At 51.7% G+C, this 135,727-nt stretch overlaps 3 protein-coding genes across 11 annotated transcripts; 1 reads left to right on the top strand and 2 right to left on the bottom strand.

The window, feature by feature from the left end:
- The first annotated feature begins 27,743 nt into the window (after positions 1 to 27,743).
- CCDC190 (coiled-coil domain containing 190) lies at positions 27,744 to 35,614 on the top strand. The gene is made up of 4 exons (XM_081027039.1): positions 27,744 to 27,803; positions 28,496 to 28,830; positions 31,024 to 31,147; positions 31,392 to 35,614. Exons 2-4 carry the CDS (start codon positions 28,644 to 28,646, stop codon positions 32,014 to 32,016), a joined length of 936 nt encoding a protein of 311 aa, XP_080883165.1. The 5' UTR covers positions 27,744 to 27,803; positions 28,496 to 28,643; the 3' UTR covers positions 32,017 to 35,614.
- HSD17B7 (hydroxysteroid 17-beta dehydrogenase 7) lies at positions 33,067 to 42,706 on the bottom strand. Of its 4 annotated transcripts, XR_013991820.1 has the most exons (10): positions 42,579 to 42,700; positions 42,217 to 42,420; positions 40,167 to 40,259; positions 39,911 to 40,025; positions 38,368 to 38,562; positions 37,109 to 37,213; positions 36,413 to 36,469; positions 36,215 to 36,313; positions 33,901 to 34,060; positions 33,067 to 33,604 (listed from the first exon to the last, which is right to left on the bottom strand). XR_013991820.1 is itself a non-coding variant. In XM_081027036.1 (9 exons), exons 1-9 carry the CDS (start codon positions 42,611 to 42,613, stop codon positions 33,959 to 33,961), a joined length of 1,005 nt encoding a protein of 334 aa, XP_080883162.1. In that variant the 5' UTR covers positions 42,614 to 42,706; the 3' UTR covers positions 33,067 to 33,958. The 4 variants fall into 4 exon arrangements, 3 of the variants coding, with proteins under 3 accessions (XP_080883162.1, XP_080883163.1, XP_080883164.1); XM_081027036.1 differs by having other exon boundaries at positions 33,067 to 34,060; positions 42,579 to 42,706; XM_081027037.1 differs by lacking the exons at positions 33,067 to 33,604; positions 33,901 to 34,060; positions 36,215 to 36,313; positions 36,413 to 36,469; positions 37,109 to 37,213 and adding an exon at positions 38,812 to 38,862 and having other exon boundaries at positions 38,427 to 38,562; positions 42,579 to 42,687.
- Positions 42,707 to 48,029: 5,323 nt separating this feature from the next.
- DDR2 (discoidin domain receptor tyrosine kinase 2) lies at positions 48,030 to 120,503 on the bottom strand. Of its 6 annotated transcripts, none has more exons than XM_081027030.1 (18): positions 120,262 to 120,503; positions 112,734 to 112,860; positions 87,977 to 88,084; positions 73,850 to 73,952; positions 72,288 to 72,519; positions 71,883 to 72,030; positions 71,489 to 71,594; positions 68,018 to 68,201; positions 66,690 to 66,933; positions 63,842 to 63,904; positions 62,995 to 63,125; positions 59,917 to 60,127; positions 58,508 to 58,731; positions 57,416 to 57,543; positions 55,436 to 55,627; positions 55,095 to 55,329; positions 52,779 to 52,928; positions 48,030 to 48,875 (listed from the first exon to the last, which is right to left on the bottom strand). In XM_081027030.1, exons 3-18 carry the CDS (start codon positions 88,056 to 88,058, stop codon positions 48,741 to 48,743), a joined length of 2,568 nt encoding a protein of 855 aa, XP_080883156.1. In that variant the 5' UTR covers positions 88,059 to 88,084; positions 112,734 to 112,860; positions 120,262 to 120,503; the 3' UTR covers positions 48,030 to 48,740. The 6 variants fall into 6 exon arrangements, with proteins under 6 accessions (XP_080883156.1, XP_080883158.1, XP_080883157.1 ...); XM_081027032.1 differs by having other exon boundaries at positions 120,251 to 120,414; XM_081027031.1 differs by lacking the exon at positions 120,262 to 120,503 and adding an exon at positions 119,868 to 120,168.
- Positions 120,504 to 135,727: the final 15,224 nt, after the last annotated feature.

The following is a 135,727-nucleotide window of genomic DNA, read 5'->3' on the forward strand; positions in this document are numbered from 1 at the left end:
GAGCAGAACTAAATGAAATAGAGAACAAAAAGACAATAGAAAAAATTAATGTGACAAACAGTTGGTTCTTTGAAAAGATTAACAAAATCGACAAACCCTTAGCTAGGCTACTAAGATAAGAAGAGAGAAGACACTAATTAACAAAATCAGAAATGAAAAAGGGGAAGTTATCACGGACACCACAGAAATACAAAGGATCATCCAAGAATACTATGAAGAAATATATGCCACCAAATTCAATAATGTAGAAGAAATGGACAAGTTCTTAGAAACACATAGCCTTCCAAGGCTGAACCATGAAGAACTGGAAAATCTAAACAGACTGATCACCAGTAACAAAATTGAATCAATCATCCAAAACCTTCCCAAAAGCAAAAGTCCGGGACCAGATTGCTTCTCTAGTGAATTCTACCAAACCTTCAAAGAGGATCTACCAATCCTGCTCAAACTCTTCCAAAAAATTGAAGAAGAGACAGTACTCCCTAACTCATTTTATGAGGCCAGCATTACCCTGATACCAAAACCTGGTAAGGACAACACAAAAAAAGAAACTACAGACCAATATCTCTGATGAATACAGATGCTAAAATCCTAAACAAAATTCTAGCAAATCGAATACAACAATGCATTAAAAAGATTATTCATCATGACCAAGTAGGGTTCACCCCTGGGGCACAAGGATGGTTCACCATCCGCAAATCCATCAATGTGATACATCACATAAACAAAATAAAGGACAAAAATCACGTGATTACATCAATTGATGCAGAAAAAGCATTTGACAAGATACAACATTCATTTATGATTAAAACACTTAATAAAATAGGTATAGAAGGAAAATACCTTAACATAATAAAGGCCATAGATGACAAACCCTCAGCTAATCTCATAATTAATGGTGAAAAACTGAAGCCCTTTGCTCTACGTTCAGGAACATGACAGGGTGTATTGATAAGTAGTATCGATTACTGTGCACAGACTTATTTTCAAGGCTCGATACGCAAGACACACCACCACAAGCCGGGATGAAGGGGTTAAAGAGTTTTATTACAAGTGAAAGTAAGACAAGACAGAGATGAGGGGGATATATCATCATACCACTAAGAAGCAAGGAGGCAATTCATCATACCACCAGGGCCCAGTCAATTAGTCGCAGAAACAGCAACGGCCCTTCATCAGCACAGGCGAAATCCCAGTCAAGTAAAGCCATCAGCACGGGTGAAATACCTTGCAGCAGCCAAGGCAGCCCACGGAACACAACTGAGCCTGCCTCGGCTTTCTGGGGCTTTGAGGACTTCACTAACAACAGCGGCAAGGAGCCAATAAGCATATGTGTTAACAACACGAGGAACTGGTCTCGGATCTGACTAGGAGCCGGGGCCAGTCCTTGGTACGAGATTAGGTGTATCGGAGCTCGGCCCACCTGCACCAGGGCGAAGGCCAGGCTCCACATCCTGTAAATATTTTCTTGGTCCTTGGGAGGGTAGCCAGTCCTTCCAAGGCCAAGCACGTATCCCAGCCACCGTGAGAGTTTACATTCCCAAATGTTCCCAGGCAGACCTTCATATATTCTATTCCTTACAATTCGGCCCTCGGGCTGCATGGGGACATAAGCATAGCTCACACAGTGGTTTTGAAACATGAATGCAGTGTGTACTTTTTGTACGGGATAGTATATCCAACAGTTGCATATACATAATAACAGTAAAATGCCGGCAATGACTAATAGGGGAGTAAATATTGCATTAAAATACTTATGCGCGGTTGTGCTGGTGAACAGAAAATCATACCAATGATGATTGGAGTCTTGGGTTATAATATGTGAGAGGCCCTTCAATTTATTACTGACAATGGTAGTCATAATCCGATGTTCAGCGAGGGACTGGGCATTATGATCTAGGTGGGTTTGTAAGAGTTGAGAGTTCTGTAATATTTGAGCCAAGGACAAGTGTATATAGGTAGCAGGAGGCTGTAGCCGCCGAGGGATCCAAGTAAGGGATACATCAGCCTCTAGATCGGGGGTTAAGTAGAATACATCACCATTCCAGTGGAGCAACTCGAGATGCTGCAGGCATCCTGAGAAAGGGGAGGGTAATTCCATGGCGGCTAGTTTGGCAGCATTAGAGCTAGAGAGGCATACATGCTGTGGTTCTATTTCACATAGGACAGACATTGGCTATGGGAAAAATCGTTAGAGTACATAGATTAACAGAGTGAGAAAGTAAACAGGGTTCCATCATTCAAAATAAACCATTGCATGCAAAGCCTTTATCTGTAGATATACAATCTGTAAGCTTGTAAGTACTATTATTCTTATTATTATCTATATGGGTGCCTTCAATGTGTGGCTTGTTAATGGGTAGAACATGGAAAGAGCATAGCAGGTTAGTTATTATGGGTATATAACAAGTTACGGTGCCGACACACCATCTAGAGGTGCACGTAACATTGGGCTTGACATTTGTTACCCAAGCATAGTTTGGGATGGGGAACATAGATCTCCACGTGGAGGAGTCTCCTGTGTTAGCATGCACTGTGCTTCTTCTTTTTGGATTAAGGTATATAACATTTGTAAGGAGCATCTCGTCCAATCAAACAACTTGCTAATGTTAAGTTCCACCATGTAGGTATCTATATTAGTAGTACTGAAAATTTGTAACATTTATTGTTGATATTTTAAGGTATTAGAATGGGGTGTAATAGTAGTGGGTAACCATTGTGTATTCAGGGTGACTGCCTCAGCTGTATCTGAGCCAGTCTGCCGAAGACGGCTAGCCAAGGCTTCTAGGTCAATTGAATTGGCAATACCAAATCCAGAACCGAGGCCACCCAGAAGGGTATCATACCAGGCTCGGCGGCGCCGGTTACAATCAGGTAACTCAGAAAATAAAATGTTGAAATGGATTAGGTGTTTTCTAGCACAGAAACATTACTACAAGTACGGGGTACATGTACAAGTTGGGGAGTGTTATTTTGAGGCCGAGCAACAGAACGCCAGAGAAAATCATCTCCCCATATGGTTCGATTTTCAATTGGGGTCGCATTACTACAAAGGATAGATTGAGAAGTCTGTATAGAAAAAGTATGGTTGTAGGCAGCCAGGTGGCCTGTTGTCATATTAACACATCAGAGGGGCTGTTTCTAATTTAATCCCGGTTTCTTGTAAAAATCAGTGGAATTTTGTTGCCAGCATGATATATTAACATGTGTAGTAATAGTTACATTAATGGGTGGGGGTCCAGAGGACACAAAACGATATGGGTTGTGGTCTCCTATCCATCCGGTGAGGTTTGTGGCTCTTACAGTTCCATTAGCTATAACACATTGTTGGTTTTCTTTGCAGGTGTAGTTATCTTGTGTGTGCGGGATAGTTTTATTCTGCCATCTCCAATAGAATGTGATTGGGCTTGTATGACTGAGGAGCTGCACAGGTATGCCAGGCGTCCAAGCTTCAACCAGGAAACAGGTCCAGACCAGGCCGCCATAAATCAGGAGCTAATTTCGTAAAAACAGCTGGTTAGTAGGATACATTCCAGGTTGATCTTGCCCAGGGAACATGACAACTACTACATTGTCTCCTTGGACTATGACTCTCCGGCCCTTGGAGGGTCAGTGGTGTGTTTTCTGGCCCAAACTTTGGTACCAGCCACATAATCTGCTGAGTCAAAGCCTCTATATCGTGTGGTGGCATTAGGAGGAGTATCTAACTTCTCCCAAAAGTTAGTGGAGGCACATGGAATGATTAATATTTGAGCGATCCTGGTCCCTGGGAGAAAGGTTTCTTTTGAGACATTATGCAGTAAAATCCTTATTTCTCCCACATAGCCTGCATCAATGACTCCAGCCATGATTTGGACTCCCTTCTGTGCCAGGCTGGACGTGGCAGCTATCTGACCATAGTAACCCTTAGGAATTTGAATTCCAATTCCGGTGGGGACTGTTTGGCTAGTATTGGGATCTAGCCAGATTTCTTCACCATTATGTAAATCATGCCCTGCAGATGCAGTAGTGTCCATATATGGGGCTTGGGCATTGGGGTGGACTGCCCACCAGTGCAGTGTGGGGAAAGTATGGATCTTTCGTATTTGTAAATTGGGAGTCATCATTCTAGATAAGGGAGTACCTCCTGTACTGAGAGCGCGATTATTGAGTTGTTGCAGGGCTGTAAAAAGATGATCTTTCCACTTGTAATACGAATGAAGCCCAGCAATGGAGCCCATTTTGCGTAATTTTTCTTTTAACAACCCATTCATGCGCTCTATTAAGCCAGCTGCTTGTGGATAATAGGGAATATGATAGATCCACTCAATATTGTTTTTCTCACCATAGTTAGTAATTTCTTTACCTTTAAAGTGGGACCCATTATCACTTTGAATTTGTAAAGGTGTTCCATAATATAGGGTAAGAATATCAAGAGTCTTAATTGTATTAAGCTGCATGGCACGCTTGTATGCACAGGCGATCAGAACTCCCGAATAAGTGTCTACACAGGTACAAATATAACGACACCCTTTAGAGGGGGGTACAGGCCCAATATAATCAATTTGCCAGATTTGAGCCGGAGCCTGCCCCCGCAATAATTCTCCAGTGACTATTTTTGGCAAGGGGCGTTTTTCATCCAATTGGCAAGTGGTGCATTGTTCCTTAGTGCTCTTTAAGTCAGACATAGGAACACTTATCCCTCTGTCCTGTGCCCACCTGTGCATAGCAGCAGAACCAGCGTGTCCTGTCTTTTGGTGGATCCATCGTGCAAGTGCCAGAGTTTCTTCACTTATAGGGTGGAACACTCTACTTCAGCAATTGCTGTGAGGCGATCTACATTAGCGTTATACTCACGTTCCACCGAGGTTTGCTTAGCATGTGCATCTACATGAAATACGGAGAGGTCAGTGGTTTTTGCAGTCTCCCAAATTTCTTTCCGTATATCAGCACCCCATAAATCCTTGTCATAGATTTTCCAACAGTCCTTTTCCCATCTAGGCATCCAGGTGCCCAGGCCTTTGGCCACAGCCCAAGAGTCAGTGAAAATGTGGCACTGCCCATCCTTTTCAAAGTTCATAGCTTGATAAGCAGCTTGCAGCTCAGCAAATTGACTACTTTTCCCCTCTCCACTAGTCTCTAACACCATTTTGGTGACAGGGTTATAGGCTACAGCCTTCCAGTACTGAGTATTGCCAATATATTTGGCAGAGCCAGCAGTAAACCAAGCATGTCTCTTTTGTTCAGCAGAAAGGGAATTATACCCATGGTTATATACTACAGGAGATTCAGTTCTTTCAGTGGCTATTGGTTGGAAATCATCATTGGTAATCGGGACTTCAATAACTAACTCATGTAGGGATACTATTCCAGCTGGGCCTGTTTTGGCTCTATTTTGTATATACCATTTCCATTTAATAATACTGGCCTCTTGGGCATGTCCAATCTTATGGGACACTGGGTCACTCCTATTATCACTGCATAATAGGAATTTGGGGCCGTAAGGCCACCTCATGTCCCACTGTTAACTGTTCAGTTTCAGTTAGTGCCCAGTAAGCCGCGAGTAACTGTTGTTCAAAGGGAGTATAACTCTGTCCAGCCTCTGGTAATTTTCATGCCCAAAACCCGAGAGGGACCCATTTGGCATCCTGCTTTTGCCATAAGCTCCAGTTAGCATACCCGGCTAGTTACCAGTTACTGGTTGGTTCGCTTTACTTTAGGCTTGTACAACTGCCACATATCTTTAGTAGGAATGCCATCTAATTTGTCCGGGCTCATCCTGGCCTTTAATAAGGCTTGAAACATTTCTTTTCGGGGGACCCGATTGCCGTTATTGGGTCCACCAAAATTATTGGACTTTCCCCTATTGTCAATAGCATTTGGCTTTTCATTATTCCATTCTCCCATATCTCCTACTTCTGACATCTTTTCTAAGATTTGCTCGACTGGTTGCCCAGTCTCTGCTAACAGCAGTCATCATTATGTGCTTATAAGCAGGAGGGGCAGTCCGTACAATTAGATTGCGATGGTAGGCAGTCATGGGGCCTCTCAGACAATGAAGCATTATTGCGGTTTTCATTGCCTCCCGTTCAGACAGTGCATGCCATCCCTTATGGTGTACTAAGGCCGTGTTTCAACTGGCCAGGAAGTCTCAGTAACATATTGGGCTGTACATCCGCGGGCCGCTAGCGCTAATAAAGTAGTCATCGCACCTCCCGCGTGTTGATGATCACGGACGGCTGTCTGAACAAAGGGGTTGGTAGAAATAGTAATAAAGCGGGGGGCATCCACACTATCTATACTAATACCGCCTGCCCCAGTATCAGCAATTTTTTTTTTGAGGTTCAATAGTTTAATTTCTATTTCTTCATCTCTTAAAGGAACATACAAATTAGCATCAGAAATTCTAATCATCCAGTCAAGCAATGTCTCTCCCAATTTTTGGGAAAATTTGGATAAAATATCATTAATTTCTTGTTGGGGGAAGTCTTCATTAATTACTAAAAAGTCCCTTTGTCCGTTGGAAATCCGCTCCTGTCTATGCTGCAGAGGCTTAGCCTGCAAAGCCGGGGGATGTTTTTCCTCATCGTATTTCCTGGTTTTCTCCTCCAAGTCTCCCCAATCTACATCATCCTCAGTATCATCCCAAATATCTCCGTCCCGTTCATCAGGGTCCCAGTCGGTCTTGGCTGGGGCCATCACTGCATGCACTTTACGGGGATTCACTCTACCTCTCTTTTCTTATATTTGTATTGAGCACAGCACACAGCAGCTTTCTCACCTACCGTTTGATAGCCACGGGCCTGGTCACCTAGAATACAGTTTTGACATTGTGGCATGCCTTGTAAATCAGTAGTCTCTTTTTCCAGACTACATTTTTCTTTAATTAAGGTATTAACACATTGACACATGCAGCGATAAGCAGTAAGCAGAATCCACCCTTGCCTTGCCACGGCAACCGATTCCCCTGTTTTTCTACAGCAACAGTTCTCAACAATTGGAGAAACTTAGGGGGGTCGGTAGTCTGTAATTTGCCGTCCCAGTTTTCACTTAAACCATCCCTATTGCCCATTCCCTAGCCAGCAAAGCAAACTGAGGATCTTCCCATCCGGGAACATCACAAGGTACACAAGAGACCTCACTTTTCTTTTTAAACAGGGGCATTGTTTCGGTGGTCGTGCGTATCCTGTTCGTGACGCCAATGTGTATCGATAAGTATTATCGATTGCTGTGCACAGACTTATTTTCAAGGCCCGATACGCAAGATACACCACCACAAGCCGGGATGAAGGGGTTAAAGAGTTTTATTACAAGTGAAAGTAAGTAAGAAAAGACAGAGATGAGGGGAATATATCATCATACCACTAACAAGTAAGGAGGCAATTCATCATACCACCAGGGCCCAGTCAGTTAGAGTCGCAGAAACAGCACCAGCCTTTCATCAGCACAGGCGAAACATCATGTGCAGAAACAGCACCACCCTTCAGCAGCGTGGGCAAAATCCCGGTCAAGTAAAGTCATCAGCACGGGCGAAACACCTTGCAGCAGCCCACGGAACACAACTGAGCCCGCCTCGGCTTTCCGGGGTTTTGAGGACTTCACTAACAACAGCGGCAAGGAGCCAATAAGCATACATGTTAACAACACAAGGAACTGGTCTCGGATCTGGCTAGAAGCCGGGGCCAGTCCTTGGTATGAGATTAGAGGTATCAGAACTCGGCCCACCTGCACCAAGGCGAAGGCCAGGCTCCACATCCTGTAAATATTTTCCTGGTCCTTGGGAGGGTAGCCAATCCTTCCAAGGCCACGTATCCCAGCCACTGTGAGAGTTTACATCCCCAAATGTCCCCAGGCAGACCTTCATATATTCTATTCCTTACACAGAGCTGTCCCCTATCACCTCTGCTTTTCAACATAGTGTTGGAAGTCATCGCCAGAGCAATCAGGCAAGAGAAAGAAATAAAAGGCATCCAAATTGGGAATGAAGAAGTTAAATTGTCACCCTTTATAGACAACAAGATGCCATATATAGAAAACCCTAAAGACTCCAACAAAAAGCTGGTAGAAACAATCAGTGAATACAATAAAGCTGCTGGCTACAAAATCAACGTACAAAAGTCCATTGCATTCCTATATACTAACAATGAAATCTCAGAAAAAGAAATAAAAAAAAATTCCTTTTGCAATTGCCGCAAAAAGAATAAAATACCTAGGAATAAACTTAACCAAGGACGTGAATGACCTATATGCTGAAAACCATAAGACATTTTTGAAAGAAATTAAAGAAGACACAAAGAATGGAAAGACATTCCGTGCTCATGAATTGGAAGAATCAACATAGTTAAAATGGTCATATTACCCAAAGCAATATACAGATTTAATGCAATCCCCATCAAAATCCCAATGGCATTTTTTAAAGAAATAGAACAAAAAATGATCAGATTTGTTTGGAACCACAAAAGACCCCGAATAGCCAAAGCAATCTTAAGAAAAAAGAACAATGCTAGAGGTATCACACTGCCTGACTTTAGCTTGTACTACAGGGCTACAATAATCAAAACAGCTTGGTATTGGCAGAAAAACAGACACAGACCAATGGAATAGAATTGAGAACCCAGAAATAAAACCACATAAATATGGACAGACAATTTTTGACAAAGAAGCTAAACACATACAATGGAGGAAAGACAGCCTCTTCAATAAATGGTGCTGGGAGAATTGGATAGCCACGTGCAAGAGAAGGAAACTGGACTGTTATCTGTCACCATGTACCAAAATTAATTCAAAATGGATCAAAGACTTAAGCACAAGACCTGACACAATAAACTGCATACAAGAAAACATAGGTACTAATCTTATGGACCTTGGGTTCAAAGAGCATTTTATGAATTTGACTCCAAAGGCAATGGAAGTAAAAGCTAAAATAAACGAATGGGACTATATGAAACTTAAAAGCTTCTGCACAGCAAAAGAAACGATCGACAAACTAAAGAGGCAACCAACTGAATGGGAGAAGATTTTTGCAAACAATGTCTCCGATAAGGGGCTAATATTCAAAACATTCAAGGAACTCATGCAACTCAACAACAAAAAAAACAAACAACCCAATTGAAAAATGGACAGAGGACCTGAAGAGACATTTCTCCAAAGAGGATATACAAATGGCAAATAGACATATGAAAAATGCTCAACATCACTCATCATCAGAGAAATGCAAATGAAAACCACAATGAGATATCACCTCACCCCAGTCAGAATGGCTTTCATCAACAAGACAAATAGCAACAAGTGTTGGAGAGGCTGTGGAGAAAAAGGAACCCTCATACACTATTGGTGGGAATGCAGACTGGTGCAGCCGCTATGGAAGGCAGTGTGGAGGTTCCTCAAGAAATTACGAATAGAATTACCATGTGACCCAGCAATCCCTCTCCTGGGTATCTACCCAAAAAATCTGAAAACATTTATACATAAAGACACATGTGCTCTAATGTTCATTGCAGCTTTGTTTACGGTGGCCAAGACATGGAAACAACCAAAATGTCCTTCGATAGATGAATGGATAAAGAAGTTGTGGTATATACACAATGGAATACTATTCGGCGTTAAGGAAAGATGATATAGGAGCATTTGTGACAACATGGATGGATCTTTAGAGTATAATGCTAAGTGAAATAAGTCAGACAGAAAAAGCAGAGAACCCTATGATTTCACTGATATGTGGTATATAAACCAAAAACAACGAAAGAACAAGACAAACAAATGAGAAACAAAAACTCATAGACACAAAGTAGTTCAGTGGTTACCAGAGGGTAAGAGAGGTGGGTGGTGGGTGATGAGGGTAAGGGGGATCAAATATATGGTGATGGAAGGAGAACTGACTCTGGGTGGTGAACACACAATGGGATTGATAGATGATGTAATACAGAATTGTGCACCTGACATTTATGTAATTTCACTAACAATTGTCACCCCAATAAACTTTAATTAAAAAATAACTGCTGCTATAAAGAGCTGATGGGCGGCCAGGTAAGACCACGGAGGTGAAATGAATGCCCAGCCCGGTAGCCTTTGTCCAGCCTCCTGCAAGTTGGAACAGAGTTTCCCAAGTGAGGGGCTCGACCCGGAAAAGCCTCAACGCGGGTATTTATCGGCCTCCAACGCGTCCTGTCCAGTCCAGAGGACGCGAGTAAAGTCTGCACAGCCTGGTGGGAAACCGCGGTCGGAAACAATGGCTTCCCCCCAGCTTCTCCGAGACCCCAACCACAGTGTTCACAGATGTTCTGCAACATGCCGTCCCCTGTCCCCAAGTCCTCTACTGCATATCCACGGGCAAGTATTTGGGTGACATTTTACAACAAATTTGACTTGGAATTTTCATAGGACTGTCACATTGATTCCTGATTGTCTTTCTTTCTGCTGACCTGACATTTCATTTGTACGTCTCCCAGGCATCCACAGGCAGAAGGAGGCCCAAACAAGTGCCACCTTTCTTCCTTGGCCCCTCCCTGCCCTGGCCAAAACTCTTTTCCCGCCCCCCCCCCGCCATTTTCCCTTTTTCACAAAATGATGCACAATCCACTTTGGCTGCTCAAGCCCAACATCTCGAATTCAGAAGTAATTAAGTTTTCTCCTCATCGTCCCTTCTGATACACATGCCACGATCTGACCTGCTATGCCGTGAAGACCTTCACTGTCACCAACGGGTGCCCTTAGCTCTCAGGCAGGCCATTCCCGGCCCCCTCCCGCCCTGCAGTCGACCTCCTCAGGGAGGGGCCTCTGACTGGGCCTCCCTTGTCATTCCCCGTACATACGGCCTTGGCCAAGCCCCCGGACTCTGCCTGTTGTTTCTGTGCAGCCCAGAGAGACACTCACCGGACGCTCCTCTTCCTGAGAGCAGACGGGTGCGGCCCTAACCCTCACGGGAGTGCCCAGCCTTCAGACCCTCGGCCGCTCAGTGCCAGCCGTCGGCCAACAGTTTCCACACTCATGGCAGGCCCATCCTCACGTCTTCTCAACTCAAACTGCTCCATCAGGAGAGTGGTGTACGTCTGCTTTTCAGGAACCTGACCAACCAAACACGATCACGAAGGGGCTTTGGCTGGAAGGTCAATCTGTCGTGGCGACCCCTCCTCCAGGGAGCTTTCTGGGCCCTCGTCACTCTGCATAGCGACCACTTCCGAGAGGAGGTTCACACACGGCCCCAAACCCCCAGCCCCATTTCCGCTTGACCCCCCAGCCCCACGTGCCAGCCCAGGATGAGCAGTAAGAGCAAACCGCCTGATTCCATTATTTCCACATGAAATTTTCTCTAAATTTGATTTAATATGTGCTGACGGCCCTTTAGCTCTTCCAGATATGGTCACATTTTCTAAGATGATGGTCTTTCCAATTGGTGGGGCCTTAGAAAGTATAACAACTTTTCCGCCAAAGTATAGAAAGGTATTGGGGGGAAGGGGACCCTCACCCAGGCCGCTGAGCTCTATGTGTAAGTCTGATACTGGAGGTGGCTCTGCTAACTTATTTTCTGCGTCATCTCTTGAACCACGATGTCTGCAGTCTACTGCATATCAGTGTAGGTATGGGTTCGTTTCAGCCGTAACAGGGAGTCAGTTTAACAACTTCAAGCGGTTAGCTCTTCACACAACAGCAGTCAACTAATGTTTAACTGAAAAGGCCAAACTTCATAGGAAACTACTCCCAAAAGTCTAGTTCACATGATTGCCAACCAGCATCAGAGGCTTTGCTAACTGGTGTAACGAACGCTAAAAACAGGTTTTAATGGGTGAAAATGCTGGTGTTTTAGTCAGCCCTTTAGACGCATGAGTTTTACTAGAAATGTGACTGTACAGTATGGATGATACCTGGAGAATACTGCTTACCATCACTGCATTCAGACACAAATATTTGGTATCAAATAGACAAAGTTTTAAAATGCAAAAGTAAACTGCATGTTTTATAATTATCAGACCAGCCTTAATAGCAAACACATCTAAAACTTGCACTGCTGGTGACACGGAGGGTTTTGATGCAGGGGCCGAGAGAGGAGCTTCGAGGCTGCCCATGTGCTGTTGGTCAGTGCACGCTCAGGCTTTCACAGGTTACAAGGGAGCATGTGAGACGGTCCTGATAACCGCAGGTGCTTGGGGGTTAGAGACGGCCTGTGGGGCTCGGACCGGTCGCTAGTGCAGGCGGAAAGTGAAATGTATCCGGGGCCGCAGTTTGAGTGGGGCCATGAGGGCATCTCAGGGGCAGAGGTGGGTCGGCAGAGGGCGCCATCCAAAGGTCGCAATGTGGGGGTCGGCTACCCTCAGATCATTAGAAAAACATTTGGGTCATGAGGATATTGTAGTCTGTTTACTGTTTAGTGGACTGTGTGTGTGTGTGTCTACATGTGTGTGTGCACGTAGTTTATTGTGTCCCCCAGCACTGCCATTTACCAGCCTCCACTACCACGGAGTCTGGGACACAAGCAGGCAGTATTATCTCCTCTTAGCAGGTGAGAACACTAAGCCTTGAGAGATTAGCAACTGCCCACTATCCAGAGCACAAACAACGACGGCCGAAGTCAGGCCGGCAACCAGATCACATCACTCCTGGTCTCGCATTTTCCTCTGACTCTATATTTTCAGTAGTGCAGTCTTCTAGCACATTCCACTGAATCCTTCAAAGTTTACAGGATCAAGGGGTGGCAGTCACTCTGTTTGAGCACAGGAAATACGGATGGAAACACATTGAGTTTCTCTGGCTCCCCAGGCGGGAGGAGCAGGGCCTCTGCTCCTGCACGTCTCTGCCTGTGTCGGGAACACCTTCCTTCTCCACGTCGTACAGTCATCACCACCTCCAGGAAGACTTCCCAGATCTGCAGTGCGAGGCGCGTGGTCTCCCTCTGCACTGTGACACTACGTCGTGTTGTCAGAGCACTTGCACTGTAATTATTGTAATTACGGTTCTGCCTCTGCCTTCCCCACAGACGGGAAATGCACCTCTGTCACTCCCGTATCCCCAACCCCCAGCACCAGGCCTCAAGCATTGTAAGTAGTCAAACATGGTTTAGTGGTTTGAATGTGTTGGATTACATTTGCTGAAGGAGCTGCATGCAACCTGCCCAGGTCAGAAATGAAACTTGTTCCCCATAAAAAAAAAAAACAAAAAATGAAAAAACAACAAAAAAACCCCACTGCACTTTGCACCAAACTCCCTCTCCTAAGCTCTAATCTCCTGTACGATCGTCACCAGAGCAACCTTCTGAAAGCCGCTCCTTATCTCAGAGCCCGAATAAAAGCCCACGGACTCCAAGCAAATGGCAGTGTTTTTTTTCTCCTTCTAGTTTTTTCTCTTGCTATTTTCCCCCCTGTTTACTTATCTACCAGCCGCCAGGAAAGAAAAACGACTCTGATCTCCATTTAGATGTTTGCTATCTGGCATGTTTGGAGAGGCGAGGCTATAAATTGCTGACGAGGCACAGCTGGAATATCTAGAGCTTGTCTGGCCTGTTCTGGATTCCATTATGGCAGAGAAAAGAAGAAGGGAACGAACACACACCACATGTGGGGGACCCAGGGGTTCACATCTCTACAGATCAGTCACTGAAAGAAAGGCGTCGGACACCAGCAAAGCTGGAAATGAGAATTCAGAATGCAACGCAAGGTGCCGTGGCTGAGTCCCCACATGTGGCCTGTCTCTGCACCTCCGTTTTGTCACCTGTAAAAGGAGGGTTGGGCTGGAGGAGGCTGAACGGTCCACGTTCTCTGACTTCTGCCCGGACGCATGTCCACCCCAGGCCAGTTTGCTGTCCCACTGAGCTGTTCGGTGCTTGGGGGATGAGTGACCAGGCTCTCGTCCCACCTCCACTCAGTAACCGTCCAGTCACGTCAGCAGGCGCCACTTGCTGGCAGGACGCTGGCCGGTCCCCTCAAGGAGCCACATGCCGGCTCGGCTTCATCCTGACTTTGTCTGAACTCGCTACCCTGACTGTGAGGCACAGGGCCTCATTCTCGGCTCTTTCTGTGACAAAGAAGACCCTCCGCCCTTCATAACTTACTCTGTGTGTGACCAGTTCCCCTCGGCCTTTCATTCTGTGTGTCCAAGGCATTAAAGACACTGAAGGTCACCTGTTCCACAGTCTTTAAAACTCATTTCCCCCAACCCTGTCTGGACCAGCCCTTCCCAGACATTCCCCGTCAAGTACCCTGCTTGGACCCTCAGCCTCTCCACTGCCGTCCCCAGACAGCCCGTCGCCCCTGGGGACATGGGCTCGGCCTCTACAGCTCTGTGTCCTCCCCGATCTCACCCTTAGTTACTCGGTGCTTTGAAAGCTTTCCTACCGCCTTCAGACAGATTTTCGCAATAAAGCAATAAAGCAACGTACTAGGTCTGAAGTACCGAGTCCGCCATTACTGAAGCAGAAATCCCGTTTTCTAATGCATAAGTTATCTCTTCTTAATGATTTAGATGGTCTCTTTGTAAATTAAGAATATTGGTTGCCGTCACGTGTGCTACAAAAATATTTTCTTCTCTGTGGTTTGACTTTTAACATTATTTGAGGCATATCTTTTTGCCAAAGTTTTTAAAAGTTCAAACATTTTCCATGTAACTTTTGGCTTTTCTCTCGTTTTATGTCTTTGCTTATTCTAAGACCTTCAGTATATCAACCAGTTCTCTTTTGGGAATCTTAAGAGCTAGTTTTATGCTTACATCATTAAACCATCTGTAATGCCAATTTTATTTTCCACAGGAAGAAAAGGGTGATTTTTGAAAAGATTCCCCAAATCTCTTGCATTTCATTAAATCAGAAAGTACCAGATGTCCTTCTACTTCCTTTTTTTACATACCGCTTCTAGTTAAACAAAAATACAACTTCAATGGCGGAAACCTTAGAAAGTACAGGAGAGGTATAAAGAAGGAAAAAAGTCAGTAGTAAGCCCATCAGTCAGAGACAATCCCCGCTAATATTTTGTTTATTTTAGGCACCACTATAATTTTATAGAATTGGGATGATACATCATAATAGATTTGACTCCTGATTTTTTAAATTTAATATCAACTATTGGATTTTGGCTCTATATCATTATAGATATATAGTCTTCAGAAACATACTCTTAAAGGGCTATATATATTATTATGTTACCTGGATACAGTATGCTGAGAACTACTGCAACAAGTTGGAAATGGGTCAATAAAGACGAAATTAATGAATCAAAGATTTGCACGTTACCAGTATTTTCAAGTGACCCTTCTGATAAGTAAAACCAATTTCTACTTCCGCCACCAGGTGACACATAATTAACTGGTAGAGACTGTTACACCCCGTGACTGCCTTAAAGTGCTGTGTGAACAGAAGGAACGTCCCGGGACTAATTAAAAAAGAAGCCCTGATGACCTCATGTCCCCAGCTGCTCCAACCCTGAGAAAACGAAGACTTTCACCCCAGATTCCCACGGACGCCTGCAGACCCAGACTCCAAAGCCGGAAGTGACTGCCTTCCCTTCCCAAAGGGCTCGCACTCAGGCGGGACAAAGGCCCATCGTTTGGGGGTTCTCGTGCCACAGAGACGTTGGGTGGTCCCCGCTTCTGTCTCCTGTGTGGGAAGCCTAAGTTCAGATGGAGACAAACGTGAGACCTGCAGGGCCAGTCCGGAGGAGAGGAGCAGAGGAGCGGAAGAAAAAGAGAAGAAATGTTTGTGGCTTCACTGCCGGCTATCATTTGTCCTAGTGCATTTGGGGAAAGCCGGTGGCCCACACTTCGGTCTGGCTCCTAGTGACAGCCTAAGATTGGCGTCTCATTCAGGGAGCGGCTGTTCGTCCAGAGGTTTGTCCCTCTGTTCTTAAGATCAGCGAGAGACCAGCAGGAAGGGGTGGGTGAGGCCTGGGCCCTGAGCCTACGGGTCCTCCTGGGAGCAGCTCCCGCTGTGAGAGGCCAGTCAGCACCGCCAGCTCACGGGAAAACAGGGAAAAGGAGGAAGGCGGTGATGAGACCCGTCCTCAGAGGCCGTCCACACGCCTCTCACTGGACGGGCACAGCAGCCCCAGAAGGGGCTGTAGTCTCTGTACAGATGGAAAGCTGGGCTCACAGGTGGGAAAAACAGCCCGGGTTACACAGAGAGGAAGGAGGCGGCACAGCCAGGGCTCGGAGGCAGGTGACTGGTCCCCATGCTCACACCCAGCCCTGGACACCGATTCTGTCACGGGCCAGCATCTCACGTCTCAAGACCCAGCTGCCCGCTGTGACCGTGGGAGAGGGAAGCCTAATATGCAGGCTTGTTAGAGGCAGAGACGCCCTCCGCCCGCCTGCCTGAAAACACACACAGCTGTTTAAACTTTGATCACAGCAGCGCTTAGTGTTGGCCGTCACAACATGGGAGTTGATGACTCGGTACCGAATTTATTCCCATGATAACCTATTCCCAGCACAGACCACCAGCACGGTGGGTACATAGAGGACAGTGAGATATTGTTTTAAAAATTCAAACACTTAAGTATAACTAAGCACCTAAACAAGCTCACACCTCCATCAACAATCAACTATTCAGATAAGAACAAGGCAAATCTGGTCCAACCACCAGAGTGGGACCTACCGCTGCCCTGCTGCCCTGGGCGGGCGCCTGGGGTCGCCGTCCGCCTCTCTGCTCTCCGGCCCTTTTCCCCTCGCGCCGCCCGCTGCACTGCTCTTTCCCTCCGCCCATCAACACGCCATCTTAAGAGGCCTAGCATCAGGTGTTTGCAATTTAGGGTGAGTGTCCCACAGGGTACTCCTGGAAGTTTAAATTAGCTACAGGTGGTACCAGAACACGGAGAGGAAGTGAGGCTTAATTCTTTATGCGGATAGTGACATTATTGTTAAATAAATCCCCAATCCCCAAGAAAGAGACAAGGGAGAAAAGTGAGATTTCTTTCCTCTCCATAGGAAGACGGCAGACATGGTTCAGGAATGTGACATGGGAGGATAGGGGCCGTGGGTCCTCAGGCCTCTTCCTCTGTCACGTGCTACCTTCACAGTCCAGGCCAGTCACTGTTCCTCTCCGGGCCTCGGTTTCTTCAGCTGCAAATTTAAAAGGTTAAAGTACAACTTCTAGGAACGTTAGACTTTGATTGTCCATGATTCTAACACGTGAGGGTCCTTGAAATGGCAGCATGTGGATTGGTGACTGTTTTGCTTATAATGTATAAATAAGCAGGTTTACACGACAAGGAGAATATTTCGACCCCAAGCTCCAAAAACATCCTTCCCCTTTCTGGTACATGGAATAAGTCCTGGCATGCTCACCTCAGACTACATTGACTTTTTCACCCAAGCTTCTACCTCTGAGCACATGCCATTTCCTCCATAACCTGGGCACCTCCTTTTGCCCACACACCCCCCTTGCACCCTCATCTCACAAGCACCCTCCTCCCTTCATGGGCAGTAAAATGAGACAGAATTCCGCCTCTTGCCAGTTGCTACGAAGTAAAGACTGGGACCAGGGGCTGACGGGGTCCTTCATCTCCCAGGACCTCCCAGGACAGCAGGGGACAGAACGGGAGGGAGCGTGGGTGCGAAAGCAGGGGCAGAGGGCAGCGCCTGCACGGAGGTGATGGTGGCGACTGAATGAGGGATCCCCACGGCGCTCTGAAGTCCCCTCTTCAATAACGACCCCACTGCGACTTAACGGTGACATACACTTTTGTAATCTTTCTTCCATCCCAGAGATTCAGGCAAGCCTGTGTCCTGGTCCCTTTGTGTCCCTTTGTCCCCTTTGCTCTGCCACTTGACAGTATTTATTACCTTTGTGTCGACATTTGGTGGTGCCCATGTGACTTTACTGCTTGAAACCCACAGCACATTGGCCTTCGGGGTTCTACCAGGAGGTACAGACACCTGCCACTGTAGGTGAAAAGACCTAGTTATTCTTTGAATCGGCCAGGTACTGCATTGGGGCGAGCTGTGAGCTCGCCAGGCCACGGGGGGCAGGTGGGAGACGGTGGCACAGGGGCCCACCCTCGTCTGCTCGCCCGAGGAGCGCTTGCCCTCTGTGCCGTGGTGTCTTCTTCTGTAAAATGGAACTACTGTGTCCCAGTCTGTAACACTGACAATGGAACGGTTCAAGTAGCATGTCTGTCCCACGTAAGGACACGCTAGTCACGGACAACCCAGTTCTCTTCCTCCAGTTACAGCGATTTGAGACTAAAACAGCAGTGGGGCCCCGGGCCTCTGGGCTGCCCCCCAGCTATGCTAACAAAGCACCTTCCAGGGTCTGCCTGAGAACAGCCCTCAAGCCACAGCCCCCTGCGTCTGCCAAGGGCGTCCCTCCGCCCGGCCCTCCTCCCTGCCCTGCCTGGGTTACTGACGGCAGGCTGCGGAGGGCAGGGGCGCTTGGCTCCTCTCCCACAGCAAACAATTAGGGACGCATTACGGTCCCTTAATGGGCAAAGTGACACGAAGCAGATGGAAGCCCAGACCCGTCACTGGGCAGAGCACAGCTGCTGGTGCTCGCATGTGACCTCGAAATTGAAACTTAAGTGGCCATTAATGGAATTCATCTCATTAAAAACACTTGTAATTAAGCATGAAGCAGGAAGAACTGCCTGAATTTGGGACTTGGATAAAGCAGCTAAATTTGCTGTGGTCAGTCAACCCAGAATGGCGAGGACACACAGTGGCTTCTTGACCGGCCACAGCGTCCCCCACTCCCTGGCTGCAGAACAGTGACCGTGGGGGCAGTGGGAGCGCTGGGGTGGCCGTCAGCTAGGACAGGAACCGTAAGGAAAACCTTTGGAAGTAGGACAGGACTGCCGCTGCACTCGACACACAGCACCGTCCCCTCTGGAGCCCCACGGCTTATGGGGTCCCCAAGAGAAGAACGCAGGCTCAAAAACTTACTTTTTCTGCTCTTCAAAAACAAAAATAAAAATAACATTTCAACCTGCAAGGAGGAGAATTGAGGAAACGGGTTCTCAGGTGAAGTGGCTCGCGCAGTGTCGCAGACGTCATGCTGACCCTGCCTTTCCTCTCACGGATAATGTGTAAACGGGTGAAATGAGGTCAGAGGCAAACAGCGGAGCCAATGTTACGTCCTTGGAGTGAGACGATGGCGTCCCAAGTCCACACCTCACGTCACGGCCCTAGTGTGCGCATAAAGCACCCAGCTCGTGCCGTGTGACGTCAGAGACCGCCGCTCGCCGTCCCCCCACCTACACAGAGCCCACCCAGTAATGGCAGGTGGCTGAGCCCAGCTGGGAGGCCCTCCCTCTGTGTGTGGGAGCGAAGCGTGTGGGAAATGCTCCCCATTCATCTCTCAGCCCCCAGGACACGTCAGGGGTGGGGCAGCTGGTGGAAGGACAGAGTGGCCACACCGGCCAGCACAGCCTGGTGAAAAATGGAGTTTTTCTTCCAAATGGAGACGTCCTGCTCCAGTTGGAAAGAATTCTCCTGACATTAGTGTGAGCACAGAGGAGAATAGGTGACAGCTCGGAGCTCAGGCAGCACGTCTGTGACGTCACTGCTGAGCGTGGTGCCAGGCACGGGGCAGTTGGTGGTCAGCAGTTATTTGTGAAATGAAAATGTATCGCTTCCTGGGACAGTGTGGGGTCAGGTCCGGCCACCAGCCCCTTCTTAGCACCAGTGGACCTCACCGTCTGTCCGTGGTTCGGGTACAGGATTAGGACCCATCGCGGAGCCTTCACATGTCCTTACGGAGTGAAAGCTGGACAGGGCGCCCTGGCCTGCTGTGTCGGGGCCCCACGTGTCCCTGAGGGGCCGGGCCTAAGGATCTGCCTCCTTCCCAGCTGCATGGGAACGAGGACGGAGCACCGGGCAGGCTGCTCCCGCGTGGGGGAGTCCCGAGGTCTCAGCAAGGTGGCAGGTCAGAGGAGCTTCACAATGGGACAACGTGCCACGTGGGCCGAGGGCCCGGCAGCCCCTCCTCTCTGCAGACCTCTGACCAGTGCACACTGCTGAGCAAACGGCTGACGAGGCCACGCCGCGGTGGGGTCTTGCGCGCTCTCTGGGTTTGCGGCCCCGAAGGGCAGGCGCCCTGTTGAGAGAAAACACAGGCTGCCCATCCAGTTTCGGGTTATTCCATCAGCACAGACCGTGGTCAGAGGACGAGTGCCACCCACCCGATCTAGTCTGTGTACAAGAAGAACCAGAGGGAAGTGACGGGAGCGAGGCCCAGCTCAGGGGACCCTTCCCCCCGCTCCCAGCCCTGGGACAGGGGTGCACAAACTTCCGTGGGGCGATGATGGACGCCTCCCCTCCCCATGGTCACTGAGAGGACAGTCCCCCCTTCCCCCCAGACAACCTGCCACAAGCCTCCAAAACGAGAGCTCTATCAAGATTCCTGGAAGCACAGATGACATTTCGTTTTAGAAACACAAGGCTTTCCCTCAGCCCAGGGGCATCATGTTACCTGAGGGACAACAAACCGGGTGTGACACACACGTCTGGGCACCACCGTTTGGCTATCTCGCCTCTGGGGGGAAATGACCGCCAGGCGGGAAAGCCCGATTCCAGTTTTTAATGTAATGTTTCCCCTTTAAGGGGCCGCTGCGTCTGCCACTGACTCACGGACAGAAGACAGAGGGCAGGTCGGGGGCGCGGCCAAGCTTTTTCTTGCCAAAGATTCAGCACAGAAAGGTTATAACGACAGACTTCAGTTCAAGGCAGGGCTCATTCATCAACTTCTGACAACAACAACGTTATGAAGAATAAGGATGTTGCCTCTGACGTGTAGAGATGCCCCGAGGTCCTCAGATGCAGCCCCCAGACCAGCGTCACCACCAGACTGGACCGCGTCCGACGAGCAGACCGCTGGCCCACACTGCCCCCCTGCTGACTCGGAACGGGGCACCGGCCGCGGGTGCTGTACAAGCCCCCGCCTGGCTAGGGAGCTGCAGGATCAAAATAACAGCCGGATGCCTGACCCGCCCGGGGACTTTCTGATTTAATTGCTCTGGGGTGCCGGCAGGATTGTTTAAGCCCCCGGGCGATTTTAGTGCTCGGCCACCCTTGGGGACCACGGCACTGAGTCAGGAGCTGACCCCCACACGGGTCCCCGATGGCTCCCTGTGCCACTGCCGTTTTAAACAGCAAATTTTCAAGGAGTTACTTGCGTTTTAAACATGGACACAAGTTGGGTTTCCAGGCCGCCCCTGGGTAGGGGGCGAGGGGCTGCGCTGTGCTCTGGCCACGCAGCGAAAGACACGTCCTCACTTACTGAGTCCCTGGGCTCAGACACAGCCAGCGTCTGACCATGAAGTTGCTAATCCTTTTTTAAAAATAAAAATACTTATCGAACCACATAAACATCAACAAATACTAAGCAACCGTTAGTTTTAAAAAGTGATACTTTGTCGCAATGCATGATGCCGTAACTTTCTCACTAATGTTTAACTCTCCCTCCATCCACTCACCCTACACCATCATTTTAGGGTCAGAAACGTTCTCAGGAATTCCGCACGGACTTGCAGGTGGCGGGGCCGGAGAGCACACCTCTGCCCTGCGTCAGGTGTTCTCTGGCCAAGAAACATTCCTCAGGAAAGGGACTCAGCGTTTCGCCTGGGTGGCAGCAAGATGGAAAGTCCTGAGACACGGGGCCACCCCGGGGGAGGACAGAGGGGTGCGCGTTCATGCAGCAAAGGGCCGTGGACCCGTGAGCAGGCCGAGGCCTGGTCTGGAAATGAGGCAGGAAGGAACCATGGCAGGTGGACCGGCTCCAAGACTGTGGGGACAACCCCACAGCAGCAGCAGGGTCACCAATAGAGAGGCAGAGACCAGGGGCAGACCTGGAGTCCCAACTTCGGTCTTTGTGCCCTGGGGTCAGAGCAGGGGGGTCAGAGCTGGGGGGTCAGAGCTGGGGGGGCAGAGCTGGGCGGGCAGAGCTGGGGGGGCAGAGAAGTGTCCCAGACTCAGGACAGCAGCATGAACCTCCCGTAAAGCCCCCCCCACCACTCCGCCTCCCGGAGGGCCAGGCCCGCTCAGGCAGCTACGTGCTTTGCTGAGCTCCCCTGCAGACGCCAGCTGACCGGGCAGCCCTCTGGATGCTGGACGCCCCTCAGAGGCCAACAAGCACCAGATCTGCTTGTGACCGACAGCCTCACCAGCTGCCCGTCTCAGGCTTAAAATCACTCACTTAGGGAGCATCTGCTTGGGACTAGAGACACCCCTCCCTTGGGGACGTGGACACAGGCACAGGCGGCTGGCAGCACGCAGGCTCTGGGCCAGGAGCAGAGCCACCTGCCCCCCATGTCCTCCTGGCAGGCGCACGTCCACACACGCCATCTGCCAGGGACAGAAACGGGGTTACAGCAGGGACGCCAGCACGTCCAGGACACTGAGCAGAAAGCCACCTGCAGTCACATGTACGGACAGCCAGGCCTGAGATGAGAGGAGGCTGCTCTGGGGCCACTGTGGTCCTCAGGTGGGGACATGGGGAGACACTGTGGTCACCTCCACAGCCCTTTGTTCACGAGCCTGTAGCAGCCATATGTGCCGGCAAAAGGGCTGATGGCAGGTGGTGGGGGGGCTCGGGGAAAACGCTGCCCCTGTGCTCTGATGGCACGGTGCCTCCCTCCCCAGGGATGGGTCCGGGCCCCCCCATCTGAAGTCAGCCTGATGTGTAAACCAGGATTAGGACAACCGACGTCCTGAGACGTCCTGCGGGTCCCTGGTCCCTCACGTGCCGGCTCTGTCCCCCACACCTAACTGGGCCTCCGTGAAGACCCATGTGCTCTTGCTTCCACGACTAGCACCGCTTGTCCCCTTTCCTGGGAAGCCCTCCTGCTCTTCCCACCGCAGACCCTGCAGGCGGCCGGGACAGCACGTCTGAGAGCCGGGGCTCCGGGCTGGGCCTGCCTCTGCCTCCCTCGCTCACACACTTGCCCCCAGTTCTCCAGCCCTGTGCTCGGCTCCCAGGCCCCAGAGCCGAGTCCGTGGTTTAGGAGCGCCCCCGTGCGTCAGGCTCAGACACTGCAGTTCTCACAAGGCCCGGACCCAAGGCCGGGGATCAGTAAGAGGAGGTTACCCTGGGTCAGCGCGAGCTGAGGCAGAACTGCGGCGTTCAGAGGGCTCCGTAATGGGGAAGCAGGTCCGAAAACGAGGAATCAGCGGCGGTGACGAGTCCCAGGAGCTGGAAAAATCAGAGCATTGGCAACAGAAACAAGCAAATCAAATGGCAAACACGGCACGTTTTGGGGGTTGGACTCCTCCTTCCTGGGGTTGGACCATAGGTTAGCAGGTGGGTTTTGCGTTAAACAGTCGCTCCCAGGACTGCATACAGTTGACATTATGATAACAGCAATTTTTCATTAAAAAGTACACAAATCATCTACTTGTACAAAATGGAGATAAACCTTGGGCAGGCAGCACTGACCCAAAAGGAAGGGCTCCAAGGTCTTCACAAGCCTTGTCATGGGGGAGGCCTGACCCCTGGCAGCCACGAATGTGACCTCGTCTAGCAGCAAGGTCTTTGCAGATGGGATCGGCTTCAGATGAGGTTAGACTCACTCAGACTGGGCCCTGAGCCGCACAATGCTGTCCTTGTGAGACGGGAGGGACACAGAAACAGCCGCAGAGGCCCGAGTGACACTGCCACAAGCCAAGGAGTGTGGGGGACGCCACAAGGTCCCCGCACAGCCCCGGCCTCTGACGTCTGCATCCCGACCTCTGAGCAAATGCGCCGAGGTGTTTAAAGCACCGGCCTGTGGTCTGGGTCATGCCGCCCGGCACATTGACGCAGCTCCCAGGGCAGGGGACAGGCGGGCGTCCAGTTTCACAGGTGGGCGGACGGAGGACAGGGTCCCTCTGGAGGCCACATCCTGTGCCACAGCGCAGTAGCCCCCTGGGAGGTCAGGAGCGTGTGGGCTCGGTGGCTGAGCGCACCTTTCCGGAGTCACTGATCGCTGTGCCCTGAAGGCTGAGCTGCCTTCCCATCCATCCGTCTCCTGGAGAAGCTCGTCCTGGGCACCTCAGCTGGTTTCCAGAGACCTGACAGCTCACTAAATGTTTATTCCCACATAAAACAGGAAGACAAAGGACAAGGAACTGATCTCAGAATCAGGAATGGGCCGGCTGGGAGCAGAGGGCACTGAGTCACCCACGGCACACAAGCCCAACTGCAGGCCATGGGCCCACCCACGACAGGCGCAGAGCATTGGCACCGAGTTAAAAACACTCGCACGCTCTCGGTCTGATCAGAGAAGCACTAAGTGCTGTTGGTTACTCATTTAACAGGAAAATTGGAAGTTTGAGTTGCTGTGTTCTCTGGAGCGAATGTTGAACTTGCTTTTTTCCAACCAGTGCTTCATTCAGCAAACATTTATTAGGCAGTTACCATGAGCAGGTGAGGTGACATGCTGAAGGTATCAGGATGAATTCAGACCTCCCTTCCCCGAGCAGTTTGCACGTGACTGGCAGAAGCAGTCGAACAGCTGAAGAGTAAGTACCAAGGCTCCTGAAAGCCGCCTGTGATGACGGCTGCTGCTGGAAGAAATGGTAACAAGGATGTGCGCCGTGAAATGCTGTGTGTCACACGTACTAAGGCAGCAGAGGAAACGCCTGCCTCTGTCCCTCTGGGGAAGCTGCCTGCCCCGCCCTCGGCTCAGACCTCGTTCTCCAGGCAACGGGCCCTGGAGAGCAGAGCGCCAGTCCGTGCCTGGAGGGCCCAGGCTGTCTCCGGAGCCACCCAGGAGGCACAGGGGACAGGAGCACTGCGTACCCTCCAAGACGACGCATGGCCCGATGTTGACATCTGTGTGAGCTGCACTCTGGGCGGTGCTCACACTGGTCCGACACAGAGCGGCACTGCGACTCTCCGAGCGTGTGCCCGCGTGGCTGGTGCCTCCTCATGGCCAGAACCTGAGAACATTCCTGCTAGCAGATCCCGACCGGCCCCATGAGCCCCCTCTGTGGGCACGGCCACATGGTGAGACTGCGCTCCCGCCAATGTCCCCACCCTGTCTCTGTGCCGCGGCGTCTTGGGCACAGCCTGCCATGTCTCCCCTACTAGGCCTTGTCCTTCTCCCAAAGTAATGGAGCCCCCGCGGCCGACGGGCACACAGCCCCCAGCTGTCCCATGGGGCTGACTGTGGGCCCTGGATAAGTCCAAGTCAGTGCATTGTCAGCAGAAGCACCTTGCCGCAGCTTCCGGAACCTTCCTTCCAAGCAAGGTGACTGTCTACTTGCCATCGAGTTGTCCAAATATCCCATGTCCTGACTGGTTCTTCGGGGAATCTCTTAATCGCTGATCCTCGTGAAGGATCCTGTGATTGTGGGTGTCAGTTGTTTGTTATAGTTATTTTAATCTTCTCCTTGTTTATTTCAAGTCCGTGTTTTGGGGGCAATATCAAAATGTGTGGATCATCTCCAAAGATTTAACCATCATTTAACTGAGCAATGTCCCCGATTTCATCGTTTCCATTTGCATTTATGCTGATCATCATTTTGGTGTTGGGTAGCATTCCTTTGTTTAATGTCCATCCTGACAATTCTTGACACTTAGTAAGTCCATTCAGTCGTTTATAACACATACCGTGTTTCCCGAAAAATAAGCTAACCGGAAAATAAGCCCAAACATGATTTTTCCAGGATGACATCCCCTGAACATAAGCCCTACCTGATGCGTCTTTTGGAGCAAAAATTAATATAAGACCCGGTCTTAATTGCAGAGAAACACGGTAATTACAGATGTAATTGGGCTTAGATTTTCATTCCATTCTGCACTTTCCGTTTTCCCCATCCTTCTCTCTGCCTTTTCAGATTCATTGCTTTTTTATTTCAATTCTTACCCTCTGTTCCTTCTTGCATCTCACTTCTATGTCTGGGAACATTTCTTTCTGCCCTAAGTACATCCTGCAGAACAAACTCTATTTTCTGATTATTTGTCTGACGGTGTCCTCATTTCACCACGTGTCAAATTTTAGGTTGACACCTATTTTCTTTCAGGATATTGGAGAAGATAATCCACTGTTCTCTGGTTTCCATTATTTCTGTCTAAAAGTCGGCTGGAAGTGTAATTTTCACTCCTGTGAATATAATAAGTTCCCCCTCATTCTGGCTGCCTCAGAAAAAAAAAGTCTAACTACTTATTATGGAAAATGTATCTAATAACCCCTTCTGTGCCCACATGCCAGCTTCAATAATTAACATTCCGTGCCACCTGTCCTCACATACGCAGACGGGTGTGCACGGCAGTATTCATCTTATCTCTGCTGGAGCATTTTGTAGCTGATACATCTTTCTGACACATTTCTGGCCACTCTGGTTATAAGACAGTCCCCTCCTTCGACGTCCTGAGCTCGTGTACATTTACACACTTCCTCACTGGAGTCCAAGGGACGCAGAGGGGACGGCGGTGCTCGGCCCTTGGGGCGTCCTCCCCTCCCTCGTCTTCTCAGCACTCAGCCCCTCTGAGCTTGGGGACAAGGGACGGGTAGAGGCTGGTCCTTCCTGGTGACGGCTGCACTGCTGGCACTGAGGCCGTCCTGGTGTTGCCCTGCGCTGCCCCACGTGGCTGCTGTCCTCTGCTCGGACGCCTGTCATTCCCATGAGGAAGCTCTCGTCCCATCAGATGCCCTGCGGCCCTGTCCGTGGTTCAGGCCGCCTGGGTGAGTAGGACCCTCCGTGACTAGACTGCTCCAAGGGCAATGGCATGCTTGCTGGTTCCCCGTGAGACCCGTGCCCCTTCACAGGAGCCGGGAAACCCCCCTCAGACTCTCAGGGGCCCAGGGGAGACGGATGGGTGTGGCCCCTTCCCGCCCAGGCCCACCCTTCACACTGGGGTCATTTCTGCAAACGCCCCCTCACCCCTTTCAGCTCGCTCTCAAGAGGACGTGAGACAAACAAGCTCTTCTGAGAACCCCCTCACTGTCACCAGCTCTGGTAGCAACAGAGGGTGGCAGTGGGGGCTGCTGTGTGGTCCTGTCATCCCATGTCCCCCACTAGGGACGAGGTGCCCCGTTGTCTCAGACGTTCCTGGAAGTGGACCCCACCCCACTCCTTAAGTTCTGGAGGAGAGAGAATTACCTTGTGGAAGGGAGGGAAAGGAGTCACCTCCCAGGGAGAGAATGGCGCCCCCCTGCCCTTTTATAACGCTTGTTTATGGTGCTAGGGGACGGCTGAGGTAACTGTGAGTTCTGCAGGTCGTAAACCCCAGGGGGACACAGTGCCTCTTGTTTTCAGAGGAAGCCCAAGGCGACAGGAAAACCCCCACTTAATCCTTGTTCTGTAACCAGTACCTGACTGGCCGCCTGCGACAGCTGTCCCAGATACGATCACAAAAGCTGATTACACTTCACTTTGCCTCATTCTGTGGCTACAACCTGACAAATCTTAATAGGCACCGAAGCACACGAACCACGTGCAAGCCTGGGAGAGGCCGGACGGCGTGCAGCAACGCAAAATACACCGATTATACACCGATTAACTCCTCTGCTGCACAACGTGTGCAGGGCCGAGAACAAAACAGGGGGCTTGCTTTTGGGGCCTGACCTGGTTTCCAAGAAGCACAGACAAGGGAGGGAAAATGGCAAAGGTGGGGGCACAAAGCACAGGCGTCCCCTCTGTGCTTAGCTCCCAAGGACACAGCCCAGGAGGGGGGTCTCTGGGGAAGTGGGACGCGGGCTGGAGGGGACGCCCTCACTGGGACCAGTGCCCGGGGAGCCAGCATTCCAGACCAGGGAGGTGTCGGACAACAAGAGGCTTTCAAGTGCACTCTGTTCTCTACGGCCCCTCCCCTCCCACAGCCCCAGCCCCACACTCAAAGTTTACTGAACAGAAACAAGCTCGTTAGTGCAGGCTCAGACAGACACGCAGGAAAGCAGCAGCACTGTCGCGGTGAGAAGCTGGACGTGTAGGTAAGAGCCACCTCCGGCCCTCACACAAGCTTCGCCTCCAGCCCCGACTCCAAACGAGCTGTGACCGCGTCTGTTCTGTGTCCTGGCCGGAGCCTCCCTCCCAACACCAGGCCTGTGCCTCATTCTGTCACCCAAGTCCTTTCGTGCTCCTCGCTGAGTGTGGCGAGGGCCGAGGGGGGCCGCTGGCATGGGCGTGGTCCTCAGGGCGGGGGGCCAGTCCAGCTCCGGGTTCAGGGCTGCCCAGCTGGGCTGCCTGTGCTATTTTGTGACCAGTAGGTCCCACTGCGCACTGCTCAGATTTGGCTCCAGAGTCACAAACCTGAAAGCAGGAGCCGTGACCGGCCGCCGTCAGCAGAGGGCTGGCACCTGCCCGGGTGATAAGCCACACGGACCCGCAAGTCACAGCTGAACTGAGGGGCCCGGGGTCCTCAAACCCTCTCCAGACCTCCGAGCAGCTTTCAGGGGGACCAGACGGGACTTCTCTGATGAGGTGGAAATGCCTCATATGTGTAAAGGCTTCCCGTTTTCTTCTCTCAGAGCTCTTGGTATACTTTTCACTTGAACGTTACACCTCTGGGGTGGGGGGCCATCCAGGGAGCCTGTCACCTGTCACTATTTCACGGCAAACAGCCTGCGGCTCAGGGACCAGCTTCACCCCCAATCCTGTGTCACTCAGGGCCCGTTTTCTTTAGGGCAAACTTCCCATCGTGTGAGTCAGGTGCCAGGCAGCCATGGATTCAACACACACACGATTCAACACTGACGTCAGACCAACACAGGGCTCAGGCCCCGGCCGTCGGGGTGCCTGGGAGAAGCCTGTGTGACTCTCGGGCCACGAGGATGGGCAGCCGCAGCGTCAGGGCCCAGCTGTACAAGCGCTGGGACGCGGAGCAGAAGGCGGCCAAGCAGGCTGAGGCCAGGCTCAGCCAGTGTCTGCAGAGGCTGGAGGAGACCCGCCTGCGCCACCTGGCGCTGCTGGCCCGTGAGCAGAGGCGGCTCCAGACACAGCTGCAGCGGCTGCGGGAAGGTGAGCCCAGGGCAGAGCAGGGACCCTCCACACTCCCCCCGGGGCCAAGGCAGCGCCTGCTCCCACCCTGGTCCCCTGTCCCGTCACACGGCTCCCGCAGCGACCATGCCCGGACACTCGTGAGAGAACTCTTCTCAGTCTCTTCAGTCTTTCCATCAGCTTCTCTCGCCTGAACCCTCCGCTCTCTACCTTCTTACTTTTTCATCCTGTTTTCCTTTCGCTGCATCTGGGTTCATTTGGTTTCACCTTTTGTCTGGTCATCCAGCATTCCGACTTCCGGGGGTTGTGCCAAGGTGGGGCCCACGGTGGTGCCCTCGCTGCACGGACCTGACCTCCGCAGCAGGTGGTATGCAACAGGCAGAAAACATTTGTGTGGGGGGGAAAGTCAGTCCCTCTGGGAGCCTTGACGCTTTGACAGTAAATTTAGGGGGAAAGGAAGAAAACCGTATGTGTGGAGTCTCAGTGCTTTGCAGGTTTCTTGTCCCAAAGGCCTCGGGTCAGACCACCAAGGGAGGCGAGGCGGGTATTAGCACATCGGCGGACGTGGTGTGGGCAGGGACGAGTGGGCAGTCACAAGCACAAGGCATGAGGCCACCTGGCAGCAGGGGCAGCCCAGACGCAGCCCAGCCTGACGTGGCCACACAGAGCTCGTCCTGCAGGGTCTACAGGCCGGAGGGGCGAGTAGCGTCAGTCAGCAGGGTGGCCGTGTCCCCAAGTGCCAGTAGCTCGTAGTTTTTGCAAGAGCTTAGATTCCGCTCTCCAGGGTTTGGGGGGTGTGGGGGAAGAGTTCACATGCTCTTTGATCGAAGGGTCACTGGCTGCCATGGTTAAGGCAGGCCCGAGGGGAGACCCCAGCGCTCTGGCCAGACTTCCGGCCGGGGTTTGAAGGCCTAAGGCAGTGCGCTGGCCAGCTGAAGTGAACATCCTGAGATATGCAGAAAATGTCCCGGCACAAAGTGGACGTGGAAACATGTTAAATCGGGTAACTGGATACAGGCAGGTGCCATGCCTTCCCTGACGGGCCACTGGAGAAAGGTCAAGTGTCAGACACAAGCCATATCCCTTTCTGAGCCTGCTGGAACCGCAGATCTAAATGCTGGGTCCTGACCTGGCTGGGAGGTGACATTCCAAGTCTCAGTGTGCAGGGGACAGGTATAGGTCTCCCACAGGGAAGAGAGAGACACACACACACACACACACACACGACCCTCTCCTCTTGCCTACCTACCAAAGACGCAATCAGATGGAAGGGTTTTAGGAGTCTGAGTGAATTCTGGGCCGGTCCAGTCATGTCACCCACCGGTGCCTATGAGCGGCCATGGCCGTAGGGAACTCAGTGCCTTAGAGCAGCTCTCATGCCAGAAGGTTGCCCCGAGTGACCACCTGGTGGCCTGGGAACCAGTGGGTCCTGTGCAGCAGCCACAACAAGCTGCAGAGTGGAGGACACTGGACGACGGCCAGTGCTCGGGTCTCGGGTGGGCCGAGGCCCCACGACTGAGGTGAATGCAATGGCAGCGTCTCTGGGTACCGTGCACACCAGACATTTATCTTGTTTTGAAAACACTGTGTTTGCCAGATAAACACTCGCACGGCCTCCCGGGCCGGCCAGCTCAAACGTCGGTCTGGGTGTGTCTTCTAGTCCTTGCCAGCATGTTCTGGAAAACCCCTGGGGACCTGCCGCAGTGTTTCTGTCTGCTTCCATCACGCCAGGGCAGCCCACAGGGCAGTGTCATCAGGAGGAGTCCCACCCTGCTTCTCCGCCCATTTCCTTCTTCTCTCACAGTAGGAGACTTTCAGGGCGGCCATAACAAAGTGCCACAAAGTGGGGCTTAAGCGACAGGACTTTCGGTCAGTCTGGAGGACAGGAGTCCAAGACCAAGGTGTTGGCAGGGCTGGCCCTGGGGCTGAGGGAGGATGTGTCCCAGCCTCTGTCCTCGGCTGCAGAAGCCGTCTTCTCCTGTGCTCTCTCATCGTCTTCCCTGTGAGTGTGTGTCCTCATTTCCCTTTGTCACAGGACACCAGTCATGCTGGATGAGTGCCCACCTAATGGCCCATCTGGACATGATTCCGTCTGTAAACGCTCTCTCTCCAAACAAGGGTCACATGCTGAGGTCCTGGGGTTCAGACTTCCACATGCGACATTTCAGGGAGACGCAATTCAACCCATAACACTTTTTAATTAACTCAAAGCAGAAATCGTCAGGAAAAAGCGCTCCTCTTATTTCGGGAATGGAATTCAGAAGAGACCAGAAGGCATCCCTGTGTCCCCACCACGGGGACAGTGGACGCACGGAGCTCGGCGGGCTGGTCCAGTCAGGTAAGACTCGGGGCCTAACTCAGGCCTCTTCCCAGGTCTCTGCACCCGGCCCCTCCCTGAGCAAACACGGCCCCTCCTTAAGCTCAGACGCTTCCCACATCGGTCTCACCCTTCACCCCCGTCAACCATCGTCACCCCAGCCGATACCACAGGAAGGGGCCGTGCTCTAACAACTTGAAAATTCAAAATATAAGCTTCTTCATGGGTTTTCAGAGATCTTTCTTCTCATTACCTCCTTTCCTAGAGCACCAGCCACCAATATGGTCCAAGAAACACACAAAACCAAGTCCCAGAGGCCTTCCTGTCACACTGGCCCCAGGGACCCCACAATAAGCAAAGAACAGTCGCCATCTCAAAATCACAGAACTTCCCGTTTCAGAGAAGACAAGCTACCAGCCCGAGAGAAAGAGTCTACAAGGCCAGCGAAAGGGGTCACGCCAGCGAAGGGGGTCACGCCAGCGGGGGCAGCTCTGCTCTGCCAGGGTCAACACACCCCAGCTGGCACCACAGACCCAGGCCCTGGGGCCAGCCGAGCGGGTGACAGTGGAGTGGCACACAGTGACGAGGTCAGACCAGGAGATGCCAGCCTGCAGCCAGACCACAGCGCAGGGGAACAAATGTCCCCAAGTCCCCCGGGACGAGCAGGAACCCTCAAGGGTGCATCCTCAGCGGCCACCTACCTGGAGCTGTTTGCAAAGGCCAGGCACGCCCACTACCTGCGGCACAGGGTGCCCCCCAAGTCTGAGAGGCTGCTCAGCATTGGGGAGATATTCGGGCACAGGGGGTCTGTGCCCCAGAGCAGGGAGGGAGGGGAGCAGGGCGGCCGCCCAAGCCACCTCCTGTCTCCGCACCTGGTATGGCCTCAGTGACATTCACTGCTCAGGTGGCTGCCGTGAGCAGTCGGCCACACACACGTACATTTCCTTTTAAACCATTTTTCCTTTTGACAGACCGTTACCCTTCGCTGAATGAGCAATGAGCAATGCTGCCCATGGCAGTGATGCCCTCGTGTTGCTAATGTCATCAGGATGTGAGCCGACACTGACAGCTGACTTTTCCCGGAAGGAGAAACCTCACGTTCCTGCTCCCCGTTTCCACGGTGAGTCACCTGCTGGCCACACGCACAGCTCCCATTTCAGTTCACATCCGGTGGTCACAGCAGGCACTCGGGGAAAACGCGCTGCAGGAATGAACCCACCGTCCTGCCATGGCCTGGGCTGCCGTCGCCACTTCCAGGCCGCTGCACTTCCGTCTTCTCATTCCCGCGTCCAGCCTGCTCACATCAAACCTTTTGCACCCTAACAACAAACACTTCCAAGAACTGCTCTCTAAGCTCTCCTTCCAAGGACCACAGCCACGGCGGGGCAGGCCCGGGCGACAAAGGGGACTCAGAGCCACTGAGTTTGACACCGGTGAGGCCCAGCCCGCCCTCCTGCTCTGCCAGCTCCCATCTGACGCAGTGAGTTGTGAAGACCAAGCGGGTCTTGCTCTGGGAGCCCCAGGGCCATCACCGTGGCCGCAGCCCAGGCCTGTCCCACTGGATTAACCTGCTCCACGTACACCTTAGTCTGTGACCTTGAGAAATAAACGCCCCGCACATCCCTGCTTGCATCTGCTCGGCTCCACGCATCTGGCAGCCCCCGAGCTGCAGCATTTCACACTCTGTTCCCGGTGACATTCGTGCATTGCCAGAGCCATGCAGTCACTCCCTGCATCACACTGTGGCTTCGAGCAGTGACATTCCGACCCCCGGGTGTCTTACAGAACTCTGCCTTCCTTCTCAACAACACGCGTCATTCCTTGGCGTGTGTTCCTGCATTCAACATCCACGCCACGGCCACGGACGGAGGGAGCGGGCAGACAGGTGGCCACGTCACACGCGAGGGACTGGTCAGTCACAAGCTGCTGGACAGCGACCTCGGGTTCTGGGCACAACGTGTAACTTTATTACAAACGCCGTTAGCAACACAATGAGAGACACTGTAACCAAAGTTCACACTTCGAAGTGTATGGAAATCACATTTATATACTTTTCACTTTCACTAACTCATTTGAAATGTCCCTCCCATCACTGCATTCCTGTTGCTTACTTAGCGTAAAACCATCCTGCATTTTAGTGATTTGTCTACACACATCGGAACCAGGCCCGGCCAATCCCACCCCCGGGAAGCCAGCAGCTGCCCCAGCAACGGTGCAGCTGGAGGATTTTACCGGGACACTGTGAACAGATCACTGTTTGGTGGCAAGTTCACATCCATTCAAACATGATCACAAAGATGTCAGTAAAGCACAGAGTTGTCCCGGTGAGAGAAACCAGGCCCGACACGAACGCAGCTCCGTGGTTTGGCTTAAAGACGCTCTTAGGTGACAAGCAGCTGAAGCAGCACACACACCTCACGTCCTGTGACTGGCCACACGGCGTCTGTATTCAGACGGTCGGAACCGAGAACCGCGGGACTGTTAGAAGCAGCACGTGGGGAAGAAATAAGGTCAGAAGCGGAAAGGGCGACGGCTGAGCCTGCACCCAAGTGGGCACAGCCCATGAGGTGCGTGCTTGTCCCATGGGTGTGGCTCGGGCTCCCGGGGGCAGGACGTGGTGAGCAGGTGCTGTCGGGGGGTTCAGGCGCTTAGGACTCGGGCTGTGACCCCGTTCTGGAGGCTCTAACGGATGTTTTACTCTATGAACCTCTCTCACGAGCACACGGAGTCCCAGAGGTGACGCTAAAGGCAGGCGAGGGCCTGTCACAGCTCACCACACACAGATGACAGCACCCCACACTCCAGGACACACAGGGGCGCGCCATGTCCCCGTCAGCTCTGCGTGTCTGTGTCCTGAATCGTGCCTTTAACGTGCTTCTCCAGTTCCAGCAACTTTTGGTAAAATTTTTCAGCAGTGTCTCCATCTATGTCCATCTGGAAAAGAATCAAAGATCAGGATGACGGGAAGAAAAACTGCCATGAACACCATTTGTGTAACAGGAAGGCCTCCAACGTTCGTAAGAGAACTGGGAAGGACAAGGGGCCGCGGCATCTGAACCCCGAGATCCCGAGGGCACCAACTCTCCATCCAGTCCCGACAAGCAGCAAACCACTGACTCTCTCTAAACAGCAGGACTGGAGGGTCCAGCCCACTGTCCCCGGACTCCTGTGTCCCAGTCACAGACCACAGCAACGAACGTGGGCCAAAGGCCCAATGAAACAATCAAGACGTTTGCTTTTTAACTCCAACCACCTCCTACCATCCACCTTCTTCAGTCAAAGAGCCCTGGTGCTGGCAGCTCTCTGCCCCCAAGGACGACACTCCAGCCCCTGCCCAGCCAGTGGGCAGCGTGTGCCCGAGCTCTGGCCAATGATATGAGAGTGGACGGCTGTGCGGTGCCCCCAGGCGTCCTCGGCACCTGCCGTCTGGGGAGCGGTCATGCCAGCTCAAGGCCATCTTCCCCACGTGCTCGTCCACACGCAAAAATCTCAGCTTCCATCCTGCTTAACCACTGGTGTTTTACCTTCTTCTGTTTCATGAAGAAAAATCTGATTCCTACCGACACCCACGGTGTAAAAGCAATCTTTCAGCCAGTGTAAAATAAAGCAGCAACTGATCCGAGTCAATACAGAGCCTGAACCTCAGAAACTAAGCCTTTCTTCACAGCGCCTGCAATTTTAAAAAACAACATTTGTAACATTCTGGAAATAGCGTTTTCATCCATTCATTCAACCACGTTAGCTTCTCCACACTGGAAGGGGTTTAGGGATCTCTCCAGCTCAACCCCACCTTCCAACAGAGAAGGCAACCTCCCCGCGCTAATTGAGGTTAAATGTTCTTCTAGGCCTTTCCAGAGGCTGACAGAAGCACCGTGTTCTCCCCTCGTGAACTGCCTGCCCTGTGGGTTAACAAGAAGGCGGCTCAAACCAGCTCTGAGGGCCTCCAACTTATCCCTTTGCAACCGAGCTCCCAAGGAGCACTCTGGGGGTGTCAGTAAGTGTCGTGTAACATCTGAGAAAGGAAAGTCACACGTCAATGACATTTGGAAAACCCTGTTTTAAACATGTCACACACCCGCGTCACCTCTCACAGCCGTCACTGGGCGAGCAGGTCCCTGCAAGGAAACGACAGGAAGCATTTCTCAGGCTTACTCGCCCAATGCGTGTTTTTTCACAACTCTTGTCCAGGAGCCAGGGCCCCCCAGAGCTGATTTTGGGAAAGGCTGGGGCTTCACAGGTTCCTTTTCAGAGACGGGATGGCTCCCGGAGCTCAGACTACTCACATCAGACATGGACACCGCCAACCCTGTGACTGAGCTCACGACGGACTTGCCTCCTTCTAGTTTTCTTAATGCCAATGCCCCCCACGCCCCATAAGCGGGGCAGTGAAAAATGGGGGGGAGGGAGGAAAAAACCTCACTCATGACAAAAACACAACAAAAACAGTTTTTGTAGGTTCAAAATATACTTTCTCATTTCCTAATAGGTAACTCTGTGTGTGATTTTTTTTTTTAGAAGATGAGACAGGGTCCAAAACACAGCACTGATTCCCTCCATCCTCCATCTGTTGCCTCTTCCTAGCATCAATGTGCGAAAGCTAATAATCGTCAAAAGCAGAACTGAACACCTGAGGGGAAGTCAACGCCATGCCGACAGACATTTTCTATTCCGTGCAACTCGCGGTGTGCTCACTGAGTGCCTGCCAGCTGTTAGGACGGGGGCTCAGCCTCGTCGCAGGGCGTACATGCACACAGGGGAGCCCGTGCTGGAGGCGCGCTGCACAGCGCAGGAAGGGGCTGTCGGGACAGCCTGTGCTGGAGGCACCGGACCCGTGTGACGGTCCCGGGGGCTGGGGCACAAGCTGAGATTTTAAGGATAAATAGCAGAAACCAATCAGTGGAAAGAAGGAGGGTGAAAGCAGTTTGGGTGGAGACAAGACATGCAAAGGCCCAGAGGCAAGAGAGAGCAGAGGGAAATGGAAGCAGCCCCGTGTGATGTCAGCGAACAGCGAATCCCAGGGAAGGTTCTCCGGGCGGCCGTCCAGCGGCCTGTGTAAAGCTCTCCATGTAATGCTGCAAACACCTTTACCTTCTGGGTTGTTACATAATTGCTTCCAAAGCCCGTGGTGGCGCTCAGGTACTTGCTCAGAGGGTTCAGAGACTCGGGCTTTTGGTGGAAGAGCCACACCTGGAAAGGAAGGGGGTGTCCATGTGGGTCTCATTCTGCCGGGCAACTCGTGTGCACATCCGCGAAGCGGCCGCAGAAGTGACCCCAACGAGCACGTACCAGCGCTTCGGCCCCATTGTACGGCGTCAAAGTGAAGGCATTTGCGAAAAAGCGGAGCTGAGGAAAAGAAGACAGTGGTCATTTTGGGGAGCTTGGAATAGAGCTACAAAAGCCTCACTCATTCACAAACTTAAAAAGATAACCTGCATTTCTTATTAGTGAACATTTTTTAAGCATCAAAAGCCTGAAGGAGTCTAAACCAGGCACAGCCCTGGATGTCCACCGCTCCCAGCGAAGCCTTTTAACACGAAGGCCTATTCCCGCTCGCCTCCCTCCGATGCCTGCCCTGCGGGGACAGTTTCCTGAGCTCTGCAAGCGAAGGGCGGCTCCTGGGGTGATTTTCTGTGTGTGCTGGAGGACACCGCCCTGCCAGACACTGAAAACACAGAACAGAGAAGCAAACGCGCAGGCCGCGTCCCTGGGAACTTCTAATGCACAGGCCGCACTGAAGCTCAGTCTGGTTAGCACCGCTTAGCACAGGTGTCCCACGTGCAGTCACGGAAATGCCCACATGGGAAGTGGGGCAGCGGCAGCAGGAAGCAGAGGCCACGCTCTAAGTGACTTCAAAACCTCCAGGGGCACGGAACCCGGCCACCCCTGGGCTCAGCTTCTCAGATCGCTTCCCAACCTCAAACACATCTTTTCGGTCCCAGTGGAGCAGTGACGTCAGTGACGTCAGATACGTTCAGCACTTACCAGCCATATGACTGGCATCATCAGGGTCCAGAGAAAGGGCGGCAGAATCCCGTAGGTCAGGTTGGTCAGCATGGTCCCTGGGCACGCCACACTGGAGTACAGGCCCTGGGAGCAGAGGTCAGGGTGTGACTCGGGGCAGTGCTATGGTCACCCTCAGCGACGCGACAAGCAAAACAGCAGACAGGGCAGGACGCGGGGCCACCATGTCAGCCAAGAATCGGGGACTCAGAGCTCACTGTGAGACGCTCGGGATGACACATCCGTGACACGCAGTGTCATGCGAGGAGCTTACAGGACACAGAGGGGCCAGGCTGGGGCCGGAGAAGACACGTGGGCTGCTCCCCTGGGGGTCCACGTCACCGGCCACAGCAAGCACGTACCACAGGGAAACACACTGCAGTCTCGGCCCCCAAGCTTCTGCTCTAGTGGGTGCAGACCGCAAACCTCCTGTGCGTGTGTCCTCACAGGAGCAGAAAACGCACACCCCTGCCCTGACCTCCAGGTGAAGGTGGAGCTCCTGGCGTCACAGAGGACGGAGGGGCTGCATGTGGTCTCCCTAAGACCTTCTCCCACCAAAGGTCTCCAACCAGGGCCTCAGCCTGGGACTCGTCCCTTTACAAAGACCTGTCCTGAAGACAGAGCCCCCACAACAAGAGGAAGGGTCGCTAACAGGTGGAGGAGCCCCAGCAGGGGTCCAGTCACACAAGCTGCAAGGGACGTCATTTGTCCCTCCATCTCGACCCCAAGCCTCGCCCAGGGCCCTAAACATGGGGGCACCTGGGGGCAGGTGGGTTAGTGCAGAAGCCCAGGCTCCAGGGTCACACAGCGCCGGGCGCCACCCTGGGCTCCACCATTTACCAGCCGTGTGGCCTCTGGGGAGACGCCTTGGCCTCTCGTATGAAGGTGGGAACACTCAGCCCTGTGTCACTGTGACACAGGGAAGAGGTTAAATGACACCCACAGGTAAAGAGCACAGCACCTGAGACACTTCACAGCAGCTACTGGTCTGAGACTACAGCTCTGGAAGAGCAGGCCGGGGCATAGAGCCCGTACCTGAGAGGTCAGGGGCCGCCACCTCTGCCCTGAACGCTTCGCAAACACCCACTGTCAATGTCACCGTCTAACCACGTCTTCATGGCCCTGCCCGTGGACAGCAGTGCATCTTCTGAGCCACGATGGTCCCCGGAAAGCCACGTGACAGGGAAATGAGGGGTCAGACGGCGATGCCCCACGTGTCACCTCGCCCTCACGGGCCTCACCCGCTGGCTGAAGTGCTGGTTCAAAGCCACACTCAGAAGGTCAAGGGCATATTTGGAAGAGCTGTAGGGCTCCTGGCCCCTGCTGTGCTGGAAGTCCTCCAGGCTGAAGTTGGACCTCCTCGCATTGCGAGACGACGTCCAGATGAGCCGAGACGGGCTGTCACTGTGAGCAAGCAGAGGTTCCAACTCCTGAATCTGAAGGAGAAACAAAGGAACAAAAGTTGTATCAAAGTCTACAGAGCGGGGAGGAGGGCGCAGGATAACAAGTCTGAAATGACCCTAAATGTGTCTGTCATCGTGAGAGCGGGCGTCACAGACATGCAAGGGGAGGGGCCCAGAAACCCACGTGGTGATGGATTGGGTCCACCTCAAACTATTCTATTCTAAAACAAAAATTTATTAAAGTCAACAGGCTACGCATATTAATAGTAATACATTAATTACCTTTATCATTACCAATTAGCTTAATAATTCGAAACAGGACAAAGAAAGAGGCTAGGATAAAAAGATAAAGGAAAATATCAAATAATATCTATAAAAAGATACAGGAAATATTAGATAATGATCTCTGTAAAGTTATTTTTCAAAAGGCTGGATAAGAATTCAATCCCATCCTGACTTTATATTTTAATTATCTTTTGATGGAACAAGTGATATCATTAAAAAAATAGTCCCGAAGGAGACAGAATGGAATGTGCCTGTACCGTTCATGCCGGCACCCCAGCGCCCGGTCATCAAAGACAGCCAATGTCCCCATTTGTCTGGGACATTATAGACGTGTGTGAATCCGTAAAGATTAAATAAAAACAAAAAACCCCGCACCCTGCCGTTTCTCGTTAAAACACCAGAGGCTGTCCCACACTGGTGCAAAATTTATCTCATTTAATGGTTTCATAATCTCCTAATGTTTGTGGATGTCTTAACTTACAGCAAACATAAGCTAGTCCTCACAAGGACTAATTTTGAGGGAAAACAGTCTCCAGGGGAAGAAGAAATGTGACCGAGAGGACAGAAGTGTCAGAGCCCAGGTCAGGAGCAGTTCCTCCAATGACAGCAGCCGGCTGACCCGACCTGGACATTTATGTCGTCCTAGGAGACGAGACAGACCTGGAGCGGGAACACGGCACAAGCTGCACAAGCCCTACGCCTGCTGCTTCACGTCATGTGCGCACCTGGAATTGTAGCACACAAGGACAGAGGCTCAAGAAATCAGGCATCACGGTAGAGGGTGGGCCAGGAGTTACTGTTACGCCCTCCTCTCGGAGGCCAAGCCCAGCCCAGCGCTGGGCAGGGGCACCTGCCCTCAGCTCCGTGTACCATTTCCAAAGGCACGTGTGTGTCTCGTCACTGTCTCTCAGCTCTCCAGAGTCGTGTCAAATACTCTCCATATGTACACGTATGTCAGCAATGTTTTCAGAGGAGAGAGGGAGCGTCCGATTGAAAGGGCAGCCACACACTAATGCGCGTCCCCGAGCAGCAGGATGGAGGGCCCGCGCAAGTCTCTAGGACCCCAGTGCCAAGTGCTGGCTCGGTGACACTTTACCAGGATAAAGTGGCCAAACACATTGGTCGCAAACACCTCCTGGAGCCCGTCAGCCGTGACCCTGTCCTCCTGAGTCAGCAGCCCCTCAGCTGTGGAGAACATATGAATCACTTTTCTGAAACAGCAGAAGACAATTGCATGACTTGTAAAAGCCTCTTCAACTGAAGATACTGAAGAGACAGACCCAGCTGGGCAAAACTGGGCAGCACAGTAATCACCTTCCTGCCAACCAGATTATCTGGAAAATGGAAATTACCTTGAGAAGATGCCAGAGAAAAGTGCTCTGAGATTTAGGTGTGGGTTAGGCATGATCCCAGCGTTTAGATACACACAGTCTAGCCTCTGAAACCTGCAAGAAAGACACCAAGACACGAGTCATGTCAGTCTGTGAGGATTCGATGTTGATGGTGGCTGCACACAGGACGGAGCTGCACTGGGCTGAAGCCAGGCCTCCTCCTTCCAGCCTCGACCCCCAGCTGGGCCGTGGCAGCCCTCCGTCTATCAGTGCCCCCTTCTTCTGGTCTAAGGACGTTTCTGCATTTCTTTTTGTTTATTTGTCTTTAAGACTCACATCTTCCACAGTTGACAAGTAAAATCTGTATAATACTGATATAAACACTTACCTAATCTGACCCACCCACGCTGGAACCTGAACGCCAAGACACCTACTAACGCAGAGAACCGTGAGGACACCTTTCCTGCCAGGTGCTCCGCAGCCTGAAATGACGAAGGTCCCAGGAATGCCAGAGGACCACAGATGCTGGAAGCGTAATGTGCTGTCAGTAGGCTCCCGCCAGCACACTCGCCGTGCAGGGAACTGTGAAATGCTGACTGAGAAAGCTTGTTCATTATTTAAGCCACATAAGCCTGAATCTCAGTGTATTTCTTTTGAACTAGATTCAAGACAAGTAGAGCCTGAGCGGACATTGTGGCTATTCAGTCTCTCCTGGAATTCTGTGCAGCGCACTGTCCCCTGTCCTCCGTGCAGCCCAGGACAGGACGGGGCCACAGTGAGTAAAGCTGGGACCTTGACCCACAGGAGTTACGATACAGATCACCCACAAACGTTTCTTCATCTTCTAAGTAACGGGGAGCCCGGTGACTCTAATTACTAAACTGACTTGTTAAAATGCTTGAAATAGTGATACCATCAGGTCAAAATGTGGCACCATCTATTGTCAACTGTCCCACAATGTAATTTGCAAATTCCATCTGAGAGTATTAACAAATTTTGCTGGGGATCAAATATATGGTGATGGAAGGAGAACTGACCCTGGGTGGTGACTACACAATGGGATTTATAGATGATGTAATGCAGAATTGTACACCTGAAATCCATGTGACCTCACTAACAACTGTCACCCCAATAAACTTTAATTTAAAAAAAAAATTTTGCTGGGAATGGAGAGGAAACGCTCAGCACAGAGTGGACACTGCACCAGGACAGCAAATGAAGGTGTGGCTTCAGAATGGTGCCCTTACCTGTCGAGGACTAAATGACTGGCGTCACGGCTCTGTCCTGTATGAGCCAGAACCACCATCGTGCTTCTTCGTCGCCATCTGCCCAGAACTCACCGCCCAGAGTACTACACAGGGGAGTCGGGGTGTTGGCACCAGTGCAGCGTCAGCCAAGGGGACCCTGCTCTCTCGCTCTCCTGGGCTCTGACGCACTTGGGGTCTGTCACCCAACATGCCCATGCGGGCCATCACGTGCAGCGCACATTTGACACGAGCAAGAGATGTGCCGGGACACTGTCCCGTACCCTGAATCTGTGAGTGTCACTACAACCATCGTTTCCAGAATCTGGATACCACCACCCATCTGGAAGCGGGCTGCTCGGAGGGTAAAATAAATACCTGCGCGCTGCAGTGACACTGACCGCGGCCGGGACGTCGCGCTGGTTTCCTGGTGCTTCCTTCTACCCCACAGCCTGCTAAGTCACTAAATATTACGAACTACTAGAAACAGATTTGTCATAACTACTCGTGTTCCCTGAAGACACAGCGAGGAGACCTGGGCTCCGGAGGTGATGGCACCCGGCTCAGAGTCGCTCGGTTTTGAATGTCAGCACCCGCCCCACCTACTGCCTGATGCAAAAGGCACTGGGTGCCGGAGGCGTTGCAGGAACGCGCGGCATCGGCCTGCCGCACACCAGGTGGCGCACTCGCGCGTCAGTGTCGCGAAGCCACCCAGGTGACGACAGAGGAAAGAGGCTCCCTGAGCCTGAGCACCTGGCTCCCGGCCTTTCCGCGTCGCTCGGCGGCCGCGGGCGCAGCCGCGGGGAAAGGCCGCGTGGGGGGCCCACCTGCGCCGGAGCTCCCGCGCGGCCCGCAGCACGGAGCGCAGGTCGCCCACGTCCACCTGCACCGCGGTGACCTGGGCGGAGGGGCAGGCGGCCAGCAGCGCGGCGCGGGCGGCCTCCGCTCGGCCCGGGTGCCTGCACGCCAAGCACAGGTGGAGCGCGTCGTCCTCCTGCAGCAGCCGCTGGCACAGCGCTCGGCCGACGCCACTGGCGGAGTGAGACACGGACCTGCGTTACCGGCCGGGCCCACAGGACGTGCTCCCCGGCCCAGAGCCCGGGCGGACACCGGTGCGGGGGCGCCCAGGCACGCTCCCGGCCGGGCCCTCGGGCCCTGACCCGCCGCCGCGACCGCCCGGGGGCCTCACCTGCTCGCCCCGGTGACCAGCACCACCTTCCCCATCGCGGCGCACGGACACTCGGCGGCGAAGGACCCGCGCGGCTCTCCGAGACCAAGACCAGATCACCGCCGGCCCCGCCTCCCCGCTCTGCCATCCAATCAGAGCCGGGGGCTTTCGCACGGCCCCGACACGCACTCCAATCAGGGCCCAGGACTCGGCGCGGCCACGCCCCCTCCCGGCCCTCCAATCGGGGCCCGGAACGCAGCGCTTCCGGGTGGGGTGAGATAGGCCGAGGGGCGGAGCCGCGGGGCCCGAGCCCCGAGCCAATCCCGGCTCCGCCGCCCGCCTCCGCGGCGCAGGTGCCTCGCGGGGACTCCGGCCGCCGAGCGGCGCGAGCTCCCGGCCGCGCTCGGGGCCGGGGTCGTCGGCACGCGCGGGCTCTGTGCTCCGGCCGCTCAGATTGACGGTCGGTCCGCGAAGGCCTCGGGGCGTTTGCAGCACGGGAAAGGTCGGGCCGAGGAGCTGTCGCGTGGGGACGGTCCTCCCGCTAGGGGTCCTCTCTTGACACGAGTGGATCCAGCACCGGGCCGTTCCAGCCCTCTGCTGCTCCCGGACCCCCTTCTCTGCACGGCCACCTTTGGCACCGTGATTGTATGAAGAATGTTCTGCAGAATCCTGCACGGGTTTCCAGCTTCCTCACTGGGACTCTGGGTGGCGTGGAATCAAAGGACCTCGGAACCTCACAGAACCGACTGGGTCCGTGCCCTTCTCTGTCGTGGCCATCGCCGAAAAAATACGTTCCCGTTACTCGGAAAATTAAAATGAAAAGTGTGAACACGGTCTTCAGGGGCCACGTGTGCTTCAGAAGCACGTGTGCTGGGTGGCTCCACCCTCCGGTCTCTCTGGAAGTCTGGGTCTGTTCTGGTCCTTCGCAGCTTTCGTGCCCTCTGTGCACGCGGCAGGCTGGAGAGACCGTGGTTGGACTTAGGAGAGATTTCTGTGTATCAAAGTCAGCTTTGTGACAGCAACCATCAAGGGTCCCCAATTAATTCTGGACCGGAGTCCCCAGAACTGGACTAATGTGACAACTTAAAGGACCAGTCTGGTCTGTTTGGACATGCCGGAGTCCAAACGCATTTCCAGTAAGCAGGCAGCTACCGTGAGAGGCCTGTGTGAACAGCCCTGCTGGACACCCACCCCACCCCCAGCACCCCCAACGGGCGTCCCACACCCTCAGCTCCACCCCATGCTCCCTCACTTCCCCCAAAAGGATGCAGGGTGCAAGGAGTAAGGGTGACAAAGCCCAGAGCTGGTGCATTTGCCCAGAAAGGAGGACCCATCAGTAGCATATTTCTTTAATCGTTGTTATTTACAATTTATCATCTGACAGACTTACAGAGAATAAATAAAGAGAAGAAAATATACAATTGGTATCTCGTTTCTTTTCCTAATACAGAGAAATTTTACGTATTCTATTTTGGAATGACTGATAGTTTTAAGCAGGAATGAAATCAGTTTGCTCTTTACCCCCTGACAAGACACATCCTGGCGGAAGCCTGCAGAGCAGAGCCCAGGAGCCACGCTCCATGTTGTTCACACAAAGTCAGCGGGACAGGAGCGGGTTCCATGCACAGCAGCCAGATTACAAACTCAGTGTGTCTGCAGGAGTCCTCCCCAGGGGCGTTAGTTCCAAGCCTCTTTTTAGAAAAAAGCTTTCACCCAAAGCGGTTACCTTATCCCGCTGTGCTTTCTCTCTGGTCTCTGCAAATCCTCCCTGTAGGCCTGGTGTTAGGGGAAGGCTACCTTCTTGTGAATCTCAAAGTATTTCAAAATAACAAGTTTACAAAAGGATGCCCAACTCAACGATTCCCCGCTATGTGTCTGCCAGGAAGCGCTGTGGCAGAAAACTCAAAATGCCACACATCCAGTCCTCGCTACCCTCCCGGCCTCTTCCCATGTCAGTTCAGCACTCCAAGACATTTACTAAGTGGAAAAGACATTCATCTGTTTCTATAAAATGTTAAGTTTCAATGCAGACGAATTTCCCAGTGCGGACCGGATCCGCAACTTCCAGAAACATCCAGGGCTGCCAGGTGCAGGCCAGAGGTCAGTGGTCCTCCTGAGAAGGCGAGGAAGAGGCCTGTGGATTCAACCTCGGATCAAAGACTTAACAGCCACGTTTTGGGAGGGACCTGAGCCTTAACTGTAATTTTCTTCTTTTTTGTAGAGTTTGGGGCAAGACAGGTGCCATTCTGTTTTAGACAATTTCCTTGGAACTCCTTCCTCAGTCTCCCCTCCCCTTCTCTTTCTCCTTCACTCAGAGCATGTGGCCGAGCCCCACTCCCAGCTTCCTGCGGGAAGCCTGGCCGGTCCCAGCAGGCTCATACCCCTGAGTGGGCATCAGACAAGGTGTGGTCAGTCTGCCCAAGCCCACAGCTTCTCATGCCCTGTGGCCTTCCTGGGCACAGCACTGATTTCATTAACAGAAGCGAGAGAGCGGGACATGCGCTTCGAGAACCACCGTGGGTCCCTGTATCCAGGGCTTCATTTCCAAGCCCAGTGCGGGCAGACTCGATTCCTCCTCAAAGCCCAGTGGTCCAGGACACAGGCGCTCAGACTTCTTCCCTCCCTGTGGGTGCTCGTGCACTTGACATTCACGATGAGCTCCCCCTTTCTGAAACTCTGCAAAGCTCCCCTCTTTCCAACCCCGCCCCAGGCTTCTCATTTGAACAAATACTTTTTAATTTCCATCATCCAGGATTTCTTTTTTCTCCACACAGATTCATCTTTTACCTTCAAGACACTTACTTTTTCCTGCCCTGTCTCAGGTCAGCCTTCAGAATGGACTCTGCACAGCACCCCTTTCTGTCTTGCCTCCCCGACGCCCCGGGCCTTCCCGTGCGCCCCACGGCCATTCCTCACTCATCTGTGACTCCACTCCCATGCAGTGCCGTCACGGCGCCCTCACAAGTGATCTCTCCACAGCACCCAAAGCACCTTCCCTTCGGGCCTCTTTCCACTCAGACCTTCTCTGAGCACACGTCTGGAAGGCACGTCAAGTTTCAGGCCTGGCTCTCAGCACCTTAGCCAGCAGGCATCGGAACTTAAACCTGACTATCCCAAACCACAATCTGAACACGAAGTACTTCACATCCATCATGGAAAGCACAGCTTACCACAAAGGGAAAAAGGCCCCTAGTTTCTCATCCCTTTCCTACCTCCTTTTCTAAATAGTTTCTAGCTTCATTCTTCTCATTTGGATTCGAGCCACTTTAAAGTTCTACACTTTAGGCCATGCCCCCTGCTGGGTCTCGTAGGTTTGTGCCGTAGACGCTGTAAGCATGACCAGGCTGGAGGTCAACCCGCGTGTGTAACACAACGTCTCCGAGCCAGACGATGGAGCCTCCCTCCTCCCAGAAAACAGTAACTGTGCGTGACAGTACATTTTTGCTGGCCACCTGAAACAGATTACCTCTCTGACTCGAGGCCAGGAAACTCCAGAAACACTCAGTTCATGTTAAAGAGGATTATTGTCTGTGGGATCGAGGTGTGCAGTGTACTGAGGCAGAACTGTCAGAAGTGAGAGGAGAGGTGTTAGAGCAATCAAAGCGAAATCAGAGTATTTTCTCCTGCCACATAAGCAGTGATGGCGTGGTCTGGACGTGGCCCTGCCAGAGGCATGTGGATACAGGAGAATTAAAGGCGGGGCCCCTTTAATTCTAGTGAGATGTGATGGTTAACTTCTTGTGTCCACTTGACTGGGACACGTGATGCCCAGATTAAACATCATTCCTGGAGTGTCTGGAGGTGTCTGCAGACGAGATGAGTGTTTGGACTGGTAGGCTGAGGGAGGCAGAGGGGTCTGCGCATTGTGGGTGGGCAGCATCCAGTCCAGATGGAAGGGGGTTCATTCTGTCACACAGGGGCGCCGACATCCCTGCTGACCCCCGGCTCTCACGCCACAGCAGCAGCAGCCCCCCGTGTCTGCTGCTCAGCCGTCACTGATGATGTGCGCCAACTCCTTGTGATAAGCCAGACCTAACGTCTACCTAATTGCTCTGTTCTCTGGAGAGCGCTGACTGACACCTGAAGTTAACACTGACCTTGAAAGCAGAGTGTGGCAGGTCCCAGGTGTAAGAGCTCACGTCTGGCCCTGCACACATCCAATGGGGCGAGGGGTTGGAAGCACTGCACACATGGCTGGTCACCGTCACCGTCGTGGTGACTTCCTGCCAACCTCTTCACCAGCCACAATTCTCAGAGCCGGAGACAAGTCCCTGAGTCCACGTCAGCTGTAGACCCGTTACCCAGCGAGCACAGAACGCACCGGAACTGCAGGAGACTTCCGGGCCATCGACGGCCATGTCCTTCTCACGTTACCGATGAGCACAGCGACGTCCGGAAGGCACGGTGACTTGTCCAAGGGGACACCCTTGACCGGAAGCCGAACTGGGATCAAGGTCCCAAAGCAATGCTGTCCCGACTGCCACCCAGTGATGTCACCAAGGTTAGTCCAGAGTCACAGGACACGATGGGCCGGGCACTCGTCGGGGAGGACGCTGGCCTGAAAAGTGACCTTGGGCTGTGGGGTTTGGGCTCCTGCTGTGGCCTGGAGCACGCTGGAGCTGAACAGGGGAACACACCAGTTCCCGAGAGGCTGTGACGGGCCATGAGGGGTCAAGACTCTTCCTCTGACTTGGGCGCTCACTCCACAATCTTTCCTTGTTTCTCCCCAACGGGAACCAAGGGCTCCCCTTTCCTGCTTCCCACTGAGTCAGGATTCCTGGAGTGAAAAGGCTCAGAGCCTGTTCAGAGGGGACTCTGAACTGGCAGTGGGTCAGGGCCACAGCCTCCGCTTTCTTCTCCGCTGGTCAGAGCCCCTCCGAGGACGAGTGTGTTGTCTGGGCGACTTCTCTGTCATCCTCAACCTGTGCAGAGGGACGTCCGGCCCATCTCACACCACCACTCCTGCGTCTCAGAGCCTACGTCGCCCTTCCCCAATTCTTCAGCCTGAATCTGAGCCTCTTCAGTGACAAGGGACCCCACCTCCAGACACACACAGCCCTCGTCTTGTACAATCTTCTCTAACAAGGAGAGGAAATCCATCTCCCTGTGACTCCCCCTCCTGTACTGGTCCCGTCAACCCTGTGGGAACACTCAGATCAGCCGCTGTTGTGCTTGCCTGAGAGATTCAGCCCCAGTCCACAGGTCCCCAAGGGTACTTAATCCACTAAAAGAGCCAAAGATCTGCAGAACCAGAGGGCCTAGGATCCAGCTACGGAACACCCACCTGCACTGCTTCAAAATCAGGCTCTCGGTAACACACACCTGAAGGCTTCTGACCCAGACAAAGAGCGGCGCCTCCGCAGAAACGGGAAGTACACCTGTTACCTGCCCACAGGCCGCTGCCTGTGGCCACGCTCCATCTAAGAAGCTTTCCCTGCGCCCAGTACATTTCTGTTCGCTTTGTTTTGTTTTGCAAATGACCATTCCCTTCCTACAACCTTGCAGCAGACATCTTCCCCTCCGCACGTCTCTGTATTTCCTAGGCACACAGACCTCAAGCCCAACCCGCCACGAACGACGACGAAAACACCCACTCCGAGAAGCTGTGTCATCTCCTTTGAGAGGGAAGGCAACTGCAGACTATGGGACGAGTCCAGAGGCCACGTCAGGAAACGAGAGCATCTGTGATCAGTTAGGAAACCATCTCCTCCATCTCCACACTTGCCAACTGTTGTTTTCCCCAAGCCTAATTGCATGTTTCCTAAGACGTTAGTATTCTTCAAGTTTTTCTTTCTGAAACTACTTTTTTAACGGTGACATGGAAAAAATATTGTAGAATCTGCACATGTATAAACACAAGCGTATTTAACCTTTATAAATTATCTAAATTATCTAGCCTCTGCTATCCAGCACTTTGGGGTGTCAAGTAAGACATCTTTACTAGATCGTATCTGCCCTAGGCTTTTCTTTTTTTTTTCTTTTTTAGTTCTTTAATGTAAAAAAAATGTATATATGGGTCGGGGGTAGAGAGTGGGGAGTGGAGTGGAGGGAGACGAGGAACAGAGAGAGAGAGAGAAGCAAACGAGCCTGTGTCCCTCAGCTCATCCAACGTCCAGACGAGTGGCTTAGGCGTGGGTGAGTGGCGGGCCTGGTGAGGAGGGTGGGCCTCCCGCGTGGACCGCGTCACTCGTCCCCCTGTTGCAGGAGCAGAAGGTGGATTTCCTGGAAAGAGGGCCGGTGCTTGGTGTCTCTCCTCCAGCAACTCAGCATCAGCTTATACACCGAGTCGGGGCAAATGGCCGGCTGGGGCAGGTAAGTCTTTGGGAACACAACAAACAAACAAAGAATATTAAGAAGAAAGAGGGAAGGCACAGTTGTTTCCTCATCGCTTAATTTGCCCACTTCCCACTTCCTTGAACTTGAAACTGAAATGGGGGTGGCGTCCCTTCTTCCCAGCATGAGTTCTAGTGCCAGGCACCCCCTGCCACCCTCTTTGTCTTTTCCATTGCTCTGGAGCAGGGTTTCCTGATGGGCATGGGGTCCCTACCATCATGCAAAAGATGCGACAGGAGCAAAACGACGTCTCAGACCGGGAAGCCAGTGGTTAGAACACCAGCCCCCCATTTATGCACCCCCGCCACATTGGGGTTATGTTGGCCGGAAGGAAGAACAGCTCCCGCAGCTCCTGGACCTGAGCAAAGCCTTAGCCTGACGCAGAAAGCGGGGTACAGGGCGTGTCCTCGCGGCCCCCGCCAGCATCCTCGGTGCTCCCGGTGCCTGTCAGGAGACTGGGTTCCTTCTCGACATTACTCCGTACACCGGGCACTGACCTAAATCCCAGCCCAGGGCTCCACGTGGCTGTTGGACAGTCCCACCCGCAAGGCGCACTCTGCTCCGCCCAGGTCACCTGCTTGCCTGCAGTCTGCTGCTGTCATCTCCTCTCCATGTGTTTGAATTAACATATTCCTGCGTCGGCCTAGGTGCCTCGAGCTCCCTGAGCGGGCAGCTGGCTCCGCATTAGCCCCGCCCCCTGGCCCGCATTAGCCCCGCCCCTAGCTCAGCATTAGCCCCGCCCCCTGCCTTGCCTGGCCACACCCCCTGCAGCAGAGAGCATCAGGACGGGATCACTGGGCAGTTCTGTCTGTAATGTTCCAAGGAACCGCCATACTGTTTACATCCCCACCAGCAGTGCACAAGGGCTCCCTTTCTCCACACCCTCGCCAGCACTTGTCATCTCATCTTTTTGATAATAGCCCTCTGACAGGTGTGCGGTGACATCTCACTGTGGTTGGCTTTCTGTTTCCCTGACGACTAGTGAGGTGAGGACCTCTCCTTGTACCTGCTGGCCCGCTGTGTGTCCTCTTTGGCGAAATGTCCGTTCAGATCCACTGCCCATTTTTTAAGTGGATTATTTTTTCTACCGAATTATATGAGTTCTTTATATATTTTGGATGTTAGCCCCTTATCAGAGAGATGATTTACAACCACCTTCTCTCATTTGGTAGGGTGTCTTTTCATTTTGTTGATGGTTTCCTTTGCTGTGCAGAGATGTTTAGTTTGATGCAGTCTCACTTGTTGATTTTTGCTTTTGTTGTCTGCGTTTGGTGTCAAAACCAGAAAATCAGTACACAGGCCAATGTCAGGGAGCTTTCCATTCTTCAACTCTTCATTAACAAGTAAAAAGGCAAGTAACTGACTTTTGCTGGGATAGCAGATGAGCTCTGACAAGTCTCAAGTCAGTATGTCACAAATGACTGTGGCGAGGAAATATTTTTCATTTAATAATATTTCATTTAGAAGAAAATATTACTAATACAGATAAGGATACGGGTGACAGGCACTCTCATTTACTACCAGTTGGTGTTCACTAGGTAACTTCAGAAAAAATATTATATCAGTTTTGAGCCAACAGATGCCAATAAAATTGAAGTAATAATTTAAACTATCAGGGTTTTCCTTTTTCAAAATTATATAAACTTGACAAATAATGGAAGTTATATTTCATGATAATTCTTATTATGTTTGTATAATTTTATTGCCTTTCATAACAGTAAACAAAATAAACTTTTAAAACTGTATTTCATTCCATTTAGACCTTGAGCTTTCAGGAAAAGTACTACCTGGGGATTCATCACAATTTGTAAAGATAAATTGAAAACAAAAATGTCAAGTACATCTTTTAATTATTGACATCCTTGTTGTAGACTTCTGAGCGCTTTCAGCTGAACACAGAGGATTTCAGCCTAAGCTATGAACCCGAAGTACACAATTCCTTCTAGAACTCATGTTACTGGAACGTTTTCTTCTGCATTTTATCTGCTATGTTCAGTAACTTGGTGACATGAACTGGGCCATTAAAACAGAATTAGACGACACACGTGTAGTCTGGTGACCACAGAGCCACCTGGCAGCTGACAGCGTTGACAAACTACTGCCCTACACGCTAATGTCAACGTTTTAAAATCTGAACACTGAAAACTGAATAACAGTTAAAGTAATTAATAAAAGGCAAATTATAATAAATTTATATAATAACATAATGTAGAATGTACTAATATGTCAATGGTAATAAGATATAAAGTTAATAAGTCATGTTGAGTTAGCTCACACATTAAATTCAGTACATTTTTAGCGAAAATTTCAATGTAAGCTTAGAGGCCAGAAGGTCGCTCAGCACATCCTGAGAATATCCTGCCTCGGCCTGGACTGTAACCAAATATTTGGCTTCACTGCTCAGCCGTTTAGTACTTAATCGAAAAATATTTGGTTCGCCACTAGTATTTAAGGTGAAAATGGTGGATGCTTTTAAACCAAATATTTAAAAATAAATACAATAAAAATAAATAAGTAAAGTGAAATCCCAGAGATTATTAGACATGAAAACTTCGTTAAATGATGAAGCAGTATTTTCTTGTGAAACTGAGTAGCGTAGCATTTGAAAGATTGATGTGTGCCTTTTTAGTGCTAAGTCAAAAGCTGTCCGGGAACAAGAGTGTTCCACATGCAAAGCAGGCAGTGCACACAGGGACGAGTGTGCCCTCCTCTCTCTGAGTGTTCGCTGGTCCAGTATTGCCTATGGGATTTCAGTCCTAATGGTGACCAAAGGGAGACCGCAAGCTTTACAATATTCTTCCCTTTGCCTGTCACTCCAGGATATACTCAAATTAGAATGTGTTATGATACATAAGATGAATTTTCTCACTGAACACACCACTTTTGATTGGCCACGGGACTTCCAAGAGGTCAGCCTGGGGGGTCGGGATATCTTAGGCCAGGAGAAAAAACATTTTCCCTGGGTCCACTCACTTCCCTCATGCCCCCAGGGAAATCTGCCCTTTGCAGAGGGAGGAAAGCAACTGCCTGGTAACAGACATGCATAACGCAGACCCTGAAACCCCACCTTTAGGGACTAGGACCAGGGCAGCTCCAGAACCGCCCATGTTCTGCTGCTGCATTGGATGTCCCCTGCATTGGATGTCCCCTGTCATCCCCTGATCTTCTGCTTGCTCGGCTCTGCCGAGACCACACAGGACCCACTTCCCTTTTTCTGCCGCTGCCTTCTCCCTCGCCCACCTGTTATCACTTTCTGGCTGGAGATGCCACACCCCACAGGTATGCTGCAGCCAGGTCACTTTGGGGACACTCAGAGCTCTAGCCACCGCACAGGGAATTTAAAAACTGAGCCAGCCAAAGAAATCTGAGAGTATGTTGGGCAGGAACGGGGACCTGTGTGAGCTGGAAACCCCACGTTTCCTGAGTCCTGAGAGGCCCCAGCAGCTGGGCGCAGAGGCACCTGCCCAGCCGCATGTCAGCCACGTGTGCGCCCAGAGACACGGCTGGACAGTCCACGCACACTTTCAGTGAATGCAAACCAATCACTTAGTCACTTCCAAGCTTCTATGTGTCCACCAGGAAGACAAACCTCACAGGCTGGATCAAGAAGTAGATCACACATGAGAGATGGGGTTTTATTTCCTGGTACCTGAGTTGGGAGAGGAGTCTGACGTGACGCCCTCGTGCCCTCCAGGGCCCCTGGGTGACACATGGATAAAGCAGAGTGTATGGACGGCTGCCTGGGGAGGACCTCGCGCTTTCACATGTCTGGATGCTCAGTGGCCAACAACCGCCTCTTCCATCCCAGGCCTGACTTTCCTTTCTCTCTCCTTCGAGAGTCCCAACTGCACGTCTGCCCCCGCACCCCGCACCCCTGCCAGCTCTCACCTGCCTCCCTTGGTCTCGGAAGAACTCTCCGGTATTCTCGATGACCTGCTCATCTGACAGCTGGGAATAGGGCTGCTCTTGGCAGAAGGTGAAAGTCTCCCACAGGGTCACCCCAAAGGCCCACACATCACTCGCGGTAGTGAACTTGCCCTGTGCAAACAAGGAAGAGCAGAGAAAATCAGAAGAACCAAAAACAAGAGCAGGTTGGGTTTCCGTAACTGGAGTTACCCCTCCCCCTACCGAGGGCACAGAATGCTGAAACTGCCAAGACACAAGACACGCACAGAGGTTTAGAAAGGGCAGCGTGAAGCAGCTGACACCATCCTCACACGCTCAGTGAGGGCTGCTTCTCTTAGAGATGACGGCAGGCGGAAAGGGACCGAGCCATGCCTCTGACTCCCACTGACGCCGGCTCTGGGGTGGTAGCGGGGAAAGGCAGAACCAGAGCGGGACTCAACCATTCTCATAGAGACGGAGGAATGCAGTTTAAGCGTCAGGGGCAGCCCTGGGTGAACCCAGGACGCCACCTCCCAGTTCAGTCACAGTCACAGTCCCGAAGCACAGACTCACAAGGGACAGCAGTGACACTCGATGGAACTAGCAGGCGCCACATACATGCACGTTTCCTGCTCAACTAGGACACCATGACGCACATGACAGTATGAATCCCATTTTTCAGATCAGAAGAGTGAGTCAAGGCTCTTCCTCCAACCCCCGGTTAATAAGACCAAGAGCCTCTGACTCTCAGCCTAACAGGCTTTTACGGGACCATACGACACTTAAAGGGAGCAATGCTTAACGATCCACTAGAAATGGGTAAAAGACACAATTCACACTCGTGGATAGTAAAGCTCTTCATAAGGATTTATGTAAAGTGGTGTATATCACAACCTCATACAGCAGGAAACTGGAAAGGACCTCAATACCAAGTTAGCGAGACTTATTATTATAGGATATAGTCACACGATGGAATGTTATGCAGTCATTAAAAGCATGTTTTTGAAGAATACTTAGTGACATGGGAAATGCCAATAATGGAAAATTGTATGTGCTAGTGTCATCCCAATTATGTAATATGATTTCATATATGATTTCACACACAGAAATACAGGTATAGAAAAAATTCTGAAAGGAAATATGCCAAAATATTCATAATAATGGCTGTCTTGGTGAGGGGAAGGAAATAACTCTACATTTCTTTTCATTTCAAAAGTAATTCATGAGTCCTATAAGAATATGAACACAAAATAAACATGTTAACTATAAATGAACAAAACTAGATTTCTCTCAGGCTTTTTTCTGCAATAGTAAATGACAAAAGACAAAATTACAATATATAACATCGTAGGAAATAAAAGTTTATACTAATAATTATATAAATCAGCCAAGTGATATAAGATCAGAACTAAAATATCTCAGATATATGCGTGGTCAGAAAAATGGCTCCAAGAGAGACATCTGCAAAAAATATTATTCACGCGTGGTCCAGAATAGCAGGAGTTGAGTAAAAATTACAAAGAATGATGAACTTCAAAAGTGAATGGTGATAATCATCAAAATAAAACACAGAAATCAGTCTAAGTAATTAAAAATATGGTTATGAATTAATTCCGAAGAAAAATACCTTGTGTGGAAAAGATTTCTTTAAATGATGAGCTTTTTAGTACCCTAACTTAACTAAGACCACTCCGTAGGTGGAAAAGAGGGAGAGAAACGATACTAAATCCCTTATCCTTAAGGGTGTATGTCAGTCCAAACAGACACCAAAGCCTGAGCCTGCCTGGCAGCCCCACGCTGCTCCCCACCAGACCTGCATCTGCCCCCCCACCCCGCTCCCTCCCCCGTGCCCCCCCAGCCCCGCTCCCTGCCCCGCTCCACCACCCTCCCCCCGTGCCCCGCCTTCTTGGCCTTGCCCCCCCACCCCCCCACCCCCCACACCTTGCCCCCCCACCCCCATTCCCCCCCCAGCCCCGCGCACCGCCTTCTCGGCCTTGCCCCCAGCCACGCCCCCCAGCCACGCCCCCCAGCCACGCCCCGCACCCCAGCCCCGCACCCCCAGCCACGCCCCCCAGCCCCGCCCCGCCCCCCAGCCACGCCCCCCAGCCACGCCCCGCCCCCAGCCCCGCACCCCCAGCCACGCCCCCCAGCCACGCCCCGCCCCCCCCAGCCCCGCACCCCGCACCTTGCCCCCCCACCCCCATTCCCCCCCAGCCCCGCGCCCCGCCTTCTCGGCCTTGTCCCCCCAGCCCCGCCCCCAGCCACGCCCCGCCCCCAGCCACGCCCCACGCTCCCCCCACCATCCCCCCCCCTCCTCACCAGCAGGATGCTCTCCCAGGACATCCAGCGGATGGGCAGCACGGCGCGGCCCTGGATGCGGTAGTAGTCGCCGCTGTACAGGTTGCGGCTCATGCCGAAGTCCGCGATCTTGATGGTGTAGTGCTTGCCCACCAAGCAGTTGCGCGTGGCCAGGTCTCGGTGCACGAAGTTGAGAGAGGAGAGGTACTTCATGCCAGAGGCAATCTGCGTGGCCATAAACTTCAGGTTGGCATAGCTGGGGAAACAGAGAGAAGAGGCCCGTGGGGAGGGGCCCGCGACCCCCGCCCCACCCACCTGAGCCCGCGCCCCCGCCGGGCCGCGCGTGGAGGGGCCGGCGCTACCTGACGGTGGGCACGCCGCCCGCAGGCGCGCTGGGGGGCTCGTGGCGCGACAGGAACTGGTTGAGGTCGCCGTTCTCCATGTACTCGGTGATCATGCACAGGGGGTCGTCGGCGATGCACACGGCCAGCAGCCGGATGATGTTGGCGTCCTTGAGGCGCGCCATGATCTTTATCTCCTTCAGGAAGTCGTTCCTTTGGGGACGGGCGTCAGCTGGGGACGCGGGGACGCCACGCCCGCCCTCCCCTCCCCGCTCCCCTCCCTAGCCTCGGCGCGGAGTGGGCACCTGGGGCAGTGTCCACTGGCCCCGGGATGCCACGCCCCTTGCTCCACTGCCGTCTTTTTGAGAGCAGGAAGCGTGACCTGCTCACGCGAGCATCTGCGGTACCCAGCAAACCGCCTGCCACCGAGAGAGTGACCGATGTCTGCTGAGCCAAACACCGGGGGCCCCAAGCCACCCTGACAAGGGGAGAATCTGTCCTCTCAGAGAGCCACAGAGTCACTCTACTAATACAGCAAAGACGCTCTGTGTAAAGTGACCGTCCCCTCTGCTTTATCTGCTGGTTCTTTCCTTCTCACACTGGCTTTTCTTCAAAGGGTCGCAGCGTTCCAAACCGAGCTGCTTAAAGTTTAGGGTGGTGGTGTGGGGGCATTTCAAAACCAGTACTCACTTGGCCAACACTAACACTGTTTGGTGGCAGCCAGCCTGGAGTCACCAAGTGGCTGTGGCCTTCCCAGGGCAGTGTGTGGCAGCGCGGCCACCAGCCCACATTCCCACGCCCGCAGGAGCAGACCGGTTCTGCCTCCTGTAAGTTCTCTACGATCCTGCACTGGGAGACGGACTCCATCAGTGTGAATCCCGAACCCCAGGCACAGTGTCAGCCCCAAACAGGGCCTCCCACAACTTCGCAGGGCTGAATCAGGCCGCCCATCACTGCTGAGAGGGTGGACACAGGCGGAGGGACGCCAAACTGGCCAACAGAACAGTGGGTCAGGTCCTGAGGCTGCACTTCTCCACTCTCAGGCCTGTGCTCAGATGGATGCGGGGCTACTCCACCTCTCTGTGGGACCCAGATGATGTCACCTGTCATTCAGACTGATGTCCCTAAGACAGACATTCCCAAACCTCCACAGCTCGACTCCCTCGCCTTCTTTCTTCTTCATTCCACATTCTGTCAACTGCAAGACTTTTCATGAGAACCTATCACCATTTTGGGAATTTACGTTCACTTGGAGACTGGGGATAACTGTCTCTCGCTCTGAGAACAGCAAGACGAATGGCCAGCGCTAAAGGGGAAGGCGCTCGTGTCCCGGATGTGAGCTTCCTGGGGCACAGCCCAGCAGCTTCCAGGCAGCACGCCTCCCTGGGTGAGGTTTAACTCACCATCACTGTCACGGAAAGGCTGTCGGACAGCGCAGTGTGGCTGGAAACTGCAATTTATGCAGGAAAGGATCCCAGTTTGCAAAACTGCTAAAGGACTGTGGGTCCTTTTGCTTTGAGGTCCATGGGTACTTTTCCAAGTAGAGGTAGCTTCTCATTTTGGGGGGTTGCTGGACATAGAAGAAAAGGAGCATGAAAGAGAAAAAAAAGGTGAGAAAGTAAATGGAGATGCGGGAGGAAGGAGAATGGGGGGCTTAGGAAGGGAGGTGTGTGTGCTGAGAAGCTTGCTGAGCGGAGGGAGGGCCGGCAGCAGCACAGGCAGACTGCGGGCCATGTCGGTAGCACAGCTCTGTGCAGAGGTGGGAGGTAAACATGAAGCAAATAGAGCGGAACGTGTGTGTTTTTGTTTGAGGGAAATGGAGAACAGAGAGGAGGATTGGGGACCACAAGAAAAAGAAGGTGCAACCACGGAAACGCGAGGCCGCTCCAGACCTCCCAGGTCACTGAGCCTCCCAGGGAAGGCTGCTGAGATGTCTCCAGGAGTGTGCTTGGGCCTAAAGAGGAAACATGCAACGGAACATTCAAAATGCTGACCACAGACCTGGCGTTCTTGTTGGCGTCCGCTCGGAGCATCTTCACGGCCACGAGCACGGGCTGCTTGGCACTGACGTCTGGGGCGAAATCTTTGTCTTTGAATTTTTCCATTCCCTCCACTTCACAGAGATGAACCTAGAGAAAAGTCCCCTCGTCTCAGCCTCATCAGGTCTCCTGAGGGCGTCTCAGTGCTTGCTGGCACTTCCTGGGGATAAACTAACCCTTACAACTCAAACAAAACAATCAAAGACCAACGAGAAGGTAGCTGTCACTATCTTTGATCCAAAATAATTGATAATAACAACATGTTGCTGTGCTGAAAAGGAAACACACACTGATCGGAGCATTAGACCCGTGAGTGGATGAATCTAACAGTATTTTGTGACCACGTAGCTTATGATAAAACGCCACTCGGTATAAATGCTTGAACTGGGATTCGACATTGAGTCACTGGATCATAGACAGCGTAAGGCGAGTCCCTCTGTGTGTGACGGTGACCCGTCAGTATGGAGTCACAGGAGCAGCACCCACGTGTTACCACGGCATGATGCGCCTGTGTTTTGAACCCAGGGGACCAGGACACATCACAACAGAAACAGATGCCAGGGACCCTTCCACCTCGCCAGCTCCAAACCACCCCGAAACCAGGAGCACGTGCTGGTTAAGCCAGGAACGACACTTGGAGTTTGTGACCCTTTTCCACGGAACTCCCATGAAAAGGGGAAAACAAAGCGGCTCACGAGTAGCAGGGTGTCCTTGGACAGTTTAGATGAGATGACCGCATCTGTGGGGCCCCACCCTCTGTAACCTATTGTAAAAGTTTTGCAAATGCTGAGTTTTTCACAATATCTGGAGTCTGGTGACTTGCCTGCTTCAAAAACTCCTGCATGGAGTCCCAGCAGCCAGGGACTCCCCCCTGTGTTTGACCAAGGTGAGGGTGTCTGAGTCTTCTTGAGGACAATGTGAGGACAGACAAGGGCAGGAGACAGTTGTACGTGACTCCCCTCTGGGGGGACACGTTGCTCTGCTGGCCATTTTTATTTGGCCACAACTTGTGAGTGACCAGAGACTGGAGGCACCACTCAAAGACTCAACTCACCTCCCCAAACTGGCCTTCTCCCAGTTTCTCCTTGAAAGTTAAGAGTTTCCGGGGGAACTCTTCCACGGCCACGTCTTTCCCCGAGAGCAGGTCCATGGTGACGGCTGGCACTGAGTAGGTGTTGCCGCCTGTCACCCCCTGGAGGTTCACGATGTCAGCCTCTGCGTAGTGTGGCACGCCCTCGGGCCCACTGGGCTGGACCGGCTTCACGACGCCACTGCAGCCTGTGGGGACAGGGGCGGGGGCTCATCCCAGGGGTGTCTCCAGAGACTCTTCAGGGAAGGAGGCCTGAAGAGGCTGGTCTGGAGCACGACCCCGGCAGCCAGCCTACTCCTGATGTCCCTGGTTTTCTAGACACTCTTTCTGTGGCCTTCAGGACACAGCTTCCCGTGTGCGCCCTGCGCTTCTCCTCAAACTACAGGACCACCAGGCCTCCTCAGATGGCCGTGTGCTGAAGCCACCACCGGACGGGTCACATTTAATAGCACATTCCTTATCCCTGACTTCACAACCTAGTTTAGGTATGGAGACACTATCTGATTAAATTTATGTGATGTAGTTTAAGAAACTTCCTAAGTTAAAAAAAAAAACACATTAAAGGAAGGCGGACTTCAGAAAATAGATAGATTACTGCCGTCCAGCCCAAGAAACAGTTTAGCCTCGATCCTTTTTCTTGATGCCTGTAAAATGACCCCTCAATGCTTGCTGTCCACTGAGTGACAAATCTGTGCCACTTTCCCTTCTTCCTTCAGAAAGACGCCTGGAAAGCCAGAGCTGTCCCAGGTGGTCCCTGGCTCTCAGACACCACACGTCCTTGTCCACTGACTGGGTCGCTCTTCACTTGTGAGTTTACAGAAACGCTGCTCTGAGCCCCAGTGACCAGCCCAGCACCCCTTCTCGTGTCCTGTCGTCTGCAGCGATTCTTTGTAACAACCCTGGGGGGTGAACCAAGTGGCACTGTTTTACCAAGCAAGGCTTTTACCGAGAAAAGACAAGAAACATTTATTCTCATGATAAAATCTTGTGTGACTCTAATAAATCTTCACCAAGGAGAAATCCACTAAAATGAGATGCAGAGAACTAGATGGCTAACCAGGTGGGAAGCCCAGGATGCAGTAAGCGTCATTTCTTTCTCTCTCCAGATGAAATTCTGGTCTGACCTGACCCCAACGACATGTGGTGTTGGGGAAGTGCCTTGTCCCTCCCTTTTAAAATGCGGATGTGGGACTAGGTGGACTGTTCAGGTTCCTCTGGTGGAAACACCCTAGTAACACCTTCTGTCATTTGCGGCCCCTTCCGCTCAGGCCGGCTCTGAGAGGGCGGGGCGTCTCCAGAGTAACACCGGGTTGGGCTGAGCACACGCTCCTCAGGGCCAGGCCCCGCCCCCGCCACGCCCCCGCCACGCCCACCTGGCTCCTCCTCCCCGGGTGCGAACTCCGGCAGTTTGCGGATGAGCCGCGAGGGCTCCTGGTAGTCGGGCCGCAGCGGGAAGATGCGGTCGTACGTGGAGTTGGACTCCTGCTCGCTGGGCGAGGACGAGCGGTTGTTGTTGAACATGCTGGACTCGCTGGGCAGGGACAGACTGACCGTCATTTCGTCATCCAGCATCCTCCGGGAAGCCTGGAGGGAGGCACAGGGACAAGGGCTGCTGGCACCCGTCTGTCCCCGGCGCCCCGGCGTCTGTCCCCGGCGCCCCGACGTCTGTCCCCGGCGCCCCGACGTCTGTCCCCGGCGCCCCCACGTCTGTCCCCGGCGCCCCGACGTGTGTCCCCGGCGCCCCCACGTCTGTCCCCGGCGCCCCGACGTGTGTCCCCGGCGCCCCCACGTCTGTCCCCGGCGCCCCGACGTCTGTCCCCGGCGCCCCCACGTCTGTCCCCGGCGCCCCGACGTCTGTCCCCGGCGCCCCCACGTCTGTCCCCGGCGCCCCGGCGTCTGTCCCCGGCGCCCCGACGTGTGTCCCCGGCGCCCGCTCGGCTCACACGAGCTGCAGACGCCCCGCCGGAGGGACGCAGCCTGGAGCCCCGGAAGAGCCCCCCACTTCTCGGAGGCGGAATTGGGCCCAGTTTCTGTGCCGCCAACGCTCTCCGATGCGCTTCCAGCGGCACCTGCCTGAGAGGTCGCCAGTGGGAGAGCCTGGCAGTCTCGTGGGCTCAGTGTTCTAGGAAACACTGGCCTTTGCTGACTCGGCCTGCCACCGATTTCGACGTGTGTAAGCGAAAATTTACACGCTCATTACTCAACAAATGTGCCTCTACACGACGATGAATCGGGTCCACCTGGCCTTTCTGGCCCTGTGGCTTAGGGTAACACCCCTGGACCCCACATTTCTACTAAGCAAAAATAAAATGGCTAGGAAATGGGAAAGGAAAGCCCTGAGTGTCTGGGGATACCTGGGTGAATTACAGCTGATACAGGAATAAAACAACGAATTCTCGGGTCATCCCATCTAATGTGACCTGCCTCCTCCTTCAAAAGTATGCCAGAATCTGAACATACGACAATGTGACTCCAGTCCAGCTCCACTCCGACAAACGCGCTGTGGGTGCTAAGGGGAGAAACTCAGATGCCCGCTTCATCCCCTAGACTCGAAGCACATAGTAGGCACTCAATAAATGTGGCTGAATCTCTCAAAGAAAGAATGCTGAGGACACCCCCAAATATGCCAGAGTCTACCGCTGTATTGAGGAAGGTTTCTTGGACTACAGGTATATGCTGAAATGTTTTCCACAAAGAATTCTGTCCCCAGGAAGAAATCCTGTGTCACTCCAGAGCCTCTTGAGTTTCCTCACTCAGGACGTACAGGGCAGAAAGAATTTTTTAAAGAACAAAGTTAAATATTCGAGGGCAAGAGTTCTGATGTCCCTTCACCTGGAGTCTCTAGTCCAGCATTCCTCTCACAGCCCATGAATACATCCCACTGGGTTTCAGAAGAAAGCCCCAGAGAAGTGGGGTAAATTCTGGCTCAATTAAAGAGAAATCGCTTGGGGAATAGAGAACACAGGCCCTTCCACCTCAGCTAAGATGCAGTCAGGACAGACGGTTGGGTAAGGACACACTGCTTCTGTCCCCAGCACCTGTGCTCCCCTCACCTGGAGGCCAGGTGCTCAGTGCGTTCCGGCACTAAAAGGTGAAGGCTCTGCTACTGCCTCATCAAGCCAGTGGGCAAGTTCTTTGGAAGCTTCCTTTCAGTCTCCAGTCACTGTTTATGGATTGAAAGCTGTCATTTAGCTAAAGTGTTTACAGGTTCTTATGGGAAGCAAATAGATCATCTCTTCTGTGAAACATCGCTGCCTAAAATCCTTAAAGTAGGCCTCACCCACCTCAGAACTGAATGTGGAACAGACCAGAAGGAATCGCAGGCTACTCGTCTGGTCCTTCTCCCGACTGCTCTGATTTCAGCCCTTCCCTCACGTCCTACATCCAGAGCTCACAGGTTCCAGTCCAACTTCACAGTGGCCTGTCCTCTCTTCTTGTCCCCACTCCACCTGGACACTGGCCCCTCTGCGAGCCCATCCCCAGCATAGCCCAGCCAGGCCGTGCCCGCACAGCTGTCCCCTACCCTCCAGCCCAAGGTTTTCATGACCTCTCATAGTCCACGTCCACACGAGCTCACGGACCAGGGAAGACATCCACGGCCAAAGATAGAAACACATGGGAAGTGTTTGGGGTCTTGGGAAGACCCCAAGAACTTAGCGGCCGTGTCCAGAAAGTTATCTGGCCTAAGAAACCAAAGTCATAGATACTCCATCTTTGGTGAAATGTATGTTTTGGAAGAAAAGAAGTCACATACGTCAAACTGACAATTGGAAAGAGCATGGAAGACAGGATATTGGGGGTATGCCATTGAACACATCACGTGTCCTCATCACAAAGACAGTTAAATGTAAGTACTATGCCCAACTCACCATTACGCAGTGAGGTTCACGTAAAATAACACATGTGGAAAGGTTTGTAGATAGAAAGTGGAAGACACATGTAATAGAAACATTCAGACAACTTGACCTGGACAGAAAGATTGAGGAGGGACTCAGAGACACAGGGAGTCACGACCTTCAAGCACAAAGCAGCAGGACTAGAGTCACTATGAACTGAGCTGGACGTTAGAGGCTGGACGTTTTCACACACACACATACCAAACAAGCAAACAGTAAAAGAAGAGAAGGAACGCTGTTGTCAGAGATTTCAGGGAGGTACCAATTAGGGATCAGAACCACTAGTTAACTTTTTTGAGAAACACGGATGCCTGCACCCCTGCCCGCACCGCACACCCAGGGACTCAGAATTGAAGGGCAACCGGCACTGAGGTTCTCCATGGCGGGAGTTTCCTGGGAGGCTCCAAACTGCGTCCTAGAGTAAGAGCGCGGGCTCGGCTTGTCCTTCCCCCAGCCTGCGCTCCTCGGACCCCGGGGGCTCACCGCTTACACATTTACACACTCAGAATGTGCCTTCCACTGCCGGATCACAGCGGCGTGTGAAAGGACGCTCACCTTCTCCAGCATCTTCTGCCAGAACTGCCGCCACAGGATGATGACAATGATGGCCAGAAGGATGAAGATGATGGCCACCAAGCAGCCAATCAGGATCCGAGTGTTGCTGTCGTCGACTTTTAGCATTGGATCTGCGACCAGGAAGAGAGAGGCGACAGGGCATCCCCTCAGGGGCTGGACCAGGGACAGGGAGGCAGACGCTGTCCCTCCAGGACAGTCCCACCAGGAGCCCCCACAGCCCTTCTGCTCCTTCCCGGCCCTGCTGCGCTGCTCCTGTACCCTGCACGTCTCCTGGGGAGCACGGCGGGTAGAGGAGAGGTCTTCCATCTTCCCCAAGTTTGTTCCTTTATTGCCGCGGCCTGGTCTGCTGGCCCTGGTCACACCTCATGAAACACCCGTGCACAACGTCCCACTCTGCATTCTGGAGATGAGCAAGGGGGCTAAGGGCCTCTTTGGAGACACTCACCCACACCGGCTGGCTCATGTGGCCGGTGGGGCTCTGAAGCAACCTGTCATGTTTGTCTCCAAATAGAGAGACTGGTACTGTGTTTCACAGACTCCCGCCCATGCTCTGAGACACCCACTGTGGGTCTCACCTAGAAACGTCCCCTCCCCTGTTCCTGCTAGCTTCCCAAGCTCTCAAGGAGTGAGTGGGACTCAGCTCCGCCTCCGTGAGGTCATGAGACCCGACAGTGGACGGGGGAGTCTGGGTGTCGGCTTTGGAGGTGCACGGTCCGTCTTCACCCACAGCTGCCCGTTGTGGAGCCCCGCACACAGGCAGCCGGGCCTTTGCCACACCCCACCCTCGGCACCTGCACGTGCTCCCTCCCACGGGACTCACACATACCGTAGGTGGTGGGTGCCACGGGCGGCGGGGGCAGGGCTCCGGAGTTGTTGTACATGGCAGCATCTGTGAGCAAACACGGGGCCAGAGAAGACCGTCAGTAGCAGGTTGGGGACGGCGGCTGTGACCCAGCACACCGTGACGTCAACTTCCTGGGTTGCCACCAGCCTTTCTTAACACGGAAGCACGTATTATATTAAATAAAAAATATCTCGCTCCATCTGTTTAGTAAGGGCAACTCTTCTTCTGTAAAAGTTGTGTTTAAATTACAGCGTCCTAGGTGCCATAGTGCAAAGGAGTTTAAGAGGCAATGATGTAGGGGCCGTGACGCAGGTGTCACAGGGAGACACAGGACGGGAGACGCGATTCAGCCAAATGGAGCGGACACAGTGGGCAGGTGGGCACGTGGCAGACAGCTGCCAAGAAGCTCCTCCTTCCAGGAAACTCAAGTGCTTTATAAACTCTGTTGTTTCACTGTGCGTCGCTGCCCCTTAATTTGTCAAGCAGCCTTTATCCTTATAGATACTTATGGATATTAGGATGTCCTTCCTGCGACGTCACAGCTTGTAAGGTCAGACCCCAAAGTGTACCTGCCAGACTGATGCTGGCAACTAATGTTCTCCTCTGATCTGTCTGACCAAAGAGGTGAAGTGTTAGAATACGCGTTTCCCTTCTAGGAGACAATTCCCGCCCAAATCCTAATTTCCCTTCTTCGCATTGTTATATAGGGAGATGTCTGGCGTCTACATTATGTCTGTGAATTGGGTCCTCAGGCTCCAGTGAAAACTAATATTATCACGAAACTGCATTTAAAGCTCAAGACATCCAGGCACTAAAAGCAGCCCAATGCTACAACCAGCTGGGATATGATCAGCTACCAATCAATTACTCTGCAGACCCAGCCCCTGGCCATGGATAGCAATCGGTTGTCGCCCAGTTAACACAATGTAAGTGACACTGCTTTTGAACATCCAAATTTCTACTCTTCATAAACCCTTCCCACAAAGTATTCCATCCATTTCCTCTTAGATTAAATCTGTAACAGAAGGCATGAGGCACCAGACCTGCTGCTCCAAACAGCTCTCTCTCCTCGTCAGTACGTCCTAAGGAGCAAACCAGCTTGAAATTCTCTCCCTTTAAAAGTCAAATCAGGAAGTGGGTCTTCTGGTTTATCTTTGAATTGTGACCCAGGTGATAATTCAAAGTCTCCTGCTCTCAGGTTCCTATTCGCCCAGAAGTTTCTCGCAGGCCCAGTGCAGCTCTCCCTCCTTTGACACTGTCCCTCCCCAGGCCACTCTCGTGGCCTCTTCTCTCCTCTGACCACGTACCATTGGTTCCACTTGAGCACCTTTTGAAAATCACTACAGGCCTGTACTCCCATCTGAATTGTGACAGTGCCATGTCCCGAGTGCCTTTGAACTTTCCCAGACCTGCCACGGTCCCTGTGCCCAGTCTGTGGTCTCCAAACACCACCCCGCACTGGAAGGAACCACATTTGCTCGAGGAAATCGCGGTTCCAGCGCTGGAGCAGTAAATGTTCGAAATGAGCTTAGGGCATCTTGTTCCTTCTAAAAACAAGACGGTTCTCAAAGGCTCTGAGGTCGGATCCAAAGAACACAGACCAGTTAAAGGTGTGTGCTGCGTCAAACCTAGGACAGTCTGAGCATCAACAAGCAGAATCCCTGTATTCAAGCTCATAAAAAGCAACGAGTGCGTGATGACACTAAGACAAGCGCACTGGCCTCACTGATGGTTGCGAGGGCACCAGCTGCTCACTGTGAAGGTTGGGGAAGAGGGAAAATGAACCCTGTGCCTTGCCCTCCAACGTGAACAGGACAGGAGGGGCAGTTCGTCCAGTCGGAAGGAAGGCAGCAGACAACAAATGCAGAGGGAGAAAAGGATTAGAAAACCACCACTGAGCAAGGACTAGGGAGACACAATTCGGGCAGCGGTCACCCAGGGAGGGCAAAGCAAGGGTGAACGACTGTGGGGCTGCTCCTAGCATCACCAACAGTGAGGGAATGGAACAATGCAGCCCCACGGTGAGGCTGCACGTGGCACACAGCACAGGCTGTGAAAACCCGGGATAAAAGCGGACACTGAACTGGACTCCAGCCGGCCTGAGGCTACCACCCCGTGTGCAGGAACAGCAGCGTTAGAGGCGTTAGCAGAGTCATCAGCCAAAGCAGAAGAGAGTTTAGAAATGGGCTGTGTGAGATTAGAAAAGACACTTAGGAACAGAGCAGAGGAGACACCCCAAGAGGGCCTCATTGGGGTCCTAACGCGCCCCAGCCCACGGCAGGAAGACACCACCAGACAATCAGGCCGCGCGGCACAGGCTATGACATAGTAGATATGAAGGAATTACTGTCACTGAGAGTACATGTCAGATGGCATGATGGCATGACGCTTAGAAAGATGTTAATGTCTTTCGATGCATCTGAAATTGTTACTAATGAAATCAAATAACGTCTCAGATTTGCTTTAAAATACGACAACAAAAGGGAGAAAGAGAAGCAGCAAGCACAACGCAATTCCCAAGCTCAGCGAGGCCGATGGCAGTGGGGCTCGCTCTTCTCCTTACTGTGTGTATTTCAGAAATCGTCATTTAAATACTTTCATCGTGCGAGGTGGGCTCCCCCTTAACTGGCTGCAGGCACATCACACTTGACACGCTGCACTCTCATTGTAACCCTTGGTCTTACATGTCCCTACACAGTATGTGGAGCCAGGCGACACTCTGTCCCCCCACCCCGTGCCGCGCTGCCGCCCCCAGCACAGCAGTCACACAGGAGACCCTGTGTCCACACCCAGAGGACGCCCGCCACGCCCAGGGCCCCGGGCTCCCGACCTGATTGGAAGGTGATCTCACTGAACATCATCCAGGAGTCAGCGAAGTGGTACTGACACTTGATGGCACTGGCCATGCGGTGGTGGAGGGGCACAGTGACGAAGCGGGCACTGGGGTTGGCGTCGTCCAGCACCAGCGGGAAGGACACGGAGTTAGGCTCCCACTCGTTGGCCTCAGAGCGGAAGTAGCACTGCACCCCCTTAAAAATCTTCACCCCTTTGGCGAACATGTTGTTGCAGTGAACCTGGGAGGGTGTGGGAGTGAAGGGCCAGCGTTCAGCGGCTGGTACGCGGCCGCACACGAGTACACGACAGAAGAATCTGTCTTAGGGTGGTGGCACTCGGAGTGAAACCTCCCTCGCCCCACCACCAGCTGGGCTCTCAGCCTTCGGGTAACCGACTCGGTGGCTGCCCGAGACCCCACAGCGAAGGGCGGAGCCTGGCCGGACGCCTGGAATCCTGCTGCGGCCCGGCTCTCCGTCAGCTCCGTGTAGAGTTCAGACACTGCTCACCAGGGGCCTACTCCCTCATTCCTGTACCCAAGGTCACAGAGCCGGTTGTGACTGCCAGCGGTGAGAGTGGGCAGAGAGGACTCTGTGATCCAACCACAGTTACTGAGCTGGCACACCGTACGTGCCAGGAACACAGGTCAGTCACTACCTTGGAGGACCTTGAGGTCCAGTGAGACACGGGCACATAAATGATGGCAGACGGGCTGTTACACAGATAAGGGCTCTGGGAACAGAAGGCTGTGGAATCTTCTACCAGGATTTCTCTGTGCTGTGGGGGGGGGGGGAGGAAGCACTCCAGGGGGGCTCAGAACACACAGCCCCGCTCTCTCCATTGAGGGTCAGACTACCGGCAGGAGTGCCAGTCCCTGGGGAGTGGGCAGGGCCACCAGTGGCTCCCATGGGCCTGGCACTGCGGCCTTGGTGGGCCCCTCCCTCCATAAAAGTATATTAAAATTATATTTTACAACTGTGTCGTTAAAAAGATGAGAATAACTTTTGACCCTAAAGTTAACTTTATTTCTTCTGACAGTTAAAGGAGGTAAAACCTTTCCATGGGCCCTAAAGACTGCCCGCTGTGCCTAACAGACATGTCGACAAAAACACGGAGGGACCGTGGCCGCGCCCAACCCCCTCCGTTACCACAGACAAGTGAGCCTGGCGCTATGGAGCGACTGGGGAAGGACTGCAGGCGAGTGAGTAGCAGGGGATGTGTGTGACCCCGTCCTGACAGCCCCACCCCCGGCTCTTTCCAGAACCTTCTCTCTACGCCATGATTTTGGCTTCCTGGAGACGTCCCACCACCCTGAGCCCCTCTAACCTTCATGGTGGTGAAATTCCTGACTCGGTCGAATTCAAACAGAATCTCGATGTAACCGTTGGTGGCGCTCTCGTTCCTCCAGCCCACGTAGTCGTAGCCGGGCCACACGTGGTATTCGTGGGTCTGGGTGAAGTCATCCAGGCCAAACACCCCATCTGTCAACTGGCCCAGCCCTTCGGTCATGCTGCTCGGGCCGGGGCAGCAGAAGGAAAAGGGAGAGAGGGACCTGCAGTTAATGACACATCCGGGGAGGGCTTTCAGCTGCCTCTCCTCCCAGGTTGTGTAAAAGCTGATTATCTTGGAGGCCGAAGGATTATGAAACACCCAACACACTTTACAGCACTGACTCGTTTGTCCTGCACCCACGAAGCAAGCATCTCACTGAGACGAAGTTCACGAGGTATTTGATGCGTACCCCTTCACTAGCAAAGCTTTTCAACAGCAGCTCATCGTTTTCTAGGAAAAGGTGTCTGTCACGCATTGCACCCGTCCCTGCTCTTACACGCTGACATGAGCCTTTGCAAAATGACTCAACAACCCCAAACGTATTTGGTTAAGGAGTCCCCGCACGTGCGCATGTGCAAACGCACCACCAGCGGCACTCGCCCCGCCCGGCTGGCGTGGTCCCCGAGCGCCTGCTGTCATCCATCCTTCAGAGAGCGGGCCCCACAGCTGCGGCGTGCACCTGTACCTGCATCGCCAACACCCCCATTTGTTATCAAACTGAAGGGAAAGAAAAAATAGTCCCTGCCAAATTTATGCCTATTTACCTGGCACTTTAGTCAAATTTGTAGACTGCTGACTCGTGGAGGGAGGCGCGTGGACCACACAGGGCCCAGGCCCTGGCTTTGGCCGTTTTCTAGCCCCGCACCTTCCCCCTTCTGCGCGGAAGCCTGTCGGGAATGGCTGAGTGGGCCAGGAGCCGACTGCAGGATGGGACGTGCGTGCATTTATGTTCATGGGACTGTCTGAGGAACGTGAGGACTTCTGTTTATGAGGTGCCGCGTGAGAACCACCAGGTTCTCCACCACTTCCCTGTCTCGAGCTCCAGAAGGTCGGTCAGGAGTTTCCCAAAGGAAGACGATGGAGTGCCCACCCGCCAGCTGTGTGTGCGAGGTTACCGCCCCTCCAACAGCATGTCAGGTTTGTGAAGTACAGACACGGCGAAGAGTGACTACGCCAGCCTTCAAGATACATTTTGAAATACACTAGCTCATTGATAAACGTTTGGCAAATTATAAAGTTTGCCTGGCCTTTTCCACAGTGACCACAGTCTGGATCCCCCTTCCAAGGTTTTGCCAGCTGTTTCTTCTCTCTACAGGTCAGAAGGCTAGGAGGACATAAGTTTACTTGCAATAAATATATTTCCCATTGTCCCCAGAAAAGTAAAACCTCTTAAAAGTCGTATGAAAGCAACACAAATTAAAAGGAACACCTATTCAGTTTCTCCTTAAACAATGGCAAATCAGGTGGGGATGGGAGAAAGAAAGACATTTTCCCTGCTCACTCGTTTACTTTAGAACTGTGAGAATTCCTACAACAACCATATTCTACTTTTAGAAAATGTTTAATTTAAAAAGGAACTTCTGCTCTTCTGACTAGTTCCTGAGGTTCTGAATCGGTAGCGTGTCTCCCATCACTCAGCCACACGCCAGCAGGACATCTCGTCACGTCCGTTATTAAGTGGATGCTGATTGAGTCTAGACTTCTGGTGACGTTTGACCTTCCCTCTGGGGCTTCGTCTCTCCATCGGAATGGCTGTCGGTCCCCGAAACTCATCCCAAGCTAAATCCGTCCTCATCGCTTCCTAACCTGACTCGTGCACCTGGCTGCCCTCCTGTCAACTCCACTGTGCTTCCACCGCCCCCGAGAGCCCCTGGTGCACGGTAAACATTATGTATTTATCTGTTGAGTGAATAAATGGCATCCCCACTGTTTCGGTCACCTAGACTGTCATGTTTCATCAGGTGGCAAATGCCACCTACATGCATGCCCGTCCCCATCCCCGTCCTATGGTCCCCATTAGGGCACAGTCCTTAACCCTCCTCCTGGCCTGACGTTCAAGTTTCTCCAAAACGCGACACAGCTGCCTGGCGCTTCTCACTACGGCTTTGCCGCGGAAACACGCCCGAGCTGAGCAGAACTGCTGGTTTTTCCCTGAGACCTCCCAGCCGTGGTGTTTGCCTAAAGTGCCATGTCAGGGTTCCGTGCCTGTGAAATCTGTCCCCACCCTTTGGGGCCCACTCTGATGACATCCATTCCATCACGTCTTTTCTGTCCTCCAACCAGGTAACAACTCACACGTGCACAGCTCTTCAGAAATGCGTTTCTTTCCCATGCGCATCATGTAAGCCCCACAGCTAATGCAAGTAACCTGACTCCCAGCGCTCTGCTTGCCTCCTGCCGCTTTCTCTGTCCTCTGAACGCAGAGTGTGCTTACCATGCTCTGTGCGTGGTACTCACACGCCTGTGAGCTGGGCCACGACCCTTGCACATGGTACCAGTTGACTGGCAAAGATTTAATAAACTAAACTGGATTCAAGCGCTCTGTGATTTCCTCTGGGCCTTGAGCATATACCGGATGGGGTGCGGCTGAGTGAAACGATCCCAAGACAGCTGGGGGAGGAGCAGTGACTAAGTAGCAGAAAGGAATTGCCAGGAATAGGCGCCAGGCGTGACGAGTGGGGCAGCAGTTCTTCACGGGAGCCAGGGGACGGACTGGAACTGCAGAGTCCTCTTCCTGAGGTTCACCAACCCCCCCCCCCTCTCTCTCTCTCTTTCTCTCTCTCTCCTGGGCCTTGCCATGGTCTGACCTCTCTGCCAGGCTCAATCTTTGCAGACAAAGACAGAGCTAAGAGAGAGAAGCGTGTCCATGGCGGGCACAGGGAGAGTGGCAAGGTTGGAGCAAAGTGAGACAGGCGGGGACAGCTCTCCCGCCAGCAACCGCACTGGCTGCCCCGTCACCTACACTGGCCCTGCAGTCCCCTCTCCTGTCCTCGGAATCTGCGTCTGTGCTCCAAATACCATCTCAACCTAGAAGCCCGCTCGTCCCCCATGCGCCTCCTTCTCGTCACAATCTCTAAAGCATTTACATTTTTGGGGCTCACTCTTCCTGAATGTCTTGATCTCGGACATTTATTACACTCGTACTTCAACTCCTGTGGCCCTTTGTCTCCATAAGCGGGCTGCCATTTGTGTCAGACCCTATGTCCTGTTTTAAGGGTCTAAAGAGACCCACCATGAAATTCAGCCCGTGCTCTGTTTCTCCTGGGACAGCTCCATCGACCCAAACCATGCTCTGCGCTCCTGTAAAACAGACTGTATTTTATTCCTCTCAATTCTCTCTCGATGCTCAGATCTCAGTCAACACTAGCTGGTTGGTTGACGACAGTTGCCCCAAGCCCTCATAAGATATGGTCTCTTCTACTGGCCACTGGCCCATTCTGATGGCCAAAGCTCCACAGAACTTACCTGTAGCCAACAGCTCCATCGTAGACAGAATCATTCAGGTAAATGACGGAGCCCCCAGGGAGCACAAACTGCTGTCCGGCGGGAGCACTATACGACACCAGGCCATCTGCCCGAGGAAACAGGCTGGTCAGCGCCTTGCTCAGGCATGCCTGCTGCTCAGGCCCCCCACCCAGGAAGTGGCCCGAGGCTCCCAGAGTGTCCGCCAGGATTCACTCTGGGCCCACGGGAGCATGGCTGGGAGTGGGCCGAGGGACAGTCAGCGAGGGCCTGGCACCCCCCAGGCGTGGGCACCACGCCGCACGGGGAGGAAGCCTTGTCCTTTCTTAGGCTTCAGACCCCACGCTCGCTGTCGCCGCCTTCATTGCCCGTGGCCACATGCCCCCTGGAGACGCACCCAGCCAGACGCAGCCGTACAGCTCCACCCTCATGCACACGTTCATGGAGTGGTCAGTGACCGGAAGGAAGCGGACGAATCTAGCCACGATGGGCGGCTCCAGGTCCTTGAGGAAGATGTCATAGGGGTTACTGTTCCCGTCCAGCACCTGAGGAGGGAGAGGGAAAGAGTGGGCGATGCTACGGAGTTACGCTGACTCCCCTGCACCCCGAGTCACCCCGCGTGGTGGGGCCTCTCCACTCAGGGGGCAGAGCGTGTCTGAACGTACCGCTCGGCTTTCCCGCGGCCTCGGCGTTCCCCTCTGTCCACCCTGCCCGCCTGGGCCACACCGACAGGGCGGCCGGTCTGTGGGCACGGCCGCGGACAACCTGGTGCTCCCTGCTCACGGACATCCCGGCTTCCTACCTGCTTCCCGTGCCGGTTCCGCCAGGAGATCCAGCGCGTGCCATCCCGACTGTAGGTGATCTTGTACATGGGCGCGAACTCAATGCCGTGGCCTCCCGCGTGGCGGCCCTGGGTCCCCACCAGGGTGATGAAATGGAGCATGTGCAAGTCGATCTGCAGGAACTCCTTCAGGTCACCTGGCTCCACGGGGATCTTGGGACACCAGGCTCCGTCCCCTTCCTCCGAGTCCAGCCTTGACACAGGAGGGTTGGGGGACAGGGAGGAACCATGAAACCACAGCCCTGTCCTGGGGAGGGAGCGGGCTGAGATCCAGTCCACAGGGATTTCAGGGTCCACCCCCCATCTGGCTGCCACCACAGTACCCACTGGGGTCAGGCCCCTCTCCCTGGGGAGCCACGAATCCCAGAAAGACAATCCCTGCCAGGGAGCCTGAGGCCTCAGCTCCATGTAGCCTGACTGCCCATCCCAGTGGAGAGATCTCAGGGGAGGTCCCGTGCACTGACTCTTTCCCCCTCCACTCCCCACCGCATCACTTTGCCACCCCTCCCCGTCGGTCTCAGCACAGGAGGTGGGCACTCCCGCGTGGATATCAAGTAATAGGAGTGGGGAGGGAGGGATCATGAGACCCGCGTGTGGGTTATGTAACGCAGAGGAATTTGAACCAGAAGGATGGGCATGGCGGCCAGCAGAAAGCTGTGGAAACCCACACGGGGAGTGAGGGGGAAGCAGAGTGTGTCAGAGAAACAGTAAATAATCTGGTTTCATATTCTTCCCTCCAGGCTGAGCAACCAGTGAGCAGAGTTGTGAGCTCAGTATAAGATTTGTTTGGGGAACGTCTTACCACGTTCCTTGTCCTGCAGTGAGCCTTTGCTCACAGATGGTACCTACTCACTCCCATCCCCCCAACCACTGCTGTCATCCTTCACACACTGAGACAGAATTTATGGAGAAGGTTTAGCAGGTTTTCTTATGGGTGACTCCATTTTCACAGAAAGCAGTACTTTGCACCCAAAGGATTCGCTTCCAGGAGCAGGATTAGCCCTAACAGCAGAGTCCGTTCTGACAAAGGAGCTGATTGCTTTCCAGGACCCTGATGTCACAGCGCACTGTGGGAGCCCACCCCCCGGTCCGTGGAGAGCTGGCCCCTCTGTGAGCGTCCGTGACAGAGGGAAGAGCCTGCTGGCGGCCTCGCTGTGTCGGAGGCCCTCAGCTCGCACCTTTAGTGGTGACATCTCACAGACCCCCACGAGAAGGGGACTGGGCTCTAACTGCCAGTGTCCTAGCTAACGTTCACCACCCCACCCCCCAGCGTCCTGCAGCAGCTCCTGTGAAGGGAAAGCAGGCCCCCTGCACGTCCAAGAACCCGCGGCTGTGCTGTGGCCCTGGGCCTGTGGGCAGGAGGGGTGGCCAAGGCCTGAGCCCGCTCCCTGAGCGCAGACAGAGCAGGACAGGCCCTTGTGTGCCAGCCCCTGCCAAGCCCCCGCCAAGCACCCAGTCAGGGTCTGTGTCCAAGAAATCTGTCCCAGGCAGAACTCAGGCTGTCTTTGGGCATCCATCCTCACCTTCCATATTTGGCAGCTGTGGATTCTGACCACTGACTGGAAGCTGTGATGTCCTCATCTGGAATGTGGCCTCCTGACATGCCCAGAGGGTAGCGGCATATGTCTGGACCAAGAGAAGCCAAAGAGAGGAAATCCTTTATTTTTATTTCCAGAGAACCACAGGAAGAACGCAATTTATTACTGGACATGGAAAAGACGACTCAAATCTTCCTAAGTCCCTCTGTGGCCCAGCTTGGTCACCAGACCTCGCTCAGCCTCTTCTTCCTGGCCCCGCCTCCAAACTTATTACCACTCAACCGTCCCAGCGCTGACCCTCAGCCAAACCTACCTTTTGGTCCAAACTCTGCCAAGTACTGTAACATAACGCATGGAGCTGATTTTTCCTTCTGTTTGGTGATAACCCCATGGGCCGTCCCCATTCACTCACTGGCAGGTGTGCTGTTCTAACCAGTTTCCCAACAGCAGTGATTATCACCAGACCCTCCTTGTGATCCAGAACATTCTGATTTCATGAAATTATGGAGCAAAAACAACAGGCTGTGCTACAAAGGTGCTGAACATACAGCTTTGGCCCCATCGGCACCACGTTTCGGCCCCTGGCTATAAACAGTAACCTCCGGAAAGGTACCTCCACTCCCACCCAAGGCAGAGTAGTCAGGACCAAATTCACCCTCCTGGGTGAAACAACCAAAAAAAAATGGACAAAGCATATGAAAGATTGGGTTTCAATATAATGAATATCAGACAACAAAGGACAACGGGCCTTCAGAGAAGGGAAACAAAAAAGATGAGCCCGACACCTGCACCAGCTTCCTGCTGGGGTGTCCAGGCTGCAGCAGGATGAGTAGGGACTCAGGCAGAGGTGGGAACATTTCCTGAGTTGAGGAGACAAAGAGAAGAGTCTGGAAAGGGCAAGGGGATGAGATCTTTCAGGACACAGAGTTGCCAGATAAAATACAGGATTCCCACCTAAACTTAAATTTCAGATAAACAATAAATATTTTTTAGCATAATAATGTCCCATGCAATTAAAAAAACAGGCATGAAAGAAAGCAGAGAAATAGAACCTATAATGAAGAAAAAGATCAGTCAGTTGAAACTGATTCAGAGCTAACACAGAAGCCAGAATTGGAGAACATTAAAACAGTTATAACTGGAGCGCACGTGTTCAAAAATATAAGGACAGCCATAGACAACATAGGAAATATGTAGATCAAATTTCCAGAAATGAAACTTGAATGTGTGAGATAAAATAAAATACACTGGATGGGATTAAAGGCAGATTACACGCTGAAGGAAAGATTTGTGAACTTCAAGACAGCAACAGAAACTATCCAAAATGAAACAAGACAGAAAATCAATCAATCAACAAACAAAAAATAGAACATCAGTAAGATGTGGGATAATTTCAAACCTCCTAGTATATATGTAAACGGATTCCTTGAAGAAGAGGTGAGAGGAAGACAGAAAATTATTTGAACAAAATATGATGGAAATGTTTTCAAATTTGATGAAAATTTTAAATCCAAGAAGCTCTCTGACCTAAAGCACAAGAAACACGAAGAAAACTATACTACAGCATATCATAATTCGATTGCTTAAAATAGGTGACAAAGAGAAACAATTTAAAACCAGCCAGAGAAAAGGGACACGTTATGAAGAGAGGGCCAAGACTTCCCATTCAAAATGGTAATTACATAGTAAATAGATAAGGTGATGTTTCATGTGATTTATATCTCTTTAAGTAATAACTGACTATTTAAACAAAAATAACATATTGTGGGGTTTACAACATTTACAAAAGTAAAATGCATGACAACAGTAGCATAAAGGCTTAAAGGAGAAAAACGGAAGTTATCCTGCTGAAAGCTTCTGATCCTCTGTGAAGGGATGTAAGAACCCAAGATAGACTTTGTTTAGTTAAAGATGTACACTACAAACCCTGAGCAAGCAGTAAAATAATGTTTTTAAAAAGACATAACTAATGAGTCAAGAAGAGATAAAACAAATTCATTTAAAAAATCAATTAATTGAAAAGAAGGCATAAGAAAGGAAACAGAGAACATAGGATACACAGAAAATGAACACCAAGAATACAGATTTCAAATGAACCATATAAATACTCCCATTAAATACTCATATAAATGGTCTAAATCCCTAATTATTAGGTTGGTGCAAAAGTAATTGTGTTTTTTGCAATTTTTTTTTTAACCTTTTAAACCGCAATTACTTTTGCACCAACCTAACACAAAGTAGAGATTGTCATGTTGGATTTAAACAACTATATAGTTTAAAAGGTTAAACTATGTATTACCTACAAGAAATACACTTTAAATATAAAAACACAGATAAGTTACAACTGACAGGGTAGAAAAGGATATCCATGAAAACTTAATCAAAAGATGGAGTGGTTATATTAATACCAGACACAAAACATTTCAAGACAAGGATACGAATGGTATCTCATAATGGTAAAGAAGTTAAGAACACATGACAGTCCTAAATATTTATGCCCCAATACCAGAGCTTCACAACAAACGAAGCAAAAAATAAACTGATTATAAGGGAAAATGGAGAAATCTGCAATTATAATTGGTGATTTCAACTATACATCAACTAATGTCTTTCCAAAGAAAACATGCAGAGGAAAAAATGCTCAATGTCACTAGTCATCCGGGAAATGCAAATCAAAACCACAATGGGATATCAACTCGCAACTGTTAGAATGGCTGTTATTAAAAAAAAAAAAGAAAGACAAGAAATAACAAATATTAGCGAGGATGTGGAGAAAGCGAACCCTTATGCATTGTCGGTGGGAATGTAAAATGGTGCAGCCACTATGAGAAACAGTATGGAGGTGCCTCAAAACATTAAAAATAGAACTACCTTATGACCCAGCAATTCCACTTCTGGGTATTTATTCAAAGAAAAAAAAAACCCTAACTCAAAAAGATATGCACCCCGTGTTCACTGCAGCATTATTCGCAATAGCCAAGATATGGAAGCCACCTAAGTGCCCATCAACAGACGACTGGATAAAGAAGACGTGGGTCATGTATACAGCGGAGGATTACTCGCCATAGAAAAGAATGAAGTCCTACCATCTGCAACAACATAGATGGACCTAGAGGGTATTTACGCCAAGTGAAGTAAGTCAGACAGAGAAAGACCAATACCGTATGATCTCACATATGTGGGTTATCTAAAAATAAACAAACAAGTTCATAGATACAGAGAACAGGTTGGTGGTTGCTGAAGGCTGGGGTTGGGGGATGGGAGCAAGGGGTGGGGGCGGGGGTGAGAAGGCCCCAACTTCTAGTTATAAAATGAATGAGTCCTGGGGATGGAATGCGCAGCATGGAGCCTTACTACCATCCCTCATATTTGAAAGTCGCTAAGAGACTAGATCTTAAAAGTTCTCACCACAAGAAAAAAAATTTTTTTCTAACTACATATGGTGATGGATATTAGACTTATTGTGATGACCATTTCACAATAGATACAGAATCATTATGTTGCACACATGAAACTAACATACATGGCAATTATACCTCAGTGAAAAATACCCACTCTAGTGGAATGTCCAGCTGGAGCAATGAGGCAGGGAGAACGATAGCCAGCAGAGCAGCCCCCAGCACGCCCAGGGGCCTGGGGCAGAGCAGCAGGAAGAGGCCGAGCTGATCTTGGATGGCCTTTCCTCCTGGTGGGTCTTTGGCACCAGGACGAGCCTTGGCACAGGGTGCCCAGTGTGGCACTTAGCAGTGCCAGGGTGGTTTTCCTCCTGAATACGCCTATTTGGGTAAACTCCTTCTGTGGAAGGAATCCCAGCCAAGCCAAGGTGCAGCTGCCAAGTCCTGCGTGCCAGCCACCTCGCCCCCAACCCCCATCACCTGTCCTCAGAGCCATCAGTCTGACTGCAGACACCACTGCATGAAATACCAGGAAGCACGACAAGTCGGGATTAGCTGGGGACGCAGGACACGCTACGGGAACTGGGTAGTTTCCTGACGCCCCTACGCCCCACCAACCCCCTGGACAGACAGCCAACTCCCGCTTCCAGATTCCCAGAGTGGAAAAGTACCAGGCCGGCTGCCTCTGCCCGGCAGGCGCCTAGGACCAGCAGCTGCCACCAGCCCAGCTCCCCGAGAGCCGCGTTCACAGGACGCAGCCAAGGTGGAAAGCCTGAAAGCGCTGCTTATCCCATGCTGCTCACTGCCTGGCTGCCAGCTCCAGGCCACACTGTCAGCGAGGGTCCCACAGGCAGCTTCCAGGAGAACACGTGAGGCCCACGCATGGAGGGTGACACCTGAGCTCTCTGGGCACAGGGAAGACGAGGCTGAGTGAGAGGGGACCCATGACGGTCCCTGGTCTGGGAACACCCGCTCCTAAGACCTCGGGGCCACGAGGAGACACAGCCCTGCAGCGGCCCATGTTAAACATCAGAAACCATGTGGCCCGGAAAGCTGAGTGAGTTACTCAAGGACGTGCAGCTGACTCGTGTATTGGAATTCAGGTCTTGGCTCCCTTCTCCAATCCCAGCCACCATGATCCAGCTATTCCCAATCCAGAAAGGACAAGGGGGTCCAATTAAAGAAGCTGAAACTGGGAGCCGTACCCCCACAAGGCCCACCTTGCAGGCTGTCACCCTGGTTCCCTGCTCAGGGAGATCTCTGCGTAACGGGACCTGCTGGCCCAAGGAGGGTTATGGGGGTTCCCCCAGGTACAAAGACGCTGTGTGGCCAAAGCCTCTTTTGCCCAAGTTGAAATCCCCTTGGGAACTGCCCTGTAGAATTCCAGTTTTCCTACAAACCCCAAATACTCCGCAGAGACAATGACTGCAGAGCTGCAGAAAAGGGGTGTCAGGGCCCCGAGGGGGTGGAGGGCAGACAACATGCCCACAAAGTCCAGGCAGGCTCCCTCTAAAACCTTACGTCCTGTCTTCCAACATGGACGGAAGCTGGAGACAGCTGAGCAGCCGTGAAGGTTGGGGGCTGAGACGACGGGGTCACGTTTGGAACCACACAGCTCTGTGCTGAAGCGCTCCCAAATGGTGGGACCCCAGGACGGGTCACCAGAGCTCTCTGAACCCCACCTTCCTCATCTTCAGTAAGCAGGTTGTTGTACAGATTTAACATGGTGTCTACAGAGCTTAGCACCCGTCACAGGAGGTGATGGGCTGAGTCACTGACATCCAGGAAAGGGGGAGTTTGTTGGAAATGCTGCACTCGCTCACTCCTAAGCAGTCCTGAGGCTCCGTGGCTTTGGGAAGATTATCCAAGCTTTCAGCCTCTCGGTGCAGTGGTGACAGCTTGTTTACAGGGCTGCTCTAAGGCAATACGAGTTCACATACGTCAACTGTAATACTTAAGAGTAGCAGCAACATTAATAAAGTTCTGTCTTATTTCCTTTGTAGTTATTCTTACTCTGACCCATTCTACAAAGAAGATCGGAGTTGGCTTCCAAAGTTGTATATGAAAGAAAGAAAAAAAGAAAGGAAGGGAGAGAGGCAGGGAGGAAGGAAGGAAGGAAGGAAAGTGGGTTAAGGGGACAGAAAGTGGGGACGATAAGACAAGCTGGAGCTAAGGTTAAAATTGAAAGCATTCTGCCTTTGATTCTATTCGCTCTGCTAGCGATGGGCCTCAGGTTTGGCTGAGTCCCGCCCACCAAGTGAAAAGTAAAGTATGATCACTTAATGTGAGTTACCATGGCCACAAAGACCAGGGAACTTTTACTTCTGTTTGCAGGCGGGATGGAGGAGCTGGCAGAACTTCTGAGCCGTGTCCAGCCATTCGTCAGTTTGGGGCAGGGGCGATAGGCTGACTCCGGCTTTGCCCTGACAGAGGGTCCCTACAGGACAGAGTGTCCAGGCCAGGAAACGCGGACCCCCCTCTAGAGACAGCACTTCTCTCTCAGCACGTTTGCTAGCCGTCGGTTGTGTAGATGGGCAACAGAAACACCTGAGGAGAAGCCCAGTGAAAACTGAGCTGAGTGTTTGAATCGGACAAGACCGAGAGTCAGGACCCACTGGGGAGGGAGGCCCCAGAGCACACAGGGTTTCCAAAAAGCACTGAGTGACCAAGAACCCAAGCTCACTCCCTACCAAGAACCCAGACTGAAGACATTCTCCTCGGCCAGGTAAAGGCAGGAGCGACTGCTGTAGCTGTCGGCCAGTCTGGATTTGGGCCACTTCAGAAAGTCGAAAATCCAAACACATGTTTTTAAAAAAAGACCAACTAGCCTCCCAGGTAAGTGAGCCAAGCAGTTCCATCTACAGACAGGCATTTTAGTGGCTTAAATAAGGGGAAATGTGCTTAAATTTATCCAAATGTGTGTAAATTCTTACTCTCAGGATTTCAAAGGGGCAATGCAGATTCATTCCCATCAGAGAAATCAGGGGTGAATTTCAGTTTGTCAGGAAACACAGCCAGAAACCAGACCTACATGGTGCTCTAGCTGTCACGAGTAGGCCGCTGTCACCGTCACTGCCACAGCAGCGGCCTGGACGTCTCCATCACCGAACAAGCTCCTCGGGAGTAAAAGCTCTAAAAGCCCTAAGTCTGGTCTAACCACCGGCAGCCAGCAGACCCGTTAGCACCACAGCTCCCAGGTGGGCGCTTCCCACAGGCCGGTGCCCCTGCGGGCGGAGCATTTCTCGGGCAACAACGCTTGCGCCTAGCGATACACCTCCCGGCAGACCTCACGCCCGGATCGCAGGTCAGCACCCACATGCTGATCTGAACTCCTCTCCTGGGATGCCAAGAGTCAGGTTTACGCGAATTGGGGAAATAAGCCCATTTTCCATATTTATTACCACGCTGCTGCTGGAGGGGGGTGGGGGAAGGCAATGCAGGAAGGGACACAGAGTCCGCTGTGCGGCCACTGTCGGAGGCCAGGGGGGGCATGCTGGTGCCCCCCACCTGCCTTCATCCTCCTTCTGGTTCTCTCCCTCTGCACCTGGATCCCCAATATGTAAAGAGATGCCATTCTTAGGGGTTCCTTCTCAGCTTCCTACCATCTTGGTGAAATCATGTCCCCCATGGCCTAATTCTGTCCCTTTTTCACAGAAAATACAGGGGAGCAGGAGCTCCTGAACCCTTGCGCCCGCCTTCTGCTTTCTCATCCACCACTTGCCGATTGCCTAGTGAGCCGAGCACAGCAACAGGTGTTGCGATGAGTGCCCAAGAGGTCACCACAGCATAGGAAGCCACGGACAAGGTCACAGCAGGACACAAAGGTCATGTGCTTTTAACAGCCCTCACCTCCTACTAACCCCCGAAAACCTCACTGTTTTAAATGTCATAACTTTGACCTGACTGTGTAGGCGTCCAAACCACAGAAACTTCTGGGAGGCCTATCTTACCACATCCATGCTTCTCAGAGGTCTGCTGGCTGAGACCAAGAGCTAAGTCAACAATCATACGATTCTCCCCAGAAAAAGACTCGGCTGTGGATCTGCTCGGCCTGTCCCCTTGCAGTCAGGATGGCCAGAGTCCAAGGTTGTTAGAAGCCCTCAGTCCCCAAAGGTAATTCGAGTCTCTCTTGGAGACCACAAGGGACCACAATGGTCACGAATGAACTCTTTTTCTCTTTCCTCTTCCATCCTCTGCTTGACAGAAACCATTGTTTTACGGTGTTTGGGTTATTTTAACTTTCTTCTCCTCCAAAAATAAGAAATCCAAACCCTCGATATTTGCATATAACTTTCCAAAGCCCACTGACTTTCATTGTCTCAGCTGGTCCCCCTACAGTAACCCCGTGGAGTGCAGATTTATTCTCCCCATTTTATAAGTGAGCAAAGTGAGGTGCAGAGATTTACCTCAAGTCACAAAGCCCATTGCGACAGAGCGGGAGCTAGATATCTGACATGTGGTCACCGTACCACCTGTCGTCACATGCTGCTGGCAGCACACGCTCTCCACACTGCGTGTAGTCAGGCCTTGGGGTCGGGAGGAACCCAGTTGGGGAATATTCTGAACAGAGTCCTAGGGAGCTTTATTGCCTGTCTACTAATCTGCCTGTCCTGGCCCCAGATTTGTTGAAATATGACAGCAAAAGGAACCTGGATCCTGGCGATATGGTACAAAATCAATACACAAGAACTATTGATTTCTCTACACTGACAATGAACTATCAGAAAGAGAAATAAAGAAAACAATCCCGTTTACAATTGCAAAAAAGAATTAAACTATCCAGAAATAAATTTAACCAAGGAAGTAAAAGACCTGTATATTGAAAACTACAAGACATTGATGAAAGAAATTAAAGACACAAATAAATGGGAAGACATTCCGTGTTCATTGACTAGGAGAATCAATATTGTTTAAATGTGCAGCTACCCAAAGCCATTTACAGATTCAGTACAATCCCTGACAGAAATTCAATGGCATTTTTCAAGAAATAGAGCAAAAAATCCTAAAATTTGTTTGGAACCGCAAAAAAACAAAACAAAAAACACCCCAAATAGCCACAGCAATCTTGAGAAAGAAGAACAAAGCTGGAGGCACCGTGCTCCCTGGTTTCAAATCACATTACGAATCTGTAGGCATCTAAACAGTGTGGCATCCGCATAAAATAGACACAAATCAGTGGAGCAGAATTGAGAGCCCAGAAACACACACACACACACACATGGCCAATTAATTCACCATAAAGGAGCAAGAATTTACAATGAGGAGAGGGCAGTCACTTCAATAAATGGTGCTGGTAAAAGTGGATAGGTTAATGCGAGAGAACGCATCTCGACTCCTGTCTTATACCAACCACCAAAATGAACTCAGAACGGATGAAAGACCTGAAGATAAGAGCTAACCATAAAACTGGAAGAAAACAGGCAGTAAGTGCCTTGACGTCAATCTTGGTGATGATTTTCTGGATCTGACACCAAAAGAAAAGGCAACAAAATCAGAAATCGACAAGTGGGGCCACATCAAACAAATCTCTGCCCAGCAAAGGAAAGCATCAAAAAATGGAAAGGCAGCCTGCAGAAAGGGAGATGTGTGCAAACCATCTATCTGATAAGGGGCTAACATCCAAAATATCTGAAGAACCCGTACAGCTCAATAGCAAAAAAACCAACAAGTGATTTAAAAATGGGCCAGGAATCTGAACGGACATTTCTCCAAAGAGGACACGCAGCGGGCCAGCAGGTACAAGGAGAGGTCCTCACCTCACTAGTCGTCAGGGAAACAGAAAGCCAACCCACAGTGAGATGTCACCGCACACCTGTCAGAGGGCTATTATCAAAAAGACAAGAGATGACAAGTGCTGGCGAGGGTGTGGAGAAAGGGAGCCCTTGTGCACTGCTGGTGGGGATGTAAGATGGTGCAGCCACTACGGAAAACACTACGGAGGAGCCTCAAAACATTAACTACAGAACTACCTCCTGACCCAGCAATTCCACTCCTGGGTATTTATCCAAAGAAAATGAAAACCCTAATTTAAAAAGATACACGCACCCCCACGTTCACTGCTGTGTTATTCACAACAGTCATGACACGGAAGCAACCTAAGTGTCCGCTGACGGATGAATGAATAAAGAAGGGATACATTTGTACAATGGAGTATTACTTGGCCATAAAAAAGAATGAAATCTTCCCATTTGCAACAACATGGACGATCTTACGGGACATTATGCTGAGTGTGAAAAGTCAGAGAAAGACGAATACCATACGCTCTCACTCATATTGGAATCTGGAAAAAAAAGAAAAACAAACGTGTAGATACAGAGAACAGACTTATGGGTGCTGGAGGTGGGAGTTGAGGGATGGGAGAAATGGCTGAAGGGGTATACATTTGTTAAAAATTTCAAACTAAAATAAAGAATCTAAAAAAAAAAAAAGAAAACCCGGAACCTGCATGCTGAGGGGCAGGACATGCCTAGTGTTTTGCTGTCAACAGGGTGAAAACGAAGTTTTGACCACAGAGCACTAGTCACGTACTGAGGACCCTAAATTATGTGGTTCCTGGTGTTGGTGCCATGCTAAGGCCCCCTTTGCCTGTGACCTCACTGACAAGCACCCTGTACTTTTGTTTTCCTATTTGCGCCTCTGTGACTTTTCATAAGCTCAGGGTTCTCCTTCCCCCTCTCCCCTGACCCTCCTCCCCAGCTCCCTGTCCTGCCTTCAGCATCGCCACAAGCGCGACACTGGGACTTGACCTCGTGACCCCAGGAGGCAGCCGAGTGCACAGAGATGCTCCCACCTGCTCTGTCCCTTAGCTGCGTCTGTGACCTTCGTGGAGTCACCTGATGTTTTGGGGCCTCAGTATCTCCTCTGTGAAGCAGGAATAAGATGCCATAAGATCAGTCTGAAGATTAAATGTGCTGACACCTCTCGAATGGCCCAGGAATGCATGAAGGGCTCCATGAGTGTTAGCTGGTGCTGTTCCTTGAACTGTGTGGTCTCCTCTTCCCTATTTGGCACAACCAAGGAGCTTAGGGGTCACAGGAGTTTCTGTTGTCCCCAGAGAGAGATCCTTTTACTGGCAGGAAGGACACCAGAGGCCACCCTCTGAACAGACTCGACAAACAAACACATAAGCAAGAAAGAGCCAACCTGGGCAGCATCTAGCATTGCTCACGTAAGAGAAATTCAACCAGGAGGTCTCTCCCAGCCTTTTACCTCCCTGCACAGGCCATACCAATGGCACACACACTCACACACGTGCACACATGCATGCACACAAACACACGTACCTACACAGACTCATACACAGCACACATGTGCACATTCATGCACACACATACACTCACGTGTGCACACATGCGCAGATACTCATACACACTCACCTGTGCGTGCGCACACACATTCACGCACACACGTGCACACACATTCACACACACATGCGTGCACACACTCACACACGTGCCCTGATGCACGTTCATTAACGGCTGAGCCACATAAACCTTCTCATCACATCTCTGGGAACAGGAATGGTGAGAACCCAGGGAAAGAAAATTGACTTTCCAGTTTGGAGGTGTGTGTAGGTGTGGTGACATGTGCCAGCTTTGGTGGGACACGGGGTGGGGAGGGGCCTGGAGCGTCTCCAGGGCTGCAGCTTTTGTGTGAGCGTGACTGGGTCCCGAGGGCTTCTGGCCCCAGCCTGCGTGCTGAGTGCTCAGGGGGCCACACCCGGCTGTCAATGATCTGTGATCCGATCATCACTCTGCTCCTCAGCGCCAGGCTGCCCCTCAAACCCCAGTGAGCTGTCCCCGCCCAGACATGGACACTGGAAGTCACAGAAAGGAAACTGTGAGGCTCTGTGTGATTGGCAGAGAGGTTGCTTCCTCAAACCGCTCCCTGAGTTGGGACGACAGGCCCCCTGGGTCCCTGCTTTCCCCTCAGCCTAGACGTGTGGTCACAGAAATAGCAGTCCCCCTGTGGCACCGGTTTCTTTATGTGTAAAATGGGGGCGAGGGCCTTCCTTAGACATCGCTAAGGCCCCATACATGAATGGGCTGGATGCCTAGACCCTGAGAGCTCACGGGGACGGAGGATCGATGCTGGAACGAATGACCCACACTGATGAGCCCGAAACAAGCCTGCAGGCTGTCGGAGAACAACTCCTCTCCGGATCCCACACCCGAACGTCGCTGTCCCTCCTTTCATAGGGGAGCATTCTAGACACTGAAGGACCTCCCCCCACCGCAGGCCTCTGAACTACTAGCAAGCTGCCTGCTTCCTGGGGGGAGTGGGAGGGAGAGAATGGAAACGGGTAACCGAGCGCTGCCCGGCTCTGTACTGCGGGTAAACGGCTGGACGGCTGCGGGGTACGAGTGCTCCCCCCTTCCCAGCACAAGCAGTTGCCACAGGCCAGGTCAGCAGGGAGGTGCCAGCTACCCGCGCTGGTCACACATGTCACTCACCTCGTGGTGGGCACGTGCTCAGAGCCCTGGGCTAGGTGACCGGGGTCATCAGGCTGCCTCTACACTTCCTTCTACCCAGAAACCCACAAGGCTTCTGGCCTTCCAAATTTTGAACAACTGGCTCTATATTTGTTTTTAACCCAGTTCTTCTGACTTCAGTCCAACATCCCATCTGTTTGTACCATGTGGCCAAACTGTGAGGAAAACTAACTGGCCGAGAATTTACTCTGTTACCTTCAAATCTTACAGAAGACACCAATACAAACTCCTGAAAAGTCACCCTTAAATCAACATGCACTGATTACACACCCGCTGTAATCCACATGCACTATCACAGGCCTACTGTGTGCTCAGCAGTGCGCGAGCCCTACGACTGCACGAGCCCCCAGATCTGTGACCGGACTCACTAATGGCAACTCCCCACTGCTTGTCTTTAGCTTAACTTGGTAAAATGTAAGAAATGGTAAAGAGAAGCAATATTCCTTCAACAAACCTCAACCGTCCAGTGTTCCTACAAATATCAGTGCAGGTCAAGGTCCGTGTTTCTTTTTCGCTGGCAGAACGAGCCGTTAGAAACAGTTGCCGCTCTGAATGGGGCGACAGGAGAAAGTTGCTCGCTCTCTTCGAACAGCCCGTCTCGGGCCCCGGGCTCCACCCACAGCGCTCTCTAACACAGAGGCCAGCTGTTTCGGGGCAGTCACGTAAATGTCCTCATGTCACACCGCTCTGCATGAGTGCGCCAAGCACCCAGCCCCTACCGTCCCAAACGCACTCACAGGGACTGTCCCTTGAGACCAGAGCGGGACAATCCTCAGTGTAGTAGGTAGGACGTAACCAGACTTCACTGAGTAAGAGGAGAGCAGAGGGCAACTCAGACAGTGTGCCACGCTCAGGTGGAGCTGTTACGGGACAGTAAGGGCACTGGGTTTATTAAACCTCAAAGTAAGATGGTACAACAGTGAGAACAACCGCCAGCCGCATGCAACACGGTGGCCATCATAAACTAAACCTTGCACGGAAGAAGCCAGACATAAAGGAGGGCTTACTCATATTTACATGATGTAGAAAACCAGCCAGCGCTCTCTGTGTTGTTAGAGAGCCGGGCACGGCTACCCGTGGGGTGAGCGTGGGGGTGGCTCTGCCAGCTGGGTGAGTTGTTTCTCAGGCTGCATGCGCTCAGTTTGTAAGATTCATCCAACGGAGCACGTACGCTCTTGTGTTTTCCTGTATTTATACTGGCGGCAAAATGGAAGACGTTTCCTTTCCCCGTGTAACTCTTCGTGCCCTCCCACTCTGCCTCTGGGCTGGGCCAGGTGATAGATCTCAGCGAACGTGACTCAAGCACTGGCTTGTAACAGGCGCGTTTCTGTGCGTGCCCTCTCGCCTGTCAATTCCGACTAACGCACACCCATGCTGACCTGTGGGAGGGGCGCACGGTCATGCTGCCCGCCCTCAGAACCAAGGCCATCCCTGTGGAGCCGGTACCAGCTGCCGTGTGGGTGAGCCGAGGGGAGACCAGGACAGCCCAGACCGTGTCCGTCTTTGCACAGGTTGTCAAGCAGCCTTATTATGGAAATAGATAAGTGGTAGAACTGTATACGTCAATGTGAAGCTAAAAAATATCTGTCATGAAAAACATGGGGAGACTAAAACATTCCTCCCAACATATTCCTTTTGGAGCGTGGCTGCACCCTATAGGAAAGAGAGCTTCCCTGAGACCCCACAAGACCGGGATCCCCAGAGCCCAACACGACACAAGGTAACATACAGGCCTGAGCCAGCCAGAAACACCAGAAAGCCACGTGCAGGCATTCTCCAAGGCATCTGAAACCCCTCTCCTCCTGTTTCAGAAGGGGCGGAAGCGAATGGCTGCTTCGCCCACCCCCGTTTTTAAAAAGCATCCTCACCCTCCACCTACTTGAGACCAGATGCCATTTTCCAAGAATCAGTATGTTATATGGAGAGAATACTTGTTTCTGTTCCTGCTACAGCATGTTTCCCCAGGGAGATGAAAGGGAAGGAAAAGATGACCACTGGGCCCCCTGGCAGGGTGTTTCCTAGGAGCCCTGAAGGCCTCAACCTCGGCTAGTTTTGACCTCGCTGGCCTTGACTTCCAATGGCCTTGACCTCCAATGGCCTTGACCTCGGCTGGCTTTGACCTCCAATGGCCTTGACCTCCAATGGCCTTGACCTCCAATGGCCTTGACCTCCAATGGCCTTGACCTCCAATGGCCTGTGTGTGTGGCTGAGCGGCGCCATGTTACCTGGGTTAACCTGAGCGTATGCCGGACTGAAGGCAGGCAGCAGCAGGCGCAGCAGCAGGGCCACTCCGGGGAGCAGGAGCATGTCAGCAGGTGCGTCAGACCTGGAGCCTGCAGCCACCGCAAGGGCGAGAAACAAGAGAAGGAAAGCAGGTCAGTGAGGCCAACACTTGTGGCGCGAGGCACCGTTGCCGTCTGTTGTCACAGTGCTTGAGCCCACACTTAGGACTTGAGTCACAGACTTTGAGGGCTGACGGGACACTCAGCAGTCACGTGACATGAGAAAGTTCAAACTGAGAGCACACACGCACGGGCTTCTCATGAGCAAAAGTCTAGGCAGGTGACAAAGTTTTACTGAGATTCATACTCACCCAAACTGTGAACAGTGACACAGAAAAACTCCCATTCACAGTGTTTTCATAGTTTTGGTATTGATTACAACATGAAACCAAGAAAAACATTCAATGACGTGAATGTGTCGGCCTCTCAGAAGGTGGGCGGTGCGTGTTTACCCTGAGGTACGAGCCAGGAGTGGCGCCTGGGACTCTGTGTCTCTGAGTTCCCCACAGAGTCCTACGCGGTGATGGATCAGAACTGAGACATCAGTCTGAACTCGCATTAGCGTCCTGGAGACACAAGGGGCTGCACTGGGAATGTTTACAGCTATGTGTACACCCACGGGTGGACCAGCACACGTCTCCTCGCCGCGTCACCTGGGGGCCAGAAGCAGTGACACCTCGTAGCAGCGAGCACACCTGGTACCCAGACCTTGGTCACCATCTCCGATACAAGGAACCGGGCTCCTTGGAGAAATGGCTGCTTCTGGGACCAGGGCAGGAAACGCACAGGATGAGCCTGGAGAATCTTTTCGTGCCAGAAATTGGGGAAGTATATATACAAAAAATGATGGGGGTGCGTCAAAAGGACATGGGAGCCAACTGACAGAGTCCCAGTGGCCAAAGTGGAACAATTTAAGAGAAAACAAAACAAAACAAAACAAGAAAAACAAGGTAGTATTGGGTTATAGCCCAAGGTGTAAAACAAATATCTACAAGTCCATGTTAATATAAATAAGTGACTGAACAAACAAATGGGGAGAAGTGACAAGTTCCCTGTGCAGAACAAGTCTAATAATTTGTGTAGACACTGCTCCCCAAGAGCTGGGACATTCCCCCCACCCCTGAAGTATGACGGCCACACAGACCCTTTCTTCCAAAGCGCACAGCCTGCAAATGGAGAAAATAACTTTCGGTGCAGGAACCGACACACGCCAACGCAGCCAGGTGCCAAGGTCGATGTGAGCTTTGGCCAAGTCCTACCACAGTGTGGCTGTGATGACAATGGCACTTAGCGCCTGTGGTCTCCGTCCCCAGAACCCATGCCCCAGTCTCATCAGGAGAAAAACATCACACATCCCAACTGAGGGACCGTCTACAAGATGCCTAATGAGTCATCTCGGAACTGCTGAGGTCTCCAAAGACAAGCAAGTCTGGGAAAGTGTCACCGCGAAGGGAGCCTGAGGAGATGTGACCACTACGTGCCACCCTGGATGGGTCCTGGGACAGAAGGAGGACAGTCGGTGAAGACCGGGGAAACCAGAATCAAGTATGGGCGTTGGTTACTAACAACTGTCAGTACTGGTCCTTTGTGACAAGCGTACGGACTAATAAATGCGAGATGGCAGCGAGGGGGCGCTGAGCGTGGCGTAAACAGCAATTCTAGGTTCTAGTTTTTGCAATGACTCTCTAAATAGCAAACTGTTTTAGAATGAAAAGTTTACTCAAAAAAAAAGGAGTTTCTTCTAAGAAACACAAATAATCAACCAAACATTGGCTCTGCGGTTACAAATAATACGCAGCACAAAATTCTAAGCAGAGACGAAATCCCTTTGGGCTGGGGTGGTCAGAGAAGGCTTCGTGGAGAAACCAGTACATGGTCAGGTGCTTCCAGGATGGGGAAGGTTCCAGTGGCAGCAGGGGGATGGAGGCAGTCATAGGATGGCATCGCTAAGACACCTCTTTGAGGCAACGGAAGCTTCCTGTGACGTTTTCTACGGAGCAGAACTCTGACCCACCCAAAGTGGTAAAAATAAAATCATATATTCATAAAATTCATATAAAATCATATACCATCAAATCAGATGTTTCTGCCTGAAAAGGGTGGAGACAACACTAGCAAACACAAAAGACGGTGGTGGGGCCAGGCTGGCGCTGCACAGACCACACGCGGTGAGCAGCGTGGTTTCGCGGTGCTGGTCGGGATGCGGTAGAACGTGTGCCTCACCGGGCGCAGTCACGGCGGCAGCAGGCACCCTCTGTGCCCATGAATGAGCCGCAGACAACACACCGGGAGAGGAGCACACAGGCCCATGGAGACTGGCCTGGGCTGTGGTCCAGCCCATGACCGCCGTCCAGGACGCCCGTCCACACAGGGCCCAGCTCCCACGCAGCCTTCGGGCAGCCGCCTCGGCTCACACCCTCCCAGGGGCCCCGCAATTCCCTCTCATGGCCCCTTCCTCGGGGCTCCTGGCCCGAACTTTCTCCTCTCCACAGCGTTCCCAGCAGATCTTTCTACAAGGAAAGTCTATACCGCGTTCCCTTCCCCCAAACAACCGTGCATTTGCCTGGATGAGACACTCCGTACACGGCTGTAAAACTATCCAAGTCCTCACTCACTCCAGAACGGCTCGTTCTGTGCTCCCAGGGAGTCCTTTATATCCGGTACAAAGAAGACGCTCAGCAATGGCTTTTCCCTGACAAAGCGCAACTCACTAGGTCTCAGCAACTGCTGCCTGGATTTCCTTTCACAAACTGGTACTGGTTTCAGCTGTGAACCTCCAAAACCAGTGGTTACTTCTACTTCATCTGCTTAAAATGAGGGTGGGCAGCAGCTCACAGACCCAGAGCCCTCTGACTGCACTGGGCATATCTAACATGTGCCAGGACTGTCTCATGGAACATTTACAGGAACTCGACGAGGCTGGGTTTTAACAGTATGGGAAGTGAGCCGGAGCAGGTTAGATAGATAGAGAGAGAGAGAGAGAGAGAGAGAGAGAGAGAGAGAGAGAGGATAGATAGATAGATAGATAGATAGATAGACAGACGATAGATAAATATAGATATTGAGATGACAGAGATTTGGACAAAGAAACCCTTACCAAGTGGAGCTGTGACAGCTAACTGCATCGACGCAGAGAAACAGCAGCAGCACCCCCCACTCTGTGATCATGTGGAAAGCAGGTGGACCCGGCCGTCCTCGGGACCTCTGCCCTAACAAAATGGAAAGTTCCAGCACCTCCATCCCTCCCAAACCCCTCTGGAGTGAGCAGAACTTATAGATAGGAGACTCTCTTTTCCCTCATGTCTGAATATTAGCAAAAACCCTCTTTTTACTGAAGTAGAACTAGAGGAAATGCCTGAACTTGCCAAACTCGTAACTGAAAAGTTTGTCCATGTTACGGAGCTCTGCACACGCCTGCCGTGCTGGGCCGTGAGTGGCCAGTGTCCATGAGCACACTTAGGGCGACCCTCCCTATGCAAAGGTGTGCTATCTGCTCACCAAGTCCTGCAATGACGGGGGGAAGCAGCGCCAGCACCCCCACTCTGATTACATGGGAAGCAGGAGAGTCACTCAGTGACTCTCCACATGACAGAATAACTCTTCACTTTACGAAAGGGCCCAGGGCTGGTTCCTTGGAGTAGCAAAGCCTTCCAGTGCATTCAAAGCCTGGCTCGATGCACCCAAACCCAGTGTATTCTCAGCTTTTCGGGAATAAGCTGGTGTACAAAGCGGGACACATCTGACTGCGCAGGTGGTCATCTCCCCAGACAGTCCATCTTCCCAGACCCAAAAGCAAGAGGCAGAGTGAGGTGGAGACGAAAAGTCACAGGTTTCCCACAGGGATGCTCACGCTGAGCCTGTGATGGAACTGAGAGGAAGTGCCTGCCCTCCTGAAAGTCAGCGATGGTCTCAGCCCCTGCACCTGCAGGAAGCCGCAGGAGGACGCGGAGAAGGGACGGGTCCAGTAGAGCAGCGACAGGCGGTGTGGCTGCCGGTGCCTGTGTGCTGGCCGGGCCGCAGTGGGCACAGGGGGCCCTGCCTGCCTCAGGGCGCTGGGCTCACTCAGGGCGCTCACGGTGAGAGGCCCTTCCTACTGACTCACGTTCATTTCAGAGTCCACAACCGGAAGTGCCATCTCCGGCGGACTTGTACTCAGCAAACAAGTGTGCAGAAACAAGCCTGGTTTGGGCAGGAGATGGGCCCCCAAACATACGTGCGCGCACACACACATACACACACTGAGTCTTTCTCTGCTAGCTGAGTGGTCCAGCGGAAACGGCATCCGACCAGCTGCTCCACGCATGGTGCAAGCTTGGAGATCCCTGATCGCCCGAGGTCCTCCTCCCCTGGAAGGGGTCTGCCAAGGGCACGCCCCCTCCGCCCTGGACCACAGCAGCGGCAGTGCTCACGAATAACATCAACACCCAAGACCGGAAGGGCTGCAGCTACTGAGTGGAAAACAGAACTCACGAGGTTGAATAGCCAGGAGGCAGACAATCTGCACACAGAGCAGCTTCAGAGACTCCAGAGTGACAGACAGGTGACGGTGGAGGGGGACGTGCTGCCACGTGTGTGACGCCGGCTGCGCACATGGCATCCACACACACACAAGCATGAGGCTGAGCCTTATCTCGTCCTCGCTCTTTGAACTCAGAGGTCCCGTGGGCTGTGACTGCAACTGGCTTCATAGCTGGAGGACAGAGAAAAGGACCTGAAGGCTGTCTGCCTCGGTGCCACTGACCGGAGAAGTTAAACAAAGAGAATGGAAGGAATACTCTGAGCAGGAAGCAAGGCAGAGACGGGGGCTGCAAAGAAGCAAAGGTAAGGAACCGAGTGGGTGCTGTGCGCACGATGAGCCTGCACTGAGGAGAGAGAGAAGGACTCAAAACCGCAGCTGTGACCATGGAGAACGAGGGGGCTTCCCTCAGACAGGGCGTCCTGGACTTTGTGACAAGGACAAAGAACCTCCAGGCCCCACAGCTTCCAGGAGCCTCCCCCACCCCCATGGGAGAAGGGAGGACGTGCTTCCACAGAGACGACAGGAGGACTCACTGGAGGGCCTGGAAGCTTCCGTCTGGGAAAAAGGCGTTTCCGCTAGGAGCTCAGGGACTTCCCATCGGCAAGGCACTGTCCCCAAGTCCAGGGACTCTGCCTGCACAGCAGAGCTCCAAAGTTGTGGCTAAGGGCGCTTGCTGCAGGCAGGCCGGTTCCAACCAGGAATAAAGGAGAGCGCCCTAAACCTTGGAGCCGTCCACCTGGTTTGGGTGCGAGCTCCCCGTTCCCTCGAGTGTTCAAGTAGAGGCTGAAAACCTCGGGTCCAGGAGTCTGGGAAGAGCCGTCCTCTGCCCACAGCATGGCCGCTCGCTTCCCTGTTTCAGCCACGTGTGTGTCTGTTCGAGCGTCAGAGCACAGAAACAGGGTGAGCGGACGCCAGCCTGCCACAGAGGTCAGAGGGGTGCCCGGGACCCAAGGTTATTGACGCCATAAGATTTGAAACCTCCCATAATGACAGCGTCTGGCCCAAGAGCAGTATGGTTTGGAGACACACAGACACTGTCACGTGTTGATGCAGAGCAGGTCACGTCACCTTCCGTTTCATGCACGTGCCTCCTGGCCCAGATTCGGTGGCAGAAGTGGCATGTCACATCTGTGTTCCCCTACTCGTGATGAATGCAACTGTGAGCTCCTGTCAGAAGTGAGGACAAACTGTCCCTCTGCCAAGACAGCGTGGTCAGCCCCTTTACCGCCACTTCATAGCTGTAAAGAAGAATACCTGCCGTGGTCGGTCGCAAGTCCTAGATACCCACACACACTGTGAGTCGCCTTGTCTTCTGCCCCTCCTCTGACGTCCCGATCTCCCCGAATCCTAAATTATTCATCAGGGTCCTGAACACCACTGACACACAAACCTCACCTCCCAGGGCTCCTCCTGTTTCATTTCACTCCCACACGCGTACAAGACAGACATGGCAGCTGGCGGCAGCTGGCGGCGTGGGCGCTGCCCTCCTCCCCACAAGCCCTGCAGGTGCGAATGACCCGGCCCTCCCGCCCCGCAGCTATGTCTCTCAAGAACATCTGACCCTGTGGCTGGCCATGGCCCCCGACCCCAGATTCAAGTCCCGGAGCCCCACTGATCTAAAATTTTGGAGAGAATTTTAACAGGCACAGGGTACATATTTAATGTAGGACACTCAGTAAAAGAGTGGCCGAGCCAAGCATCTTATCCTCCGGTGCAAACGTGTCCTCTGTGCACAGCTCTGCAGGATACCAGGGGCCCAAGGCGGGAATGATGTGATAAAATCCCGAGAGCTCAGCGCTCTCCACGCAGCCCTGGAGTCCCAGGGTCCCAGGCTGACAAGAGGGCACACATGTGCCCACAGTGGGGTGAACTGAGGCTGCAAACGGGAGCAAACCCTCAGGTTAGAATACTGGATACGAGGAGCCTGGTGACAGAGGCTCAGAGCAAAGTCACGGCCACTGCAACGACGCTGGACCCACCTCTGGGCCGCGCAGCTGGAGGCGCCCTCTCCCTCTCGTGGGTGACGACATGTGTTTGAAAACGTTTTTCATTATGTTTGGGGCCTGAGTGGCCATCACGTTCTACCTAATTCAGCCACATACCAGCTGACGGGATAGGACAGACTTTCCTGAGTGTGACCTAACGTTCATTTGTAAATCCCCAAATCTCGGCATTTGTGTCTAAGGGTTTTACTGTAGAACTGTGGCTCTCATCCTTGTAACCATTGTGCTATGAAACTAAAACTAGCTTTTTGTGCGGAAAAAACCGATGGCGTCTATAGAAACAGTGCTCCTCACAGAAAAGGGACAAGATGCCCCTGAGCGGAGCTGCAGGTACAGACACATCACACGCTTTTGTTTCCTCGTGCTCTGAATAAACCAAACAAGAAACTGGGAATGGCGTGACAGTGTCCCACCCCCAGGGGACAGCTTGCAGGAGCCGATCACGTCACCACACTCAGCATCCAATGGTCCCCAGCAACAGGCCACACGCGTCACACCCGGTGTTCGTGAAGTGGGCGGTCCCATGTTGGAGCCACGACGACGTCCACTTTCCACAGGAATCTGGGTTTTGGGTGCAGGACAAGGCCAGCGCCATCGCCTGGACGAGCGACAGTGGGAAGCAGGAGACGTGCCCAGGATTAACGCAGACGGGATGAGGGGGTGCAGACAAATGTGGGGGGGCAACATGGACCAGGGAGGCAGCCGTCCAGTCACAGCGCCCGCGAGGCCAGTGTTTGCAGATACACCAACAAAAGCAGCCCCCACTCGATCCAGCCCACAGTCCCGACAAGGCTCTGAAACACGCAGACGCCGCCGGTCGGCTCGGGAAACCGCCCACCCTGTCCTCGTGCTCCCAGCCAGCGTGGTGTCGCCTCCTCAGGCACGTCCTGCCGCGAGCACCTGTCCCAGATACTTCCGGTTCAATAAGGACCTGCAGGGCCCACAGACACCCTCACAGCACAGGACACCCCCAGGGGACCGCAGCTGAAAAGCTCCTTCCCTGTGGGTCACATGGAGCAATTCCAGGCTTGGGAAAGCCTGCTAGCCTCTCTCCTTGTCCTCTGAAAACCCGGGACGGGCCTTTAGGACAAGAGCACGTTAAGAGGCCATAGCTTGAGGGAGAAGCAAGGGCAGCAGTCGGAGAGGGAGCCTCTAACCAGCGCCTCAGGAGGAGAGCTCTGCGTTGCAAGGCGCCTACAAGCCTCCCCGCGGTCAGCTTCTGATGGAGGGACATTCGTATCCACGTCCTTCTCCCTCCGAAGGAGCCACACAGTAGGAGGCAGGAGGCCCAGACCCAATCACAGGGCTGGATCTCCGCCCTGCTGGAGATGGGACCAGTCCCCCTTCTCCCCCGGAACACAATCACCACGGCACAGCTAGTGACGATAGAGGAGGGCATGGGTGAACGTAATGCATTTTCTGACCTGGCCAGGCCCCGAGGGGCACAGGAGCAGGTTCCTGGAAGGAGCTGGGACACCTCGAGTGTGCACAAGGCGAGGCGCGAGCCTGCGGGTCCTGAGGGCGGAGCCCCCGCCAGCTGGGCCTGGACACCTCACAGCCCTGCCGCCGTCTGCTCTCCTCCCTTCTCAACTATCCCTCCCTCTCGGTCGGCCATGCTCGTGCTGTTTCACTCAGCAAAGTGTTCCCAGAAGACGGCACATAGATAAGAAGATAAACCGCCAATATCGGTCACCCACGAGTTGGTAGACTCTATTCGGTCTCAGAGAAGACTGACTTAACCGGCAGCTGCTACCTGTGTGGTCATACGTCTGGACTCCCGGGGTTGGAAAGAGACGACCCGAGGCCGTCGGCTGCGCCAACTCCAACAGCCCCGCCAGCGGGCAGCGCAGAGGTCAGCCGCGGGCTCTGAACCAGCTGCCCGCTGTCCTCTCAGCGCACACCTTTACTAGCTGTGTGGTTGTACGCATTACACAGCACTCGTGCCTCAGTTTCCTCATCTGAAACATGCAGTATTCACAGCAGGACAGCCCAGAGGACCCTCCGAAGGAATAAGTGAGTTAATACTTAGCAGAGCGCCTGGCTCTGATCGTTACCACTGGGCTCGTCTTGTTTCGCGGTCACTGGATTTTGACCACCCCTCGCACATGCTAAGTAAGGTTCACCCCCGTGAAACAATCAGGGCACCTCAGCACTTTGGCAGCACAAACACACACACCAAGAGGGGCAGCCGCCCCTCAGCTGCTCAGGAAGCAGCCCAGCCGCACAGGTGTCGGCTCCGTCCCTTCCGGAATGCTGTCCCCCAGGGTCTCAGGCCACACTCACCACCGACTTATTACCGGGCCCACAGTTTTCAGCACACGACTGTGGGAAGCTCGTAGTGTCCCTTCTCCCTGCCGGGTGCCCAGGCCTGGCCTGCAGGGCCCGCACAGGGGCCACTCTGGCTCAGCGGTTCACCTGCTCTGTGTGCCCCTGGGAGGCAGCCCTGCTTCTCCAGCTCCACGCCCTGTAACAGCTGCATCCTGACCCCTCCCCCAACCCATGAGTTCTGTGATGGTCACTACAAAAGTCAACAACCAGGTAGCAGAGAAAGCATTGCTCAGAAACGTGTTATCGCTCCTCTACGCGCTCTCCCCCTGAAGTAATGATCAGACGCCACAAGCATGAGCCCCACAAGCCGTCCCACCCACAGTGGGATGGGGGCTCAGCCAGTGGAGGAAGAGGCAGCCCCCACTGAGTACAGAGACTGCAGGTCCAGAAACCAGGGAGGCTTCACCCAGAGAGACAAGTGGGGGCTTTTCTGGGGAAGCAGGCGCTGGGGCACGTGGTTTTGGCAGAGGGCTGGGCAGGCTGCAGGGTGTGGGTGGGCGGCGAGAGAGGGGCCCCTTCCCAGGGCTGTGGTTTGGGCCCCAACCAGGAGGCGTAGCGTAGCTGTCAGTGGCTCTGGGGGGTGGGGAGGGGGCCGTGGCGAGGGGCTTGTCCAGCAGTGGCCCACCAGATGTGCACCCAGGCGGTGTCAGCTTTCAAGCCCCCGCCCTGCTTTGGCCAAGGAGGCCGGGATTACCGCCAGGGGCTCCGGCCCAAATAGGGGAGAGCCTGGAGCTCATGAAACAGGACACCCAGCGAGGGGACTGAGGGAAGAGTCCCAGCCAGACAAACACGCCCTAGCCAGAGCGCCAGCCCAGAGCCAGCGGGGGCCCGCGGGCCCTGCCGAGAAACAGGGCCGCCGCTGCCGTCTCCGGGATCGCAGTTTCCCCAGAAGGGAGGCTCCCTGCGCCCAGCGTATGCCACCACCCCCACCGCACTTCTGAGAGCTCCATGGACCTTGCTCGCTGGTTCTCCTTTCACTTGATGCAACGGTGTTTGGGTGTGACACCCCCGTCTGTGTGGGGCTCGCTCTCCCTGCTGTCCTCCATCACCAGAGCTGGACAGTGGCTGGACGGTGCCATGGACAGCCCCCGGGAACACACAACCTACAGAAACACACTCTCGCCTCCAGAATAAGCCGCTTGATTTCATTCTTGACGTGGGAGGCGATAGGGCCTGCTGAGTAGGGGGTCCAGGGGAAGCGGGCGTCCAGCTCAGACGCTCCCTGGCCTGCTGTGCAGCCTGGGGCACGTCCCTCACACGCGTGGGGCCTCGTGGCTCTTCTGTCAAGTGCAACACGATGGTTGGGATCCCAAACGACCGTTGGCAGAATCAAATAAGGCTGTCGTGTAAAGCACTTACAATGCCTGGCAGCAGCTGTGCGTGTCTGACGCCCAAACCCATCATTCTCCAAATAATCGTGTTCAAATAAGTATGAAGACTCAAGGTGAGAGACGTGGGCACAGTGGCCTGTGCCCGTTTCAAGGCGCCGGGCTCCCTCATAATCCTCACGCCTGGCAGGTATCAGTCGTGTCACTTGTCACCGAGGTACAAACTGTCAGCAGAACAGCCACTCTCCCTTTTTCTGCTTTTCTTCTTTCTCTTTCTCTGCCACTGTCTCATCACATTAAAAGTTTCATTTCCATACAAAAGGTCGCAATAAATTGGACAGCGTGTCCACCCAGCATGCCCAAAACTACACAAAACTAATAAAGTTTAACTCAGAGTTATTTTCTAGAAATTAAGTTTCAACTGTACAAATTAGCCCCAACAATGACGCTGCCGCAGCCAGAGTGAGACATTCGATCTCTGCATTTCTCCGCAGAAAGCTCTCTGCACTGAAATTTTATATACAGTTGAGTGAAATAAGGTAATACTAAAATTTGAAGGACAACATTTATGTGTTTGAGATATTATGGGACATAAAATTACCAGGAGCAAGAGCTCATGCATAAAGCTGGTCTGGCTCTGTGAGAGGAAGCATTTTCTTTTGATCATAAAATAGCCCCTCAGTTGCTAACAGAAATGCGTCTGGACTCTTGTCACATCAGAGCTGACCAGGCCCTCCTTCGTTTAATACTTACAGTGACATTTCTAAGCGTCAGGAGCTGTGACAAGCAATGGGACAGTGCAGGAGCCAGTACCTCCCCCCTGCGTCTGAGAGTTTGGAGGGAGGTTCATAAAAATAACGGGATTACAGGACAATGTAAAAGCACGATGGGAGGACACCCGGCCAAGGCGTAGGGGTGGGAAACTTCCCAAATAACCACCGTCTACACCGAGAGCAACTGGGGGCTGAGCCGGGCCTGAAGTGTGCGGGGAGGGGGGGCGCGGAAGAGGCCGCGGGCGGAGCTCCTGGGATAGGAGGGCCCAGAGGCTGCAGCCCGCTCAGAGGGGGCCTGAGGAAAGAGGACCGTGTGTGACTGGAGCATGGAGCGCTCGGCCAAGTCACCGGAAAGGAGCCCAGAGAAGAAGGCAGACGTCCCCTAGAGCACGTACTCTGAGCCCGAAGGGGCCCCAGTGGAGTCCTAAAACTGGAAATGGGAGGCTCTGTCATAGCTGGCCAGGCCCGGCAGGGACGGCCCCTGTCTCACCGCCGGCCACTGACGAACAGCTCGGTGGCACCAGGGTTTCCACTTGGCAGCCGTCGGCGCTGGTGCCACTGTGGACATTCCAGTTCGTTCTTGCAGGTGGACACGCGTGTCTGTTGGCGGTGACACACCCAGGACAGGAGCTGCTGAGTCAGAGCACATGTTTGTTCCATTTTAATAAAGTGCCGAAAGTTTCCAAAATGACTGTATCGATTTCCACTGTCAGCTGTCACCTTCCACTGCTCCAAGTCCCCGACGACCCTCGGCAGTGCACGTCCATTTCCTTGTGGTCACTTTGGTGGGCGTATCGTGGCCCTTGGCCCCCCAGGGTCTGACTGCTGGGGTGAGCGCCTCTTCCCACGGCCAGTCTGTGGGGTTCTTGGTCCTGTATCGTTCCCTGTTCCCGTCGCCCTCTGACTGACTTGTGAAGGGTCATCGTGAGTCCTGAGCCCAAGCTCCCGTCGGCCGTGAGGGCGGCACGTGTTCTCTCTGACTGGTGTACCGTCCACTTTCTCAGGTGACTTCCGATGAAGGGACACTCGTCCCCAGAGGGACGCCACCTCCTCACTCGTTTCCTTATGGCTCGTGCTTCCTGTGACTTGGAAGAGCCCCCGTGGGTGTGCCTGTCACAGAGCCACCGTCCCCTGTGGGCCTTCTTCCCTGGTCACAGTGCCCAGAGCAGCAGTGCCCAGTGCTCCGTCTGCAGTGACAACGCTGGAGGCGCCACTGGCAGTGCAGGACGGGCTCGCACGGGCGCACGGGCACACGGGCGCTGGCGCTCAGCGTCTGGGAACTCTGCACGCAGACTGACAGCATCCTGGTGGCCTGCAGTCCACGGCGGTGGAACTTTTTATACCAGGGATGTGGGCGACGCCACGAGCCAGCCCACGCCGCCAGCTCCCCACCAGACACAGTCTCTCTCTCCCTTACATTCCTGTCACCAACACAGCGCCAGTACCCACGTCTGCTGAGTGAAACTGCACTTTTTTCACAACACTTCTCACCCCTTTTAGACCCCAGGAAATCGTTCTCCCAGGTACAACTGGAGAGCGTGCGGGTGCAAGAGGCCAGACCCCGAAGGACAAGTACTACGCGATTCCACCGGTGTGAGGAACCTAAAATCGTCACATTCATTCATCAAGGGCTGGCATGCTGGTTACCAGGTGCAGGGAGGTCCTGATCAGCAGCTGTAACGTTTGCGTGAAGTAAGACGAGCTCTAGAGACCCTGTCACCAGTGTCACCACGGTCGCCAGCAGCGCTTTCTACACTAACACCTGTGAGGGCACTGATGTCACGTGAGTGTTCCTGCCAAAGTAAGAAGCTTGTAGAGATTTCTGCTCTCAACTCCTTCAGCACAGCCAGCAAGCGTGTGGCGGTGGCCCCTCCCCGCCTGTCACAGTGAGCCCCCCCTCCCAGAGCCCTGTCCAGGGGTGTTCCCGTCTGAGGAGCATGTTTCCCAGGCAGCTGTCAGAGTACAAACAGCCGAGACACTTCCGAGAGCGTGGACCCCTCTAACTCACAGGGCCACGGCCGCATCAGACTCAGTGGCATGTCCCTTTTTGCTCCCACCATAAACTGGAAGGGGACACAGGGTGACAGAGCTTGTGATTCACATCACTGCCGGGGGGGGAGGGGGCTTCTCAGGAAATGTCGCTGCCACCCAAACCCAAGAGCCACAGCAGGTGGAGGGACAAACATAGCCACAAGCCAGAGCTCCACTTTCCCTCCAAACTGTGCAGACGTCTGAGTGTCCACCGATGACATAGCTGTTTAGGGCTGGCACTTGGTTAAAGCAACCGAGGCACAGAAAGCTGGCTGCAGCCAGTATCACCAAGGGCGCCCGCGCACCCTCAGCCACACTGCTGATGCCCACAGGACACTGGGTGGCCCCGCGTCTGTCACCACTGTCACAGCTTCCTGCTCTGTCAGCCTGACGAGGCTCCAGCCCTGTGAGTCCGACCCAGCTGCCACTGTGAAGGTGCTTTGGAGATGCAACGAAAATCCGCAACCTCTCGACCCTGAGTGAGGGACACGGGCCGGGACCACGTGTTGGCCTGATTCCCTCGGGGGACGAGGGCGCAGCTGCGCCTCCCTGAGGGGGTGTCCACGTGAAGAGCAGCTTCCGCCTGCCCTTCCTGCAGGCCCGGCCACCAAAAGGCACCCAGGCCAATTCCTTGCAATAAGCCTCTGGGTATGTGTGTCCTCTGTCCTGAGTCTCTGCTTGGCCCCTGAGTGTCCAGGCTGCTCAGCCCAGGGCGGCTGAATCACGTGCCTCCAGTCGGTGACAGTGACCAGTGCTGCTCCAGGCGGCCGACGCCACGGCACAGAAGCGTGGCAGCAGGGAGAGCCCCACGCCCGCCTCCCAGGCCTGAACCCTGTGCACGTGTCTGACAGGTGCAGACTCTGGGGAATAAGAAACTAGGATTCTTCCTGCAGAAATGAAGTCTTCAAACAGAGGCCAGATCTCTTTCCTAGGATGAAGGAAACCTCTGCAAGGACAGGGGTCTCTAAGCCATGAAGTCAGGAGGGGAAATGGGTCAGTCACCCCACCAGCCCCCACGTCACCTCTGTGCCACCGGCCCAGGACAAGGAGCTTCCAGGCACCTGCCCGCCGCTCCGTGCAGGTCTCCGAGCTGGAAAGAGGGTCACGCAGAGCCCAGACGCGCTTCCCGCCAGCAGGATCCCCACCCCCCAGAGCGTACGCGGCTTTTCTGTTCCTTCTCATGTCACCACACTAGACACGGTCAGAGGAGGCTGCTCATGACATTTTACAAACAAGGCGCAGAGGGCGTGAAGCCAGGTGAGCCACTTTCTGCGGCTGCGCACGACCCTTGTGAGGTGGCCAGCAGGGTGACATGAAGGGACGAGTCATCTGTCTCCCTGTGCCCCGTGGACCTTTCAGCCATTCGACAAGGGCACACCCTGCTGTCCACACAGACAGAATCAGACACTGAGAGGGCCCACGAGGTTCCTCCCCTCCAGAAGTCAATCTGTTTTGTGTGTCAAGAAACTTTCTGCAAGCTGGTGAGGCTTCTGAGCCTTTTCTAGGAATAATATTGTTAAATGAATAAAATAAAGAACATAGGATGACAAAGAAAACCAATGTCATTGGTTATCAAATATCTGACACGCAGGTATGAAAACGTTTTCAAGTCTCCATGAGACAGTCCCCTGTGTGCACCTTTACTGCAGGAATAACCAGCTCTAGTCAAGGGTCAGTGACACTGGGGTTCAAAGTGGCAGCGACACACACACGTTTTGAGAGAGCTGCGACAATTACGTGATGTAAAAATACCACTGATTTTCCCTAATTGGGAGAAATGCTCAATTTTTGTTAGAGTTTAGAAAAGTAACTATCATTTCTTTCATCCAAGCTTGCAGAACCCCACGTCCAAATTCTACCCACCGACCTTGTGTGCGAGGACCAGGTTCAAGAATCCTCATTTTAGCCTATTCTCTGCCTGTAGACAAGCTCATCCTTATAGCAGCTAGGTAAATGCTGGGCATTTCAACAACTTTCAATTTTCAACAGGAATTAAAAAAAAAAAAAGCACCAACTCCTTCAGCCACTGATTTCAAATTCTAGGATTTAGACTTCAGACACTTTCTAAAATTACACACTTATTTAGATTCTACTCATTTTTAGTTTATCATAAGGGATGACTTTACCTTTCTACTCTAAAAATGGTTTACAAAGCAAATCTCTACACCAACAAAACCAGGAGAACTTCAGCCTCTCAGATAGCAAACTCTTCAGCTCTCGAAATGCGTGAGTCGTTTAATGCGTGTGTCGCAAGGATCCCGCCGTGACCACGGTGTCCCCCCTGTCACAGAGCAGGCCCTCCTCGCAGTGCTGGCAGCCCTGTGACCAGGCTCACGCCCTCTGGGAGATGGCACACGCAGACAGAAAACGGTCCCTGTGCACACGGACGCAGCTACCTAAGGGCTGGCGAACCCAGCGGAAAGCAGGGAAGGTATGCCAGACATTTCCAACGCAGGCAAACCAAGAAAGGACAGCTGCACGAGTGAATGAAATCGCGCACACAATGGGGCCGACCCCTGTGCTTGGCGTGTCACACGTACTCAAATGTAGCTATTATTGCCTTAATAATGACACGTCCACTGGCTCTGGTGATGCAACAATCAGAGCAAGTCCTGTTACTGCTGATCCGACTCGTCTCACCAACACTTCCAGGGAACGTGTGCACGACAGTCACTCAGAGACCACGGCCGTCACGCTGTGGGACTTGGCTGTGGTGTCTGAAAAGCGGGAGGAGACAGACTTGGTCCCTGGACATCTCGCCTAGTTAAACGCACATGGTGACACCATCACTGCTTTGCCACCGACGAGCAGACTCCAAGGCGGAAAGAGTACATTTCACGAACCGCAAGTCAGGCTGCAGGGCTGACAAAGGACATTTCCCCCCATCTGTGAATTCACATGAAAAGTCTCTAACAGGTGTCACGTTCAGTCATATTAGTAACAAATCAGTCAGTTGCTTTTGCTGAGAAAATTAAAAGGTCCACGAGAGAAAGAGAAAATGTAGCAAAACTATTTTCCCGTCACCATCCCATGAACATTTGCAATCAGGACTACCCTTGAAGATCCTGTACCTGTCTGTCCCCAGGTCCACCCGCAGAGGTTGTGAGACGTGAACCCCCAAGAAACACAACCCACTCCCTTCACTATTCTGCAGGTGCTTAGGCAGGATGGGGCCTGGCTCTGCTGCCCAAGTCCTGCAAGCACGTGATGTGTGTGCTGCCTCTCGCCTCCCGTCCCCGTTTAACAGGCAGCGGGCAGAACTGTGTGCCCCCACCCTGATGATAGACTGAGCAACGAGCCAGCAGGGCTCTGCTCAGGGCCCGGGACCCTCCCTCCATTGGCGCTGAAGTGTGTCTGTCCTGTTTGCTCGTTCACTCATCCCACTAGCACGCACGCCCACCATGTTTAGCACCGTCCTTGGTTCCAGATGGAGCCGCAAAGATGAACAAGCAAGATTTCTGCCCTGACGCTGTTTCATGTCTGGTGCTGTTAGTAAGAAAACAGAAGGAAAAGGAAGGCTCCGCGGGCAGAGCCACAGGTAGCTGGGAGCTGCCGTCTGCCTCGCCGCCGTCAGGCTGACACAGACGCCTCCCTCTGCCCTGTGTGTGGCGACCTGGCAAGGCCCCACCTCCATGTTCTCAACCAGCCGCTTACTTTTGTCCAGCGGGGACACAGAGGTCGTGGCCAGAAAGCAGGGAGGAGTGTGTTGGCAGGCACTTGAAGGGAGAGAAGACGGGCTCTGGTCATGGCAGAAATTACCCATGAACTGAAGGTCAAGCCAACGGCCGGTTAGAGGGGGACCACCCTCTGGTGGTTCCTGTGAAGTTCACATTTACATGCGGGTGAAAAGAAAACATTCCTCTGACTCAAAGTAAAGAAACACAGGCTCGCCGTGGCCTCTGTTGGATTTTTCTGGCGTTTTCAGCCTAGAGGCCCCTGTCCCCTTACGTGGGGGTCACAGGCTGGCTCTCCTGACCATGGAAGACTTAGAGAACTGTGAGTCTGCATCTCAGAAGCTCACTTATTCTGGTTTCTCCCCCTGGAGTTGAATTTTTATCCAAATATTAGTTATCCTTGGATGTGCCAGGGTGCTGATACCCAGTCACTACTAGCGTGTTTCCCCGAAAATAAGACCTAGCCGGACAATCAGATCTAATGCATCTTTTGGAGCAAAAATTAACATAAGACCCAGTCTCATTTTACTATAAGACCTGGTCTTTAATATAATATAATAATATAAAATGACGTGACATGACGTGATATGATATAATATCATAAATATATCATACTGGGTCTTACATTAATTTTTGCTCTAAAAGACGCATTAGAGCTGATTGTCCAGTGAGGTCTGATTTGGGGGGAAACAGGGTAATTGGAACCGCTGAGGACACATGATGACAGAAGAGGAACACGTCCTAGGGAGTGCACCCTGGACAGGTGGGGAAGAGGGGGCAGGAACTTCAGACAGCGGTCACAACCTGAGGCCCGGTGAAGACAGGTGAGCCAGCACACCTGAGGCAGTGAGGGGACAAGCTCACCAGGCTTCAGAGCTGCAAGGAGCCTTGGCAACCACCTATCACCCTCCCTCAGGGCACCGGCGTGCCACCCAAGATCCAGAGAGGTGGCCACACAGCACTCGCCACCTGTCGTGTGGAAAGAGGCCCCTGGTCCTCTGTCTAGGAACAAGGAGAGGTTCAGAAACAGGAAGCTGGGGACACATGCGAGACATAGCAAGTCTGAGAAGGGAGTTGATTGAGAAGAAAACGCGTGCAGGGAACGGATGGGACATGAGTTGGGAAGAGGAGGGATGTGACTGGGAAAGACGCTGTCACCAGACAGCGGTCCGCATCTGCTTTTCCACACAGGTGACAGAGAACGACTACACGTGTCGGAGCAAAGCTCAAACAGCAAACTTGCTATGTCTGTCCCCAGGAGCAGACTGACGTGTAGAGATCATTTAGCAGGACAGACCATGAGAGCAAAAATGACCCCGGAATCCCAGGGAAGGAAGGAGGCCATCGAAGCTTTCCACAAGCTCTCCCTGAAAACGACAAATAGAGCTTTATAATAGTGTCCCCTTTTAAACACTACACAACTTTTTAAATTTCTTTTTCTGATGCGAAAGGCATGCATGCTTATTTATGAACGTTCAACTGTATGAAGAACCAAAACTGTCCCTATAATCTCCTCACCGAAACTCGAATACAGTTAATATTTTGGCATATTTTCAGTTCAGGTTTTTTTTTCTGTGCGTTTTTACACAATTGACTTAATACCCTTTTATGACTCCTAATTTCAGTTACTAGAAAACCACAAATACGTTATCTGTGTTATCTAAAATTCTCACAACCACCATTTTTAAGGCTCACCATCCATGTACGTAACCAACCGTCAGGGCCAGCCATTTAGAACGATTCTCTTCTGTATCTAACGCACCACCTTTGTGCGTGAATTTTGTCCCTTTCAGAACAGATTCACAAAGTGACATTCCCGCAGCAAACAGTATGAACATTTTTAAGGTTGTTCATACGAATTCTGGACATTTCATTATATAGAGAGAATTACTAGGGTTTTTACTGAATGAAAGTAGTTTCTCCATTTTAATAGCTTTTCCTTAATTACACAAATATTTCCTAAAAGGAGAAAACAAAATAAACTGTAGGGAGAAAACAGCCTAACGAACTTTAACACCTGCTCCCCCTGATGGCTTCTGTCCCCGGACCCTGTACACCCGGCCTGTCCCGCTGCCGCCACCACCCCCGCCTGCCTCTCCCAGCCTCTCAGATTCCCAGCGGTTTATCACGGGACATTCCATCCTGGGCTTCCAGTGACGGACCCATGTCCACAGGCAGAGGCTTCTGTGCCCTCGCCCAACGCTTTGCAAAGCAAAGTTTTACAACAAGAAGAGTAACGGCGATTTCCTGGTCCTCACGGCCAGCCGGCATGTTCCCATGACCTCCCCTTGGATGCACTCGCCGCTTTCAATCCAAAGCCACAGGAGGCTGGCCATGGCTCCTACCAGGGTGAGGGGACTTCTCCAGGCTGATGCCCCGCCCGTCTGCTCCACACCCGCCACGCCCACCCGCCCGTCAGGGCCCCCACGCGCCTCCTGGCCTGTCCCACCTGACACACCAGCGAGACCAGGGCCTGCTGGAGCGAAGCCACTGCACTGACCGCTGTCCCACACCCGAGCCACAGGTCTGCTACCCCCGGAACGAGGTCCAACCATGTGCAAGGCACTGGTCGCTGTGCCCCCCACTTGTGAGTGACTGAGCACTAGGCAGGTGGGCTACTAGCCACGCCCTGGGTCTCGTGCCCACTCCTTAAGGCCCCTCGCTCCCCCAAATCTGGGAGTTCGGCCTTGTGGTCCCCTCTCTCTGCTCTGCTGCAGCGTCGCACAGTCTGTCCTCAGAGCACTCGTGGGGACACCAAGGGCTCCGTCCCTCCGCTCCGTCCCGTTCTGCAGTCCTTCAGGTCTGATGCCAGACCCCGCACTCAGCGTGTGTCAGCCGGAACTTACCCTCCTGCTTCCCATCCACGTTCTCTACGTAATGGTTCCACAGCCCAGGCTCTCAGGAGTAGACAGGTACAGGCGGGAGGCTGGGGACACTAGGCCTTGCTCACTGAAGCTACTATCTGTTCCCTGGGCAACAGGGCAGCGGGTTCACCACACATGGGGCCCAAACTTGCTTCCACAGTCTCTCAGAATTCATGGGAGGTAAGACAGAGTCTAGAAAGGGGGCAAAGACACCCACTGTTGTTCACCCCACCACCTTTCAGTGTCCTGGGCTTTGCAGACAGGGAAAGAAAGCGAATAAAAGTAGAACAGCAGCAGACAGCGTGTGGAAGACCCACGGGCCCCCAGGTGACTCTGGGTGAGGAACAAGGACCGAGTCTCCTGCACCCGCCACCCCTGGAATTTGGCTCTGCACCAGCTTCTTCCGGGATGGCCTGGCTGCCAGCCCACCATACCTCCCGCTGCCCGTCTGGAGCAGACGCCCTGCCAGTGGCTCCTGGACATCCTGGGCACAAGCTGCCAGCCTGGGGCCCGCGAGGGCCGTCATTTCACCATCGACACCGCAGGTGAGGGATGGACAGTGGGATTCTCCCGGCGAGAGAGGATGGGGCCTGGAGCCCAGGGTCTGGGGCGGGGGCTTCAGGGGTAAACGCGGGTCCCCCCCACACACAGGCTGCTTGTATTCCACGGTCCTGAACTTTTCCACACAGAATTTCTACTCAGAACCTCCTCTTGGCTCTTTCTAATTCCTGAGGAAAGTCCAACTCATTTTGAACCGTTAATGGAGTCAATTTGGGGAGGAAAGAGTCAGCTAAATACAGTCACAAGCACACGTTTGGGGGGGGCCTCGACACCGGCACCTGTCACCTGAATGGACCTGGGGCTCAGGGACTCTTCAAGGCCCACCTGGGAACTAGGTTTCTGACACGGCTTCTCCACGACGGACTAAATGCAAACTTCGCCACGAGGGCCAAAGGTCACAGCTATTTCCTTCTGTTTCCCACACGTTCTGCCTCTCACAGGCAGGGTGAGCACTCCCCACCCCCCCACCCCCCGCAAAGACCCTGGTGGTCTGCTTGCTGGTCTCACCTGCCCACCAGCCGTGTTCTGACAAAGCGCTCAGGCCGCAGGCCCGACCTCTGCCGCAGCCCTGCTGCTCTGGGCAGGAGTGTCGGCCTCAGGAGGCAGGAGGCCCAGTGACACCCTTAGGAAGGAAGCTGCCGCTGGCCCTGCAGTCTCGCCGCTACCTAGGTAACCGGGGACAGTGTAAGTGTGTACACTGAGTGCAATACCCAGGGGACGGGACAGCATGTCGGAGACCACCGTGGCCCAGCAGCAATCCCATGACAGATTCTGAGGTCTCACGCCAAGAGTCCACCCGGCCGGCAAGCCCGGGGGTCGTGATGCCACTGGTGAGAGTCCTTCAGCTGCAAAGGCCTGTTTGGACCGTCCTCTAGGAGACTCAGTGCTGGGGTGGGACAGGGCAGCAGGCAGGTTCCGGGAGCCCAGACCAGCCACCCGGGGCCTCTGCCCCAAACAGAACAGTGTGAGTGTAATACGTGTGAGGCTACATGTCACACAAAAGCAAAGTCACCTGACGGAGACTCGGACCTGGGCCTCAAAACCTGTCAAGGGGACAAACCTCAGACAGACACAAAAATTCATCAATGTAGAGCTTGAACGAATGTCTCTTATAAGACAGTGAGACAGCGGTGACACATCGCGGGCCTACAAGGGACAGCCCACCCCCTCCTCCATCTGGAAGCAGGGACCAGGGCTCCGTGCCCGGGAGCGGGGGCTGCTGGAGGGTTCAGGCTCAGGGGCAGCAGAGTGCTGACCGCTGGCCCAGGACCCCTCGGCGTCACTCCTGCGCCCACCACCCCAGGTACAGCAGCGAATACAAACTGAGAACAAGGCAGTGAACATGGAAACGGTGGAATGAGGTTCTGGCCAGCAGCCCTCCCTCTACTCGGAGGGCAGTGCCGTCTGTGGCTACTCCTACAAGCGAGAACACCACGGCAAAACAGGAGGCTGCAGCCTTAGAAAACGCCAGTCAAAGCCCCTCATGCACGTGTGAGCCCTGAGTCTCTCCCCTGGGGGTTCGCTGCACGACACCGGAGGCCTGGTTCAGAGCTGCACCCTCATTCAGCAGGGGTGTCAGAAGGGAGCATCTGCAAGAGCTCAGCCGCCCCTCCCAGAGTGAGCACCACACACATGCTGGAGCCCGGAGACGGCGGCCAGGCGTCCTGGCCCAGCTAGTGACCAGAGCTGTCCCAGCCTGGCAGCCACCCGACCTTCCCGCTGACCTTCCAGCCCTGTTCCCGAAGCCTCTCTCCACGGAGGCCCTCTGTCCTCCCTCCCGGCCTCCCACACGGCCAGCACCATCCCTGTTGCGTAGGACGCCCCACCTATGGAGATGGACCCACACCGTTCTCTTTAGAGGAACTCCGGCCGGCCGAGCCTCCGAGGTCTGCACAGCCCAGGCATCGTCCGCTGGGCACCCAGCGCAAGTGCCCTCTGCCTCCTTCAGCCATTGCCCACCATCCGGGCCCAGCCTCACATGCCCGTGCGGACTTCTCCTTGTTCCTTTCTTATCCTACTGGTATGAGCAACTCCGGCTGGGGCTGCCTCCTCTCTATGTTTGTGCCCCTTCAGGTCACTTGCAGAGTCCCCACACATCACAGGCACGCAAGGCACACTGTGGTTATTTTAGGGAGTGAAAACGTCACCCCAAGTGCTGGGGCCACACGAACAAGTGCAAGCACACTGTTCTCTCGTCCAATAGCCCTTCCTCACGTGACCAGTCTGCTCGCAGCGTGTGCGGTAGGTCTGTGGCGGAGCCCTGAGCTGACCTCGGGTCACGGTGCCCGTTTGCCCCCCACAGGGCCCTTTCCTCTGCGGGCACACCCAGGAGAGCGGCTCTGAAACCAGCCTGGCACAGCCCAATTCCAAAATCTCAGATGTTGAGGTTGGTGCAGCACCTGTCGCGTTTATCTGGACCATCACCCATTCTGCAATGAGCAGACACCCCCGGGTTTGTGGCTGGCACAGCCCCTCTCCATCCCTCCCCACGGCACCCCCCGCCGCCAACACCCTAGAAAACATGACCTCCAGGATGCAGGAGACAGACCTCCCACCAGACTCATGAGAAACAGACAACCGGGGAAAGACAGCTTCTCACTCCTGAAAGAAAATCCAGTCACAGTTGGAAATAGAAGCGTTTCCTTTAAAGGAGAAATTAATGCTGGCAGCGCTGCTCTCGGGAGCTGCCCTCACGAGAAAGAGCCATTTTGGGAGAGAGAGAGAAGAAAGTGTGAGTGACAGATGGAGAGAAGGAAAGACAGAAAGAGAAGGAGACAAGAACGAAAAGGACAGAGAAACCAGAACAACAGGTGGGGACTGCAAAGCAGAGGGAGCGGGGGACGGGCAGAGGGGACGCCTGCGCCCTGGGCCCCAAAGGCCGGCCTCCAGCTCGGTGTCCATCTTGATGGTGTCCCCTGGGAGCTCCAACACACCCGAGGGGACGGTACCACTGGCTTATAAACACTCAGCCTGTGAAGTTTATGCCCCAAACAGACAACTGAACAGAACCGGGGGACTTTTCCCCGAAGGCTGTCAGCGCTCATGAAGATGAGACGCCTCTGACGGGAAGGTGGCCGTGCGTTCAGGCCAACCCGGATCCACAGCCCAGCGGCTTCCCTCACAGGTGTTCCACACCAGGGGCTCAGTTCCTTGTGCTTCTCATCAGGAAGACACATGGGGACCTGAAACTCACTACGTCTCCAAAGAGATGGGAGGGCTGAGCCTTGTGGTGCTCAGAAGAGGACACCGGGACTGGCGTGCAGCCAGGTACCTGAGACGGTTCCAGGTGAGGCCGCGGCCAGGGCAGGGCGTGTGCAGCACACGCCACCGCTGCACACGGCACACGCCTCAGACAGTGAGACAGTCGTGTCTGGAAAGAGTCACTTAAGATCTGGGGGCAGGGGAACAGAGGAGCACAATGACAGTTTCTGCAAAGTAAAGCAGATGACTCAGATAGATAATGTTTGAGGGCGCGCATGGCACAGAGAAACCCTGCAACAGCTGCTGCTTAGTGGTTAGGTGCAGCCTGACCACTGAATTATTCATCCTGAAATGCATGCCGTGAAGGCTCAAGTGAAGGCCTCTCCGCTCTCAGGTATCAAGAGTCGGGAAAGGAATCAAGGGGGAAAGGAATTCGTGTCATCGCACTCCGTGGGGAGAGGGGACCCGAGGTATTTTCTCACACAAGGAGCCTAAGGAGAAGTGGGGTGGGGGCTCCCCAGATAATAAACACAACGGGGTATATAACGCAATGAGAGCTAACAGTGGGACAGTGCGAAAATGCTACTGCCCCCGCCCCCACACCCTGCCCTAACAAGAGCTCAGCGCCCACGTCATTTACTCAGTCGTCCAGGGACACGGTGAGTCTATCACCTAGGGGCTCTCCCTGCACACGTCCCTTGCAGCCCTGTGCTCAGTGCTGGAGCTGCACACATGAGGGGAACACGGTTCCTGCCTGCTCCGGGAGCTCCAGGCTGAGAAGGTCACAGACTCCGAGGGACCCTGCTAACCGACACACTGCCAAGCCCACTCCACCCAACTCCTGCAGCAGAGCCCGCGACACGTGCCAGTGCGTCCTGGACTCTCAAGGAAGCTCCGCGGTGCATCGTGCTTGTCTTTTTGCCCCGAGCTAGGTCGGCGTTGCCTGGGCTGCAGTACCCAGACCCGACTACAGGGCTCTGGTTCTATGACCCAGCTGGTCGGAGTCCTCGAAGTGTCCTTTTCTGTAAGGTGCCTCACGTTACGGCTGGACGAAGGCAACTTTAAAAAAATAAACAGCACTGTAACCCTGGCAGAGACCCAGGCTGACCCAGGAGCCCAGAAGTTCGATGGGTCCTGTACGGGCAGGGAAAGCCCAGCTCTCAGGGGCCCAGAGCCAGGACCCCCAGGAGTGCCTGTGGTCTGGGCGTGGACTCTGGTTCAGCCAGGTGTGACCAGGATGTGACATTAACACCAGGTTTCCTCAGGCAGACGCAGGTCTTCTCACCTCACACCAGCTCCAGACACAGAACCCGAGGGCGCAGCTCCCCCCTGTGACATAGCCAGGGCTCGAGGTGGTTCTCCTGCCGTCACCCCCAACCTCATGTGGCGACAGAGCAGCAGGGACGGGTCCTACTTACATCAACAGGTGCAGAGCATTCTCTCAGAGCAGCTGGCCTGTTTCTCTTCAATTATTAGTTCTCTGCTTCAAGCCACAGGCCTCAGAACTTTCTAGAACATTGAACCCCAGACCAGTTGTAGATCTTCCTTTATGGAGGGAAAGAAGGGAAAGCAATACTTTAGTACACACTTCTGCTTCGTCCACCCTTTTCCCTCCTGACATTCCCACTCACCACGGTCAAACAGAAACCCCCAAGCACCCCAGGGATGGAAGGAATGTGACGTGGCCGCATGAGACTGGGTTCATAGAGCTGCACCCGCTGATATTTACCCATTTAGAAATTAAAACCAAGGATTGTTACTTCATTATTTATTAATTCAGTACAACACAACTGCATGTTAAGATAAATAATAATTTTTTTATAAAAAATAAGTCTTTTCAAAAAATACTCCATGAAAAGAGTGACATTGCTTTACATTTTAAAACTCTCTTTGATATCTGGCTAAATCAAACACAGACTCTCATATCTGCTTCTGGATTCAATTTGCTGCAATACCAAATGTCATTTAACCTCTGGAAAACCCCACCATACACTCGTGAGAGAAAGAGTGAAAAAGGCAAAAACACCCTAGTATTATTATGAAAACAGTTTTGACCTTGTGGATCCCCCCCGCAAGCGTCTCCAGGACGCCCGGGGACCCCTGCGGACCCAGGACCACCGCTGTCTCCCTGTGTCCCGAGGTGGCAAAGGTGACTGTTAGTGCACAATTTCCCCGACTCAGGCTAAAGGCGACCTCCACTCGCACAGACCAAGCCACTGTCCCTCCAGCTGACGCCCAGCCCCTTCTTCAGATGCGGCTGTTACCAGTTATCTGCAGGCTTCTAGAACAATCCTACGCATATTTAGCATGCTGTGCATTTCACCTCAGCGTTTCCGCTCCACATACGGGGGCAGCTGCATTTGATGTCAGCAGCTGGCTCTCTCCCTTCCTCGCTTGGTCGCTTGGTCGTATCCACTGAGAGGACCCCCACAGTGACCCCTCCCCACCCTGGTCCCTCAGCATCCATTCGGCTGCTGGGTGGCTGCTCAAAGGTGCCAGTTTCGTCACTGAAGGGGACACGTGGCCACACAGCAAGAACAGATGTCACTTATCTACACAGCTTTCCTCCGGCTTCTAGTTCCCTACCGAGGCGCGCAGCTGAAGTCTTCAAACTTCGAGAAAACAGCCAACTTTTGCTATGCTGCTGCCCCTTTACAGCTCACTATTCCAGAAAAACTCGCACCAACGCTTTCTGTGCCTATTTTTACAGGAATGTTTACAAACGTCAACCTCTCTTTGTTCCTGAAACGCTCACTGTCCTCAGTGTCAGATCATCGTGGGGGAAGAAAGCAGGGTCATGACCCAAGGGTCCCAAACCGCTGTCTCCCTGTGTCCCGAGGTGGCAAAGGTGACTGTTAGTGCACAATTTCCCCGACTCAGGCTAAAGGCGACCTCCACTCGCACAGCTAAGACGGCGCAGCCGCACTGCAGACTTCAATACACAAGTTCGTGCAGAGCGTGTGGGTTCACTTCCTCACCGAGATTGACCGGCTATGTGATTTGGGAGCTACTCAGCCTCGGCTCTGAGTAGCTGAGATAATGTGCCCGTGTCTGAAGCCACAAAGAAGCGTACACGTGCCCATGTACAGTAGGTGCTCAGGCTCAGTAAGTCTCACCCTCCCTTTATTGTCCTACAAGCAGGATGTGGGACTGACCCTGTGTCCTGGGCTGAGCTGGCTTTTCAGGGAACCGACGCCTAGTCTCCCTGGAAGTCTGGAGATGAGGGGGCTGGGACATGGGAAGATGGGGGAGGACCCACCCCCAACAAAGTGGCATTTCCTGAGACGCTTGTCGCCTGTCTGCTTTCCCGCTCACCAGGCCAGGAAGATGGCACGGCATTCCCTGTTCCCATCTCGGCCTCCCAGCCTGCCTCTGAAACCACACAGGCCAGCGTGGTTTGCATTTGTGGGTTCACAGAAACTGGAACACTGCACGGGGCTTGGGGGAGCCCCTCAGCGGGGGATGAGGAAAGAGGTTGACTTGTGAACAGTTCCCAGGAGTGGAAGCAGCGCCCACAACAACTACAGGCCCCGTGCTTAAGAACCCCGGGGCCAGCAGCTAACGGGTCAGAATCCCAACCAGCTCTGCCAGCCCCAAGCCCACCTCTGAACCGCATGACATGGCGCCCCATCTGGAAAGGACACAGCGGCCGCTCACAGCAAAGCAAACCGCCCTGGCCTGAAGTTAACGACCCCCTGGCCCCGTACTGTGACAAAATCGGAATTCTTCAGGAAGTCACCCCTCGACCAGACACAAAGGTAGGATGGCAGAACACCAACACCAAGATTTTATCAGGTTTAGATTTGTAGATTAGTTTATCTCATTAATTCTTGACTCTATTAATTATTAAGATCACTGGGTTGTTTCATTGCATATTGTTGTGAATAATAGGTTAATAATTTAGTATTAATTCACCCAAAGGTTTCTATCTTCTAGTACACACCAGGTGTACCATAGGTGCTACAGAGCAAGAAAACATGGTCCCCGGCCTCTGAGGAGATGGAATGCATGGAAACGCACGTCCTGGAGTTGTTGGGATGGTGAGAGGAGGGACTGAGGCTGCGAGAGGGGAAGCCCAGCCCGTCGCGTGTTTGGGGAAGGGCTGACAAGCCCAGGAGGCATCATTTGAGCTGACTCTCGAAATATCATGAAAACGTTGTCATTTGTCCCAGGAGAGGGGACAGTTTGAATAGGCACGTTATGGGCTGAGGACGTCCACAACAGGTGGCTGGAGGATGAGGATAACTGGAGAAAGCTGGGACATGGCTGAGCCAGGGACGCCGGCAAGGCATGAGCACGGTGATCGGGAGGGGTGGCTGGCTCCGCGAGGCTCTGTCAGGCCTCACCTGGCCTGTGGGGGGCCCTAGAGGACAGATGGGGCAGCGTGACAGGAATAAGGACGTCGGAAGGGAGGGGGAACAATGCGGAGAGGACTGAGGACTGGCCAGGGACTGGCTGCCACGGGCAAGACGGTGTCCAGCTTCACGTGCCCAGGAGCACAGCACCATCAGCAGAACCTGGGAAATCCGGAAGAGGAACTGGCGGGTATGGCAAGATCGTGAGTCTGGTTCTGAGCATGAAGAATGTGGCTCCCCGACAATGGACACAGGAGCACGCGTGGAGCAGAGAAGTACAAGTCTGGGTCAAGAGAGACTTCGGTGCTAGAAATGCACGCGTGGGGCAGGGAGAGGAGCTGGGAAAAAGGCGGGAAGGGAACTGAAGCCCAAGCCCGGGCCAGTGGCAAGGAGGCCAAGAACGTCTCCGGGTCAGAAGACCCAGGACAAGGAAAAGCGGCCCTCCTCTCATGTCCAGGTCCCTGGATTTCACAGGTGAAGGGGACCAGGCCCTAAGAGCTCTTGTGGGAAGTGGGTGGACCACCCAGCAGCTGGCATGTGGTTTCTGTCTGCTCTGGGCCCTCCTGAGTCGCAACGCCGGTCACAGTGTCCTTCGGTCACTGGCGCAGCTCGCTCCTGTGCCCTGGTCTAAAGCCCATCACACCACGTCTGGACGGAATGACTGACAGCAGCCTTCTCATGGGTCGCCTCCCTCCACTGCTGCCGCCTGCAATCTACTCTCCGTGCCGCACCGTCGAGGCTTCTTATGACAGCACTGGGCCTGCTGTAAGGGGGGAGGGGGGGCACCACCCACAGCACACAGAGCTCTCCAGCGTCACTGACCGTGTCCAGCAGGGCTGTGCTCCGGGCCGGGGCACATTCCCCGCCACCCGGGCCCTAGTCCTCATGGCCGGCTGTCAGGAGCAGCCCGACTGCTCACACTCTGCTTTCCCGCCATCCGGCTCTGTCTGTCCTTACTCCATGTCCGCTCCAGCTGTCCCCTGAGGTGCAGACCTCTCTGTGCCCTCAGCCCTGACACGCATGGAGCGGCAGCCCACGTGCACTGGTGTCCTGATAATAACTCGGGAGGGGACAGACCACACCTTCGTCGGTTCAAGGAGCTTCGTGCTACACACAAAAACTCGTGCTGACAGAGGAACGAATCCATCCTGGCCTCAGAACTGAGTTAAACAGAAAATGTCACATCGACTGAACACCAGGGAAAATGACCCCTTTCTGGGCCTAAAGGCACCTGACGTCTCCAGCTCAGTCAGTCTTGGTTTTAGAAGGTGGATTCTGCTGGTCCTGAGGGCCGCGCTTGCCATTCCTTTCCTTGCTGACGCCTTCCTGTGGCCCCTCCCTGTCCATGAATGACCTCCAGGAGCAGCCACGCAGTCTCTTAAGGGGTGTTCAAACCTGTAGCTCCACCTTCAAGGGTCAGACAGCGGCATGGCCTCCCAAGACCACCTTCTCTGCAGACAGACGTTCCTTCCTTTGTTCTCTGAGTTACTCGATACCAGTGAACGAGTCCTCCAGATACGAGGCTAGACGAAAAGCCACCTGCTCCCTGCCACACACCCCGAGGGACCCTCACAACAGACCTGCCAAGGGGCTGTCACAGGTACAGGTGCCCGAACAGGGAACGGATGACTTCCTCTTTCCCCAGTCTGCTGGCGCCTGGGTCGCATTCTGACAGGGCTCTCCAGGTGACGGATGCGTGCCAACACCCCGATGGAAAGGCCTAGAAGGAGACAGCTGTGGACGACGTGCCTCCCTCAGCCAGAGACACTCACTCGACACCAGAGGGATGGTGGGGGTGGGGAGTGGGTCCAGGAAGGCAGTTCATGTTTGCACACATTTTAATAACGTCCAAATAATAGGCCATCCTAAGGGGCTGAAGGCATTTTCTCTGTGAAATGGGCCCAGGCCTGGTTAGCGTCTGTAACTCCAGGCTCCTCAGAGAGCTGAGTGCAGTCTCCCTTGAAAAAGCGTGTCCTGCCTCATCACCAGGGGTAAGCAGCAGAGTCTGCTCCTTCCGAAACTGTGACTGGTGCCACCGAGGCAGGCGGCCCTATGGCCCGTGAGCAGGCTGTCACTGAGGAGGGGACTGGCCTTAAGAAGTGGGGTTATGGGGGGTGGGAGTCACTGAGTTCTGATGACAGGAAACCACATGCTTGGTCACACTGTCATCTAACCCTCACTCACTAAAAGAAAGTGACCAGCGGGGCGGCCATCCTGATGCCTGCTGTTGAATCTGCAGCGTAACTCGGCAGCCCCCTTGTCCGCCACACCGGCATCACAGCGCTTCCGCCAGCAGCCCTGAGGAGCTGGCACTGAGTAAGTCAGGAACAAGTGGGGACTCCCAGGCCTGACGGTGTCACAGCACTTCCCCCAGGCACTCTGCTCACATGTGGCATTACGCAGAAGCACATGCCACCAAGTTCCCATTCTTTTCATTAGGACTGTTTCCATGCTTTTTTTTTCCCAAACATCAAATATCAACAGTTTCCAAAAGAAGCTGGAAGTGGCCCTGCTAGAGCCTTAAACACCCCTGTGTAAAGCGACATCATAAGCGTTTTGTCCATGAAAGCTCAGCGGGGAGAAACCGGGGGACTGGTCCTGACTAAGTCCTTGCTCAGGGCAGCCTAGACCGCACAGGGGACGTGGGGACGACATGTCCTGCAGCCCCACTGCTTTCTCTGGGTGGGGAACGATGGCCGAGCGGGACCCCAGGTGCACACAGACAACCCAGGACCACTGCACAGGAGGAAGGGCAGCTTCCCTCCAAGGAGGTGGGCACACGGCCACGTGGTAGAGGCCATTCACATCTCGGCCTGGCGCTGGGTGTCACCCCGTGGGACCCGCGTGCCTCAGCCCCTCGCAGCTTCAGAACACACCATGTCCAATGTCTCTTAAAACAGTAACCCCGAAACATATCACTTTGGTTGCCATGACACATACGGAGGCCGTGGTGCAGAGGGCAAGAGATTTTGCCAAGCAGTAGGAGGTGGAGCCAAAACTTGCACCAGAAGCCTGGCTCCTTCCTAACAAAGGCGAGCGCCCACCCAGACACTGACCCGACAGACGCCCATCACAGCCTCTTCCCAGATCCAGACAAACCATCGCCACACAGACGTGCCTCTGAGAGAACCTCCCATGCCACCCCCAGCCTGACACCCGCGGCCTGAACAGGGTAAGGGCAGGGCTGCCACTCAGCCATTCGGAGCCCAGGTTTCACTTCTCTTCCCAAGAAAACATTTACAACTAAGGGAATGGGTGTTAACTGGACTTTTGGTGATCATTCCACAATGTAAACAAACATCGAATCATTATATTGTATACCTGAAATGAATATAATAGGTCAATTATACCTCATCTAAAAATAATAAAAGGAGAAAATGCAAACAATTAAAAGAACGCAGTTTTAGAGTCAGACATCCCTGAGTTTCTAACTTGTTAGCTGCAGCTCTCTCTTTGAGCAACTCACTCCGCTTCTCTGAGCCTTAACATCCTTCAAATCAGAGCAGCACCTTTCATGGGGACCTGGGGACTCGATCCCAGGAAGCACGCAGTGGGCCAGCAGCCTGGGGCAGTGTGAGCGCGGCCTTAGGGGCTCTTCTTTCCACAACATGGAACCGCCACTGGAGCTCTGTGGAGAGCTGGCGCCCTCATGGTGACGCTAACTGAGCTCAGCCGTGAAATGAACACGGAGTGGGACGAGCTCGGGATCGCAGTCAAGAGCCCCTCAGCTCGTTCTCAGCCCTGCGACGCACATGTCAGCCCCTGTGTCCCCCCAGCATGTGCACTGTGAGGCCAGGTGACCTCTCGAAGCCCCTCTAAGGACCCTGTGTTCCTCCAGGGGGAGGAGGTTGAAGGCCAGCGTCGGCAAAATGGTGCTGAGGCCCCACTGGCTCAACAGGGCGGACTCCCGCCTCCAGTGGCTGGCCTGACAGAGTCGGCCACTTGGAAAACTCTCCTTCCCCTTGGATGGGACTCCTGAGCTGCAGCCAGGACTCCGTAGTCCCAACTGCAAACAGCCCCACGTCTTCGATAACAAAGGGAAAGGCAGCCCAGGCCAGGGAGGGGGGCGGACGACCTGGCAGCCCGTTCCCCGTCCCATCCACCCAGGCCCGGCCGCCCCTCAGCCCACGCTGCCCTTCTCACAGTGAGTCTCCACTCCCCTGAAAAAGCACAAGTACAAAAGCTGCCCCTCCAAACCTCAGGGCCCCTGAACGCCAGCACGGACGGCCCGGAACCCCAGCCCAGCCCCGCTCGCTCGGAGCTCGGCCTGTCTCGTCTGCCAACGGTTTCTGCTCTGGCGATGTCGCCGTGACATGCGGCTGCGATGGATGCCTTGGTTCGTTTCCCATTTCCCTTGGTAGTTAGAGCTCTTTATTCTTCCCTCATAACACAAATCCGGCCTCCCAGACACGCGAGACCGTGGACTCCTCAAGCCAGGGGGCCCCCGGCCCCTTCCCTTCGTCGCCTCACTTCAAACCCCCTTCTGCCTCCTTTGTAAACTTTTCCGGAGGCGCCAGAAGTATAGTCAGAGCTTTCGTTTTCGGAAAAGAAAAATCATGAAGGAAAAAGAAAACACACACATGTAACTTACGCTCATCCAGGAGTGCACAGCTGTGGAAAGAAGAAAATGAGCTATAATCCACTGCGCTCCCCAGCCCCAAAAGAAGAATTTGTTGTGAGGCGCTTCTTTTTCCACTGTGCCGGTGGAGGAGCCCGGTGGCGGCATTCACCCACAGGCTGATGCAAGACGCCTTTGAGAGAAACCTTGCATTCTGAGGATTCCTGGGAACGCGCCAGGGAGCCCGGCATCCAGCATATTGCACATTTGGTTTCAATTAGGAAGGGGGTTGGGAGGGAAGGAGGAGAGTCACCAATCAGAGCTGTTTTCTGTTTAGAGACTATTTCTTTTGACCCAAGGGACCACGGGCAAAGCTATAATTTACAGCAAAACCCATTCATAGAAGAAAAAATACGTATAACCATAGGACAGTCTTAAAGACACAGCTATCTTCCGCCACTTCCCCAAGCCCTCCCCGCTGTCTGAGCCTTGGGCCCCACCCGGCGACCCCACCTCATTTTTCTTACTTGGGCTGAAGTTACGAGCACAGCTTAAGGTTTGGGTTCTCTTCCAATGGAAGCTTCCAGGACAGTTGGGTCACACACATGACGTTGGTCTTCAGTTTTTACTCATGAAAGCTCAGAGCTGAGCCCGCCCCTGAGAGGATCTGAGTCAATTCGACCCCACAGCCCCCCACCAAGAACACTGGACACTTGCAGAGTCTGAGACCCATTTCCCCTCAGTTCCCAGGTGGTTGCTGCCTCCGAGGGTCTGCTGCTATGCTGGATTCATGCTGCTAAATGGAAACACAAGCGTTTACAAGGACTTCCCAAGTTATTTTGAAAATCTTTTCTTTCCTTTTTCCTCTTTTTATTTTTTTTCCTATCCGTGGCCAGGGCCAGAGATCATGTGAAAGGGGAGTGCAGGCCCCAGGAGGAAGACTTCCTGGGCTCCCTAAATGATAACTGATAATTGTCTCCATCTATCTGGGCACATGGCCTTAACCCTTTGGAGCCTGGATCATTCCTGCCCGAGCTCCAGGCTGCCCTGGAGGTCTGATCCCCTATGAGCAGGACCAGCCCAGACAAGGTCAGGAGATGATAGGGGAAGGCGAGTGGCAAAGGGAGGTGAAGGATACCTAGCCCACCTTAGAGACATGGCCTCCTCGTCAGGGTACTTCCTTCCTCTGGGCTCCTGAGCCATGGCCATCTCTTTTCTGCTCACTCTGACAGGCTGTTTGGGCTGTACAGCCCCCACGATGAGAAAGGAGATGGGGTGCCAGGAAAAGAAGGGTGGGAAGGGATCGGACGGATGGTTCCCTAGTATGTTTGGAGCAGGAGATACTTCTTAAAAGGACAGCGGGGCAAGGAAACCTCCAGTGGGATTATCACAAGAGCCCAGCTGTCATCAGAAAGCCTGTGCCTCACCACTAGAGGACCTGGAGGTCACAAGGCTGCTCAGAGGTCAGCCGCTGAGACGGCTGAGGAGAAAACAGGACCGAAGAGAAAAAACTAAACTAGGGTGATTTTACCAAGAGAAGAGACAGGCAGAGATAAACCTACTAAGACGACACTTCTAATAACTCAGAATTTGAAGTCAGGTCCAAGGGTGACAGGCCAGGACGTTCAGCTCGACTCAATACATACACAGCGCGCATTCATCGGCACTGAGCTGGGCGCTTGCCTGAGACGCTGCAGACACCTGGTTATGGAAACGGTCCTCTGTCACATGGACGGCGGATGGTGGGCGAATGGGTAAAGAAGATGTATATACACATGGCAGACCGTTACTCAGCCATAAAAAAACAGGAAATCCTGCCACTTGTGACAACATGGACGGACCTTGAGGGCATTATACTGAGTGACATAAGTCAGACAGAGAAATAAATACTATATGATCTCATTTATATGTGTAATCGTAAAAAAAAAGAAACATGAAAAAGCCCAACTCATAGAAAAGGAGGTCCGACTACTTGAGGTTGCGGGGGTGGGAGGGAGAGGGCTGTGGTGGAATTACAGGGAGGGGTCAAAGGTACAAAGTCCCAGGTGTGAGATGAGTCTAAGGTGGGGGGAGTAACTCACACCTCGGTGACGAACCCTGGGGACATCAGCTACCACGGCCGTCTGATATGTGAGGAAGTTAAGAGAGTCATCCTGCGAGTTCGCCTCACAAGGAAATAATTCTTTTCCTTTATTCTTATTCTTTCTTTTCTTTTTATTGTATCCGAATGAGAAAATGGATGTGAGCTGGACCTACTGCAGTCATCCTCTCAGTGTCTGTAAATCAAATCATCATGCTATACACTTACACCTACACACTGACGGATGTCAATTATTCGAGAAAAAATTTTAAAAGCAAGAAATAGTCCTTGAATTCTCCCCAAACACCTAGGCCTGTAGTGGTTTACCTCTCTGCATTAAAGGTAGCATGACCTATCATTTCACAGATTTGGTGAGACCACGGGTCAAATGCGGAAAGCAGTGAGCATTTCATAAAGCCCAGAGCTAATAAAGGACGGAGTCCGATAAGTAGAAGGGTGTGTCCAGCAAAATGACACCGGTTTTGGGTGCTTCTCCTCCACAGCAGGGCCGTCTGTCCATGATGTGTCACAAGGACTTCAGCCTGAGCCAGAGACTCAGGTCTCCTCACACAGACCCCAGCTGAGCGGCAGCGCTTCCCCCTCTCCTCCCACCTGTCCACGTTGAATATCAAATGAGTGTTTCCTCCACCAGCCTCGAAAACTCCTGCAAGTTGGTACTGTGTCCCGTTCATCTCTGTATCCCCAGGATCTCCAGCTCGTAGCAGGATTTCAATCCATGACAGCAGAATTATAAAACATGGTAGAAAAGAAACACCCCAAGTCAGGTCAAGATCGAATGGTATGAGGTTTTAGAGGAAGAGAGGGCTTCTTGTCAGATGGATCACAGTCTTCATGGAGGAAACAGCATTTTCAAGGCCTTGGAGAACAATTACAACTTGGGATTCCAGGCAGATAGAACCAACCCGGCACAGATATCCAAGCCAGAGAGTGCAGACCACGTTCTAGAGGCCACAAAAGGGCGACAAGATCCCAAATCTTAGCACCTGTGAGCATCAGGAGTAGAGGGGAGAGGAAGGCATACCTGCTTGACAGGTACAGCAGAAGGAAGAAGCAGGTGCCTACCTGAGGTCAGAGAAGACAACAGCAGGCTGGAAAGGGAGACCCGGAACCAGGCGCTGCTGTCCTCAGACGCCAGGATGGAAAGACAACCTGCCAGGTTGGAGAAATGGCTCTGCGGAGGAAAGGAAGAACCATGATGGAGAAACAGTATTTATATGATTCCACAGTGACAGGTCAAGAGTGAAGAGAGAGCGGCAAAGCTGTTTTAAGGTGGAACACAGGTTCTCCTGCAAAGAGGCAGAGTGCTGTAGCTCAGAACATGACTCTGGTACCTGGAGACCCGAATTTAGGGTTTAGTTCAGCTACTTGCTATCAGAATGACCTTGACTGGCTGACTTAACCTCTCTGTGCCCCAGTTCCCTGGTACGTGGCCTAGAGGGTCGTTGTAAAGAATAAGTGAGCTAATAAACACAAAGCAGTTCCAGCAGTATCTGCCTCTGGGTGACCACTCAGTACATTTTAACTGGCTAGCATACAGAAGACAGAAAAAGATACATACGTAAATATACAGAAGGAGAATGACTGTCAAGGAAATTAGGAAGAGTCAAAAGGACGGGATGACCAGGGCTTATATTGCATAACCAGGACTATCTCTGAGTCATAGAAAAATGTACCTGCAGCCCATTGAGCCCACCTCCTGTCCATACACTGCCGCACGCTATAGACGGGGAGACCCGAGGCTCAGAAAGAATGAGTAACTTGGCCCCTGGTGAATAACAGGCAGGGTGAGGACCAGGTCTCCCAATTTCCAATCCAGTATAGAGCAACCGTCTCACAGGAAATGAGGCAAAGGTGACGCAGCAGCTGATCAGAACCTGAGTGATTTACCCAAAGAGTAAGAGAGACCCCAGGGAAAGGGACGAAGGCCACAGAGGGCCATCTGTACCAAACTGGCCTCCTCTTGCAGACTCAATTCTCCAGCATGTTTATGTCTATTTTGAAATTAGTTTAAAAGATGGTGTCACTTGAAACAACCTACAAAATAGCTAATCTGAAAACAATATTATATAATAATAATCATATACCAAAATGTGCCTTTGGAGAATAATGTCTGAGAAAATTTAAAAAGTAGAACAGAAAACCACACAGAAAACCTTCTGTGGAATGATAAAAATAAAAATAAAATACTGGTTGAACTTCCAATCTTTCACTTTCAAATTCTGTCAAACGATGTGATTTCTGTATTCCTGTTTTGTACTAAAAAGTCTCTGTTGTCTATGGAAAGTTAGATGAGTGTCTCAGTCAAGATGGAGATATGTTATTTTCAGAGACATTAAACAAATCTGGATACCCAATAGGTCAAATTAGGTTTCTGATTAAACAATGTGCTGGTTAAATATAGGACTTAAACCAGCAACAGTGGTTTGTTATTGTTCGGTTCTTCACAGAGAAGCAATCATTTGAGAACCCAGCGATGGAGAAAAGAAAGGAAGGCTGTTTTTGGAATAATATAAAGAAACTTAATTTGTAGTTTCCCGAGAAAAGAGGAATCGAATGAAAATAAAATTGGTGTTCTGGGTTTGGGGATCTAAACAGGTCCAATATAAAAGAGTAGATTATAGAAATGTGAAACTATCATCATCATTTCAGTTGCACACTTGAAAAAAATAGGGGAAAAATGTCTAAAATAGAACTTGTATTTGGCCTACCAACTGAAAATTGATATTTTCATTATGTTTTCAGTCAAGGGTTGATTTGTAAATACTAGGTACAGTTTTGTTTCATGATTTCAACAGCTTTTTCCTATATAAAAATCTTCTGTAGAATAGAAAAGCAAGAAGAGAACCAATATTGGGCGTTTTTTTATGACAGCGGAGACCGGGGTGCCTGGGTCTCCTGTCTTACGTTCCTACAAAGGCGTAACAAGGTTCTGGGTCCAGCTCTACCACTCACTATCTCCTTTTGGCTCATTCACCTAAATCAATCAAGATAAACAAAGGCTCATATCCCTTAGCGAGGCATTGGTTATAAATTATTCTGGTCTGAATCATGAAATTTAATGCTTCAGTTTGTCCACCAATAAAAATAACACCCTGTAAGGACAATGCCAGTATGTGTTTAAAGGAACTGTCAACGGAGAAAAACGCTTGCATCTTCTAAATGGTGTTCTTTAAAAATAACTCACAGGGAAGCATCATCATATGCATTTGTGCTCCTTCCAAAAATCAAAGTCACTGGATCATTCACGAGATGTGGTCTCTTTTAAGTTAAAGCTTTAGGTTTGGGGGTTATGTTCACAAATCTTGGGACCTAAGTATGAAATAATTTGCCTGTGTGAGAAGTATTGTGGCCAGTGTCTTCCATAAGGAGTAGTGATATGGAGATTCAATTTTTAAAACATCAGTTTAGCCCCTTCAAGATGACATGTTCACATGCATTTGTATCTCCTTCCACAGCAGTTTGCATCCAAATGTTAGCAAAAGGAGAAGCATTTCCAGAACGGTGGAGTAAGCACTTCATAAAATCTCCTCCTCCATGGAAGTAACAAAAACACTGGGAAAAATGTCAACATCAACGATTTCAAAACTCTGGAAATTAACCAAAGGCTTGCAACAATCTGAGGAGCATTACTAAAGAAAAATGGCTAAAATTAGGTAAGAATCGTTGAGCTTTGTGGAGTTTTAACTTGCTCTATTCTCATCCCCTTCTGGCCAGCTCTGTACTAGCCTTTAAAACCAGGAGCCTCAAAACCATGAGAGACGTGAAAACCAGCAGCCTAGTAGCCACTAGTGGGGACAAAGGAGTTTGTAGCTCCCCAAAAAGCAACATCTCCAGAAAACTGTCATTATCGTACTTGTCTAGTAACTGTGGAAAAGCTCCATTTATAAGGCTTGATATGACTCAAAACCCTATCCCTAGGACATTTGTCCAAAACAAGTAACTGTGGCCATTAAATCAATTAATTAAATCAATTAAACCAATGGTGGCAAAGGTTTAACATTGCAGTTATGTAAGGCGGCAACACAAGTTAGGGCAAACAAGAGGCTGGCTACAAAACCTGAAAGGAAACTCTGGGTGTGCTATGTCCATAGAGGACTCTGAAAAACCTGAACATATTCCTAGGAGAGCATACACATGTATAAGTCTGTAAGCATGCCCAGGAAAGATCTGAGAAAAGCCTAAGCTCTGACTTCTGGCCAACCTTGAGGCTCTGTGGAAACAGGAAGTGAAAATTAAGAAAGAAGTGCAAGCTGCTGGTCAGTGCATCTGTGTGTCCCGAGAAGAGCCCCTCAGAAGGAGAAGGAGACTTGCGGGTTCAAAGCTTTTAAGAAAATCTCTGTTCAATCAGTAACTGACCTTTAAGTTAATCTAGCAGAGATTCCAGTGGCCACACATGCATAAAATACAGTCTAAGAAATTAGTTAAGAAAAGTCACTAAGCAAACAGCAACAGTAAAAAACAAAAACAAGCGAGAGAGGAGAACCTGATTCCTAGGTTGCCACATTACATTATTTGAATTGTCCATTAAAAAAAAAAAGACATGCACACAATCAGAAAAGTATGGTTCACCCAAGGAGAAAAAAAACAATAAATAAAACCTATTTCCAAGGGAGACCAGATGTTGAACTTACTAGTGAAAGCCCTTAAACCAGCTATTGTAAATATTTTCTAAGAACTAAAGAAAGCCATACTCAAAGAATTAACAGTATAAGAACAATGACTCATTAAACAGATAATATAAATAGAGACAGAAGTTACAAAAAAGAGCTAAGCAGAAATTTTGGAGTTGAAAGTACAATAACTGAAATCAAAAATTCACTAGAGGCTCAACAGAAGATCTGAGCTGGCAGAAGTAAGAATCAGTGACCTTACTGATCTATGAATAGGTCAATAATGATTACGGTCTGAGAAATGTAAATAAAAGGGAACCAACTCTCAGGGACCTGTGCAACACTATCAAGTATACCAACATGTGCATAACGGGAGTTCTGGAAGAAAAGGAAGGAGAAAAGGGCAAGAAGAACATATGAACAAACAATGCTCAAGAACATACTAAATTTGATGACAAACAGTAATCTACACACCCAAGATCGATAAACTCCAAGGAGAATAAATGTCAAAGGTCTATACCTAGACCCATTACAGTCAAACTATTGAACGCCCAAGACTAAAACAGAAATTTGAAAGCATCAAGAGAAAAATGAGTCGTCATAACAAGAGATCCAAATTAAGATTAAATGCTAACCCCCTGGATACCATGGAGGTCAAACAGCAGTGGGATAACATTTTTATCGTAAATGCTGGAATAAAAACAATGCCAACCAAGAATTTCATGTCCTGTAAAACTATTCTTCAAAAATGAAGGAGAAATTAAGATGTTATCATGTTTTTTAAAAACTGATAGAATTCATTACTAGCAGACATTCCCTGCAAGAAATCCTAAAGGGAGTCCTTCAGGCTCAAATGAAAGGACTCTAGATGGAAACTTGAATCCATATGAAGAAATAAAAACACTGGTGAAAATAAGTACACAAGTATATGTAAAACAGTGTAAATGTATTTTTGTTTTTGACACTTTTCTCCTCCTAACTTATTTAGAAGACAACTGAATAAAGCAAGAATTATAAAAATGTATTGATGGTCTTAAAATAAAGACATAATTTATATAAATAATAATAGCAAAAAGGAGTGGGCAAGGAGCTATATTTAATACTAATTTTGGTATACTATTAAAATTAAATCGATATTAATTTGAATAGATTAAGTTAACATGTTCATTGTAATCCCCAGGGAAAACACCAAAAAATAACATGTATATTATATATATATGTATATATTTACAATATATATTACATATTTACATATACAATATGACATATATGTGTCATATATATAAAGAAAAAGCAAGGAAATTGAAGTGGTACACTAGAAAAATATTTAACACAAAAAAGAGGTATTAATGTAGAGATAGAGGGGAGAAAAAACATAAGGCGAATAGAAAACAGTGACAAAATGGCAGGTGTAAATCCTACATTAGTAATTATATTAAATGTAAGTGTGTTAAACTTCCAATCAAAAAGCTGAGATTTGAAGAATGGATTAAAAAATGTATTTATGTGTGTATTTTCTTTATAATATTTTCTATACACAAGATCATGTAGTATGAAAATAGATATTCTTCTCCTTTCATACCAAGCTAAATTCCTTTTATTTCTCTTTCTTGTCTAATTGCTCTGGACCTCCAGTGTGATTATGAATTAAAGTGGACATCCTTGTCTTGTTTCTGATCTTAAGAGGAAAGCTTTTAGTGTTTCATCATTGAATATGATGTTATTTGTAAATTTTCATAAATGCCCTTACCCAGATTAAGGAAGTTTCCTTCTCTTCCTAGATTGTTGCACATTTTCATCATAAAAGAGTGTTGGATTTTGTCAAATGCTTTTTCTTCATCAATTTAGATGATCATGTGTTTTTTTCCTTTCATTCTATTAATGTGGTGTATTAAATTGAATAATTTTTACATGTTGAATTTCTCTTTCACTCTTGGTAAAAATGCCATTTGTTCATGTGTAAAATCCTTTCAATATACTGCCTTATTCGTTTTACTAGTACTTTATTGAGGATTTTTGTGTCGATGTTTATAAGTGATAGTGTTCTGCAGTTTTCTTCCCATGATGTCTTTATCTAGTTTTAGTATCAGGGTAATACTGGCCCCGTCAAATGAGTTAGAACATGGTTCCTTTTCTCCTATATTTTGAAATAACTTTAGAAAAAATGATGTAAATTCTTCTTGAAATGTTTGGTAGAATTCATCAATGAAGCCATCTAGGCATACAATACAAAAGATTTCCCAGAACTGAAAGACATAAATCTCAAGTGGGAAGCATCCTCAAGAAGCCAGCAAAGTTAATGAAAAATGTTTCACACCAAGGAATTTTATCATGAAATCAGAAAAATAGAGAAAAAAGATCCCCAAGGCTTAGAGAGACCACACAAAACAACAGTGTTCCATACTGGGAATCAGTATTGCATCCAATTTCACAACAGCAATGCTGGAAGCTCGAAGACAATGAATCAGTGCCTCTCGAATCTGAAGGGAAATCTCTCCAATCTAGAACATTGGGCCCAGCCAAAATATCTATCAAGTGTAGCAATAAATAAAAATATTTTACCCGAATAGCCAAAGCAATATTTAAAAAAAAGAACAATACTGGAGGTATCACACTCCCTGATTTTTGCTTGTACTACAGGGCTACAATAATCAAAACAGCTTGGTATTGGCGGAAAAACAGACACATAGACCAATGCAATAGAATTGAGAACCCAGAAATAAAACCACATAAATATGGACAGACAATTTTTGACAAAGAAGCTAAAAACATACAATGGAGGAAAGACAGCCTCTTCAATAAATGGTGCTGGCAGATTTGGATAGCTATGTGCAAAAGAATGAAACTGGACTGCTATCTGTCACCATGTACCAAAATTAATACAAAATGGATCAAAGACTTAAGCATAAGACCTGACACAATAAACTGCATTGAAGAAAACATAGGTACTAAATTTATGGACCTTGGGTTCAAAGAGCATTTTATGAATTTGACTCGAAAGGCAATGGAAGTAAAAACTAAAATAAATGAATGGGATTATATGAAACTGATAAGCTTCTTCACAGCAAAAGAAACTATTGACAAAATAATGAGGCAACCAACTGAATGGGAGAAGATTTTCGCAAACAGTGCCTCTGATAAGGGGCTAATATCCAAAATATACAAGGAACTCATGAAACTCAACAACAAAAAAACAAACAACCCAATTGAAAAATGGACAGAGGACCTGAAGAGACATTTCTCCAAAGAGGATATACAAATGGCAAATAGACATATGAAAAAATGCTCAACATCGCTAATCATCAGAGAAATGCAAATGAAAACCACAACGAGATATCACCTCACCCCAGTCAGAATGGCTTTCATCAACAAGACAAATAGTAACAAGTGTTGGAGAGGCTGTGGAGAAAAAGGAACCCTCATACACTGTTGGTGGGAATGCAGACTGGTGCAGCCGTTATGGAAGGCAGTGTGGAGATTCCTCAAAAAATTACAAATAGAATTACCATACGACCCAGCAATCGCTCTCCTGGGTATCTACCAAAAAAATCTGAAAGCATTTCTCTATAGAGACACGTGTATTCCAATGTTCATTGCAGTTTTGTTTACGGTGGCCAAGACATGGAAACAACCAAAACGTCCTTCGACAGATGAACGGATAAAGAAGTTGTGGTACATATACACAATGGAATACTATTCGGCGTTAAGGAAAGATGATATAGGAGCATTTGTGACAACATGGATGGATCTTGAGAGTATAATGCTAAGTGAAATAAGTCAGACAGAAAAAGCAGAGAACCTTATGATTTCACTGATATGTGGTATATAAACCATAAAGAACAAGACAAACAAATGAGAAAGAAAAACTCATAGACACAGACAGTAATTTAGTGGTTACCAGAGGGTAAGGTGGTGGGGGGTGGGTGATGAAGGTAAGTGGGATCAAATGTATGGTGATGGAAGGAGAACTGACTCTGGGTGGTGAACACACAATGGGATATGTAGATGATACAATACAGAATTGTACACCTGAAATCTATGTAAATTTACTAACAATTGTCACCCCAATAAATCTAATTAATTAAAAAAATATATTTTAAATCATGCAAAGACTCAAAAACTTACCTTTCATGCACCCTTTCTTGGGAAGGTACTGGAGTATGCTCTCCATCCTTGCAAGGGAGTAAGCCAGTGAAAAAGATGTGGAAACAGAGGGTCCAACATAGAGAAGGAGAGGAAGTACCTGCACAGACGCCATGAATTGGAGAACCACCAGTCCAGGTGGGAGGGGAGAGGGGAGTGAGAGGCATGTCTGATGCGTCTCAGTGTTTTGAAACTGAAATTTAGGTATATTGCTTTCCATTTGAGAGATCTTTTAGAATATTTGGACAAAATAGCAGTGGGTAATTAGATAGCTAAGCAAGTGGAAAAACAAGGAAATTATGAACTCTAGATTAAACAAAAAGTTGTGTATAAAAGAAAGCATAATGATAGTATACTACTTGGAGAAAGTGTGGGAGTATTTATATAACCATAATACTGTAAATGCTAATGTTGATTTGACCTAACATTGTGCGATAACCATACTGGGAGGATATTAGGAGGATGAATGGGAGGTGATAAACAAGGTATTTAAAAAGCTACGCTCTCATCTACCGGAACAGAAAGTTAATAGATAACATCTACAAATCATACTATATACCTAAATACATGTACATAGAAATATAGAAGTGAATACGAGAAGAAAATACTACAAGAAGTAGTAGAAGTGGTTACTTCTAGGAAATAGGACTGGGGGGGCTGCTGAATAGGAGTGGGGCAGAGAACTGGTATTTTTAAAACAATCCTTTTGCTATCATTTAATTTTCTAAACACATCAAGAGAGGTACAAATTAAATTAAAATTTTCAAGTAACATTTTAGTGTAAATGAATTTATCAGACCTTTTTTTCAAAAGGGCTTTTGCTGGAGTGAAATCTAAAGAGAGCATATAAAAATAAGAAAATTTCACTAATTCTACAATCCATACTGTTGAACTATTTCTGAGACTCAGTTCTGGGTCCCATCCAACCCTTTCCTATCCTACTGTAGAGTTTCCACCATTTTATCTGTACCTAGACCTTTCATTACACTCAGTTAACCGATGACCCCTATATTCTAAATCCAGCTGCCCTGGAATCCAGTCTGAATTTTGTCACTAACTAGCCATGTAACTTTGAGGGGGGGACTTCCCCTTTGGTCCTCGATTGTCTCGTCTACAAAATACTCAGACTAAGTGATCTCTTAGCCCTTCTGCAGATGGGAGTAGTAACAACAGAGACGTTTTCCTGGGCCGAGCTGTGGTAGGACCCTTGGGAAACACTGATCTGGAGTGGGAAGAAGTGGGCTGGTGAAGCATTCGTGCTAAAATTCTGGGATAACACATGGAGCCCAACAATTCTAGAACCTTTGGTTCGCTTCCTCCTAATGCCTGAACATTTGAAACTGCTGCCCTCTAGTGCCCAGAAAACACCTACCAGGAAGGCAGCCAAGGCCTCCAGAACGGAGGCAGCCAGGACAAGCCCCGGGGCGCAGCGGACACACAGAAACTAGCCGATAGGCACTCAGGAAATGAGTGAGAAAGCAAAATGAACCCATCCTCGCCCTCCAGGTCGGCTCATGCCAGCCCGACAGCAGGCCAGATGAGGGCAGGATGAGCAAAGGGCCACATTCCAGAGGAGCGCAGACAGCTGCAGAAACAAGCCTCCACGTGTCACTGCTGGAAGGGCAACGAAACAGGGACACAGGATACAAGCGTGAGGCAAAAACAGCTCTTTCCTAATAGATGCTAATTGAAAAAATACTAGGGGCCTTCAGTTTGGCCATTACTTGGATATTCTCATCTCTGACTGAGAAGAGGTAAGTAACGCAGTTAGTCATGGAGCGGGGCGGAGGGGGGGGGAGTAGGGAGGGGAAGGGGGGGAGGGGGCGGTAGTTTTTGACTTCCATCTGCAACCCAAGGCACAAACTGCAGGTTGTGGATTTTCTTCTCACTGCCCAGAAGCAAGTTATCAAGATTCCTGCCCCATTTCTCAAAAGCTCAACCAATGAAACTGAATAGAATTTAGTGTCCTCGGGGCCTTTTCCATGCTGAGGCAGTCAGACCGGTGCCAAATTCAGCCTGCCAAATGCAGTGCCCCTCAGTGCGTCTCTTATGAGCTGTGGACAGATGTCTGCTGAGAATATAATAAAGGGAGGGAAAAGAATATGAGAAAAACTTTTCCACTGAAACAACTACACTTATCTAAATATAGCCCAGTTCTACTCTCAAACATTGATTAGTTATTCCCAGAACTGCGCCTCTATTCCCAGCAAACAGCACCCCCCTCTCTCCCTCTCCCCTATAAATTAAAAAGAAATGGAGTGTAGGCTCAAACAGTGATTGGCTTGGGGCTGGGGTTGCATAACTTGTCCATCCCCTTATTTCACACAAACCTGGGTGTGGCTCTGGTGACAGCCATCTGATCGTCATCTGGTCTCTCTTGCTGTGCCTATGACACTTCTGACACTTCCTCCTTTGAGACTGCAGGCCGACCCGATCTCTTACCAAGTTGCCTTTCACTTGAACTGCTGTTTTGAGGTTCGCTGAACCCAACTGTTCTCCTTCGTTATTAGTTTTTTCCCCATTCCTCCTGACCTTGATAGCTTCAGAATGGCCACACAACTAGTCCACTCCTTTACTCTTCCAAAAGCTTAGCTGGTGCATGTAACGTTCTTCAGAATGTTGGGGTGAGAAGGCATGGCAAGCAGCAGCACAGCACAATAATTAAATGGGCTTTAGAGTCAGATAGACTTGGATTTTAATCCCTGCTGTGCCATCTACTAGTTATGGAATTTTAGGTAAGTTATTTAAACGCTCTTTGATGAGTGAATTATTTTAAAATATATTTTTAAACTTCAAACTGCAGAGTAATATATCTTCTTTCTTTTTAACTGAGGTATAGCGTCAAAGAATAAAATGAACAAATCTTAAGTGTCCAGTTTGATGAATTTTTAAAAACACATACGTGTGATCACAGCTGGTCAAAACACAGACTATTTCCAGCTCTCAGCAGGGCCTCTTCTCCTCCTAACTCAACAGGTACGTCTTCCATAGATATTACTATGCTGACCTTTGTCATCACAGATTAGCTTTGCTAATTCTTGATCATCACATAAACGGCCTAGTACAGTGTGTACTCGTGTCTGGCTTCTTCCTCCCAACATCATCGTTAGGCCATATGCTAAATTTGTTTAACTTTTTAAGAAACTGCCACACTGTTTTCCAACATGGCTGCCCCATCTTATATTAGCCACCAACGTAGGAGAGTTCCGCAGCCTGGTCGACTTTTTGTATGGTCGGTCAGTCTTTTCAATTCAAATTAGTAAGTCATGGTACCTCGTCATTATGGTTTTCACTTCCATGTCCCAAATGACTAATGATGGTCAGCCTCTTTCACATGCTTATCAGTCATCAGCATGTCTTCCTCACTGAGGTATCTGTTAAAATCTTTTGTCCATTTTAAAAATTAGGTTTTCTTATTGAACTTTTAGAGTTCTTTATGTATTCTGTATACAAGTCCTTCATCAGCTATGTGATTTGCAAATATTCTGTAACAACTTATGGCTTGTCTTCATTCTCTTAACAGTGTCTGTAAAAGAACAGAAGTTCATAATTTTGATAAAGTTTGATATATTGTTTTGCTTTTTTCTTTTATGGATTGTGCTTTTGGATATCTAATTGTTCCAGGACCATTTACTTAAAAGACTACTTAAAAGACTTAAAAGAGAAATGCCTCTGCACTTTTGTTGAAAATCAATTGACCATACATGTGAGGGTCTATTTCTAGAATCTGTTCTGTCCTATTACCTTGTCATCATTACTGCACTATTCTGTTTACTGAAGCTTTACAGTAAGTCTTGACATCAGGCATTACAAGTTCTCCAACTGTGCTCTTCCTTTTCAATGTTGCTGTGGCTTTAAAATCTTCTTGTTAATTTCTACAAAAATGGCTGCTGGAAGGAATATTGATTGGGATTAAGTTGAATCTATAGATTAATTTGGGGGGAATTGACATTTTAACAACACTAAATCTTATTTGTTTTTGTAATTTCACTCAGTGTTTTGTCATTTTCAGTGTATAGATCTTTCATATATTGGTCAAATTTACCCATAATCATTTTATGTATTTTAACATTATAAATGATAGATTTTTAAAATTTCAATGTCTAATTGTTGCTAGGATATAGAAATACAATTTTCGTATATTGATTTCATGTCCTACAACCTTGCTAAACTAATTTATTGGTTCTAATTTCATTTACGTAGATCCCATAGGATTTTCTAGGTAGATGTTCATGACATCTGCAAAAAAGACTAGTTGACTGCTTCCTTTCCAATCTGGGTGCCTTCTGTATCTTTTCACTGCCCTATTGCAATGACTAGAACCTCCACATGAATAGAAGTGGCGATGGCAAATACACTGCCTTGTTCCTGATTTTCGGGGGACAGCATAGCCTTTCACCATAAGAGTTAACATTAAACTGTAGGACCTACATACATGATGACATCTGCTTACTTATCCCTTCTATCCCAGTGCAGTGAGACTTTTCATCAGGAAAGAGTGCTGACTCTTGTGAAATGCATTTTTTGACATATTATTGGCACACTCTCCTGTTAGTTTCTGGCGTACCTCACAGTGACTCGACATTTATATGCATTACAAAGTGACCCCCATTATAGGAGTATTTGTCATAGGACCCAGCAATTC

The sequence above is a fragment of the Rhinolophus hipposideros genome (genome assembly GCF_964194185.1).
Source record: "Rhinolophus hipposideros genome assembly, chromosome: 19".
Taxonomy (NCBI): Eukaryota; Metazoa; Chordata; class Mammalia; order Chiroptera; family Rhinolophidae; genus Rhinolophus; species Rhinolophus hipposideros.

What these genes read in the sequence shown, in the direction of transcription:
- CCDC190 (XM_081027039.1), top strand. Translation starts at nt 28,644, where the DNA reads ATGGGCAGCCGCAGCGTCAGGGCCCAGCTGTACAAGCGCTGGGACGCG. An exon ending in GCTGCAGCGGCTGCGGGAAG is followed by an intron (nt 28,831 to 31,023) that starts GTGAGCCCAGGG and finishes AACTCAAAGCAG; the next exon opens with AAATCGTCAGGAAAAAGCGC. An exon ending in CGGCGGGCTGGTCCAGTCAG is followed by an intron (nt 31,148 to 31,391) that starts GTAAGACTCGGG and finishes CTCCTTTCCTAG; the next exon opens with AGCACCAGCCACCAATATGG.
- HSD17B7 (XM_081027036.1), bottom strand. Translation starts at nt 42,613, where the DNA reads ATGGGGAAGGTGGTGCTGGTCACCGGGGCGAGCAG. An exon ending in TGTTTGGCCACTTTATCCTG is followed by an intron (nt 38,563 to 39,910) that starts GTAAAGTGTCAC and finishes TTTCTCCTTCAG; the next exon opens with ATTCAGGAGTTGGAACCTCT. An exon ending in TGATGCCAGTCATATGGCTG is followed by an intron (nt 36,470 to 37,108) that starts GTAAGTGCTGAA and finishes TCTTTTCCTCAG; the next exon opens with CTCCGCTTTTTCGCAAATGC.
- DDR2 (XM_081027030.1), bottom strand. Translation starts at nt 88,058, where the DNA reads ATGCTCCTGCTCCCCGGAGTGGCCCTGCTGCTGCGCCTGCTGCTGCCT. An exon ending in ACAGCTGCCAAATATGGAAG is followed by an intron (nt 72,520 to 73,849) that starts GTGAGGATGGAT and finishes TCCTGTGTCAAG; the next exon opens with GCTGGACTCGGAGGAAGGGG. An exon ending in CCTGGGAGAGCATCCTGCTG is followed by an intron (nt 52,929 to 55,094) that starts GTGAGGAGGGGG and finishes TTGTTTGCACAG; the next exon opens with GGCAAGTTCACTACCGCGAG.